The 143642-nt window shown below is 42.1% G+C and overlaps 10 protein-coding genes and 3 long non-coding RNA genes across 25 annotated transcripts in view; 8 read left to right on the top strand and 5 right to left on the bottom strand.

Annotated features, from left to right (window-relative positions):
- The window catches only part of LOC120470890 (chemokine-like protein TAFA-2), a 13963-nt gene extending 2622 nt beyond the window's left edge, over positions 1-11341 (top strand). The window contains exons 2-6 of the mRNA XM_039660561.2: positions 6846-6931; positions 7565-7720; positions 8926-9050; positions 10427-10476; positions 11148-11341. Coding sequence (XP_039516495.1) covers positions 6847-6931; positions 7565-7720; positions 8926-9050; positions 10427-10456 — 396 coding nt within the window. The 5' untranslated portion in view covers position 6846 and the 3' untranslated portion in view covers positions 10457-10476; positions 11148-11341. The remainder of the gene's footprint in view (positions 1-6845; positions 6932-7564; positions 7721-8925; positions 9051-10426; positions 10477-11147) is intronic.
- A 10001-nt stretch (positions 11342-21342) lies between these two features.
- LOC120470892 (monocarboxylate transporter 2) lies at positions 21343-30258 on the bottom strand. The gene is made up of 6 exons (XM_039660567.2): positions 30162-30258; positions 25995-26218; positions 24955-25098; positions 24444-24875; positions 23213-23572; positions 21343-21735 (listed from the first exon to the last, which is right to left on the bottom strand). The coding sequence occupies exons 2-6, from the start codon at positions 26206-26208 to the stop codon at positions 21485-21487; spliced, it is 1401 nt and encodes a 466-aa protein (XP_039516501.1). The 5' UTR covers positions 26209-26218; positions 30162-30258; the 3' UTR covers positions 21343-21484.
- A 4406-nt stretch (positions 30259-34664) lies between these two features.
- Positions 34665-55900, top strand: lrig3 (leucine-rich repeats and immunoglobulin-like domains 3). Its single transcript, XM_039660568.2, has 19 exons — positions 34665-35085; positions 38562-38633; positions 38718-38792; positions 45107-45241; positions 46041-46184; positions 46666-46809; positions 47371-47514; positions 48077-48220; positions 49211-49291; positions 49787-49858; positions 49941-50012; positions 50402-50565; positions 52195-52542; positions 52668-52949; positions 53166-53630; positions 53794-53949; positions 54029-54157; positions 54575-54745; positions 54994-55900. Exons 1-19 carry the CDS (start codon positions 34889-34891, stop codon positions 55143-55145), a joined length of 3147 nt encoding a protein of 1048 aa, XP_039516502.1. The 5' UTR covers positions 34665-34888; the 3' UTR covers positions 55146-55900.
- Positions 55901-57391: 1491 nt separating this feature from the next.
- LOC148965120 (uncharacterized) lies at positions 57392-59572 on the top strand. Its single transcript, XR_016149800.1, has 2 exons — positions 57392-58035; positions 58719-59572. It is a non-coding gene; the product is annotated as an uncharacterized LOC148965120 (long non-coding RNA).
- Positions 59092-61279, bottom strand: atp23 (ATP23 metallopeptidase and ATP synthase assembly factor homolog). The gene is made up of 6 exons (XM_039660515.2): positions 60897-61279; positions 60385-60430; positions 60221-60302; positions 60005-60142; positions 59720-59803; positions 59092-59647 (listed from the first exon to the last, which is right to left on the bottom strand). Exons 1-6 carry the CDS (start codon positions 61075-61077, stop codon positions 59444-59446), a joined length of 735 nt encoding a protein of 244 aa, XP_039516449.1. The 5' UTR covers positions 61078-61279; the 3' UTR covers positions 59092-59443.
- A 3034-nt stretch (positions 61280-64313) lies between these two features.
- Positions 64314-72164, top strand: rpap3 (RNA polymerase II associated protein 3). 2 transcript variants are annotated; one of them, XM_089126722.1, is made up of 18 exons: positions 64404-64424; positions 64667-64766; positions 65326-65487; positions 65566-65715; positions 65947-66057; positions 66140-66267; positions 66539-66660; positions 66738-66808; positions 67961-68266; positions 68665-68792; positions 68962-69083; positions 69366-69436; positions 70058-70147; positions 70242-70354; positions 70880-70994; positions 71341-71438; positions 71594-71694; positions 71804-72164. In XM_089126722.1, exons 2-18 carry the CDS (start codon positions 64764-64766, stop codon positions 71887-71889), a joined length of 1977 nt encoding a protein of 658 aa, XP_088982848.1. In that variant the 5' UTR covers positions 64404-64424; positions 64667-64763; the 3' UTR covers positions 71890-72164. The 2 variants fall into 2 exon arrangements, with proteins under 2 accessions (XP_039516707.2, XP_088982848.1); XM_039660773.2 differs by lacking the exon at positions 64667-64766 and having other exon boundaries at positions 64314-64424.
- A 2654-nt stretch (positions 72165-74818) lies between these two features.
- Positions 74819-76478, top strand: LOC148965119 (uncharacterized). The gene is made up of 2 exons (XR_016150055.1): positions 74819-74973; positions 75268-76478. It is a non-coding gene; the product is annotated as an uncharacterized LOC148965119 (long non-coding RNA).
- A 1905-nt stretch (positions 76479-78383) lies between these two features.
- Positions 78384-80988, bottom strand: LOC120471026 (uncharacterized). The gene is made up of 3 exons (XR_005620719.2): positions 80811-80988; positions 79662-79761; positions 78384-79489 (listed from the first exon to the last, which is right to left on the bottom strand). It is a non-coding gene; the product is annotated as an uncharacterized LOC120471026 (long non-coding RNA).
- A 2450-nt stretch (positions 80989-83438) lies between these two features.
- eps8a (EGFR pathway substrate 8, signaling adaptor a) lies at positions 83439-109711 on the bottom strand. 8 transcript variants are annotated; one of them, XM_039660615.2, is made up of 22 exons: positions 109541-109711; positions 99699-99758; positions 98861-98922; positions 98502-98552; positions 97356-97423; positions 96296-96457; positions 95527-95676; positions 95357-95439; positions 94797-94933; positions 94635-94708; positions 94435-94561; positions 94230-94318; positions 94050-94124; positions 93544-93692; positions 91760-91928; positions 90795-90919; positions 89760-89865; positions 89526-89666; positions 87385-87598; positions 87113-87296; positions 86908-87040; positions 83439-84198 (listed from the first exon to the last, which is right to left on the bottom strand). In XM_039660615.2, exons 2-22 carry the CDS (start codon positions 99731-99733, stop codon positions 84094-84096), a joined length of 2439 nt encoding a protein of 812 aa, XP_039516549.2. In that variant the 5' UTR covers positions 99734-99758; positions 109541-109711; the 3' UTR covers positions 83439-84093. The 8 variants fall into 8 exon arrangements, with proteins under 8 accessions (XP_039516549.2, XP_088982788.1, XP_088982786.1 ...); XM_089126662.1 differs by having other exon boundaries at positions 90885-90919; XM_089126660.1 differs by having other exon boundaries at positions 90795-90916.
- A 1987-nt stretch (positions 109712-111698) lies between these two features.
- tbk1 (TANK-binding kinase 1) lies at positions 111699-125103 on the top strand. 2 transcript variants are annotated; one of them, XM_089126682.1, is made up of 21 exons: positions 111699-112033; positions 113186-113289; positions 113730-113870; positions 114821-114950; positions 115484-115665; positions 115918-116078; positions 117568-117678; positions 117754-117933; positions 118621-118817; positions 119644-119702; positions 119823-119914; positions 120012-120113; positions 120291-120369; positions 120466-120587; positions 120920-120996; positions 121078-121117; positions 121251-121352; positions 121445-121541; positions 121617-121717; positions 124365-124436; positions 124516-125103. In XM_089126682.1, exons 2-21 carry the CDS (start codon positions 113203-113205, stop codon positions 124565-124567), a joined length of 2184 nt encoding a protein of 727 aa, XP_088982808.1. In that variant the 5' UTR covers positions 111699-112033; positions 113186-113202; the 3' UTR covers positions 124568-125103. The 2 variants fall into 2 exon arrangements, with proteins under 2 accessions (XP_088982808.1, XP_088982807.1); XM_089126681.1 differs by having other exon boundaries at positions 121233-121352.
- A 157-nt stretch (positions 125104-125260) lies between these two features.
- On the top strand, positions 125261-130408 carry gpr19 (G protein-coupled receptor 19). The gene is made up of 2 exons (XM_039660776.2): positions 125261-125847; positions 128424-130408. The coding sequence occupies exon 2, from the start codon at positions 128447-128449 to the stop codon at positions 129686-129688; it is 1242 nt and encodes a 413-aa protein (XP_039516710.2). The 5' UTR covers positions 125261-125847; positions 128424-128446; the 3' UTR covers positions 129689-130408.
- A 679-nt stretch (positions 130409-131087) lies between these two features.
- On the bottom strand, positions 131088-133828 carry crebl2 (cAMP responsive element binding protein like 2). The gene is made up of 3 exons (XM_039660777.2): positions 133633-133828; positions 132652-132849; positions 131088-132235 (listed from the first exon to the last, which is right to left on the bottom strand). The coding sequence occupies exons 1-3, from the start codon at positions 133645-133647 to the stop codon at positions 132083-132085; spliced, it is 366 nt and encodes a 121-aa protein (XP_039516711.1). The 5' UTR covers positions 133648-133828; the 3' UTR covers positions 131088-132082.
- A 480-nt stretch (positions 133829-134308) lies between these two features.
- On the top strand, positions 134309-143306 carry dusp16 (dual specificity phosphatase 16). 4 transcript variants are annotated; one of them, XM_089127232.1, is made up of 8 exons: positions 134309-134808; positions 136428-136500; positions 136616-136880; positions 137059-137194; positions 137299-137468; positions 137581-137740; positions 138307-138430; positions 140171-143306. In XM_089127232.1, the coding sequence occupies exons 3-8, from the start codon at positions 136659-136661 to the stop codon at positions 140910-140912; spliced, it is 1554 nt and encodes a 517-aa protein (XP_088983358.1). In that variant the 5' UTR covers positions 134309-134808; positions 136428-136500; positions 136616-136658; the 3' UTR covers positions 140913-143306. The 4 variants fall into 4 exon arrangements, with proteins under 4 accessions (XP_088983358.1, XP_088983357.1, XP_039516728.1 ...); XM_089127231.1 differs by having other exon boundaries at positions 134309-134812; XM_039660794.2 differs by having other exon boundaries at positions 134311-134808; positions 136428-136880.
- The last annotated feature ends 336 nt before the right edge of the window (positions 143307-143642 follow it).

Genomic DNA, 143642 nt, shown 5'->3' with positions numbered 1-143642 from the left:
TACACTTCATCTTGAGCGGTGTGTGTGTGTGCTATTATTGGCCGTCCTCATCATCACCTTGAGTCCTGCATGAATCTGGACTCATGTTGGTCTCTGAACATATTGAGACGAGGAGAGATCGACCCTGACCGTAGACGTGCGGCCTCAGATGAAGCAAATATGAGCTTTTGTCTCGGTTTCCAGCAAAAATATCTAAACATTCTTAAATCAAGACACATTTACTGGAGAAGAAGCAAAATTACTTGGTTTCCCTGAAATATTAATCAAAATGAAGTGACTATGCGCTTAAAACAAGAGCAAATATCCACCAATAAGGTTAGATAATTAAGCCTGTTTTACGTTTGAATTAAAGTGCCGCGATAATGCTATTTTAAAACTTTCTACTTTAGTTTCAGGTCAAAGGTCAAACAACATTTTCCTCATATCTCCACTGCCGCTTCAGCTCTTTCCTCTCAGTGTCTGAAATGCTTCGTTGGGAGATTCAGTCTCTCTAAGCTCCGCCTCTCTGAGAGCTGCTCTGCTGTGATTGGTCAGAAATGCTCATTATCATATCTGACTCTCAGCTCTTGATCACAGTGATACGAACAGTAACGATGGCGTGGGTTTCACCGTATCGATCTCCGAGAACAGCGTCTTCTCGACACGAGCCGAACTCTCCCAGTCTCAGATATACTACAGTGTTTGAGGGCGGAGCTAAGAGATGCTGCCCAGCCAATCAGGACCAGCAGTGGGGATTATGCTAATTAATTACATGTGAGACTGAAATTACTGACTCGTTTCAGCAGTTTCTTCTTTATTTTAGGAGACAATAACTATTTATTGAGCAACTTTACAGAGTTTTTACATTCACAAACGGCTCTATTACACACGGTTTGTAAGAGCATAATGAGGTATTTTAACTTCATGTATTTTTTATTTTTGTGCTGGGAAACAAGACCGAAGCACTGAGGAAGAGCACAATTTCTGCAGTGATCTGATTGAGCATAATGGTTGTTTTGAAGTTTTTCAGATGCAGTTTGAGGTTAATTGTCTGACCTCATAATCAGACATCACTTCCTGTCCCCGTCTGCGTCCAATCAGAGCGCGCGCACGACACGTCTAAAAATATCCAGCGTTTCTGACGCCTTTCATCACACTTTTGTCAGAAAACAAGTTCATGCTGTGCACCGAGAGACTGAGATTGATGAGGAATTATGAAAACTATAGAAGAACGTAATGAAATTAATCGCTTTGCTTCTTCAGTAAATGTGTCTTGATTTCAGAACGTTTAGATATTTGTGCTGGAAAACGAGACAGAAACTCTGAGCAAGAACACGATCAGGGTTTTGAACAGAATCTGCTCTGAAGAAGGAAGGCCGGTGGATGGAAAGGTCGTGTCAGGGTCAAAGGTCACCTCTGAAAGGTCCTGTGGGGGTCAAAGGCCACCTCTGAAAGGTTCTGTCGGGGTCAAAGGCCAACTCTGAAAGGTCCTGTCGGGGTCAGAGGTCACCTATGAAAGGTCCTGTCGGGGTCAGAGGTCACCTCTGAAAGGTCCTGTCGGGGTCAGAGGTCACCTCTGAAAGGTCCTGTCGGGGTCAAAGATAACCTCTGAATGATCCTGTCAGGGGTCAGAGGACACATGAAAGGTCCTGTCGGCTTTCAAAGGTCACCTATGAAAGGTCCTGTCGGGGTCAGAGGTCACCTATGATAGGTCCTGTCGGGGTCAGAGGTCACCTATGATAGGTCCTGTCGGGGTCAGAGGTGTGGCACTGGTCTAGGGCACAGACGCTGTGTCGATTCAGAGACGCGAGTTATTCTGAGTGCATCTTAACACAAACGTGTGTGATTATAATTACCGTCGAGTTGAGCTTCATCTCTCAGAGCTGTAATGAAAACACAAAGCATGCTGGGATGTGTCTCTAAGGGCCCGACACACTGCTGACGAGACAAAACCAGCAGCAGTGAGCAGTGTGTGTCGGCAAATATCATTATCAACCAAAACTTCAGAGCTTCTCAAAGGAGAACATCAAAACACATTTATATCTTTCAACAATAAGTTTAGTGTGTGTGTGTGTGTGTGTGTGTGTGTCAGGCCTCATACAAGGTGGTCAAAGTACTTGAATTTGACTTTTTGAAATTTAATTCCTGGAAAACCCTTGAATACACCCATGTATACGAAAAGGAGCTTGAATTATTTAAATACAATATATGATTTTTTTATTTTTATTTTTAAACACAAATACACTCTTTTCAGGCAAAATGAGTCCGTGTGACGATCGCCCATCAGCCCTTTTCTGTCTCAGTATGCCAACATTATAATATAAAATATAATTTATTGAACAATAATAGCCATTATAAACTTTGTATTTCATATTATTAAATACGTTCCCCGTTGTGTTTCTGTAATTTGAGTTTAAAAGACCCTGAAGATATTGTTTGATAAGTGCGATCTCTGATTGTTGTCTGAAAAAAACTAAAAAGTAATGCTTGAAAACACCAGTGTCTGTACGAACGGTTTTATTCTCTCTTAAATGTTCGTTATTGAAGCTGCCGTCAGAGGAAGAGCAATTAAAAGCAGATCAGAAATACAGCGTTCATATGATCTCGAGAGATGGGCATTGATCTGTGTGTGTGTCACCTCCTCTTCTTCAGGAGTGTGTGTGTGTGTTTGTCACCTTCTCTTCTGGATTGAGTCTGTGTGTGTGTGTGTGTGTGTGTGTGTGTGTGTGTGTGAGGTGAATAGCTAATGGGGGCTTGCTGAATCTCAGACATTGATTGAAACTTCACGCGGAGCCGGAGCGATGAGGACACAGGCGCTCGTCTCGTTCTCCACACGACACACACTAGCCCCTTTTCCACCAAAGCATTTTGAGAGCCGGTTCGGAGCCGGTGCGCAAACCAGTTCTTTGTGTTTCGACAGCCAAAGAACCGGTTCTCGGCCGGGAAAACTGGTTCCAAAGCGGCACCAACTCTTTGCTGGACTGGAACCATTCTTTTACCACGTCATGCTTACGTCGAGGGCTGGGGCGGGTTTAGATGTGTCCTAAACATCTTTTCTGACCATAATAAAAGATCGCAAAGCCAAGGGAAACGTTTGCAGAAACACGATGGAGTCCGCTTTTGTAATTTTTATGCTTGAAGTTAACGCAAGCGTTTCTATTTTTGTAATTTTTTTATTGAAGACATTATAAGCAAAGAAGAAAAGTCACAATATAGAACAAATAAATGGAAAGAAAAAAAGACACAATTACAGGGGTACATAACTTATCAGAAAAAATTACATTTATTATTACATATATTATTATATGTCAATTGTTTTTAAAGCTTTCTTGGTACACGAGTTAGAGATAATCCGAAAGTAATGTTGTATTTGCAAGCGTTTCTAGCTAAGGCGTATGGCGACGTACACAGTGATGTAACGACGTCGTTCCCTGGCGCTCTAGTAGTCAGTGGAAAAACAAACCAAGTCGAACCAGCACCAGTTCCGAACCAGTTCTTTTTTTGGTGGAAAAGGGGTAACTGAAGACTCGGCCTTTAGTTTGAGGAATCCTGTTCTACAGCAAATCAAAAGTGACTTTCTTTTCTGAATTGTGAACGTGTTTCTCTCCCAGCAGACGAAACTGAGTCAGCGAAACACACACACACTCCTGTAAGTCTCTCAGAGCGTTGTCTGTCTGCTATAGTTGTGATGGATCTGGATCTGCTCTTCCAAGATGACATCATGACTTTTTCGTAAACATAGACATACACGCGGATAGCTCAAAATGCGTAGAGATAACACGGCACTTGAGGCCATTAACGTCTGAGTGATTCCGCGTGTCTGGACACGCCATCAAATGTCCGCGCGAAACGAAGCAAAATGTAGATCTACATCTGGGGAGCGATCTTTTTTTTTCCTAGGATGGTAAGGGAACACTCATAAATGTAGGGCCCCATGAAATCCGTTTTTTCCATTTTAATTTTCGGGAATTAATTTTTTGGCCCTTGACAGTTGTTTTAGTCGTAAAAAGAGTATGCTTTTAAAGTTAAAGTTTTCCGCGTTAACACTAGACTCCGCGTTAATTTGCCAATTCCTCGATTCCGTGAACGCGGAAATCATAGGGCCGTATAAATGCCATTAACCCCAGTGACGGTTAGGTTTAGGGACGGGGTTGAGGTAAGTCATATATTTATATATACAGTAATAACGTTAAGTCAACGGCGTTCATAAACACGCTGAAAAGCGATTATGCGTCTTGATAGCACGCCAAAAATGGAAATACGAATTGACGTGTCATACACACGCTACTTCATGAGATCAGTCTGGCTCTTCCATGAATCCCGTGTTCAGATGGTCATAGTATCTGCTCCACAGCCAATCACAGGCCCCCTCTTTTACGGCGCTTTAGCCCCGCCTACCCCTATTGTTAATGCGGCCGTGGTCGTGACTTCCTGAAGATGAACGGCATGATGGGACTGAAGGAACGCAGACGACAACCTCATTCTTAACCAGACTCGATTTGTGCGTGAATAATTCATCCGGCTGATGCGTGCGCGAGCTTATGAGCGTTTGTCCAAAGTTTTGTGCGGCGTGTTCTCTTGTTCTGCGCATGAATTATGCAGATGTCCTGAGGGTCTGCAGTTCAACACACACCGCCTGAATTAAACATGAAGAGCTTTTACAATAAAACACACAATTAGAAGCGGCTCGTTCCTCTCTGACAGATCCTTAATGAGGGAACGAGTCTGTTCCTCCGGCGCTGGAGCGACAGCCGTTTATAAGGTCATTCCATCAGACTCACGACGAGCTTCTGTACACACACACACACACACACACACTGTTATTAATGTAGAGCCGGCGTAAATATTAGTGCCACCTCAGATTTAGGGTTTAATATGTAATTCACGATGTTAGTGTGTGTTTAGGAGCAGCGTGTGAGGGTTTATAGTGGACGTTAAATTTTATATTTCAGTTTTGCTGACGAAGATGACGAGCGTCTGGAGATGTTTGTAAGCATGTTCACACACTCGAGGCGTAAGATCAAATCGTTCTTTCCATTTTGAGATCAAATTGAAAAGAAATCAAATTATTTGACGCTGAACAATAGGATTATTAGTGTATAATATATTTATTGATTGATTTATGTGAGATACGGGGCCCTAGTTCAACGATCTGAAACGCAAGTAACTTTGTGGGCGGGTCTTGGGCGCTGTTGCTGTTTTATAGTGTGTGTGTGTGTGTGTGAGTGAGAGATTGACTTAGTGTGTGTGTGTGAGAGAGAAAGTATTTCTGAGAGAGAGAAAGTGTGTCTGTGTGAGAGAGAGAGACTGAGTGGGTGTGTGTGTGTGTGTGTGTATGTGAGTGAGTGAGTGAGTGTGTGTGTGTATGTGAGTGAGTGAGTGAGTGTGTGTGTGTGTGTGTATGTGAGAGAGTGTGTGTGTGTGTGTGTGTGTGTGTCTCAGATGATCTAATACTCATTACTCCACCACAATCCTAACACCGATCGGGAAACAAACGGTCGGATCTCCAGCTCCTCCGTAATATAGAAGGTGTTCATATCAGTTCATAATCTGTGTAAGAGATACGAGGAGCTGCCAGTAATTACCGTCAGTATGTGTGTGTGTGTGTGTGTGTGTGTGTGATCGTTTACAGTGACTGCTGGATTACTGATGACCAGAAGAGTCCGAAGAGGATCTGCAACAGGAGATTAAACAGAATTTTTCCTTGTTGACGAACACACACACACACACACACACCTGTGAGCGCACTACATCAGTGTTACACACACACACACATGCACACACACACCTGTGAGCGCTCTACATCAGTGTTACACACACACACACCTGTGAGCGCACTACATCAGTGTTACACACACACACACACACACACACCTGTGAGCGCTCTACATCAGTGTTACACACACACATGCACACACACACCTGTGAGCGCTCTACATCAGTGTTACATAAACACACACACACACACACACACCTGTGAGCGCTCTACATCAGTGTTACACACACACACACCTGTGAGAGCACTACATCAGTGTTACACACACACACACATGCACACACACACCTGTGAGCGCTCTACATCAGTGTTACACACACACATGCACACACACACACCTGTGAGCGCTCTACATCAGTGTTACACACACACATGCACACACACACCTGTGAGCGCTCTACATCAGTGTTACATAAACACACACACACACACACACACCTGTGAGCGCTCTACATCAGTGTTACACACACACACACCTGTGAGCGCACTACATCAGTGTTACACACACACACACACATGCACACACACACCTGTGAGCGCTCTACATCAGTGTTACACACACACACACACACACACACACACACCTGTGAGCGCTCTACATCAGTGTTACACACACACATGCACACACACACCTGTGAGCGCTCTACATCAGTGTTACATGAACACACACACACACACACACCTGTGAGCGCTCTACATCAGTGTTACATAAACACACACACACACACCTGTGAGCGCTCTACATCAGTGTTACACACACACACACACACCTGTGAGCGCTCTACATCAGTGTTACTGCTTGCTGGTGTTTATTTTATGAATACAATATTAAAATGAATATTTGTATGGAGTAACAGTTTTATAAAAGCGAAGCCGAGGGTTTATCTCGGGTCGAGCCGAACAACGCTTGCGCATAACTCACCACAAACACGGCTTTAGTTATTATTTAATTATGATGATTACAAAAATATGTAATAAAAAGGCAACAAAAAAACACCCCACGGTTCAGAAAGTAGATCCGGTCCTGATCCCGTTGCATGTACACTAATGTCCCTCATGTGTGTGTGTGTGTGTGTGTGTGTGTGTGTAGGATGAGTGTGGGAGTTCAGAGAGTTCTGGCACCGCTTCTGCTGCTGCTTCTCCTGGGATCTTCAACACCATCCAGGGAACATCAGGGTGGGTTCACTCGTCTCACACACATACTATAAGAAGACATATTCTCTTATTAATATTCATGATATTCATTCATACAATATTTCTATTTAGGGTTAGGATTTATTTTTATTTTATTTTTTATTTATTTAAGTAATTTTAGTGCTTTGGTTTATTTCAGTTACTATTTTTTATTAATCTAATATTTACACACACACACACAAATCTCTTTCTCTCACACACACAGACACACTCTCAGTCTCTTATAAATGTCAGCAGTAATTAAGTCCTGCGCAGCAGCATGTAAATAATTCAGTGGCTGTCGTGAGAATAGTTCGTTATCATCATCATCATCATCACAGCTGTGTGTGGTAAAGCGTCCTCAGTCACACGTCAGTGTTTCATCCGGACGACCCCATCACTGATGTTCCATTACAGTTTTTCATTTAGATTCTCTTCATTTTTAGTATAGGTAACAATATAAAGGCCATTTTAAAAACTGACTAGATAATGTTATTTTAGTTTAATTATATTTTTATTAATATCACACACACAGAGACTCTCTCACACACACTATAAATACCTATATATTGTTATTTTAGCTATTTGACACTATATTTCAGCAGTATTTGAAGTGTTTTGTGTGTGTGTGTGCAGTAGTGCGCGAGGTGCGTTCGGGCACGTGTGAGGTGGTGGCGCTGCATCGCTGCTGCAACAGGAACAAGATCGAGGAGCGATCGCTGACGGTCAAGTGCTCCTGCTTTCCGGGACAAGTGGCGGGAACGACCCGAGCGGCTCCGTCCTGCGTCGACGGTACACACACACACCACACTACCCTACCGATACTCTGAGTAGGGATGCAGCGAGGTGAGAAATTTGGATGATACAGATAACCGATAATTCTTTTTGAATTATTTGATATTATTTAATTTTTTGATATATTATTTGAATTATAATTAGGAATTTTACTGTTTGAGCAAAAATAATTGTGATTTTCGGTTTAGCCGTTATGCAAAACGACTAGAGTATAGGGATGCACCGATAGCCGATAATTCTTTGTATTTGAAAGCCGATTTTGAAGTGATTCCAAAGTCATATTTCCAGCAATTCAAATCCATCATGTTGAACAGTGCGCATCTGAAGCGTCTCAGCTGAAGGAAATATTATAAAAATATATATAAATATCCGCCAATATATCGGCTTTCAAATATAATTATATAATAATATAATATAATAATAATATAATATAATTATCGGTTATCGGCCTTTAAATATTATCAAAAAAAGAATAAAAAGAATTATCGGTTATTGGCTTTCAAATATAAAGAATTATCGGTTATCGGCTTTTAAATATAAAGAATTATCCGTTATCGGCCTTTAAATATAAAGAATTATCCGTTATCGGCCTTTAAATATAAAGAATTATCGTTATCGGCCTTTAAATATTATCAGAAAAAGAATAAAAAGAATTATCGGTTATTGGCTTTCAAATATAAAGAATTATCGGTTATCGGCTTTTAAATATAAAGAATTATCCGTTATCGGCCTTTAAATATAAAGAATTATCGGTCATCGGCCTTTAAATATAAAGAATTATCGGTCATCGTTATCGGCCAACATTTTCATTTTCGGTGCATCGATAGAAACAATACATTTTTTATTGGCTTTAAAATATCGGCCAAATTTCCATGATTTCTTGAAGTCGTCGATCTCTCGATCAGTCTGTGCTATCCTAGATCGGAGAGTGCTGTGTTCACTAGGATGGCTCGAGGGCGAGTAAATCATGGGCTAATGTTCATTCTTGTGTGAGCTCTCCCTTTAATGATCCGGACGAGGGCCCGGCCGGTTCTGATGGGTTCGGGCCCCTGAGTGCCGTCTGACCTATTCCCTGACATTCTGTCTCTGACATTCTCTGCAAATTAAAGTTGGGCTCTAATGTCCTCCGTCGTGTCTGAAACACCTGCTGGTCATCGCTGCACACACTGACCCGTCGCCACACACACTCTCTCTGTGTGCAGCCTCGATCGTGGCGCAGAAGTGGTGGTGTCAGATGCAGCCGTGTCTGGATGGAGAGGAGTGTAAAGTTTTGCCGGATCTCGGAGGCTGGAGCTGCGCCACCGGGAATAAGATCAAGACCACCAAGGTATGAGACCGGCAGCAAACTTCAGTTCAAGTGCACTTTATCTGTAGAGCAGGTACAACCAGATCGTCAAACCTGCATAGCAACACTTGAAACACAAATAAGAGCAGCGAAACCTTCAGACAGGAGTGACAAAACAGTGTCAGACTGAAGCATAACACAGTAGACCAACCTTAGAGAAGAAATCACTGTCCTTTAAGACCAGCTTTCAACAGTAGCTCCAGTCTCACATGTAGGTAATTTGCATAATCCCACCGCTGCTCCTGATTGGCTGAGCAGCGTCTCTTAGCTCCGCCCTCAAACACTGTAGTGTATCTGAGACTGAGAAGACGCTGTTCTCTGAGATCGATACGGTGAAACCCACGCCATCGTTACTGTTCGTATCACTGTGATCAAGAGCTGAGAGTCAGATATGATAATGATCGTTGTTGACCAATCACAGCAGAGCAGCTCTCAGAGAGGTGGAGCTTAGAGAGACTGAATCTCCCAACGAAGCGTTTCAGACACTGAGAGGAAAGAGTTTTAACCTTTCATTCATGTAATATAATTTGCAATTGCGTGTTATAAAGTCAGAAATGAGAGATATAAACATGCAATTCTGAGTCCTTTTTCACAATTACCAGTTTATATCTCACAATTCTGAGAAAAGATGTAAATCTAGTCCTCAAAAATCTTCCAAACTAAATTAAAAACCTTTAAATTAGCATATTCTGGGCACTTACAGCCCTCACATAGAATGTTTTATCTAATTTTTGTTGCATATAATAACATTTGATGTGCTCTCTCAACACTATTCATCAGCTCTCATCATGTACATGTTGCTCTTTAATCTGCTACTAAACCCTAACCGTTCTTAGATCGAGACACAATCACTGGAAGAGCAAAATGACTTGTTTTCTGAACAAAATAAGCAAGTTTATACTTAAAAATCAAGGGTGGATCAAACAAAAACTGGTGTGTGTGGGTCAGCTGAAGGTCACATCAGTCAGTCTTGGGGATCATTTGTTCCCGCCTCACGAGTAGATGAAGCTTTCAGCCCCATTAGTGACTAGTGTGTCACCGCAACACCCTTCAGCCGTCAGAGTCCGCAGGAGGAGCACATCGCTGCTTTAATTAGAAGCTTTTAATAGTAACCCAATGCAAATGTCCTTCTCCTGGTTATGACGACTGTATGAGCTCGTTCAACTTCTATCAATTATTTAAAGGGCCTCGCCAAACCTGTCTGGAGCCTAATTATTGATCCTAAATATCCGCGGTTATCTTCAGACGCTGGCAGATTAACCAGGCCGACCTCAGAACTGGGATATCTTTCTGTTCTGTATGAAACACTAAACTAATGCCGTTTCCGGCTTTCATTTCCCATGTTTCGGTCGGCACAGATTTCCCCGGACCGGGATCAGCTCTGGTGACCACTGGAAACTGGATACAGGTGAGCTGTCCTGCACAACACACACTCTTCTTCATCATCATCATCATTAGAGAAACCCATCAAAACTCTGCCTGATGTGAAACTCTAATATGCGACTGGTGTGTGTTTAATGTGCTTCACACACTTGGCTGGTAGTGTGTGACAGTCCTTCTCTTCACAAACACACACTTCGTCAGGTGTTTTATGGTGTTTGGAGGCTTTATTAAACTGAAAAGTGCTTGATCGGACATCTAATGCACTACAGTAGCGTTTCAGCAAACCATTATGTACTTAAAATCAATATTTTTTAGGCTAATTGCTAAGTATGCATATGTATCCGTGGTGATCCATGAGAGTGGGTGGAGCTTACAAGCACTTTTCGGCACGATTGGTAGAATTTCAGCTCAGCATCATGGGAAATGTAGTTTTTTGCCATGAATTCAGCTGTTAAACACGATTATTCTTTGCCTGATTTTTAATAATGTGTGCTGACGAGAAGCAAATAGTGTTGATTAGCAGTCTCGTAGCTCACAGTAGTGTTAAAAATAAATTTCCCTATGGAGAAAGGGAATGGAGTTTGTACTTTATTGGTTTAGTAGTGAATGTGAATGGCCTTGCATCTGAAACACAGCCACTGTACTGTGGATTTGGGGTTAAAACATGCTTTGTAATGATGTTTTTACCTGTTTCAGACTCCTGGACACTCTGGATTATATCACTAGAGACTCGATGAACTCTCAGATCACGAACACCGGCTGACGGACGTTTGCTTCCTGTGTTTATAATATGAATGTTCATGTATCCTCATATCAAGTAAGACCACTGCAGGTTTTTCTGTACGTAAACGATGCATTTGCTCATAATAAACTACGATTGTCTTAATCTAGCTAGCAAGTCTTTACTGTCGCATCTTTTAGCGGACGAGCGGCTCGTCTCCGCTCTCCGAGTCCTCAATGACCCTCATGTGACACTCAATCCTTTCACTGTCAAAACATTTGATTGCCAAAAAAAGTAAAAAATGTAAATTCCTTTTCAAAAAAAGGTAATTTACTAAATAAAATCCATTATTAAAACACTGATGGACAAAACAAAGACATGATGAATCCAAGTTTATCACAATCTGAGGAAAATACTAATATATAGACAGAAATACAGTAAAGAATGTAAACGTGTTTACAGAACAATTTAAAACTGTAATTTACAGGGGGAAAAAAGAAGATGTTTTTTTTTACTTTATTTTATATTATTTTATTTTTTTGTTTTAGACCCTATTTTTCTTTTCCTAATTTAATTCTATTATTGTTTTGTTTTTTAATAGTGTTTTTTGTTTGTTTGCTGTGTTTTGTTTTGGAGCCTATTATTATTATTATCTTTATTTAAGTTGCTATTTTATTTTATTCAGATTTTTTTTGCAGTTTTAGACTAAATCTTGTATTTTATTTAGTTCTACACATGTTTGATTTAATGTTATATTATTTTATCTTTATTGATTTTTTTTAATTTTAGTTTTTGTATTCTATTTTATTTTTTGTTTTAGACCCTTTTTTTCTTTCATATTTTTATTTAATTCTATTTATTTTTTTTTGTAAATAATTGTTGACTTTTTATATATACAGTATATATAATATTATGTTGACCTAGCTGTAGTGTGTGGTGTATCTGCTGTTGTCGGAGTGTGTCCGGGTCGGGTCAGAATAGCAGCGGGTGAAGTGTGTGTGACGCATCACTCGTGTGTGTGATGATTGACAGGCCTGTTGAAGCGCTGCTCATCTGTCAGTCACGCGTGTCTCGGTATTGTTCTCGCTCACAGTTAGCGTTAGTCACGACAGAATGTTCATCAATGTTCATCAAACCGCAGCTCTGACCTGAATCACAAGCCTTTACAATCTCATGCATTTTATAAATGCAACAAATAACTGTTATTCAATTAATCGTGTGGGATTTGTTTGTGAATAATCTAAAAATGATAATTTGATGGTGTTTTCATGAGTGTGAAGCCTCCAGTCCTCCGGTCCTCATTCCCCGTGAATAGATCGAGGCTTGATTGTTTGGTTCCCTCGATGAAAACACACATTTGGATCATTGTTCAAAAAAAAAAAACAAAAAAAACAAATACAAAACTGTGTGAGTGATTCTTACACATAATCTTGACCAATTAACTAAATCCCAGCAGAAGTAAAAGCAAGCTCCACATGGTCACATGACTTCCACAACTCTTTCAGTCGGTACTGGAAATGATGTTCAGAGATTTATGCATTCTCTCAAAGAAGGTTATATAAAGATGAGTGTCTTAAAGGATTAGATAATTTCTCTAGTGATAGAGTATGTTTATGAGCTGTTTAAAGCTGTGTGTGTGTCTGTGTGTTCAGCTGTACTTAAGCACTTTTTTATTCTTAGTTTTTTGTTTTGGACCCTATTTTTCCTTAATTTTTTTTTTATTCTGTTATTTTATTTAGTTTTAGACCTTTTTCTTTGTTTTGTGTTAGACCCTATTAGTATTATTTTATTTGTTTCGCTCTGTGACTCCACCCACTGCCCGTTTGCCCCGCCCCTCACAGGTTCTGTGTTTGTTTCGCTCTGTGACTCCGCCCACTGCCCGTTTGCCCCACCCCTCACAGGTTCTGTGTGTTTGTTTCGCTCTGTGTCTCCACCCACTGCCCGTTTGCCCCGCCCCTCACAGGTTCTGTGTTTGTTTCGCTCTGTGACTCCGCCCACTGCCCGTTTGCCCCACCCCTCACAGGTTCTGTGTGTTTGTTTCGCTCTGTGTCTCCACCCACTGCCCGTTTGCCCCGCCCCTCACAGGTTCTGTGTTTGTTTCGCTCTGTGACTCCGCCCACTGCCCGTTTGCCCCACCCCTCACAGGTTCTGTGTGTTTGTTTCGCTCTGTGTCTCCACCCACTGCCCGTTTGCCCCGCCCCTCACAGGTTCTGTGTGTTTGTTTCGCTCTGTGTCTCCACCCACTGCCCGTTTGCGCCGCCCCTCACAGGTTCTGTGTTTGTTTCGCTCTGTGACTCCACCCACTGCCCGTTTGCCCCGCCCCTCACAGGTTCTTTTGTTTGTTTCGCTCTGTGACTCCACCCACTGCCCGTTTGCCGCGCCCCTCACAGGTTCTGTGTTTGTTTCGCTCTGTGACTCCACCCACTGCCCGTTTGCCCTGCCCCTCACAGGTTCTTTTGTTTGTTTCGCTCTGTGACTCCACCCACTGCCCGTTTGCCCCGCCCCTCACAGGTTCTGTGTTTGTTTCGCTCTGTGACTCCACCCACTGCCCGTTTGCCCCGCCCCTCACAGGTTCTTTGTTTGTTTTGCTCTGTGACTCCACCCACTGCCCGTTTGCCCCGCCCCTCACAGGTTCTTTGTTTGTTTTGCTCTGTGACTCCGCCCACTGCCCGTTTGCCCCGCCCCTCACAGGATCTGTGTGTTTGTTTCGCTCTGTGGCTTCGCCCACTGTCAATATTTTCATATCATAATTTTCACTTTCTGTGCCATAATGTCAGCTATCATAATTATGATTTACTAAAGCATTTATGTGGCAGAAATGGGCTTCAATAGTTTAAACTTTTATAGCTTAAAAAAATGTCACCAAATTAATTCACCTCCAGTTTTGGAACCCCATGAAATATTTATAGGTTTTTAATATTTCACAGAAAATAATGAGGACTGTTGACCCCCGTATTTAAATTTAATGATTACATGCAGGATTTATGAAGCCGTCTGTCCTGAGGAGTGATGAAGGGCTGGAGCTGCAGACGCTAGTGTTTCGAACACACACACACACACACACTCCATCATGAGGCAGCTTTCAGAAATCTAGACTTCATATCTGGAGCGTTTCGCTTCTTAAAGAATGAAAAACGAGACAGAAACAGCAACAGTGTCGGCCCAGATCCGGTGCACGACGGCTCCATACCTTAATGGGAACGTTCACGAAACGTGTGTGTGTGTGTGTGTGTGAGTCCGGTGGACCACATGACACGTGAGTGTGTGTATACAGGGGCCCAGGGACCTCATAACAAATATGTGTGTGTGTGTGTGTGTGTACAGTGACCCGGGACCACATGACACATAGGTGAGTGTGTGAATGAATCTGCTGTTTCATTGTGATTCCTGCAATATTGTCTATGATTCTCAAGAGGATGAAAACACACACACACACACACACACACACACACACACACGCTTAATTAAAGCTGGAATATTATCATCCGCTCATGACATTTCATCTGTACGTTTGAGATCTTTCTCTCTCTATTGACATTTACTGACACTTATGGCGTCTGACATTTAGGATAATCTCAATTAATCTGAGCTGCCCATTAAAATAATCTGATTAAAGTCGAACTCTCCGAGACTCCGAGACTCATCCGCTGTCAGTCAGGGAATCATATTCGCAATAAAATACGTGGAAATGCAAATATCAGGTTTTGTTTTAATAGACTCTTCATGTTGGTCTTCTGATCAGCTTCATATATCACACACTCTTTGAGCCTGACTCCAGATCAGTCACGATACAGATGAGCCGTCGTCATGACACTCAAACACTTTCCTCCTGAAGCAGCTCCGAGAAACAGCCCAAACGAGTGTGTGTGTGTGTGTGTGTTCTGCAGGGAGTGTCAGTTGTTCTGATGTAAACGAGTCGAAGCTGAAAGTGTTAATCCAGATGTTTAAGTAAAGCTTTTATTAAGAGCCTGGAAGCTGCGATCAATAGAAACCTGATCCGACTGCAATCAGGAGAGTGTGTGTGTGTGTGTGTGTGTGTGTGTGAGAGAGCTAATGACCAGACCTTCACCATCGGCTCGGACACATCACTGCTTTCGCTCGTTACACTGAAGATTATCCTTCATCCGCTTTATCCGAACCATCAAAATATGAGGAACATGTTTGATATTTTTAATAAGAGTGAAGAACTATAACTTTAATCTCGGCTAATTCATTTATCTGACAATCACAAAGGCAAACAGACTACAGAGTGTGTGTGTGTGTGTGTGTGTGTTTTCATCTTTTTTTCAAACATCCCATGAATGATATTTTTGTGCTAACGTTCTAACATTAGTAAACATTAAGACATTAAAAGCAGATAACTCATCACACACACTATTTCACCTCGGCATCATTTATCATGTTTTTCATTCGGCTGTCACACACACATACTGTCTCTCTCATACACACACTGTCTCTCTCTCTCTCATACACACACACATACTGTCTCTCTAATACACACACAGTCTCTCTCTCTCCCACACACACTCACACACCATGATCATTCGACACACTGCAGCGTTTGACTGTAAGTCTGTATCAAATGACTGATCAGGAATCAAAGCGCTTCAAACCGTCGAGAAACACGATCATGGAGTCAGACTCTTGATTGACAGCTCTGAGTTTGATTGACAGCTGTCGGCGCACACGTCTCTATGAAAACCTAGAGGTTTAAAGGAAGAGCGCGAGAGAACGAGGCCATGAAACCTGACGCTGTGCTTACAGAGAAACACACTTTACTCTCTGAAGGTCAGATGCACGTGCTCACACACACACACACACACACACACACACACACTCACTCAAACTCTCAAACACACACGCACACGCACTCTCACTCAAACACACACACACTCTCACTCAAACACACACACTCTCACTCAAACACACACACACTCACTCAAACTCTCAAACACACACGCACACGCACTCTCACTCAAACACACACACTCTCACTCAAACACACACACACTCTCACTCAAACTCTCAAACACACACACACTCTCACACACACACACACACACACACACACACTCTCACACAAACTCTCAAACACACACTCTCACTCAAACACACACTCACTCAAACACACACACACACACACTCTCACTCAAACTCTCAAACACACACTCTCACTCACAAACACACACACACACACACTCTCTCACTCAAACTCTCAAACACACACTCTCACTCAAACACACACTCACTCAAACACACACACACTCTCACTCAAACACACACACTCTCACTCAAACCCACACTCACTCAAACACACACACTCTCTCACTCAAACACACACACTCTCACACAAACTCTCAAACACACACTCACTCAAACACACACACTCTCACTCAAACACACACACTCTCACTCAAATACACACACACTCACTCAAACACACACACTCTCACTCAAACACACACACTCTCTCACTCAAACACACACACTCTCACTCAAACTCTCAAACACACACTCACTCAAACTCTCAAACACAAACTCTCACTCACAAACACACACACACACTCAAACTCTCAAACACACACTCTCACTCAAACACACACTCTCACTCAAACACACACACTCTCACTCAAACACACGCTCACTCGCTCACACAAACTCTCATACACAGACACTCACTAACTCGCTCACACACACAAACTCTCATACACACACACACTCTCTAACTATCACTAACTCGCTCTCTCTCACACACACACACACAATCTTTACTTCGCCTTCTTCACGAGGACACACACACACTCTTTACTCTGCTTCTTCTTGAGGACACACTCTCTAGTCAAGTCAAGTCACATTTATTTATATAGGCCTAGCGCTTTTCACAATACAGATTGTATCAAAGCAGCTTCACACTGATAACATGAAAGTAGCACAACACAGATCAACAACATTGCTAAACACTAAATAATCTCTCTCACACTCTCTTTACTTCGCTTCTTGAGACACACACACACACACTCTTTACTTTGCTTCTTCTCGAGGACACACACTCAGGCTCTCGTTCGGCCATGTATCACAGCAGAGCCTCAGTCTGAGATCAGGACACACACACACACACACACACATCTAATACTCTGTTGCACAAATAGTGTCATGGTTATGGTTCTATGACTCATTGATTATTAAAATAAATAAGCTTCACTAAAAACAACCAGAAGTCTGTGTGTCTGTGAACGTGTGTGTGTGTGAGTCAGAGTGTGTGTGTGTGTGTGTGTTCTGCATCTGATCTCTGAACAGCCATTAAAAGCTGAAGCTCATCTAATATTAACAGATGCATTAGAAACTGAAGCTTCATCCGTCCGTCTCACTTTAGTGTCAGAGCTTCACACACACACACACACACACACTGCACAGTACCCCGCAATCTCAGTGTAGAGCAGACGCACAGCAGAACTGACAATCATTCCCCATCGACACACGAACACACACGTCTTTATTCTTCTGTTCTAGTCATTAAAATATCCGTCAGATACAGACATGTGTCAGAGATGTAACAATGACTGCCGTGTGAAGAGTGTGTGTGAGTGTGGAGCGTCTATCAGTGTCTGAGATCAGTGTGTGTGTTGCTCTCGCTCTGTCAGGACAGTGTGTGTGTTGAGTGTCGGTGAGATTCACACAAACCGCAGCTGATAAGAGCTTCACACATCAACACACACTCACACACACTTCATCCTGAGAACAGCTGTCAATCAAAACTCTGGCCACCTTTTGCAGTATTAATATCTCAAAATCTGATTTTGTTTGACCTTCCGTGACCCCGCTCAGGGTGTCACGTGACAAAACCAGATAATAATAATAATAATAAATAAAATAAAGACGACTTTTCTTTACACGTGAATTTTATACTAAAACGTCCATTCTTCATTTGTTTGCCACTGACTTATTTATTCACATACATTTGTTCGTTCAGTTTTATGATGAAAATTGTTTTGTTAAAACTTTCAAGTGTTTTTAGGATCGCTTTAAAATGCGCATGTCTGGAGCCATCGATATGATTATGAATTCATATAGTCCTGCAGACCTCTATGAATATCATTACACACACCTCAATCTGTCTCCACACATAAACACCGGGTGTTTTTGCTCCGCTTTATGGATTTTTAGCGTCAGCAATATTAAAAATTGCAAAGCAGTTATATAATACAACCTCAGTGTCCATCAGAAGCGCCTGAGAATCACCTTCAGTCCTGCAGAAACACCAATAACCTTGAGGATTCATATTAATTCACAAATCAGCAAATTAATAACCTTCCCATTCCCGGCTAAAATTACCCGCGCGTTTAACGACGATTCGATTAGAACTACAAACACGAATAAAAAGTGTTTAAAAACTACAAATATAGCGGGTGTGTAAGACCGACGGTTTCGGTAAACGGGTTTGATTGATTGATTAATAAACGATATCTAAACTGACGTAAATATATGTATTCTGTGTTGTTCATTATATTTAATCTGATACTGCATTGTGAACTTTTATAATGATCCGTTTGGTCATGAAAGACCCACGCGGTCCGTTAAAGACAGAATTATGGCAAAGAAGTTTGTTTGTCCAAAACTCAAAATTATGTAGGCCTACTTTTTATTCATTTATTTATTTATTTCACAAAACTACATAGACCTACTTTTAGGGTGTATAAGTAGGGGATTTCGGACACAGTGTTTAGTGTTTTTCGAGGCATTACATTGAATCACCCTGTATAATGACAATTAAATTTAGCAATTAAAATCTTTTAAATCGCTCAAAACTCTCTCTCTCTCTCTCTCTCTCTCTGCGGGAAACAATGCTCTGAAATAAAGTAGTTGTGTTATTATATTTAATTTTTCTATTATTATTTTATTATTATTATATGTATTCCAAGCTTTGCCAATATTGTATTATTTACAATCATGCCAATAAAGACATTTTTGAATTGATTTGAGAGAGCTTCCTGTAAAAGATTGTGTTGTGTGAGCGTCCCTGTGGTGAAGCGCAGCAGCGCCCTCTGCTGGCCACGGGCGGGAACTGCACTCCCGCGCAACCCCAGGGGTTACTGTTGAATCGACAGGCATGTGATGTGAATATATTTAAGATCTGCTGTTTGTCAATCACTGTGAACATTGACACATTATTATGGAAGCCCGTAAATCCTGATGGTTACATATAAAGTTATCATTATGCCATAAAAGCTGGAATTATGATATAGCTGTTAAAGCTGCACTTTAACCTTTAGTAACCTTTTATTTAAAATGTACAACATTTATAAAATAGACGAGTACATCATAAATCCATATCCAAACCGGTTTATTTTTGTTGTATCATGAATCACTACGGTATAACTAAATAAAAGTTGGGTGGTATGACGGTATATATCGTTACTACGGTAGAAAATGTCAAAGTAACAGATTTTTTAATCTGTGTATACACCATAGTCTGTAAGGTATTGATTTCAGACCGAGTGTGACACAACTGCTGCGGAGGAACACAGTACCTGCGTGACGCGTCATTAACAGAGGGAAGTAGATCCGGCTGAAATGTTTTTCCGCAAGACGCATACTAGTGCAGCTTTAAAAGTTAATAATTATGGCATGCATACTAAGTCATAATTATGAGATTTAAAAATTGTAATATACTGTAGACTGTAGACATTGACAGTTATAATCATGAGAGAAAACGTCAATTTGATCTTTCTATGTCATAATTTCAAGTTTTTATATCATAACTATGACTTCGTAGGTTGGCATAATTACGTTTTTCCAAAGCATGTTTTTTTTTTCTTTTATTGTCAGATATGGGCTTCAATCTTTTGTCTTTAAAATCACAAGAAAGCTTAATTATTAGTTTAAAAAAGTAGATTCAGGTAACGCGAGATTATAATTAGTTATAGTGGTATTTTCTTGACCTGTTTACTATAATAATAAATGAACCATTATTTCTTGTAAGATAAAGCACTCACGGGACTGTTTCTGCTGCCTACGTCGTTACGACAAACGAGCGAGTCATTTGAATCATTGAGTCAACGGATTCGTTCAACACTTGATTCATTCCAGTGTTTTCGCGCTGAGCTTCATTCTGCGGTGGATTCAAAACATAAACTCGACACGATAATAATATATGCATAGTATGAAAGAATATTGTGCGTGTTCATGGAGAGGATGAAATCAGACTCAGTAGATTTATATAGATGGGTGTTCGGTTGAGTTATAGATCTTCCAAATGTGGTTTAATTTCAAATATCAGCACATCCAGAATTATGAACAAAAGTGAATACAGTCACATGTCATAAGAGGTTAAAGATCCAGTTAAACTGATTACATTTGTTGGCTAATTTTAACAATTACAAAAAAAAAGCATGAAGTTAATACAAAATAATAATGTATATGTGCGTGTGAATGTTTTTAGTGGCAGTTTGGTCTATTTCTCGACAATCATAACAAAGGATAAAAAAAGCAAAAATGATATAAAACAAAATGATGCATGTAATAACCACATCATTAAATAAATGCCATTAGTTTACATGCTAAAAATAGCACAACATATCAATTCTGACATTATAACAATGCATACGTTGTACTGTGTTAAGATAATAATTTAATGATAATTATTAATACTTTTGGTGCTCATAGACATTCGACAACAAAAGCTTGTCTTACAGTCTTAAAATAGATGTGAATTTTTAAATTAATTCCAGGGCGTTAAAGAAAAGCAGAACTACAAGATGCATTTCATACAGTAAATTATACAGCATCTTGTGGATTTACATCAGCTAATACGTTAAACAATACAGTTCATAGTAGAATAATAGATGCTTACTCTATACTTAAGGCAATACATCATAGGTCAAAAAGTGTTTATGGTGAAACTGAATCACATTAATCCGTCCGTGTGTGTGTGTGTGTGTGTGTGTGTGTGTGTGTGTGTGTGTGTGTGTGTGTGTGTGTGTGTGTGTGAAAAAGAACCCAACACAGAACAAAACTAGCGTTTCCCCTGAGGACGTCTGGTGTAAATCATATTGCTCATAGATTTGGTAGTAATGATCGGTAATAATCCTCAGGAACAGATTCATAAGGCTCTAAAGCATCAGATTTACATTCAGTAGCAGATCAGTTTGCTTTATACACCTGTGTGTGTGTGTGTGTGTGTGTGAGTGTGTGTGTGTGAGCATTGAACACACACTGTTCTGACGCGAGCTTTAGCTGAACCTGAGCCTGTCGAAGTGCTCGCTGAAGCCGCGCGGATCGACTCTGGCAGTGTCTCCAGTGTTTGCATAGACGTTCAGATGTTGGTTTCACACTGCATGACGGCGTCTTTACTCTCGTTGAGCTCCTGCGTAGCGCTAGTGTCTGCGTTAGCATCTGCGTCGTGCTGCGCGGCCCGCTGGTACGTCTCCTCGCGCTTGCGCTCGCGGTCCAGCAGACGGTAGTTGATGAAGTTCCCGATGAAGAGCCAGATGCTGGAGAACACCACCACCGCTCCACAGCACAGGTACATGTACTTGTAGTTCTTAGTGATGTCCACTAGCTTCCCTGCAGAGCAAACATGGCCGCCAAGTTATTATTTTCAGTTTGTGTAATTTCCCCCCGTCGTCAATCATTTTATCCCTCAAAACTCATCTCTGAGCACCAAAATTACATATTTAAACTTTTTTAGTGCATCTATCATCATAAAAGTACATCCATCCATCATAAAAGTGCATCTATCCATCATAAAAGTGCATCTATCCATCATAAAAGTGCATCCATCCATCATAAAAGTGCATCTATCCATCATAAAAGTGCATCTATCCATCATAAAAGTGCTTCTATCCATCATAAAAGTGCTTCTATCCATCATAAAAGTACATCCATCCATCATAAAAGTGCATCCATCCATCATAAAAGTGCATCTATCCATCATAAAAGTGCATCTATCCATCATAAAAGTGCTTCTATCCATCATAAAAGTGCTTCTATCCATCATAAAAGTACATCCATCCATCATAAAAGTGCATCTATCCATCATAAAAGTGGATCTATCATCATAAAAGTACATCCATCCATCATAAAAGTGCATCTATCCATCATAAAAGTGCATCTGTCCATCATAAAAGTGCTTCTATCCATCATAAAAGTATATCCATCCATCATAAAAGTGCATCTATCCATCATAAAAGTGCATCTATCCATCATAAAAGTGCATCTATCCATCATAAAAGTGGATCTATCATCATAAAAGTGCATCCATCCATCATAAAAGTGCATCTATCCATCATAAAAGTGCATCTATCCATCATAAAAGTGCATCTGTCCATCATAAAAGTATATCCATCCATCATAAAAGTGCATCTATCCATCATAAAAGTGCATCTATCCATCATAAAAGTGCATCTATTCATCATAAAAGTGCATCTATCCATCATAAAAGTGCATCTGTCCATCATAAAAGTATATCCATCCATCATAAAAGTGCATCTATCCATCATAAAAGTGGATCTATCATCATAAAAGTGCATCTATCCATCATAAAAGTGCATCTATTCATCATAAAAGTGCATCTATCCATCATAAAAGTGCATCTGTCCATCATAAAAGTGCATCTGTCCATCACATTTATCCAATTTTCTGATTCATAGATGCAGTTTTATGGACTTCAAAACAGAAACACTCATTCACTGCCATTTATAAAGTTTGGAAGAGCCAGGACATTTTTTAATATAACTCTGATTATATTCGTCATACACACCTAAGATGGCTTCAAGGTGAGTAAATCATGGGCTAATGTTCATTTTTGCGTGAACTATCCCTATAAATATATATTTCTGTTTGAGTCTCTGAGTGAGTTTGAGTGAGTGGAGGCGGGGCTCATTTGCATATTCATAGAACCACCTATACTACATGAGGCAAGGGTGTCGAGTTACATTCAAGCTATTGTAAGACATAAAGACATTTTTTCAAGGAAACCGCTAATTTTGGAGTTTTCGGGATAGAATGATTGGTTTCAGCTGGACGTTGTGCGTCTCCTCACCTGCCAGCGGCGGCCCGATGAGCACCGGACAGCACTCCACGATGGTGGTCAGACCCACGGCGCTGGAGAACCTCTGCGGCCCCACCAGGTCCATCAGCGTCTCGAACAGAACCGCGCTCACCATCCCGAAGGCGAAGCCGAAGAACACGGCGTACACCACCATCCCGGTGTAGCTCTGGACCAGCGGGCACAGCAGGTGGCACACCCCGTTATACAGCACCGCGAAGCTGAAGAAGTATTGGATCCGGGGCCGCACCCAGCGGGAGTTGGCCAGCAGACCCATCGACGGCCGGGCGAACATGTCCACGAACGCCAGGATGGACAGCAGGAACGCCGCTTGGTACTCGTCCACGCCGTTGTCTAGAAGTTTAATTCATGTAGAAAGAGAATTCGCCTCTGAAAACGATTCTTTCTAAAAATTTGGCCCGAGAGGAGATTTTGGAAAACGTTGTTAGCATGTAAACTGAGAAAACGACGTTTTAGCTAGCCGACGTCACAGTACGCGAGAGCCTGCGTTCAGAGTGTGACCTTGCGAATCGATTTGTTCGCTCGAGCCTCTCGTTACACTGCCACCTACAGGTTTATCAGGCTGGTGACGGCACAAACACACGGGTTTGTGTAAACGAACACTTCTCTGAGACTGACAGGTGCGCACGACGTTTTTCTGAAATGAAAATAACCGGCTGTTAAAACGTGTAGAGCCGGTGAATATCTCCCCTCAGAAAGTCCTGCTCGCGAGGCGCTACTGTTCAAAGTTCAGGAACTGTCGGGGGCGGGGCTTGTGCACTGAACATGATTGGTCGAGTTCATGCCGCATTTTGATTGGCTGACTCCACGCAGCTCTGTGCTATTCACATCAGCAATGGAGTTTAAAACATACGGCCGATGGACCGACGACGAGGTACCGGCTATATTACGCTTAAATTCAGAAGTCGCGCGCAGTCCTGCGTCACCGCATTAATTCGCCTAATCTTCACGATACTTTAGACAGCGACGGGTCTGGAGAGAAACGCTCCTGGGAGAAAGTGTTCTGGGTAATTTCAGTGGAGACGCGGCTTTACAGTCATGATTCAGTTCCACTCACAGTGCAGTATCTGTATTGTCGTGCGTTACATTTATGATGTCATTATTGTGATTGTGGTGTCATGTGTGGATGCACCGGCACCGTAAGCTTTGCTAATTAACTTCATTGCATAATACATGCAGAGGAACTGAATTAAAGGACACTCACCTTTAGCGTAGGACGAGAGGAAGACGATGGGCGCGAAGAAGCCCAGGAACATGATGACGTTCCCCGACAGGTAGATGAGGAAGCCGCGGTGTTTGAAGAGCGACAGGTCCAGGTACTTGTTGATGGTCTGCCAGGCCGTGAGCTTCTCCTGCGCCGCCGGCTTCACTGCGACGGGCTGCTTCGGGGCCGCCGGCCCCACCAGGGGCCTCATGAGCGCTCCGGCCACGCAGCAGTTCAGCATCAGCCCGCCCAGGATCAGGAAGCTGCCGCGCCAGCCGTACTCGTTGATCAGGTACTGGTTCAGCGGCGCCAGCGTGCTCAGGAACACCGGGCTGCCCGCCATCGCCAGGCCGTTCGCGATCGGGCGCTTCTTGTAGAAGTAGCGGCCGATCATCGTCAGCGCCGGCTGGAGGTTAAACGCCAGACCAAAGCCTGAGAGAGAGAGAGATACGGGACAGTAAGGGAGTGTGTGTTCAGATCGAGACACTGTGAGTGTGTGTGTGTATCTCACCCCCGATGACACCGATGCAGATGTAGAGCTGGATGACGTTGTTGCAGAACGAGGCGCCGATCATCCCGACGGCACACAGGAATCCTCCCAGGATCATGATGGGGCGACAGCCGTACGCGTTCACCAGGATGCTACTGATGGGGCCTGACACACACACACACACACATCACATCATGAGACGAGCAGGACTAATGCACCTCACACACACACACTCTCTCTCACACACTCACTCACTTACACACTCACTCACTCACACACACAGTCTCTCACACATACTCACTCACTCACTCACACACCACATCATGAGACAAGCAGGACGAATGCACCTCACACACACTCTCTCTCACACACTCACTCACACACTCACTCACTCACTCAGACACACACTCTCACACACACACATCACATCATGAGACGAGTAGGACTAATGCACCTCACACACATACACTCTCTCTCTCTCACCCCCACACACACACACCCCCCCACACACACACGCTCACTCCCCCCCCCCCCCCCCCCCCACACACACACACTGATGTGTAAAGTGGATTAGAGTCATTAATCTTGAGCCCAGAATGTTTCGAGAGCAAGAGACGATGTTCTCTGAGGTGGAACTTTTTACTTGCACTCTTATAATCCAGATGCATCATGGGATATTTGACTTCACTAATGATTTCCAGAGCTGAAATGAGAAACATGAACATGTCTGTGTGTGTGTGTGTGTGTGTGTGTGTCTCAGCATCAGCCTATGATGACTCTCCCTCAACCCATCCTGGTGTGTGTGCATGTTAATGCTTGTTCATAATAAAAGATGCTGATTTAATTTCGGCTTTGTTTAATTTTTCGACTTTTTCACACACACCTGCGTCACACACACCTGTAACACACACACACCTGCTGGTGTTTAGGGTCAAACGGAGGCTGATTAGTCCAGTAATGAATTTCATTAGATGTGAACTGAAAGTGGTTCCTCAGACATTCATTACACTGAGATCATATTTACACACACACACACACACACACACACACCGTGTGTTTACCTCCAGCGTACATGACGGCCAGCATGATGGAGGAGATCCAGGCCACCTGACTGTACGAGGCGTCGAAGATCCTCTGGATGTCCTTGAAGAACACAGTGGTGGCTTTTGGGAAGGCGTAGGAGAAGCCGATGGAGATGAAGGCTCCGCCCACAACAGCCCAGCCCCACCCACCATCAGGAGGCGGGACCACTGGCGGCCCGACGGGAGGAGGCATCACGGGGTCACTGCGACACACACACACACACACCGTCACACGGCTGATTCTGACCATAGACTGTGTATACACTGGGCGTAGAGTGTGTGATGTCACCCGTAGTGTTTCTGAGCCCAAAGTGGGCGGAGTTGGCCGTCACCATCTTGGCCGCGTCACTCCCGGATAAACGAACATGTGCAGCGAGACGGATTAGCTGAGGTGACGTGACGCTAACGCTAGCAGACAAACGGCTAGCAGTGACATCAGCGGCAATCCACCTGTCACTCAAGTGGCCGCGCCCTTAATTATGCACAGAACTTTAAGGCTGTATTAAGTGGTTTTGCCCTTGATCGCTAATGTTGCTCTTCATGACGACTGTGAGGGGGTGCATTTTTTACAACTCCTCCGTTTAAATTATATTAAGCCTTAAAGTTCTGCATAATTAAGGGCGTGGCCACTTGAGTGACAGGTGGATTGCCGCTGATGTCACTGCTAGCCGTTTGTCTGCTAGCGTTAGCGTCACGTCACCTCAGCTAATCCGCTTCGCTGCACAAATGTCGCTGCACACGGCTCCGCCCACTTTGGGCTCAGAAACACTACAGGTGATGTCACACACACTACGCCCAACAGTTCTTTCTGAAACCCTGCAGAAATGAGAGTGTTTAGTCTCCGGTGGGCAGACAGTGAGCACAGAAATAGCAGCGACGAGGAACGAGCTCTAATTAAGAACAAACACAGCTGTCAATCACTGAAGAACTAAGCCCCACCTCTTGGAGACGTGGGCGGGGCTACAGTCATCATTTACAAACCAAACAAAACTCAAGTGATTCTTATCATGTGATGCTTCAGTTATGAAGGCAAAGCTCTCTCACACACACACACACGCTCATGTGATGTTCCCAGCTCAGAGCTAAAGCTGTGTAAGATAAGCTCGTTTTCTACACACACTTCCTGCAGAGTGATCTCAGGACACACTGACTCCTGTTTCTGCTGATTCTGCATGTAGAATGTTTTGTCGGTACAAAGAGTGCACGTGTGTGTCTTTCTCTACTATAAATGACTCTTGATTTGATATTTTGCTGTCTAACGCTCAGATTATGAACCAATCGCACGTCTTGTTGAAAGTGATGCGGTTGCGTCTGATCCAATCAGAAGCTCGGTACTAATTCAGTGAGGTGATTGGCCGACAGAACAGACTCGGGTGACGCCGTAACCTGACACCTGGTGACATCAGCGCTGAGGTCTGGTCATGTGACCGGCGTGTGTTTCTGACCACCGTCCTTCAGCTTCAAGGTCTCAGTGTAGTCTGAAACGCCTCATGAATATTTAATTAGATGGCATTCCTGTGTCTCTTTACAGCACACTGGAAAAGCCTGTAATCTACCAGCGAAAGCAAGATTGTTAATGTGTTTAAAAGAAGTCTGTTTATTGGATTAAAAATAGAAATATTTTGTGAAATATTATTACAATGTAATGTCATCAGTTTTCTATGTGAATATACAGTAAAGTGTAATTTATTCCTGTGATCAAAGCTGAATTTATACTCATTACTCCAGTCTTCAGTGTCACATGATCCTTCACAAATCACTCTAATGTGAGGATTTGATGCTCAACACACAGTTATGATTATTATCAGTGTCGAACACAGTTATTTACACTTTCATTTCAGGATTATTTGATGAATAGAAAGTTTAAAAGAACAGCATTGATCTGAAATAAAAAGCTTTTGTAACATTAAACTCTACCGTTCAACAGTTTGCGGTCAGTAAGAATTTTTATTACATTTTTTGGGGAAAAGAAATAAAATAAATCAATACTTTTATTCATCAAGATTGAATTAAATTGATCAAAAGTGACAGTAAAGACATTTATAATGTTACAAAAGCTTCCATTTCAGATCAATGCTGTTCTATTCATCAAATAATCCTGAAATAAGTGTAAATAACAGTTTTAACACTGATCACAAATCATAACTGTGTGTTGAGCATCAGATCCTCATATTAGAGTGATTTATGAAGGGTCATGTGACACTGAAGACTGGAGTAATGATGATAAATTCAGCTTTGATCACAGGAATAAATTACACTTTACTGTATATTCACATAGAGAACAGCTGATTTATATTATAATAATATTTCACTGTTTTACTGTATTTTTAATCAAGTAAACGCAGCTTTGGTGAGCAGAACACATTCCTGTGAGTGTGGGTCAAAGGTCACGCCATGTTTGAATCGGAGGAAGGACTCTTTGAAGGTCTTCGAGACGAGAAGTTCAAAAACAAGATCCAGTTCCCAGACTTTAGAGGAACAATGGCCGTCTCCACCTCTGTTTGATGTTTCAGGACATCTGAGATATCATAACATAAACGCACATAATGTACACATACACACGTACACCGCACTCTTGATCATATTCATATGTGATGATCACATGACCAGAGTTCACACTCGTTCAGAGTCTTCAATCGGTACTGACGGATCAAGCAAACGTGAGAACAACTCTGATATCGTTAGTAATATTTCAGCCGGTTTATCATTATCATTTATTATAAAGATCGCGAGAATCAAATATGATCATCTGCAGGGTTATTAGTTCATCTCTCAATCATTATTGTATTGCATTATATGTTTGAAAAGTCATTTACGAAGACACATTATTAGCAGATATATGATTTATGAGAGTATCAGCTGTTCCGTTTCTCATTAATTTGAGCATTTTTGCATTAAATTGAAGTGTTTGTTCTCCAGACCATAATTCTTCAACGAAAATAATCCAATATTTATCAGCTTTAATATATCGGCCACATTTTCTTATTGGACTGATAACGATAATAGCATAAAAAATGAACACGATACACATCATACGGTCTCTAATATTCTCATGATGTCATAAATATGATGCAAAACAAAACATGCAATTCTTTTGCAGGTTTTATTAAGGGTCATTATCGTGACCTTTGACCTTCTTCTGGAGAACACACTCCTCACTGGTCCTGATGAACACACACACTGCATTTATGATGCTTACAGTGGAAAACACACATTAATTGTCAATCTATCTTGTTTTGAGGTGTTTTACAGGAAAAGGGCCAGATGTGTGTGTCAGGATCTGGTGGTGTGTGTGTGTGTGTTCAGAGATGTGAAAACATGACCCTAAAGATAAACAAATGCCCGGGCGTCTCCTTCAGGACTCAGCGTGAGCCGTGGATGCTGTGCTTCACTCTTCCCACGGCTAACACACACACACACACACACACACACACACACACACACACAACATGCATTACTTGGAATAACACTTTAACTGACCTCATTTTTTAACTTGTTGCCACTTTTCATCTAGTTTAAGTAGAAGTCCTACACTTACTATAGGGTTAGTGTAGGACTGGGCTGAGGGATAGTTGCATGTAATTATGCATTAATTACTGTTCTTAACATTGTAACACGGACCCAAAAATGAACCTAAACTCCTACAGCTCAACACACACAAACACACACACACACACAGCAGGAGTTTGAGACTGTCAGATCATGTAATAATATCAGACAACTCTATATTACATTATTGCGAGGTCCAATGACTCCTTCTGTAAACATTATTTAATATCCACATCATAAACACACACACAAACACACCATGCACGCTGAATGTGCTGATACAGGCACGTGACCCGTGGAGTGACCCAGATGAGCCAAACCCGCTTACAGCATCAAAGCCGGATAAATATAGAACTCTATTCACTTCTATTCTCTCTTCTGTTAGACGGGTGCAGCCGCTCAATATTCATCATTCATCACATTAATCTGCAGTCCAGGCCTTATTAACAGTGTGTGAGTGTGTGTGTGCATCATCAGCACATGATCCACAGCATCATTTGTTGATTCTCGTTCAGCATCATTCAGATAACGGGACCGTCCCGGCAGCAGCAAACACATCCTCCTCATCATCATCATCATATCAGAAAGCCTGCTTACCTTCAGGTCCGGTTATCAGTGCTGTCTGTGTCTCTGACCTTCAGTCGCTGCTGCGGAAAGACGCTCCGCACGCGCGTTTGAATCAGTCGGCTGTGACGTCACTCGCGCTTGGCTTTCCCGGGGCGCGGTAACGGTCTCTACTTGGCTCATGAATATTAATGAGACGGTGTGACGTACGCGCTACGCGAGTGGCTATGAGGAAGGAGTGTGTTCGGGTGGGCGGGGTCACATCCGGGTAGGTTTACCGTCTGCAAAGTCGTCATAGCATAGTATAAATATTTATTATGATCAAGTAAAAGGCCGCACGAGCTCAACTCTTGTTTGTTATTCCAGTCACATAGTTTGGGGGCTGCTTATGAAAGTCTTAACGGGGCTTATTGTACTTATTGTAAACAATCAGCAGGGAGAAAGAATGTATGTCTCACATGATCCGCCTTTGCTGTAAACACATTATTATTCTGCCAAAGCAACACGTAATCCAGAAAGGGAGGAAATACAATAATAGTAACGTTACATTAATCCGAGGAGACAGTTTGGAGACTCAGGTTTGGATTAACACAGTTTTATTATACGAAATAATGATCTTTCAGAGAGACACGTGATGACGGAGAGATTTAGGCGCTACTGCTTTGTTAACGAAACAAAATTCATGCATTATTATGGGAACATTAGTTTTGAGCGTTCTGAAACAGGTAACTAATAAAAAACGTTCCATGAACGATGTAAAATAATGTTTTTGTGCTAACGGTTTGGGGACGTTATTAAAGCCCAGATAACTTTTCAGGTTTAAATGTTCAATCGAGCAATTAATGTGTATTTCTTCGTCGTTCTCCCTCAAATACATGCATGGTCGTGACTGATTCGTTCATTTTGCGTCGTCACGTGGCAAACGAAGAGAGTCGAGTGAACTAATCGCTTCTGCTTCTCATTAAGACGCTGCACTGTAATACGATTTAATTCAGAGTATGACGTAATAATAATTTATACTTATATAGCGCCTTTCACGGGACCCAACGACGCTTTATATATAGCTACATAAAGAATAAGGAAGAGAATATATAATAAAATAAAATAAGTAAATAATAATAATTAATCAATCCTGGTTATGGATATAGGTAGCCTATGAGTATGATCATTATGTATTTTGGTAATTTGGCTATTAAAAATCTTACAGTTTCATTAGCAGGATATGCAAATTGATATAGAGCTGTGCGGAAGTATCGTTTATATATATTTATATATCCAACTTTATTTAAAGAATTGTTCGTGTGTCTCTCATCACCTCCTCCAGGTGGCGTCATTGAGCTGGTCCTCCTTTTTTTTTTTTTTTTTTTTTTCTGGAGTGAAACCTGGAGTAGATTCTGTTTAGAACTGCATACTAATTGTCAGAGAAATGTGTGTTTGGACTGAAAGGTATAGTTCACTTTGAAATTAATTTTTGATATGTTTTATCTTACCTCAAGGGCATCCAAGATGCAGGTGTCTTTGTTTCCACAGTATTTTCAATTTTGACATTTTTCGGTCAAACCGTTGTTGTCTATCAGTCATATAATGCAGGTCTATGGTCACCACCTCAAAGAGCATGCACAGAGAAGTCCAAATTAAACATGATTTAATGACTCGTAAATGTAAGTACACATTGATGGCCTAAGACACGAAACGAGCGGTTTGTGTGAGAAAACGAACAGTATTTATATCGTTTTTACCTCTTGTTAACAGCCATGTTCTAAACATTTATAAACATAATGTCCTAGACATTTTGAACTTAAGGGGATCGTTAACAAGACGAACTTAGAACATGTATTTCTGTTAGCTGGGGGCTGATTTTACATCTGAAGCTTTTGCTTCTTTGGGGATGTTTCTATATGTTTGCATTGATGTGTGTGTGTGTGTGTGTGTTAAGCGGCTCCAGTGAACACCATAAATAATTTTCAGTCACAGTCAATAGTTTCTGCCCCAGTCGATGTTTAATAACCTCAAACGTGATCATAGTTACCCAGGCAAGTGCACTGATTAGTGTAGCGGGAACAGTGACACTGTATCGTTCTTCACACATTACTTTTGAATCTGAAACATTTAAAAAAACGTTACATTTAAAACAAACACCAACTGAAACATTCCAGAAGAAACATTCCATGAGCGATGTTTGTGTTCTAATGTTCTCAGAACATTATTAAAGAGCGGAGAACTCTCACTGAACGTTCTAGTAATGTTACTCTTGTTGAGTACTTTGAGAGACAGACAGGTCTGAACTTTATTAAGAACATTATTAAGCGGACTCACGGCGGTTTGCAGCGTCTGGCTCGCGGCCCTGAGGACAAACTCACTGATTCAGTGTGTAATTTCATTAATTATAAGAGGCGTGTGTGGTGAGCGGAGTGTGTCGTACACTGCTCTCTTTATGAGCCACTCACACACACACAGAGAGGGTTTGTTTCTGACAGCGGCCACACGTCTGACCTGAGCTGTGTGTGTGTGTGTTCTTTGTGTTTATGTGTTTGTGTGTTCATGTGTTTGTGTGTTTATGTCATAAACAGTATCAAAGTTATTCTCACATTTTCTTGATAAAATCAGGTCAGATTTCAAGATGCCACCGTTATGCTGTACCGTATATATAGCGCTTTTTCCAACACAGATTGTATCAAAGCAGATTCACAGTGATAACATGAAAATAATGCAAGTTTAGTTTTAAACATAAAGTTTTTTTCTAGAAGAAAATGGTCCACCTGAAGTAAGGCAGATCAAAAATATTATTGTTGAATATTAAATGTAGGAACCCGATCTCAGCTCAGTTCTGGCCAGCGAGAGCGGTGTGTGGTCAGGAGCAGGTCAGAGGTCAGAGTGGACAGTTAAACTAAACTTGACATCAGAGTCTAAACTGATCATGTGATCATCAGATGTGAATATGATACAGAAGCTTTATGGGTTAATGACTCGTGTTTGTGATTCTTGGCTGAACAAACAGCAGTAAGTGCAGTTCCAGAATACCCAGAGTGCCCTGCGCCTCCACAGACCGCAGATATACCTGCAGGAATGAGCGTGTGTGTCTCCGCACAGAATCGGCCCTTCTTCCACTCGTAAACACCATCAGCTGTCAAACACACGGCCATGTTTGTGCTGGCGGAGCAGTGCATGCTGGGAAGACGGGGTTTCTGCTATTCTGAGTATAAAGACTGGCATCTGTCCACGAGCCGAGACGCAGGACTCGTTTAACACGGATCTTTTACACCAAAGACATTGCATTCATATTTTACGCCAACAAATGTTCGCCGTCAATAAACACAAGTGTTGGGCGTAACACTTCACACGAGTTCCCTAAGCAGATTTAATGCATTATTTTACATTTACAACAGAACACAGAACCAAACATTTTTTTATTTCCATAAAGCGTAACAGTTACTTTCTTCAGGAGTAACACAATATTGTAATCACTGAATAACACACACACATGATCTACGCCTGGAAGTCACAAGTTTATTACAAAGTCACAGCACAGGTTGTTATTATTAAGCATAAAAATGACAAATTCATATGTTTAACCCAAACGTTGGGCTAAAAATGTAACCCAACGGCTGGGTTTGTCCATATTTGACCCAAAGTTGGTTTGGAACAACCCAGCATTGTTTTAGAGCATATTTCAAATAAATAGGCCTAAATAACAACACAACCATTATAAATAAATATAAATAATATATTTATTTAATATGTTTTTTTAAAGTATGAATTGCTTACAAGCAGGATAAAATAAGCCTTTACATGTCTTTTTAAATCAATCCTTAATAAGTTGTTATATTCGGGCCGAACCGGACGATCGTTAGCTTGAGGTTATAATCATGATTAGAAATGAAAGCAAATGCCGTTTGCTTAATAAGAATTGATTTCTGTCTGTCTGTCCCTCTGATTATGTAGGACAATCAAATATTCAATCCAACCACTAACCTACTTATAATTCATAATGATCGGGGAAACATGTCATGACTCCTGGGTAATACACTCAGGATCACAAACTAGGATTGTTCCTGTAAAGGGTTTAGTGGAAACATACTTTTCTGATGGATTTAAGAAATAAAGCTTGTCCACACCTTATTATACAGGAACATGTTATTATAGGGGCCAAAATCATCACATTAAATAAACGTTTTATATGTTCAAGTGATTCCATGCAAGCTGCTGAAATCAGAAATGATGACACTGAATCAAATTACGATGTAAAAAGTCGAAATTATGACATAAAAGTCAAAATTGTGAGTCAAATTTAACAAAAATGTGAAATTATGACATACTAAGATAAAATTATGACATTAAAAGTCAAACTGTGCGATGAAAACTCTCAATTGACTTACTAAGTATCGAAATTCTGCCTGAAAAACTACTGATTATGAAATAAAAACGGGAAAGCCAAATGTTCTCGTGCCAAATATTTTGATAAGCGTCTCTGTCTGCCTGTACTACATTACCCAGAATCCCTCTTGGTGGTCAGCCAACGGGAGCGCGCGCCGCGGAATGCTGTTCTGATTCCAGCGCGCGGTGGAAAAAAGTTCCTCAGAGATGGAGCGGTTGGTGAGGCGCTGATTTATGTACTTTTATTCATGATATTAAACGCGAAAAGAGAGTTAATTTAACGCGGACCTGCTTAGATCTTTGTTCTCTTTCATATTCGTGCGGAATTGAAACTTTTAAGGATCGATTTTGTGGACTTTTTGTTAGTTTTGTTGTTGTGGGTGAAAATGCCGCAGCCCGCTCGCGCTGTGAGCTTCGCGCTGCTTGTGTTTCACCTCACGGGATTTAAAGCGCTTCACGGAGACTCGGACCTGGACCCGGACCCCTGCCCATCCGTGTGCTCGTGTGCGGGACCCCACGCCGACTGCAGTGCACTGAAACACGGCATGATCTCGGAGCGGCTGCCCGCGCGGACCAGGAGCCTGTGAGTGTGTTTTATCTCAGATCCTTTGTGTCTCTCTCGATCAAACAAACACAATCAAAACATCCACATTCGTTTAGATATGGGAAAACACACACGGTGGTGAATGATAACAGTGTGCGGACCGTTTAGACCACTGAAGTGAAAAACAACTAAAACAAACAAGGCTGAAACTAGAATAAACAAACTTTTCTCCATCTAAACAGTGACAGAGTTGAGTTAGTTTGATCGATTTTCCTCGTGTGTTTGTGAGTGAGAGAGAGAGAGGGTGAGTGAGAGAGAGTGCCTGTGTGTGTGTGTCTGTCTGTGTGTGTTCGTTTTAAAGGCCCAAAGAATCTAATTAAAATCTAGATGTTACCCAAACGTTTTTCTCTTGATATATTTAGATGATCAGACAGATTCATAAAGAGAGAGAAATAAAGTAATATTTTCATCAACATAATAACAATACCATGATGTATTGTGAGAAGGGAATCTGGACTTTATTTGCTTGTTATTTTATTCATGAAGAACAAACTCATTGTAATTAACCCATTTAATCCCAATTGTGACCGCCTCTTATTTCTTATTTCTGGAAGCTCTAAAAAGGTTATTGACTTTGGGCAAAAAAAAAAAAAATTCAACTTTTAAATGACTAAATAGATCTTGATTAAAATCTAATAATGTGACTAGTGTGGAAGGTCACATGACCAGATATGTTCACTTTCTGCTTCCTCTGACTACTACAAAAAGTAGTATATAAAACATCTTAATTTACAGATAGAACTATCATATTTTGTACATATATTCTTTAAAGGGTCTACTACTGATGTATTTTGAGAATTATACTCCTGCATATATATTTTGCTCATAACACTTGTACATTTGTTAACAGACACCATTGTGACGGGTAGTATAACACAGTGCTTCAATTAAAAGCACAGGTGATCCTACACTGAACATACGCCTCACCTGATGGATGGATGACCTCGGCGAAGGAGAAGTGCTCACTAACACAGATTTAGACGGATTTGTGAACATTTGAGAGAAATAGGCGTTTTGTGTACATAGAAAAGGTCTTAGATCTTTGAGTTCAGCTCATGAAAAAGTGTTCAGTGTAGTTATCAGTAATCCCAGCAACTTCCCATGTGTTGGACGTTCTACGTACAGTGTTGGTGTGTGTGTGTGTTATGATCGGTGTGTTCATACAGTGTGCAGTGTTCATGTGTGTGTTATGATCGGTGTGTTCATACAGTGAGCTGTTGGTGTGTGTGTTATGATCGGTGTGTTCATACAGTGTGCAGTGTTCATGTGTGCGTTATGATCGGTGTGTTTATACAGTGAGCTGTTGGTGTGTGTGTTATGATCGGTGTGTTCATACAGTGAGCTGTTGGTGTGTGTGTTATGATCGGTGTGTTCATACAGTGAGCTGTTGGTGTGTGTGTTATGATCGGTGTGTTCATACAGTGAGCTGTTGGTGTGTGTGTTATGATCGGTGTGTTCATACAGTGAGCTGTTGGTGTGTGTGTGTTATGATCGGTGTGTTCATACAGTGAGCTGTTGGTGTGTGTGTTATGATCGGTGTGTTCATACAGTGAGCTGTTGGTGTGTGTGTGTTATGATCGGTGTGTTCATACAGTGAGCTGTTGGTGTGTGTGTTATGATCGGTGTGTTCATACAGTGTGCAGTGTTCATGTGTGCGTTATGATCGGTGTGTTTATACAGTGAGCTGTTGGTGTGTGTGTTATGATCGGTGTGTTCATACAGTGAGCTGTTGGTGTGTGTGTTATGATCGGTGTGTTCATACAGTGAGCTGTTGGTGTGTGTGTTATGATCGGTGTGTTCATACAGTGAGCTGTTGGTGTGTGTGTTATGATCGGTGTGTTCATACAGTGAGCTGTTGGTGTGTGTGTGTTATGATCGGTGTGTTCATACAGTGAGCTGTTGGTGTGTGTGTTATGATCGGTGTGTTCATACAGTGAGCTGTTGGTGTGTGTGTGTTATGATCGGTGTGTTCATACAGTGTGCAGTGTTCATGTGTGCGTTATGATCGGTGTGTTCATACAGTGTGCAGTGTTCATGTGTGCGTTATGATCGGTGTGTTTATACAGTGAGCGGTGTTGGTGTGTGTGTTATGATCGGTGTGTTCATACAGTGAGCTGTTGGTGTGTGTGTTATGATCGGTGTGTTCATACAGTGAGCTGTTGGTGTGTGTGTTATGATCGGTGTGTTCATACAGTGAGCTGTTGGTGTGTGTGTGTTATGATCGGTGTGTTCATACAGTGAGCTGTTGGTGTGTGTGTGTTATGATCGGTGTGTTCATACAGTGAGCTGTTGGTGTGTGTTATGATCGGTGTGTTCATACAGTGAGCTGTTGGTGTGTGTGTGTTATGATTGGTGTGTTCATACAGTGAGCTGTTGGTGTGTGTGTTATGATTGGTGTGTTCATACATTGAGCTGTTGATGTGATGCTCACACACACACACTGCACATGTTCAGGCGTCGTCATACTGCAGGAGCTTTTGTTTTCCCCAGGCCCATTATTTCTGCTGAATTAGCAGCTAAACCCAACCAGAGATGGAAGCCATTAAGAGCCGGTGTGTGTGTGTGTGTGTGTGTGTGAGAGAGAGAGAGAGGGAGAGGCCTGGAGTCTTTGGCTGTGAATAACTCTCGCTGCCAGAATGGAAAAATAGAAGGAAAAAAAGCTTTTCATGATTTACATCTGGAAGATCAGGGTGTTTTCAGTGCCGGAGCGTTGGAGACGCCAGCAGTTTTACACCGTCAAATTCCTCCTGGAAAATTGACAAAATCGTTAAAAATATGATTGAACTAAACGTTAGCATTCAGCATCTGCAGTGCTGTGTGTTTGTTAGCTTTAACATGTGGTGTGTTTATCGGCCTGTGTTATGTTGGAAATTATTATTAATTTAGGTTGATAGCATGTTGATGAACAGTACTATGGGAATAATGTGGACATGAATATGATAATTGTATAATTATCATCACTATACTTTAGTTTTGAAACCGTTATTGAACTGAATTGTTCTGAGTAATGACACTTTTGTTTTTTACAGCAGAATCAAATGAAAAATAAAAGTTTGTGTTTATATAATATATGTGTGTGTACTGTGTATAATTAATTTGTAGATATAACATAATATAAATTGTGTGTGTGTATATTTTACAATTTATGTATTTAAAAATACACAATTTATGTATTTAATAAATGTGTTTATATATAACACATTTTTCTTAAATATATAGGCCCACATACATGTGTGTATTTATAAATACAAATTAATCACATCTCTTATTAGCATCAGTGTGTCCATGAAGAAGCTTTAACAGGAGCATTTGTGTACGATGTATGTTTGAACGGTTGGATCATTAATGCTGTGCCGAGTTGAACTGGCGTGATGATGTCATACTGTACGAGTGTTTAGTTGGGTTTATTTTCGTTCTCTACAGAAAGTCTTTGACGGCTGTTTTCTTCTTTGCAGGGATCTGAGCCATAACAAGCTACGCACGTTTCCCGAAGCGCTGTTCTCCAGCCTGACACACCTCAGCGAAATGTGAGTGTGTGTGTTTGGGGTATTTTTTCTCCTTGAATCTCCTTGGAAATCTACATGTGTAATCGTTTGGTTTTATGTTCACAGAAAACTGAATAACAACGACTTCGAGTCGATCCCGGATCTGGGCCCAGATGCTGGAAACCTCAGCTGTCTGATTCTGTGAGTATGAGACTTTATCATGCTTTACTCCTGTGTGTCTGAGCAACCCAACATGACGGCTCACACCTCGTCCAATGAGTTTGGGGGTGGGGCTATCTGTTAGACTGACCAGTGAGTGAGTTTCAGGCTGGGGCTATCTGTTTGACTGACCAATGAGTGAGTTTGGGGGTTGGACTGTCTGTTTGACTGACCAATGAGTGAGTTTGGGGGTTGGACTGTCTGTTTCACTGACCAATGAGTGAGTTTGGGGGTTGAACTGTCTATTTGACTGACCAATGAGTGAGTTTGGGGGTTGGACTGTCTGTTTGACTGACCAATGAGTGAGTTTGGGGGTTGGACTGTCTGTTTCACTGACCAATGAGTGAGTTTGGGGGTTGGACTGTCTGTTTGACTGACCAATGAGTGAGTTTGGGGGTTGAACTGTCTATTTGACTGACCAATGAGTGAGTTTGGGGGTTGGACTGTCTGTTTGACTGACCAATGAGTGAGTTTGGGGGCGGGACTGTCTGTTTGATTGACCAATGAGTGAGTTTGGGGGTTGGACTGTCTGTTTGACTGACCAGTGAGTGAGTTTGGGGGCGGGACTGTCTGTTTGATTGACCAATGAGTGAGTTTGGGGGTTGAACTGTCTATTTGACTGACCAATGTGTGAGTTTGGGGGTTGGACTGTCTGTTTGACTGACCAATGAGTGAGTTTGGGGGCGGGACTGTCTGTTTGATTGACCAATGAGTGAGTTTGGGGGTTGGACTGTCTGTTTGACTGACCAGTGAGTGAGTTTGGGGGCGGGACTGTCTGTTTGATTGACCAATGAGTGAGTTTGGGGGTTGGACTGTCTGTTTGACTGACCAATGAGTGAGTTTGGGGGCGGGACTGTCTGTTTGATTGACCAATGAGTGAGTTTGGGGGTTGGACTGTCTGTTTGACTGACCAGTGAGTGAGTTTAGGGGTGGGGCTATCTGTTAGACTGACCAGTGAGTGAGTTTGGGTGGCATGTCTTAAAAGATGAACGGATTGGATTTATAACGCGAGGTCAAACCAAATTAAAACCTCTTCATATTTTACACTGACATCAGCTGGTGTGTGTGTGTGTGTGTGTTCGTGTGTTCATACACACAGGTGGTCCTTTTGGAACGTCACCTCTGAGTTGGGGTTGTTCTGCAGGTGCGAGTTCTGAAAAAGCGTTGTTGGTCGGATTTGCATGAGGCGGTTTTGAGAGTGTTTTTAATGCAAGCCAAAACTGTTTGAATCTGGTTTTGTGAAATATTCCTCATTGTCATATTAGTTATTATTTATGGATCTTGAAAACGTGACGCATAAAATTTCCCTGTTGAAGAGTCTGGAGTGAATTTCTGAGCAAGTGAGAGTGTCTGTGTGTGTGATTGTGAGAGTGAGTGTGTGTGGTATTTCCTCTTGGATGCAGAACACAGTTTGGCAGGGATTTGTTGGTCTCCTGTGTGTGACGGCGCCGGTGTGGAGCTTCATCTGAGTGTTAAATACAACACCGTCCAGAAACATCCGACTCCATTAACATCTGCAGCCGGTGTTTAGTCTAGCGGCGTTTACTGACGCTCACAGGTCTCGTGTTGGCTTGACACGGCTTTGTCTGATCAAGATCAGGACGGATGAGCGGTGTCTCGGGTGGCGAAACATACATTTTGAATTGAATCAAAAATATTCAGTCTGACGGTCGAATTTTCCAGCTAATTACTCACAAGCTTTGGCTTCGACGGCTCTTAAATTGCTCTCGGCCATAAATTCCTGTGAATGGTTGGATTAATGGCGGTGTTGGCGAGTGAATTGCTCCCAGCTGTGGAGCCGGGGCTGTGTGCTCTCGCTGACGGGTCAGACACGAGAGACGCTCAGTCTGAGGGAGTGTTTGAATAAGAGGCAGGAGCTATTCGATACCCAGACCCGTATATATATATATATGACTCTGGCTTTATTTACACTCCAGAACACGTCACAAGCAAGTAAAGATGGTGTTTTTTAGTTTCAGGTGCGATGCAAAGCCGAGGCACGTTGATCTTGTGTGTGTTTATTAGGGTTGTGCAATGATTAATTGTTTGTTTACGTGTGTATGTGTGCTGTGTATAATTATTTTGTGTATAAATACACGCACATGCATGTTTAAAAAAATGTGCCTATTTATTTTATATAAAATATTTACATTTATATGTAATATAAATTATATACAGTATGCATATATTACTCAAATATATGCAAAATAATTATACACAGCACACACACACACACACATTATGTAAACAAACTTATTTTGTGTTTATAGTTAATAATGTTTATAGTTTATAGTAATATTAACTCTGATAACAGTAGCAAATCAAAGAAAGAAACTTGATGCTTCAAATAAAGATTGTTTCAGTTACATCGTTACACCAGTAGGCGGCGACACGTGACTGTTAGAATATGTGTGAGTCATTGAATCATTCATTCAAGAGATTCGTTTAAAGACACCGATTCATCCAGTAATCAAACATTTATGAGTGAGTCATTGAATCATTCACTTATTAGTTCAGATTTATTAAAACAGACTGCAGCGATTGACATTTTGTCAGAACCTCTAGTAAATTACATGTTATTTTGTTTATTTTTCTGTTCAGAATCGTGATCTCAATTTAAACAGAAACAAAAATCGTGATTCTTAATATTTCCAAAATCGTGCAGCTTTAATCGCTTCGTAGTTTTGCTGGTTTTAGCGCTAGTGTGACGTAAGGCTGATTCATTTGCTGTGAATAATCAGATCTTTTGGTTTATATTCATCAAGTTTCAAACAGCGTCTGCTAAATGCATACATTTAAATATAAATCTTATGTTTGTAAAGTATTTAATGGTCTGAATTATCTAACAATAGTCATGATCATATGGTTATTTAAAATACTACTGAATTTCTCAACTGAATATAGTTACTTTTAGACTAGATTGGGCTGGTTTAGTTTAGTGTAGTATTCAACTATTTTTAGACTTTCAGTCTATTCTAAGTTTTTTTTAGTCTAATTTAAGTATAGTTTCAGCATTCTTAGACTAATCTAAGCTGTTTTAGACTAGTTGAAGCTTTTTACACTAATTTGAAGTCTAGTTTAAGGTATTTTGCAGTAATTTTAAGCTCTTTTAGTCTAACTTTAGCTCTTTTTGTTTGTTTCAAGCTCTTGTCAAGCACTTTATATCTCTTTTTAGATTATCTAATACTCATCGGGACCGCTTGGAAATCTCAAGTATTTTCCATTGGATTTCTGTCTGAAATAAGTGTATTAGTGGCAGAGATGATGTTAAAATATTGAGTCGGTCCGCTCAGTTTGAGGACGGTTCGTTCGCTCATTAACGTAAAGCAGCAGGATCTTTACAACATGTGGAAAATATGTTGAAATTGAGTTGGTTAATGTGTTTCAGACCGTATGTGTGTGTGTGTGTGTGTGTGTGAGCTCTTCTCTGATCATCTCGGAGCCAACTTGACTTTTTCCCTTCTGTCTCATCTGCCAAAAACTCACACAAAGACTGTGGAAAGTGTCTATATTGTGAAATTCACCGTGTGACTGTCTAATAACGCTCATAATGTGCTGACGTGCCAAACATTCGCAGCGCTGCTTTCTCTATCCACTTTATTTGGATGGATTTCCATGATTGTCACAGATTTGTCATCGGGGTTTGGCGTTTAGCTCGCGGCGCTAAAAATATCCCGCTCAGACTCTGGCGCTGATTAAACTAACGGCGTGTAACAACCCTATTTGCTGAAAATTGGTTGAACAAATTTGAGTTGTGTGCGGCAATGAGACACAATGAGCCGCTTGTTTGTGTGAACGGAGGAGGAGGGGGAGATGACACACACACACACTCTCAGCAGATGTTGAACACACACAGAGAGATGTGTCTGGTTATTTTATGGCTATTCTGTCATGAGGAATTACAGCGAGGTAATAAACAGGAACTAGGATTGAGAATCTTAATGCAAACAAGCTTATTTTTCCATCCATTCACATGTATATCTGTCAGATTCCCATGGGTGGCGTTCCTGGTTTCCTGTGGGATGCTTCCTTCACACGTCTCTCCAGAGGGATCTGCTCCGGCACGTCCCGTGTCTTTATCTGTCTCGCTCGCTCAACACCTTCGCCTCTTCACAAAAGCACAGAGTTCCCAGCATGCCTCTGTGTGCCTTGTGTTTTTCACTGTGAGCTTTTCTTAAACAGGCTTGAGCTGAGGATGAGACACTGAGGATATATATTAAAGAATTAATTGTAGTTCAATGCATTTTAGGTTAAGTTACACTACCAGTGAGAAGGATCGGTAAGCTAGCCAACGTCACATGATCCTTCACAAATCACTCTAATATGAGGATCTGATGCTCAACACACAGTTATGATTATTATCACTGTTGAACACAGTAATTTACACTTATTTCAGGATTATTTGATGAATAGAAAGTTTAAAAGAGCAGCATTGATCTGAAATAAAAAGCTTTTGTAACATTAAACTATATTTTGAAAGAATATATTTTATATTTTGAAAGAAATAAAAGAAATCACTATCACGGATGAATTAAATTGATCAAAAAGTGACAGTAAAGACATTTATAATGTTACAAAAGATTCTATTTCTAATATATGTAAGGAGTACATAACTTTATTAATAACACAACATTGATAATAATCATAACTGTGTGTTGATCATCAGATCCTCATATTAGAGTGATTTGTGAAGGATCATGTGACACTGAAGACTGGAGTAATGATGATAAATTCAGCTTTGATCAAAGTACACTTTACTGTAGTTAAATATTTCTGTTTTTTTGGGGGTTTTCAGAATAGCAAAGCATTAAAAATCTTACCGATCCAACTTTTGACTGGTAGTGTATTTGTGGTGATTTTTTTAGTGTGTGTCACGTGACGTGTCGTCTCTCTGGCGATGACCTGTGATGTTACGCTCAGCTTCCCCTGCATGAACGCAGAGGTGTAGACCCGCGAGTGCAGGGAATGTGTTCACACAAAGGCGTCTCTGTGTCTCACACATACTGCTCCTGCGCCGCAGTTTAGCATGCGTTCGCTCGGGAGGCTAGTTCTCGGCAGCGCCGCTTTCACTGGGGGAAGGACCAGCGGTGTTTGTGTTTAAATACCTTGTTAGTAATTACCTTATAAACCAAATAACACTCTTCTGGACCCAAGGGCAGTTGTAGCTTTCAGATTTCCTTCAGACTAGTTTAAGCATTTTTTTTTACTAGTTTATGCTCTTTTCAGGTTTTTTTTAGACTAGTTTAAGCTATTTTAGGCTCATTTATGTTCTTTTAAGCACTTTTCAGAATAGCTTACGAAGGCCTGTTATGATAATTTTTTTCTGGGCGCTAAATTGTCCAAGAAATTATTGCTATAAGCCCTAATATTGTTGTTCTGAGACATTTACAGTACATGTAAAATAATGATAATGGCATAATAATGCAACCAGGTACTCCTTTTCAAAGATCAATAAACTTTTATTTCTAAAGACTATTGGTTTATTTCTATTTAACACTGAAAATGGAAAACATTTTAAATGTCCACAATAAATGAACAAAACAATAAAAGCAATGGACTCATGCACTTGAATTAATAACAAAAACAATAAGTAAAATTGATGTAAACTCAACCCGACCCTACCCTAAATCTTAACACACAAACCACTGTTAATTTACCATAAAAGCATAGGCTCCTGCGTGCATGGTCTGAATGCGCTCCCTTAATAATTCCTGAAAGCTGACATCAGTTCATCGCGATCTCACACACCTGTTATAAACAGTGAAGCCGACTGCACAATCAATCTCTCAGAATATCTGCAGTGTGTTTTTTATAATCAGAGGATTTGCCAGCATGCAGAATTCAGCACTGAACAAAAGTGTGGTGAGGGAGTCTATCGTAAATGCTTCTGATTGGCCATTGCGTTCAAGAAATCAACACGCACGTCTGTGATTGGCTACATCGCTCAACGCTGCAAACATGTTATGAATGGAAACTCTGGCCTGTAAATCGTTTCTATTTTGTTTTATTTGTTCTTGTTGCTTTTCTGCAACAGATGAATACAAATATATTACTTTTTTATGTTTTATTCATAGTTATTTCTAGTTTGCGGAGTCCCGCGAATCGTTGTATTCTCCCGCAACCCCCACACATGAAGTGAGCGCATTACCTCCCGCGATCGGCCATCAGATCTAGCGCTGGTGCGCACGTCTGTAGATCAACAAGGGCGGCTGTGAGCTGTTGTGAGGCGTGCTGACATCAGAGCCGGAGAAACACTGTAATCTGCTTTCTGAAACGCCTTTATTTTCTGTTTTCAGAGCAAACAACAAGATTTCGAGGATCTCGTCGGATCGGCTCGGTTTGCTGGTCGTGCTGGAGACGCTGGACCTTAGCAACAACAATATTATGGAGGTTCGGGCCGGGGCTTTTCCTCCACTTCCTCTGAAAAACCTGTAAGTCCTTCTGCTCTGAGCTGACCCGTTTCCAGAAACATGATGTCTCACACTCCAACACTCTCTGAATGCTAGATTAAGCTCTTCTAATAGTAGATTAAGTTCTTTTCACACTAGTTTAAGGTCTTTTAATACTAGTTTAAGCACTTTTAATACTAGTTTAAGCTTTTTTAATACTAGATTAAGCTCTTTTCAGACTAGTTTAAATTCTTTTAGACTAGTTTAAGCACTTTTATGCTAGTTTAAGCTCTTTTAGCTAATTTATGTTCTTAAAAGTGCTTAAACTAGTCTAAAAGTGCTTAAACTAGAATAAAAGAGCTTAAACTAGTTTAAGATTTTTAAATATTGGTTTAAGCACTTTTCAGACTAGTTCATGCCTTTTTAAGTCTAGTTTGAGCTGTTTTAGAATAGTTTAAGGTATTTTAGGCTCATTTATATTATTTTCAGACTAGTTTTAGCCCTTTTAAGTCTTGTTTGAGCTGTTTTAGAATAGTTTAAGGTATTTTAGGCTCATTTATATTATTTTCAGACTAGTTTTAGCCCTTTTAAGTCTTGTTTGAGCTGTTTTAGAATAGTTAAAGGTATTTTAGGCTCATTTATATTCTTTTCAGACTAGTTAAGCCCTTTGAAAAGAAGTGTGAGCTCTTTGAGACTAGTTTAAGTTCTTCTATAGCTGATTCCAAAAAGACTGAGAACAGAAGTAGTTTATTATCTATAGCTAAAGCTATCATTAACTACGGCTTCTGTGAATTGGCATGTCTGCATGTCATGAATCTGTGTTTGAATCGTGTGTTTGCAGGTTTATGAATAACAACCGTATCTCCACGCTGGAGCACGGCTGCTTTAGTAACCTGTCCAACTCGCTGCTGGTGTTAAAGCTCAACAAGAACCGGCTGAGCTCCGTCCCACCCAAGATCTTCCCGCTCCCGCACCTGCAGACCCTGTAAGTGAACACACACACACATACAAATCCCTCTGAACACCAGAGGGGGTCTCACACACACATATCCCTCTGAACACCAGAGGGCGTCTGAGACGCTCTGATGAAACATAATTATTAAACGCATGACTGCCATATTCTGTGTGAGAAGCGCATCATCTGACAGGAGGACGAGCTCTGTCCTGATGAAGTGAGTTTGGAGTAAAAGTGTGTTATGTCATGTTGTCTTTTGTTGGACATAAATGCGTCTCATGTCTGGAAAGATGTTTGACTCGTCTTTCAGACGCACGTTATAAGCGACTGGAACTCGCAGTGCTTTCGGAGCGAGCCGCGCTTCACTGACACGCTGCACAGAACTAGCAATCACAGCATTCGCTTTATAATCGAGAAAAGCCAAACCGGTTTCAGTGCGATTTCATGTGACTCTTGTGTGTGTGTGATGACAGAGAGCTGTTCTTGACTCTTGTGTGTGTGTGATCGACAGAGAGCTGAGCAGGAACCGTGTTCGGCGTATCGAGGGTCTGGCGTTTCACGGACTCCACGGCCTTCGCTCGCTAAAGATCCAGAGGAACGGCATCACACGCCTCATGGACGGGGCTTTCTGGGGTCTCAACAACATGGAAGTGCTGTGAGTCAAGTCCTGCTCTCCTGCTTTACTCTAGCGCTTAGGGGCTTGTGTGTGTGTGATGGGTAGGTTTAGGGGTCGGGTTAGTGTGTGTGTGTGTGTGTGTGTGACTGGGCTTTCTGGGTTCTCAACAACATGGAAGTGCTGTGAGTGATGTCCTGGGTAGGTCCTGCTCCTCTTTTCGGTAACAGCTTATTCTACAGTGTCCTTGTTACATGTTACATGTACTTACCTTATTAATAACAGTAAATTATGCATTTAATTAGTCCCACCCTAACCTTATAGTAAGGACATGTTGTTAACTAATATTATTCAGTTCTTAAATATATAATTACACTGTAACAGTAACACCTTAAATTAAAGTGGAACCAAGTCCTACTCTTGTTTTGTACTCCGGCGCATCAGAGCTTGTGTGTGTGTGTGTGTGATGGGTAGGTTAAGGAGTTGGGTTAGTGTAGGGGGACAGAATGTACAGATTGTACAGTATAAAAACCATTACGCCTATGGAATGTCCTCACAAATATTGCACAACAAACCTGTGTGTGTGTGTGTGTGTGTGAGCAGACAGCTGGAGCACAATAACCTGACGGAGGTGAGTAAAGGCTGGCTCTACGGGCTCCTGACCCTGCAGAAACTTCATCTGTCGCACAACAACATCATCCGCATCAGAGCCGACGCCTGGGAGTTCTGCCAGAAACTCTCCGAGCTGTGAGTCGTGTGTGTGTGTGTGTGTGTCTGCCCCATCATGCCTGCGCAGGAGTCACATGTGTGTTTGTGTTCGGCTGCGTTGTCTTCTTTCATCATTTTGTTGGATAGATTATCCATAGACTAGGGCTGTAACGAGACCCTCATGTCACGGTACCGAACTCATGATATGACATTATTGCGATGCTCCAAGAAACATTAAAATTTTTGATTAAAATGCTGAATTTACTATTACATTCTGGGTGTAACTTGGACTGGAAACCCAATGCACAGGACAATATTGACACCAGAATAAACATATTCATGATTCTGAAGCTGAAAATACACAGATGAATTCTACATCAGACTAGCTCTTATAGACTTTAGATGTAGAACGACTGAATCTCATTCATACTACACACATTAATGTCATACAGAACATACTTTTAATCAAGTTTCAAACCCAGTGTTTCAGACACAGCATGTGACTCAGTTAAAGGCTATGTGGGACACCTCAGCTCCTTCTTTCGTGACGTTCAACACAGTGTGGGATGCTTGACTGATATATCTGTCGTGTGTCTGCCAGTGATCTGAGCTGGAACCAGCTGACCCGTTTGGAGGAGGGCAGTTTCGTCGGACTCAGTGTTCTCGAGCAGCTCCACGTCGGGAACAACCGCGTCAGTTTCATCGCCGACGGAGCGTTTCGAGGCCTCGCCAACTTGCAGACGCTGTGAGTCCGACTCCTGGAGCACTTCCAACACTTCTGCTTTCAGTGAACGAGCTGTCAGTGCAGATTATTAAAGCGATAGTTCTCACAAAAATGAACATTAGCCCATGATTTACTCACCCTGAAACCATCCTAGGTGTACATGACACCCTTCTTTCAGACGAACACAGAGTTATATTAAACATGTCCTGGCTCTTCCAAGATGTATAATGGCAGAGAATGAGTGTTTCTGTTTTGAAGTCTATGAAAGTGCATCTATCCATCATAATATAATATAATGGTGTCAATAAAGGCATATCAATAATATTGTTGAATATTAAATTAGAATATTAAACTATTAAAAAATAACCCTAACCCTAAATATTACAAGCCAAAGGCTGTTTGAACACATTGCTACCATGAAATGGCACGTTGCAAGCATATTTAGCATGCTACTGCCATGAATTAGCATGTTTGTAGCATGTTTTAGCACATTGCTACCATAAAATGGCATGTTGCAAGTAAAGCATATTTAGCATGTTACAACCTTGAATTAGCATATTTCTAGCATGTTTTAGCACATTGCTATGAAATGGCATGTTGCAAGCATATTCAGTATGTTTCTAGCATGTTTTAGCACATTGCTACCATGAAATGGCATGTTGCAAGCATATTTTGCATGTTACTACCATGAATTAGCATGTTTCTAGCATGTTTTAGCACATTGCCACTATGAAATGGCATGTTGCAAGCATATTTAGCATGTTACTACCATGAATTAGCATGTTTCTAGCATGTTTTAGCACATTGCTACCATGAAATGGCATTTTTAGCATGTTACTGCCATGAATTAGTATGTTTTAGCACATTGCTAGCATGAATTAGTATGCAGTCAGCAGGTTTCGAGCGTCTGGTTTGCTGCGAGCTCATTTTTAGGCCTAGGCAGCTCAGTGACTGGTGTTTCCTGGGTGTGGACGTTAACACTGTGGTTTGCTCTGGTTTCTCTTGCTTTAGAGATCTGAAGTGTAACGAGATCTCATGGACCATCGAGGACATGAACGGCCCTTTCTCCGCTCTGGACAATCTGAGGAAGCTGTGAGTGTTTACAGGATCATGTTATCTCAGTGTACAGTCAAACCAAACATTATTCAGACACCAGATATCATTTTAGATATCTTTTTCACTAGTGTGATCAGGACACTATAGCTCATTATGTGAGAGCAAAATAAAGTCCACTTTGAGCTGATGATGTTCTGCTGATGTGTGTTTTCTTTAATTGCTAATGCTCTTTTTACACACACACTGAACAACATGAAGCATTGCTTGGTCACTGGTTGAGCTAAACTGGTATTCTCTAATTGTGTAGTTCAATTTAACAGCTGACAGATATTCAACATAATTCATGTGTGAGAGTCTAACAGAAAGACGGACAAAATCCACTGATCTGAGACCATGTTTATCACCCCTTTATAAACTATAGCGGATAAACTGTGATGATGTGTCTGAATACGTGTAGTTTTGACTGTAATGATCGCTGCACATCAGTATCAGTGCCGGGGACACCGAACGAGTCGTTGTTCTGCTCCTCAGGTTCCTCCAAGGGAACCGCATCCGATCGGTCACCAGGAAGTCTTTCACGGGCCTGGACGAGCTGGAGCAACTGTGAGTCTCTTTCAGATCACTAATGTTTGATGAGGATGATGTGTGTTCGTTCTTAAACGTGTTCTCCGTCCTCACATCACAGGGATTTGAGCAACAACGCCATCATGTCGCTGCAGGCCAACGCCTTCTCTCAGATGAAGAAGCTGACGGAGCTGTACGTATGAATCACAGCGGCACGGTTGCCTTATTTTTTTTTTGTGTGTGTTAAACATCTCAAATGAATCACAAAGATTAACGCGCTAATTCCCACAGCGCTACACAGTACACACATGATTTACAGCAGCTCTACAGGAAGTGCAGGAGTCCACATTACAGTTAGGATAGTTCTGTTATCAGAGACTGTCTAAGTTATGTATTTCAGAAATGTACATATACATAGTCACAGTAAGCTAAAAATGTATTATTTAAACAGTGTAATAATTTAATGCCGAAACAATGAGCTCACTTAAGTGATGAATAGTTGTGTGTTAACTAACGATTATGACATTTATTAAAAAAAGCATTTTCTAGTTCCTACAGTGATTGTTTGTGTCGCCCTGTCAGGCTCCTGAACACATCTAGTCTGCTGTGTGACTGCCAGCTCAAGTGGTTTTCTCCGTGGGTGGCAGAACATGCTTTTCTTCCTCTGGTGAACGCCAGCTGTGCCCATCCACATCTGCTGAAGGGCAGAAGCGTATTCGCCGTCGCCCAGGACGAGTTTGTGTGCGGTGAGTGGGCGAGCGTCACGTGATTGACCCAGTTTAGTCAGGCTTTTTCTTAAAGGTGTAGTTTACTTTCAAATGAACATTAGCCCATTATTTACTCACCCCTCAAGCCATCCTAGGCGTGTATGACTTTCTTCTTTCAGACGTATACAATTAGTTTTATTAAAAAAATATCCTGGCTCTTCCAAGTTTTATAATTGCAGTGGATTGCAACCAACATAAAAGTGCATCTATCCATCATAAAAGTGCATCTCTCCATCATAAAATTGCATCTATCCATCATAAAAGTGCATCTATCCATCATAAAAGTGCATCTGTCCATCATAAAAGTGCATCTATCCATCATAAAAGTGCATCTATCATCATAAAAGTGCGTCTATCCATCACAAAAGTGCATCTATCCATCATAAAAGTGCATCTATCCATTATAAAAGTGCATCTGTCCATCATAAAAGTGCATCTATCCATTATAAAAGTGCATCTGTCCATCATAAAAGTGCATCTATCCATCCTAAAAGTGCATCTATCCATCCAAAAAGTGCATCTGTCCATCATAAAAGTGCATCTATCATCATAAAAGTGCATCTATCCATCATAAAAGTGCATCTCTCCATCATAAAATTGCATCTATCCATCATAAAAGTGCATCTATCCATCATAAAAGTGCATCTGTCCATCATAAAAGTGCATCTATCCATCATAAAAGTGCATCTATCATCATAAAAGTGCGTCTATCCATCACAAAAGTGCATCTATCCATCATAAAAGTGCATCTATCCATTATAAAAGTGCATCTGTCCATCATAAAAGTGCATCTATCCATTATAAAAGTGCATCTGTCCATCATAAAAGTGCATCTATCCATCCTAAAAGTGCATCTATCCATCCAAAAAGTGCATCTGTCCATCATAAAAGTGCATCTATCATCATAAAAGTGCATCTATCCATCATAAAAGTGCATCTATCCATCATAAAAGTGCATCTATCCATCATAAAAGTGCATCTGTCCATCATAAAAGTGCATCTATCATCATAAAAGTGCATCTGTCCATCATAAAAGTGCATCTATCCATCATAAAAGTGCATCTATCCATCCTAAAAGTGCATCTGTCCATCATAAAAGTGCATCTATCCATCCTAAAAGTGCATCTGTCCATCATATAAGTGCATCTATCCATCATAAAAGTGCATCTATCCATCATAAAAGTGCATCTATCCATCCTAAAAGTGCATCTATCCATCCTAAAAGTGCATCTGTCCATCATAAAAGTGCATCTATCATCATAAAAGTGCATCTGTCCATCATAAAAGTGCATCTATCCATCATAAAAGTGCATGTGTTTTTTTATGTTTTTTATTTTATTTTTCAACTTTTATGATGGACAGCTGCACTTTTATGAGCTTCAATCTGTTGGTTGCAATCCACTGACATTATAAAAATTGGAAGAGCCAGAATATTTTTTTATATAACTCTGATTGTATTCGTTTGAAAGAAGAAAGTCATATTTACCTAGGATGGCTTGAGGGGTGAGTAAATCATGGGCTAATGTTCATTTGAAAGTGAACTACTCCTTTAAAGAGGAGCTTCGTTTACAGAATGTTAAGTCATGGGTGTGTTGTTTTGCACTGCAGATGATTTCCCCAAACCCCAGATCACGGTTCAGCCCGAGACACAATCCGCCATTAAAGGCACGAACGTGACCTTCGTGTGTTCGGCGGCCAGTTCCAGCGACTCCCCGATGACCTTCGCCTGGAAGAAAGACAACGAGGTCCTGAACGACGCAGAGATCCACAACCAGGCCCACCTGCGGTCTCAGGTCAGCGAGGTCACGGAGGTCACAGAGGTCACGGAGGTCACGGAGTACACCACCACACTACAGTTGAGAACCGTGGACTTCTCCAGTGAGGGCAAATACCAGTGCGTGATCTCCAACCACTTCGGCTCCTCGTACTCCAGCAAAGCCAAGCTGACTGTCAACAGTAAGTCTTCAAATCAGAAGGCACTTCACTCTAGTGGCCAGTGGAGGAACTGCAGGTTAAGTTGGTTGAGACAGGAAGGTTCTCATTCTTCAGTTTGTCTTCCCTAACTGATTTTGTCCCCGCAGTGCTGCCGTACTTCACCAAGATGCCGATGGATCTGTCGATCCGCGCGGGAGCTACGGCTCGACTGGAGTGTGCGGCTAGCGGACACCCGTCTCCTCAGATCGCCTGGCAGAAAGATGGAGGCACGGATTTCCCAGCGGCCCGCGAGCGACGGATGCACGTCATGCCGAGAGATGACGTGTTTTTCATGGTGGACGTGAAGACAGAAGACATCGGTGTGTACAGCTGCACGGCCCAGAACACCGCAGGAGCCGTCTCGGCTAACGCTACGCTAACTGTGCTTGGTTAGTCTTTCTTTACAACTAATCTTTCTTCACTTTTAAAAATATTTAGTCTCAGAGCAATAATTTGCTCTGAATGAGCGCAATAATGTACATCCAGCTGGTTGTTATCTCAGAATAAACCCCTTCAGGCTGATGAAGACCTGATTCTGATCACCCTGCTGGGTTTATTCTGAGATGCTAACCGGCTGGATGTACATTATCCTGTTCCTCCTCCAGAAACGCCGTCGTTCCTGCGCCCGCTGATGGACCGTTCGGTGGCGACGGGCGAGACCGCGGTTCTGCAATGTATCGCGGGCGGGAGTCCGGCACCCCGCCTCAACTGGACCAAAGACGACAGCCCGCTAGTCGTGACCGAGCGGCACTTCTTCGCTGCAGGGAACCAGCTGCTAATCATCGTGGACACCGCCGAGGGAGATGCGGGAACATACACGTGCGAGATGTCCAATCCTCTGGGAACGGAGCGCGGGAATGTGCGTTTGGCGATCATTCCTAACCCCAACTGTGACCCTGGCGTGTCCATCGGGGCTCCGACGGGACGAGGGTCTGAGGACGACGGCTGGACCACCGTGGGCATCGTGATCATCGCGGTGGTGTGTTGCGTGGTTGGGACGTCTCTCGTGTGGGTGGTGATCATTTACCACACGCGCCGACGCAACGAGGACTGCAGCGTCACCAACACAGGTCAGGCCTGAAGTCATAGACTGGAAATATGCGCGTAGTGTTCGTGATGTCACCCGTAGTGTTTCTGAAGAGTGTTTTTGAAGCCCAAAGTGGGCACTTAAACACACACACACACACACAGGTGTGAGTACGGGCAATAATCCTGTTTCTCTCACATGTGTAGATGAGACGAATCTGCCGGCCGATATCCCGAGCTATCTGTCGTCTCAGGGAACGCTAGCGGAGCGCCAGGACGGGTTTATGGCGTCTGAGAGCGACAGCCATCAGTACATCAGCTCCTCCATCGGGGGCTTTTACATGCCGACCAAAGACATGAGCAGTAAGATCTGACCCTCCGCTCTCTTTATACTCTGGGAAAACTATCCGTGATAAATGACTTTATTTTCCTCATCCCCTAGGCCTCTGCCAGCTGGACACAGGAAGTGATGCAGACATGGAGGCGATCGACCCGATGCTCTGCCGTTATCAGGGGCCGGGCGGTTCAATGCTGAGGCGGTACAGCCCCGATCCTCCTGAGTCCTACACAGGTGAGCGGTGCGGTCACGTGACCCCAGAGGCGTGACCCCAGAGATGTGACCCCTGAGACTCGAACCCTGGGACATGACCATGACCCCTGAGACGCGAACCCTGAGACATGACAATGACCTCTGAGACATGACCCCAGACATGATGCGGTCACATGACCCCTGAGACGCGACCCCTGAGACATGACCCCCAGACATGATGCGGTCACATGACCCCTGAGACATGACCCCAGACATGATGCAGTCACATGACCCCTGAGACACGACCCCAGACATGATGCGGTAACATGGCCCCTGAGACGCGACCCCAGACATGATGCGGTCACATAACCCCTGAGACGTGACCCCAGAGACATGACCCCAGACATGATGCGGTCACATGACCCCAGAGATGCCGAGTCATGTGTTTCTCCTCCTCAGACCCAAGGCTCGTCTGCAGCGAATCCTTCAGCAGGAACAGGGAGTTCTACACCTGTAGCTCCGCCCTCGAACCCTTCGATCACATGATGACGATGCTGCCTGCCGACACAGAGTGTGTGGAGGAGTGTGTGCGAGGAGAGTGTGTTCTGGGCTCCCCGACTTCATATATGGGTGAGAGCACTGCTTCTGCAAACTGTGATTACTCTCTAAACACACACACACGCACACTGTAATGTAATACAATTCTGTATATTTGACTAAGATAGTCTTTCCACCTCACTCGCTCAGTAAAGCATCATGGGATTGATTGCTAGGAAACGCATGAACGCAAGTCTCTTTAGATAAATGGGCGTGGCTTGTGTTCATCCCTCAGCTGGTGATTGGCTGATGAACGCTGTGTGTGACCCCTGTGTTCTCAGGAACGTTCGGGAAAGCGTGGCGTCCTCATCCCGGGGTCGTGCTTCAGGAGAACCCATACGCCGGCACTCAGCCGGATCCCGCCGGCACTCAGCCGGACCTCGACGTGTACGAGATGCCCTTCGACAGCAGGACGAACTTTCCCGCCTCGTAGCGGCACGTCATGTGACTTTACGTTCCTCCAATCAGGACGAGCGAAAACTAGACACGTTCTACCTCAGAAAGAGCTTCGGCTGAATGTAAATGATGACACGTTTGTACAGAAAGATGCATTTTATACAAAACTATATTTTGTAAATTAATTATTTTTCCTACTCTTTTCTGTCTTCTGTATGTACGGATCCTCTGAAGGGACATGATGATGGAGACGTCGATAACACTTTACAATGAGCTTCATTAGTTAATGCATTAACCATGAGCAGTACATCTGTTACTGGATTTATTAATATTTGTTAATAAAAATACATCGCTTCATGTTAGTTCAGAGCAGTAACTCATGTTCACAAATACAACCTTTGATATTAATCATGTATCAGTAAATGTTGAATTTAATATTAACTAAGATTAATAAATGCTGAAGTATTGATCATTCTTAGTGCATTTTAACTAATGAACCGAAGTGTAAAGTGTTATCATAACGTTTCTCAACACAGAGGCGTGTGTGTGTGTGTGTGTTTCCTCCCATCTCGTGTGTGTCTGTCAGATTGACCCCCCAGGGCCTCCGTAGTGATGTTGGATATATATGGAGAATCGGCAGGATGATGGGAGGAGTGTGTGAGAGGAGGGAGGAGTGTGTGTCCCGAGGGTTAATGTGTGTATCCAGGTCTGTTTATGATGATTATTCAGCTTTGGTTTAAGCACATGTTTACACACTCTAGTACACAATAAACACACTCCCATGAGCAGCTACACACGTGTGAACGCTTGCGTGATTTTTATCCTGTCTCTCTCTCACACACTGTGAGTCTCTCCTCGTCTGCTCTCCATCACACACACTACACGTGTAAGTGTGTTCAGATTCAGTCCAACGCCACGGTCATGGGTTCGGTTCCCAGGGAAAGCAGGAACTGATGAGGATGTGTGTGTGTGTGTAATGCAGTGGATGAAGCATCTGATAAACGCATGAATGTTAAACGAGAGAACGACTGGAATTCCACTTATTCTCCACTTCGCTTTCGGCTCCAGTAAAACTAGACCGGAAATCAGCTATTTCTTGGACCACCAGCGGATTTAGCCTGATCCCACATCAGCCGAGGAGCATCTGAACGTACGTGCGTGTGTGTGTGTGTGTGTGTGTGAGTGGCCGGCCATCGAATGCCTGCAACATCTGGCAGCAATGAGGAGAAATCGCAGTGTCTGGCAGCGAGATCACAGATCATGAGAAATCTATTTACTCTACTTAGTCACAGGATGGGGGGTGAACACAGGTCTGTGAGTGAGTGTGTGTTTGACTGTGAGTGTGAGAGTCTGAGTGGATGTGTGAGAGTGAAGCAGATCTGAGGTCAGTGGCCCCGTCTCTCACACACACCAGATGTTGAGGGACGTTTGATGGCCAGCCACACACAGATGTTCAGGATATAGTCTGTTTGATGTGTGTGTCTGTCTGATGTGTGTCTGATGTCTGGTGTGTGTCTGATGTCTGTCTGATGTGTGTCTGTGTGTGTGTCTGATGTGTGTCTGATGTCTGGTGTGTGTCTGATGTCTGGTGTGTGTCTGATGTGTGTCTGATGTCTGGTGTGTGTCTGATGTCTGTCTGTCTGATGTGTGTCTGATGTCTGGTGTGTGTCTGATGTCTGTCTGATGTCTGGTGTGTGTCTGATGTCTGTCTGTCTGTCTGTCTGTCTTGTGTCTGTCTGATGTGTGTATGTCTGTCTGATGTCTGTCTGTGTGTGCCTGTCTGTGTGTCTGAGGTCTGTCTGTCTGGTGTGTGTCAGATGTATGTCTGATGTCTGTCTGATGTGTGTCAGATGTGTGTGTGTCTGTCTGATGTGTGTCTGATGTCTGGTGTGTGTCTGTCTGATGTATGTCTGCCTGATGTGTGTGTCTGATGTCTGTCTGTCTGTGTCTGATGTCTGGTGTGTGTGTGTCTGATGTGTGTCTGTCTGATGTGTGTCAGATGTGTGTGTGTCTGTCTGATGTGTGTCTGTCTGATGTGTGTCTGATGTCTGGTGTGTGTCTGTCTGATGTATGTCTGCCTGATGTGTGTGTCTGATGTCTGTCTGTGTCTGATGTCTGGTGTGTGTGTGTCTGATGTGTGTCTGTCTGATGTGTGTCTGTCTGTGTCTGATGTCTGGTGTGTGTGTGTCTGATGTGTGTCTGTCTAATGTGTCTGATGTCTGTCTGATGTGTGTCTGATGTGTGTCTGTCTGATGTGTGTCTGTCTGTGTCTGATGTCTGGTGTGTGTGTGTCTGATGTGTGTCTGTCTAATGTGTCTGATGTCTGTCTGATGTGTGTCTGGTGTGTGTCTGTCTGATGTCTGTCTGCCTGATGTGTGTGTCTGATGTCTGTCTGTCTGTGTGTCTGTCTGTCTGGTGTGTGTCTGTCTGATGTGTGTTTGGCTCTGCACACGCTGGCCCACCCTGAAGACGCTCGGCTCACTGGCGCTCCTCTGTTGGTTTATCGGAGCTCGGCCAACTCATGACCGTCACTTCTCTCGTCCCGCTTCCAAGCCAAACGAGCACATCCAAGAAGAAATCAGACTCCAGAAATAAAGAGCTGCCATCTCTCTCACACACACACACACACACTCTCATAACAGACTGGCTGATGTTTTCCAGACGCTCTGGAACAGCATTCAGAAACACCAACACCACCAGCATTCAGTTCTGTCCAGATGCCGAGGGTTATGTCTGAACGTGTGTGTGTGTGTGTGTGTGAGAGAGAGAGACAGCTCTGATCTAAATGTCTCTGTCAGAAGGTTCTTCTTTCTTCCCAGAATAATTCTGATTGCGATCAGAAACTGGAGCTAATGAGCTGTGATGACTCCGCCCCCTCAGGAGGACCAGCCAATCACAGCGCAGAGGAGGGTGAAGGGAAACTGCTGGTGAGTGAGAACTAAGCCGCAGATTTCTGAACTATGACAAGTTTACACACGTTACTACTGGAAAGTGTGTGTGAGAGTGTGAGTTTTAGGGGGTGTGTGTGTATGTATGTGAGCGTGTTGGATTGTGTATGAGAGAGAGTATGTGAGGGTGTTGGATTGTGTGCGAGTGTGTGTGTGTGTGTGGAGTATGTGAGCTTGTTGGAGTGTGCATGAGACTATGTGAGGGTGTGTGTGTAAGTATGTATGTGAGCGTGTTGGAGTGTGTGTATGTGAGAGAGAGTAAGCGAGCATGTTGAAGTGTGTGAGTATGTGTGTGTGAAGAACAAAAGGCCTGTAACTGGAGGATAAGGGTTCTCTAGCGCCACCCAGTGGAAAAGATTAAACACACGCATCTGTCCACTACAATAGAAAACTGTAAACTCTATTCTATGAAACATTATTCAATAATTGGAACATTAATGATCCTCCATAAACTATTAAACAGCAGTTTTCTGCATGGCCAGTGATTATCACTGAACTTATCTAGCGTATTTATTTCAAACTATTTTTTTTCCTTAAATATATATATATATATCTCTACAAAGTTTTGAAAGAATTCTCGGTCAGTAAATGAGTGTGATCTGTTGTTGTTTGTGTAGTGCCCTCATTAGTGTGTTTACTTCACTGACTCCTAATCACTGCAGGCCTGATCAGAGGCGTCAGGAGCCGTGACCTTTGACCTGCCGTCACGTCTGTGCTGGTAATGAGCTGCTGATGCTGGAGGTCAGACTCCCTGCTAATGAACCCCCCGCTGATCAGGGGTCAGAGGTCAGGGGTCAGGCAGACGCTTCGCCGCTAACGAGTCTCTGTTTGATTACAGCTGGCCCTCACGAGTCCAGTGTCGGGCCTTCATCCCGGCGCAATTATCATTTAATTAATCATTTAATAATGAGAATGGGGAAATATTCCCTCGTCTCTGCGGCTAATCAGAAAATAATTGTATCATCAACTCTAGCTCGTGTTCACTTGAGTTTATTTGTGTGTTTTTAATTGTTTTAGAAAGAAACTGCAAATAAATCAAATAAATTGATTTATTAATTCAAAATAAATTCATTTCCAAAACAAGAAAGAAAAAGAAAAAGTGTTTTTGTAAATCACAATGACTTCATATAACTTTGGCATATATAAACTATAGCATAATTTTGACTTTATCTCAGTTTCACCATCATTATTTTAACATGGAGCCGGTTGTGTTGGTCAGGAGAGCAGCGCCACCGTGTGGACGTGATCAATAACCCCTCGGACACACTCCTTTAATCGAGAGGGTCTCGGTCTTGTGTTCTCCGATGGACAGAGGAAGCGGATTGGCTTCGGTGACTGCCGACAGAGGCGCGAGTGCTACTCAGTGTCTGTGAGGTAACGTGTGCGCTCAGAGGTTAGCATGGTAGCGGTCGCGGCTCTCGAAGTCCCTGAAGGAGAACCTGGCGTCCGTCTTGGTGTGTGGGATCCTCCCGAAGGGGGCGTGGTCTCGGAAGCAGCTGTCAAACACCTCGTCAACCACTAGCTCCGCCTCCTCCCTGCTCACCTTACGCACCGCCAGGATGGAGCGCAGCGCTCGACTCCGCACACACTCCTGCACACACAGTCACATGACCCTTAGAGACAGTCACATGACCCCTCCGGACACACGGTCACATGACGTTACCTGATGGTGTTGTCTGAGGCCGAAGTTGAATCTGGAGACCTCGTTGAGGAAGGAACAGTCTCCGCTCAGATTGGCGGCCCGGATCTGCAGGAGCGAGAGTGAACACACACACACAGTTAGTGACAAAACCTGTACCGAGTTTCGTACCATTCTGATGAAGTAGAAAACAAAAAAAACAAATAAAAAATGTTTCGCTCAAAAATGAACAAGAGTGACAATGAACACACACTCCTCTGAGCAGGCCAGGTGTGCAGGAAAGGACAGTAACCACACACACACACACACCTCTGAGCAGGCCAGGTGTCTGGGGTTGCTGAACCAGTCGACTCGCGCGCGGCAGTGGTCGAAGGCGTGGATTAGCTCATGCGTGACGACGCGGTTCATGTGAGCCTGCTGGTGGATGTTGTTCTGGCACAGGACGATCTGCACACACACACACACACACACGGTCAGACACACACCAGCTCATGTGTTCAGCTCACACAGCTTCCTCACACACACCTGAGAGGTGGCGGCGTCGAACCCGCCGCTAACCGTCCCGTCACAGTCCTCACACGAGAAGTGCCGGTCTTTATGAACCGCACTGAGGAGACACACACACACACACACACACATCAGTCACGTGATGAAGAGGACGAAGGTGAACATGATGAAGATGCCCTTACCAGCCGGAGCTTCTCATCGCGGCCAACAGGAGCTTAGCATACGGGCCTGAGAGAGAGAAAGAGAGAGGTAATTATATAATTATAAGATAAAAAGTCACAATTATAACATACCAAGTCATTATGAAATAAAAAATCTTAAATATGACACTAATTATGATATAAAATAAAAACTGGATTATGACAGTAATAATTCTGACATAATGAGACAAAAATCTGAAATTATGACGACAGAAATTAAATAATTGTTTAAAGTAATGAAATAAACAATACGAGATAAACAGACAAAATCAAGATCACGTGGAAACTATGACGTATATCATACATTTTAGGCTTAATCAAAAAAGAAATGACTGTCATAATTTCTTTATGTCATATTTCTCATGTGGCTTCCATGATCATATAGTTTATCTTGAACATGACATGAATATTGTTCGATCATAAACCCCAGAAACAACATTGAAGCAGGTGAGCGAGCGCCGCGTGCACGCGCACAGGCGCTGATGTGCCCTTACTAGTGTCCATGGCGAACTGCAGCATGAGCTGACACTTGTGCTTGAAGGTGAAGAGGCTCTCCCCGATCGAGCCCTGCTTGTACTTGCTGCCGCTTCGCTCGGGATATAGACTGTAGCCATAGTTCTCGTCCTTCGCGTCACTATCGCGCTCTTTCTCTTCTTTAGCGACACTCTCAGCCATTGCTTGGCGCTGCGCGTGTACGCGAAGGTCACGCGAGAGTCTCTGAGTCACGTGATTGAAAGCGAGGATTAAAGTATTTTAGTTATTAACGCTGATGGATTTCGCTTAATCTATTTAGTGTAGACTTTTTATTATTATTGTTTTCGTTTCGCAGTGAGACATCACGCGTGCTCTCAAAATAAGATGCAGTCAAGTGTTTTGGGTTTTTTTCAAAATAAAAGCCCCAATTCCACTGTCACGTATTGTATAAAAATATATGAGTGATTATAGAATCAATATCACTATATATAATTATATATGTCCGAAAATATATTACATATTTTTATTATAAACAACTTATATATTGAAATATGTACGAAGTTGAAATAATGTGGTTTCAACAGAAGCAAATACCATTGATTATCAGCCTCGTAGCTCACGGTACGGTTGTCTTTTTTAAAAGTTTAAAAGGTATAGTTGACCACAATTATCTTTATTTTAGAAATTTATTTTACTTCCGGGACTTTACTGTTGCTTTTTGTCGGCGCCAACAACCATAGATATCCATAATAAAGGCTAGATGTCTCGTCCGCGCTGGAGGTCGACGTCCGCACCTGGCGGCCATCTTGTCACAGGCAGCTCGCTCACTCGTAACCTTCTGTTTTAATGGTGCATGTGCTTTTTAAATAACCATAACTTGCTCAATTTTCTACCGATTTTCAAACGGTTTGGTTTGTTCTAAACGTCAGAGATGTAGTTAAGGCACTCTATACTTATAAATAAATAATCATCGAGAATTATAGCCATATGTCCATGGTAAACAATGGAGTAAAACATCTCTGGAAAAGTTCACTTTTGTTTAGTAGAAATATATCCTTATATCTCGCGTCTAAACGCCCTCCCGTGGTGAATTTTGTGCATTACACTGCTGGCATTGATTAAAATCATTTGATAAAACATCTGGTAAACATGTCGTTGTAAGCCTCAAACCGTATCCACTTTATACGTATTCACTTAATCCTGTAATTGTCTGTGGGCACAGATGACTAATGATGATCCTAATTTTTATTGTTTATAAATGTTATATCACTGTCTTCATTACAATTTTGTCTATACATTTATGTTTTTTATTTTATTTTATTTTGGGGGTATTTTTGAATTTATTTACTTCAAAAAGTACCATATTGTCAATGTAAATTATTTCTATTTAAATTACTATGTAGTTTTATTTTTTTATTTTTTTTTAACTACATGAAAATATCATTCCAATAAGTTCTTAGAGCTAAAACCTAAAGATAAAGTGACTTTGCCGTCACCTGGTGTCTTATTTTGGCTTATTTTAAAATGCTCTAAATTACAGTTTTTCCCATTCATTTCTATGGGTGCCCATTTTTGACCCAAATACAAGATTACAGAGTTTCTTTTTCACCCACTTAACATTGTAGAATTGAGTCAAAAAATTGTGTGTGTTTAGGAGGCAAACGTAGGAGAAGTAGCCAAGTCTTGTACCGCTCACATCAAGGGAAGTATTTTTTTTAAAATAAATCAAAACTATTTTGCCCACATTTGTCCAGAAAACGGGTTTCAGGGTTAAGACGAACATTTGTTTTTATCTGGACGCCCTCCTGTGGTGAACTGTGTGAATTACACTGCTGTCATTTTACCCATAAACATTTAAAGATTTGAGTCAGCGACGTAGATAAATTGACAGTGCAAGAATTCTGGTGTGTGTTCAAGTGAAATGAAAAAAAAAATGAATTCAAATAAATATTATTCTCTCCACAAGCCAAAGGTAACGTTAAGTTAGAGTATAATTTAATATTGAACCAAACATGTATGACGAGTCACGCAGGTCCTGTGCTCCTCCGCAGCGGTAAGACCAGAACCAGTATAAAATAGTCCGAATATAAACACTTATTATAGGTGTACCACAGTGATTCAGGATAAGACAAAGCACGATTTGGACAACTGATCCATGTACTCGTTCATTATATAACCTTTGAACATTTTGAACACAAAAAGTTAAGCACTAAAACTTTAAAACAAAACAACTTAGCCAGTCGCCCTCCTGTGGTGAATTGTGTGAATTACACTGCAGCAACTTATTTCTACAGCTGTTAAAGGAGAACTCCGGTGCAAAATGAATTACACATTGTTACCAAGTCAACCGTTATCTGAGATTTGTTTTCATGATTGCCGAATATAAATAGTTTTATCTCTAAAAACAGTTAAGCCTATAATGCTAGTATAACGCTAGTATATAGGGCATAGAGTAATGATAATTAAAAATAGCTTGTTATTACCACGCGATTTTTGTCATGGATCGGCGTTCGTAGATCGACTGGTAGAGACTATTTTTCAAAGATGGCTTCTTCCAGTATTCGCGAAGTTGACTGTGTGTATAAAATTTCTTCTTGTTAAACTGTTTGGACACTGACAAAGTTGTCAATGCTTCGGTTTGAATGTAGAGACCCTTATTATGTTATCGTGTTAGTGTGGGGCTATTTTGAGCCTTGTTAGTGGTAATAACAAGCGATTTTTATTTGTCATTACTCTATGCCCTATATACTAGCGTTATACTAGCGTTATAGGCTAAACTGTTTTTAGAGATAAAACTATTTACATTTGGCAATCATGAAAACAAATCTAAGATAACGGTTGACTAGGTAGCAATGTGTAATTAGACCAAAGGTTCATTTTGTGCCGGAGTTGTCCTTTAATGCAGTCAGAGGAAAACTTTGAGTTACAATATTTTGTAATATTTAATAAATTGTTGGTTGCCATGTGATGCAGTAAAACATCTGGCAAATTACCCTTCTTATTTTCTATAAATATATTTTACATCTGTGATATCCTTTTTAAAGTATTTAAAATTGAGTTTTTAAATGGAGTTTAATCGCCCTCCTGTGGTGAACCGTGTGAATTACACTGCTGCACCGTATTCAGAGCGCCAGAGGAAAACTTTGCACTAAATTACTTTACATTATTTTCACATTATTTGATAAATTATTATTTTAACGTGAGATAGTAAAATATCTGCAAAAGTTCACTTTTGTTCAGTAGAAATATATTCTTATATCTGTAATATACATTAAAGACTCGCGTCTTACATCATAGACATATACACTATGGTCTTACATCAGGTTGCCTGTGACAAGATGGCCGCCTGTGATGACGATAGAGACTCCGCCTCCGACGATAAGACATCTATCCTTATTATGGATATCTATGCCAACAACACGCGCGAGCCCGTACGTAAGACGTTTCTTTGTTCGCGCATGCGCATAGAGGAGGAGTTTGCGATGTCATGCCGCTAAACACAAACTATTGATCAAAACTCTTCATTATTATCATCATCTTCATCACAGGTATGACACGCACATATGGCTCTGCTCTTTACTGCTGTTAAAAGGGTTATTTTAAAAAAAGGGTTATTTGATCTTCTTTACACGGGCGTTAATAAAACGTTTGGCGGCCAGTAACACATTTTACATGCGTGTTAACATGACATTAACCCGTGTTTTACTGAAACACATCTCTGTTTATGTGTGTAGATGTACTTTAGCTGATGTTCGGGATTGTCTGATTTATTATGATATGGTTTATTTAGGTCCATAATTTCTCGACGAATCGCGTTGTAATCTGTGGTAACGTTAAGGGTCTTCCTAAGGGCGACGTTGTTGTCAGTTTCCTTCTCAACAGTTACCATGGTAACCGTGGCTTCCGTCTACACACCATAGTTACTACATACATTTGTTGTTTTGACTGTAAAATCAGCGAATATTATCATGGAAATGCAGTCATCATCATTGCTGTTGCTCACACATACTAAACATCGAGAAACATCCAGTTTTTATGTTAAATTCATAATATATCATTACTTATATAAATTAAATTCATAATTAGTCATTACTTCAAGGAGCTCATTGTTTCTATTACATTGTATTGCAAGTGTCTTTGCATATGTACATGTCTGAATCTGAAATGCACAACTTTGATAACAGATCACTGTGAACTGTAATGTGGACTCGTGCACTTTCATGATGTGTGTTGTGAAAGCGTCACACAAATAAGGGTTAGTTGGATTTAATAGTCAACATTTGAAGTGGATCAAAAAAGTTCACCGGAGTTTGTCGTAAGGATTCATGTATAACTTTGATGAAAGGTTTTGGTCCACTTCAAATGTTGCCGACTGTACACACACACATATATAGACGTGTGTGGAAGCCAGACAGAGCCGAAGTGTGTTGAGGTGTTGAACTGTTGCAGGTTCGTCTCGTGATGTCGGGGAATAAAGCCGTGGAGCTGCAGATCCAGATGCGGCAGAACGCAGAAGACCTGCAGAGCTTCATGAAGGATCTGGACTCCTGGGAGGAGGAGATGAAGCAGAAGGACGAGCAGATCCGCGCCGGACACACCGGCCTCACACCGGTAACACTCTCACACACTCTCACACCTGTGACCGAGACCGGCTGTGTGTCCCACTTAAAAAGATTGGATTTATTTCAGAAAACACTCCCGCCGGTGAGGAACAAAGACTATAAAAAGACGAAGAAGAGGGTGAGACGCCAGGCTAGCGGCGACGGCGCTCTGACGGATCAGACGCGAACGCAGCGGATTAAATCCTACGATTATCAAGCCTGGGACAAGTTTGATGTGGTAATGCCATCTTCGGGTAAACTTATTACTGTGTGAAAGTACTGCGTCCTTTATTGCAAGTGTGTAACGTAGTAATGCATTAAACATCAAAGCCTGTAACACACTTTCGTAAATACGTTACTTTACTCTTTACATAGCAGAAGTAATCTGATTACGTGACGCACGTCATGTGTGATGTGTCAGCCCATCGCTGTTCAACAGTGAGCGTTGTGTGTGTGTGTGTGTGTGCAGGAGAAGACTCTGGAGCGCATGGATGAGGAGGAGAGCCCGGCACAGTCCAACGAGTCGGACACCGAGGGGCCGCTGGGGGACCGAGACCTGGCGCTCGCTGAGAAGGAGAAGGTGGGTGCACGCATCATCGTACACGCGTGTGTGTGATGTTCTGCTTTCATGCGGTCGTACAGGAGTGTGTGTGATGTTTCAGGGGAACGAGTTCTTCAAGGAAGGCCGGTACGACAGCGCCATCGAGTGCTACACCCGAGCGATGGACGCCGACCCCTACAACCCCGTCCTGCCCACTAACAGAGCGGCCTGTTTCTTCAGACTGAGAAAGTATGAGTCTTTGCAGTTGTGTGTGTGTGTGTGTGTGTGTGTGTTTGGATGGACTATAGTGTCACAATTAATCGCACTGAAACCACTCGTGATTTGGCAAAGGCTGTGATTATTTTTTGCGCAGTTTGTCAGTGTAGCGGCAGATCAGGAGAAAATGCTCCATCTGAACACCAGAGGGTGTCACACACACACACACACACACACATTCGCCATAATCAGTTTCAGTGCGATTTCATGTAAAGTGAAATTTCCTGACGAAGTGTGTGTGCAGGTTCTCCGTGGCGGAGACGGACTGTCATCTGGCGATCGCTCTGGACAGTAAACACGTCAAAGCTTACGCCAGGAGAGCGTCGGCACGCGCGGCTCTGAAGAAACACCAGGAAGCTCTGGAAGGTCAGTGGAGGAGTGCAGGTCATCCGCTTGATTTATGATGGACGTGAGAAACACTCATCTATCTTTTGCTCATCCAGATTATCAAACGGTTCTCAAACTGGATCCTGGAAACTCAGAGGCGCCGAAGGAGATCCAGAAGCTCCAGCAGGTGAGAGTTCACAGTGTTGTGTGGAACTCATTACAAGTAACTCCACTCATGTAATCAGATTACTTTTTCAAGTAATTAGTGAAGAAACGCATAACTTTTTCAATTTACAACAAAATATCTAAGTTACTTTTTCAAATAAGTAACGCTAGTTTCTTTTTCACATTCATTGACTGACAGCTCCCTATGTTAATGGAAATAAAGTGAGCTGTGTGTGTGTGTGTGTGTGTGTAAACATGATGGTTATTGTAGTTCAATCTAGACTAAATGTGATCATGCATTTACTCGTCTCGCACGAAAACATGAATAGAAACAGTGACAGCAATCTCAAAATTTTACACAAAACTCCAAATATGTAATTAAAGGAGTAGTTCACTTTCCAAAAAACTTTTGCTGATAATTTACTCACCCCCATGTCATCCAAGATGTCCATGTCTTTCTTTCTTCAGTCGAAAAGAAATGAAGGTTTTTGATGAAAACATTCCAGGATTTTCTCCATATAATGGACTTCAATGGGGACCAAACGGCCAATCAGAAGAGCGTCCGTGACTCTCCTGTTCGAACTCGTTCATCAAAATGAACGAATCTTTTACCGAGTCAATTTGTTCATTTCGTTCGTTGAATGAACCAAATGACACGAAAAAAGATTTGTTCATTTTGATGAACGAGTTCGAACAGGAGAGTTACAAACGTGCGTCACAGAACAGAGCAAGGCGAGCATTTGAGCTTATAAAACTTATAAAAATGAGCGATCGTTTCGCTAGATAAGACCCTTATTCATCGTCTGGAATCGTTTAAAGCCCTTTTAAGCTGCACTGAAACTCTCATTTGGACCTTGAACCGTTTGGTTCCCATTGAAGTCCATTATATGGAGAAAATCCTGGAATGTTTTCCTCAAAAACCTTAATTTCTTTTCGACTGAAGAAAGAAAGACATGGACATCTTGGATGACATGGGGGTGAGTAAATTATCAGCAGAAGTTTTTTAAAGTGAACTACTCCTTTAATGTCACTTTATGAACCGATGTGTCAGCTGCTGACTGTCAGTGGTCTAATCCAGACTAATGAGCAAACGTGACAAGTAAGAGTTGAACTTCTCCGGTCTCCTGTCGTTCCTAACTCTCTGAGATTGGTCAGTGACACTGCTTCTCCTCAGGTGTTGGGGTCGAGCAGAGAGGCGGAGGAGAAGAGCGAGAGCGCTACACTAGCGGAGGAGAAGAGCGAGATCGCTATGCTAGCGGAGGAGAAGAGCGTGAGTACTACGCTAGCTGAGGAGAAGAGCGAGAGCGCTATGCTAGCGGAGGAGAAGAGCGAGAGCGCTATGCTAGCGGAGGAGAAGAGCGAGAGCGCTATGCTAGCGGAGGAGAAGAGCGTGAGTACTACGCTAGCTGAGGAGAAGAGCGAAAGCGTACAGCGTCTGCAGGAACAGAGGAAACAAGAGGCCGTCGTGCAGAAAGACCGGGTGAGACGCACCTCACACTCACAGACACACACACACACACATTTGGGACCAATAATGACTCCTCCACTTTGAGCTGATGATGTTCTGCTGAAGTGTGTTTTCTGTAATTGCTAATGCTCTTTTTACACACACACACACACTGAACAACATGAAGCATTGCTTGGTCACTGGTTGAGCTAAACTGGTATTGGCTAAGTGTGCAGTTCAATTTAACAGCTGACAGATATTCAACATAATTCATGTGTGAGAGTCCAACAGAAAGATGGATAAAACCATTAACACATCCACTGATCTGAGACCTGAGTTCTGCTCATGTTTATCACCCCTTTCTAAACTATAGCGGATAAACTGATGATGTGTCTGAATACGTGTAGTTTTGACTGTTTCTGGATGTTCAGGGAAACGCTTACTTTAAGGAAGGCGAGTACGAGTCGGCCGTGGAGTGCTACTCTAGAGGCATGGAGGCGGACGGCGCTAACGCTCTGCTACACGCTAACAGAGCCATGGCGTTCCTCAAGCTGCACAGGTGACGGGATGTTTGCTACCTAGTGCATACTTGTTTTTGTAGGTAATGTAGATTACGTGATGCACGTTACTTGTACTGTAACACGCTAACAGAGCCATGGCGTTCCTCACTGCACAGGTGTGTGTTTTGTAGTGTGTACTAGTGTGTGTGTGTGTGTGTGTGTGTGCAGGTACAGCGAGGCGGAGCAGGACTGCAGTGTGGCCGTCAGTCTGGACGCCTCATACGCCAAAGCGTTCGCTAGACGAGCGACGGCTAGAGCCGCTTTAGGGAGGATCCGCGACGCCAGAGAAGGTCCGTGTTCGACTCGCGCTAACCCCATTTACAGCAGCTCTAGTCCACATTACAGTTAGGATAGTTCTGTTATCAGAGACTGTCTAAGTTATGTATTTCAGAAATGTACATATACACATAGTCACAGTCAGCTAAACATGTATTAATTTAAACAGTGTAATAATTTAATGCCTAAACAATGAGCTCACTGAAGTGATGAATAGTTGTGTGTTAACTAACGATCAGTTCTGTCGCTCTCACAGCCGAATCTGTTTCTGAGGAGAACTGTGTGTTTGTTTGCAGATTTCGAGCAGGTCCTGAAGCTTGAGCCGGGAAACAAGCAAGCCATGAGCGAGATCGAGAGACTCACAGCGGTTCGTTCACCAGTGTGTGTGTGTGTGTGTGTGTGTTTGGCTAAACAGGGTTCGTACAAGGACAACGATTTAAGAGAATTATTGAAATACAATATACATACTGTATATGTGAAATTACTGTTTAATTTTTTTGAGAGAAAAACAGCATATGAAAGTTTGTCGCTATTTCGCATGATGTAATAACGTGATATGAGTTTATGATGAGGATATAATATAACTTTCATTCTTCAGGTCAATTATATATTGATAGAAAAACCCCAGTTTGAATCTTTGTTGTAGTTCGAGTGTTGTGGTGATTCCTCTCGTCTGACCGCGCTGCTCAAACTACAACCCATAATATAATAAAGATGTTGATGAGTCGGATCTCTGATTAAAGTCCTGGAGTTTCACCTACAGTCTCTGTACGAACCCTGAAATGATGATCTAGAATGTGCTGTGTGTGTATAGATATTTACTTGCATCACAGACTGAAATACCACTCACACACACACACACACATACACACTCTTACTCACACACACACTCACTCACACATTCTCACTCTCCCTCACTCTCTCATACACACTCTCACACACACACACACACACACTCACTCTCTCACTGTTTCTCTGTGTTGATCAGGAGATGAAGTCCAGCGTTCTTCTAGATCCTGTGGAGAACAAACCGAGAACCGTCCAGCCAATCAACAAACCCGAACATCTCCGATCCACCGTGAGTCCAGAACCAGGAACTGATGTTGTGTTTTATTTGATTTATTCAAGTAAAAGCTCCTTGTGTCACGTGTGTGTGTGTGTGTGTGTGTCAGAAACCCCTGCGGAGGATGATCATACAGGAGATCTCAGGGTCCGTCGAGCCTCACACTTCTTCTTCACCGCATCCAAAGATCCAGAAGATGGAGGAGATCTCAGACCCGTCCAGGTCAGAACATGCAGAGAACTGAGAGTTAACCTCTCTCTCTCTCTCTCTCTCTCTCTCTCTCACTCACACTCACACTGCAGTTCCTCCACTGGCCACTAGAGGCGCTGCAGAAGAGACTCACTCCCATAGACTCGCATGTTAAAACGTCCAACTTTACAGCAGGAAAACACATGTTTACAGTCTGGAGCAGAAACTGGTTTTGCTCTATATCGCTAATGTTGCTCTTCATGACGACTTCATTAAACTCATCCGTTTAAATTATATTAAGCCTTAAAATTCTGCATAATTAAGGGCGTGGCCACTTGAGTGACAGGTGGATTGCCGCTGATGTCACTGCTAGCCGTTTGTCTGCTGTGTGTTAGCGTCAGCTAATCCGCCTCGCTGCACATGTTCGTTTATCCGGGAGTGGCGCAGCCAAGATGGCGACGGTCGGCTCTGCCCACTTTGGGCTTCAGAAACACTACGGGTGACGTCACACACACTACGCCCGGTGTTCACACAGGCAATGGGACTCTTGTGTTTCAGGGCTTCATCTTCATCTCCTGAGCCGATTCCTCCTCCACCCAGCAGCAGTTTCCAGCTGGAGGCCGACCTCAGGAAGATCAGCCGTTACCCACAATGCACCTACAGATATCTGAAGGTACCGTCAGTGCCGCCCTCCGTCTCAAGTCACGTCTCCTTCATTTATACGGCGCTTTATACACACACAGTTTCACAGCAGTTGTGTCCAGAGGAGAATAGCGTCTCAGTCCAGCTTGAGCCAGTTCAGTGATGCTTCATGTTTGTTGTAAAATGTATTAATTTTATATATATATATGTATATATATACCCGCTCTGGAGAAACCGTGATGTCATCGTCCAGCTCAGCTCAGTTCTCATATAATCAATGCCGGAGATCAATAATATCGATGAATATTAAATGTAAATGTCTCTGATGAAGAGTCTCCTTCATCTCCTTAATCTCTCTCCATCACTTCCTGTTTCAGCAAATCAGCCCGGACGCGTACCCGCAGATCTTCCAGAACTCCCTGGAGCCGGACGTCCTGAACCGCATGCTGGAGATCTTCCACAGCTTCTACATGCAGTGAGTCTTACACACACACACACACACTTCCACAGCTTCTACATGCAGGTTATATATACACTATATGGTTACAGTGATCATCTTTGGGGTGAATGTGTGTTTACTGCACACATCATCATCACGACCCAAAACTCATTTCCTGTTTCCTGTTTCAGACATGAAGAAGCGTCTCTTCTGCTGGCCGTCCTGGAGAGCCTGACGAGAGTGAATAGATTCAACATGGCCGTCATGTTCATGTCATCCGCTGAGAAGAAAAGTACACACTCACTCACACACATATACTGTATTCACTCACACACACACACACACACACACACACACACACACGTCCTCAGCGCCGGATAATAACCTCTTTCCTCCTTCAGTTCTGCAGGATCTGTTTGACTGGATTCAGCGCGCTGGTCTGGGAGACCGTTCAGTTTCAGACTTACAGAAGAAGTATGGCCTCTGACCTCTGACCTCTGCCAGATCAGCTCCTGTTCGTTTGAGCTGGACTGAGAACACCAGAAGCAACACATCTGTGACGTGTCGGTGTGAAAGAAGATGCTTATTAAACATGTGTAATGCCTCAGTGTGTGTGTGTGTGTGTGTGTGTGTGTGTGTTCAGATGATGTTATGATAAACGCTGTGTTGCTTCAGGTCATGTGTCGGTCAGCTGATGTGTTCCGGATCCTCCAGAATCCGCTCCTGTTGTTCTGAACGCTGTATTAAAGTCTCTGAAACCCTCACCGTCTCCTGACTAATACATCTACACATCTGATCATAGCATCCACTGATTCATTTAATTATGGTGCCACAGACTCAGTGCAGATACCGGTAAATGGTTAGGGTTAGGATTTTGTTTAAAAATATGGGTGAAGGACTATATGTTAACATAGGTGGGTTAAGCCGGTTTGTGGTAATAAGACTGAATTAAGATAAGATAATAAGACCGAAACATTTTTACGTTTATTTAGACTTGATTTGCAACGGTGAAAATCACACAAATCACCACAGGAGGGCGAAACACTTTTATGTTTATTTAGACTCGATTTGCAATGGTGTAATTCACACAAATCACCACAGGAGGGCGAAACACTTTTACATTCATTGGACTTATATTGTTTTGGTGTTTTTATTTGCAAATATATCTATTTGAATTTTGAACAGAAGACAGGACGGAACATAGATAGTGTAAATAGATCTGTTTGGAAGTTCTTATGTTTTTCTCCTCTCACCCTCTTACAGAAGTGTAGCGCATTTACACTAGCTCGTTAGACGATATAGTTCGCAAAGATCTCGACAGGTGGATTAAGCCGATTTATGGTACTAAGATTGAATTTGCAAGGCCTAAAATCACCACAGGAGGGCAAAACATTTTTATGTTTATAAGACTTGATTAGCAATGTTGTAATTCACACAAATCACCACAGGAGGGCAAAACATTATTAAGTTAATTTAGACTCGATTTGCAACGTTGTAATTCACACAAATCACCACATGAGGGCAAAACATTTTTATTACCAAAAATTGATTTGTAAGAGTAGAAGTGCCAGTGGCTCAGTGGTCTGAGCGTTAGAGCTTGGTGTGGGCAGCCCAGGTTCGAATCAGTCTCTTGAGCTCTTTAGTTTCATTGGTTTTTCAACAAATAAAAAAGACAAAATTACCAAAAATTCATAAGTAAGAGTGGAAGTGCCAGTGGCTCAGTGGTCTGAGTGTTAGAGCTTGGCGTGGGCGTCCCAGGTTTGAATCTCTCTCTTGAGGTCTTTAGTTTCATTGGTTTTTCAACAAATAAAAAAGACAAAATTACCAAAAATTCATAATTAAGAGTGGAAGTGCCAGTGGCTCAGTGGTCTGAGTGTGTCCTCCCGGGGTCGGAAGGATCTGGGTTCAAACCCCAGCCTGGTCTGAAGCACGGTTGCGTGAAGGACATCCAGTCGTGAGCTGTGACAAGCTGAGTAACTGAGCGGATCAGGTCATGACCAGGATGAGAGAAGGCAGACGGCTGAGCGGATCAGGACACGAAGGGGGGAGTAAAGATCCAGACCGCTCCCCCTGGGACTTCCAAGACAATATCCAGCAGCGGTTATGAGGAAGGAGTCAAAATTTTCAAAAATTACTTATAAAAATTTCCAGAAAAAGGACTAAGTCGACATTTTGGGTGTGGCTTTTGGCCACTCCCCTTTAAGGTGTGGCTTTTGGCCACTCCCTTTTACTCTTGACTGTACCTGAAATCGCAGCTGTTGCTTTCTCTGGGGAAACTGACCAGCACTTGAAAGGCATTTCCACACATGCTGAAAAATTCAGACTACAGATACATTAATAAACTGGATTTCTAATGAGGAAAAATGGTCTGTTTTAATTTGGCAATCATTAAATTGCAAATCAGTCACAGCTTGTCCAAAATAATAGACAAACTAAACCACGTGGGCCACATATCATCTGAATAATTAGTTAATTGACTGAACGACTGATTCAGTAACAGCAGGTGTTGATGTTTAGAAAGCCAAGATCAGCTGGAAATCATGAACAGCACACAAATGTCACATTTACCATTTTATTGAACACAAAATAGTGGATCATTGTCAAAAACATGCCAGTTCAAAACAGAAACAGGTTGAGTCGGGAAAAAGGTCAGATGTATAACAGTTCAGCGGTTGCTCCTCTCAAAATACTCCATGCAAAGTCACTCACTGCTTTTCCTCATGACCCCCAGCAGCTCAAACCAAGAGATCCCTACAAACAGACAGCAGTGAGACAATCAGAAACACTTCAAATCTCACTAATAACTTCCTCTAAGAAGCTACAAGTCTCAGAAAGAAACAAAGTGATTGTTTATAGAATAAATCTATGCATGCTAGGAGGTGAAAATGCATGTTCATTTATGAGCAATTTAACTAATGCAACAGCATCTGTAAGATATCAATCAAGCTACAAAAATAGAATCAAATGTCACTTTGATGTTAAATATCCAAAACAATAAGTCAACATACACACTCCTTCTATGATCTAGACAAGGATTTTACAAACCTGTTCCAGGAGCCAAACCAACATTGCACATCCTGGAAGTCCTTCTTATCTGACCCATATATATCTAGTTTTGGAGTCTCTGCTAACGAGATGATGAGTTGATTCAGGTGTGATTGATTAGGAAGAGTTGGAAAATGTGTTTTCCATAAACATAAACACTGAATGATCTCTACTCTGTTTAATAACATAAAAATGCATTTTGTTTATATCTATGATGTGGTTTCTTGAACATTTAGTTGTTAACCTTTCAAATTATGTTAAAGTGTATTGTTAATCCATGTATGTATTGTAGGCTATGTTGCGGTGTCCTCATACCTGATTTGAAGTAATTTCTATATCAGTGTTTCGTAACTCTGTCCCTCCGTTTGACCCCAAACACCAACACAACACATTTTCCAACTCTTCCTAATCAATCACACCTGAATCAACTCATCATCTCGTTAGCAGAGACTCCAAAACTAGATATATATGGGTCAGATAAGAAGGACTTCCTGGATGTGCAATGTTGGTTTGGCTCCTGGAACAGGTTTGTAAAATCCTTGTCTAGATCATAGAAGGAGTGTGTATGTTGACTTATTGTTTTGGATATTTAACATCAAAGTGACATTTAATTCTATTTTTGTAGCTTGATTGATATCTTACAGATGCTGTTGCATTAGTTAAATTGCTCATAAATGAACATGCATTTTCACCTCCTAGTATGCACAGATTTATTCTATAAACAATCACTTTGTTTCTTTCTGAGACTTGTAGCTTCTTAGAGGAAGTTATTAGTGAGATTTGAAGTGTTTCTGATTGTCTCACTGCTGTCTGTTTGTAGGGATCTCTTGGTTTGAGCTGCTGGGGGTCATGAGGAAAAGCAGTGAGTGACTTTGCATGGAGTATTTTGAGAGGAGCAACCGCTGAACTGTTATACATCTGACCTTTTTCCCGACTCAACCTGTTTCTGTTTTGAACTGGCATGTTTTTGACAATGATCCACTATTTTGTGTTCAATAAAATGGTAAATGTGACATTTGTGTGCTGTTCATGATTTCCAGCTGATCTTGGCTTTCTAAACATCAACACCTGCTGTTACTGAATCAGTCAATTAACTAATTATTCAGATGATATGTGGCCCACGTGGTTTAGTTTGTCTATTAATTTGGACAAGCTGTGACTGATTTGCAATTTAATGATTGCTAAGTTAAAACAGACCAGTTTCCCTCATTAGAAATCCAGTTTATTAATGTATCTGTAGTCTGAATTTTTCAGCATGTGTGGAAATGCCTTTCAAGTGCTGGTCAATTTCCCCAGAGAAAGCAACAGCTGCGATTTCAGGTACAGTCAAGAGTAAAAGGGAGTGGCCAAAAGCCACACCTTAAAGGGGAGTGGCTAAAAGCCACACCCAAAATGTCGACTTAGTCCTTTTTCTGGAAATTTTTATAAGTAATTTTTGAAAATTTTGACTCCTTCCTCATAACCGCTGCTGGATATTGTCTTAGAAGTCCCAGGGGGAGCGGTCTGGATTTTTACTCCCCCCTTCGTGTCCTGATCCGCTCAGCCGTCTGCCTTCTCTCATCCTGGTCATGACCTGATCCGCTCAGTTTCGCAGCTTGTCACAGCTCACGACTGGATGTCCTTCACGCAACCGTGCTTCAGAGACCAGACTGGGGTTTGAACCCAGATCCTTCCGACCCCGGGAGGACACGCTCAGACCACTGAGCCACTGGCACTTCCACTCTTATTTATCAATTTTTGGTAATTTTGTCTTTTTTATTTGTTGAAAAACCAATGAAACTAAAGACCTCAAGAGAGAGATTCAAACCTGGGTTACCCACGCCAAGCTCTAACGCTTAGACCACTGAGCCACTGGCACTTCCACTCTTACGTACCAATTTTTGGTAATTTTGTCTTTTTTATTTGTTGAAAAACCAATGAAACTAAAGAGCTCAAGAGAGAGATTTGAACCTGGGTTGCCCACACCAAGATCTAATGCTCAGACCACTGAGCCACTGGCACTTCCACTTTTGCTTATTCATTTTTGGTAATTTTTGGTAATAAAAATGTTTCGCCCTCCTGTGGTGATTTGTGTGAATTACAACGTTGCAAATCGAGTCTAAATAAACGTAAAAATGTTTTGCCCTCCTGTGATGATTTGTGTGAATTACAACGTTGCAAATCGAGTCTAAATAAACGTAAAAATGTTTTGCCCTCCGGAAGTGATTTGTGTGAATTACAACGTTGCAAATCGGGTCTAAATAGACTTAAAAATGTTTTGCCCTGCTGTAGTGATTTGTGTGAATTACACAATTGCAAATCAAATCTTATAAACATAAAAGTGTTATCCTCTCCTGAGATGACTTTAGGCCTTGCAACTTCAGCCTTATTACCACTAATCAGCTTTATCCTCCTGAGAAGATCTTTGCAAACCATATCGTCTAACGAGCTAGTGTAAATGCGCTACACTTCTGTAAGAGGGTGAGAGGAGAAAAACATAAGAACTTCCAAACAGAACTATTTACACTATCTATGTTCCGTTCTGTCTTCTGTTCAAAATTCAAATACATATATTTGCAAATAAAAACACCAAAACAATATAAGTCCAGTGAAAGTAAAAGTGTTTCGCCCTCCTGTTGTGATTTGTGTGAATTACACCGTTGCAAATCGAGTCTAAATAAACTTAAAAAGGTTTTGCCCTCCTGTGGTGATTTGTGTGAATTACAACGTTGCAAATCGAGTCTAAATAAACTTAAAAAGGTTTTGCCCTCCTGTTGTGATTTGTGTGAATTACACCGTTGCAAATCGAGTCTAAATAAACTTAAAAAGGTTTTGCCCTCCTGTGGTGATTTGTGTGAATTACACCGTTGCAAATCGAGTCTAAATAAACGTAAAAATGTTTTGCCCTCCTGTGGTGATTTGTGTGAATTACACCGTTGCAAATCAAGTCTAAATAGACTTAAAAATGTTTTGCCCTCCTGTGGTGATTTGTGTGAATTACACAATTGCAAGTCAAATCTTATAAACATAAAAGTGTTGTCCTCTCCTGAGGTGACTATAGGCCTTGCAACTTCAGCCTTATTACCACTAATCGGCTTTATCCTCCTGAGAAGATCTTTGAAAACTATATCGTCTAACGAGCTAGTGTAAATGCGCTACACTTCTGTAAGAGGGTGAGAGGAGAAAAACATAAGAACTTCCAAACAGAACTATTTACACTATCTATGTTCCGTTCTGTCTTCTGTTCAAAATTCAAATAGATATATTTGCAAATAAAAAAAAACAAAACAATATAAGTCCAATGAATGTAAAAGTGTTTCGCCCTCCTGTGGTGATTTGTGTGAATTACACCATTGCAACAAGATCCTGCAGATGAGAAGATGACAGCTCTTAATGTCACTTTAACAGCACATATTACAGCTCAACCACAAATAAAACTGACAGACGCAATCAAACGACACATAAATGAGGGAATCGAGTACGGCACAAGACTCACCTGTAAATAACTTTTACTTTAGCATGAAGTCAAGTTCTCTTCTCAGTCGCTATTGTAGCGTTCCCTTTTTAATCTTTGAATGAATCGCCCTCTGATATTCACACTGTAAAGTGTAATAAGAATTGATATTGCAGTGTTTTCTGGGTGTATGTGAGAGTCAGCAGGAGTTGTGTCTTGTGTGAAGCTCTGATGTTCTCCTGTTGCTTCCTGCTTTTATTCTACTTCCTGTTATGACTGGGATCTGAGAGGGAAAACTGCCTTTAAAATGGTATTTAAAGGTGCTGTGTACGGTTTTTAGCGGCCTCTAAACTGGTGGCGCCAAGTCCCCGAATTCCCAGCGAATTCCCCGCGAATTCTCTGGACTTGGCGCCCCCTCATTAGTGCATAGATATATGCAGCATAGATATAGCACTGTTCTATATCTATGCTGCATATATCTATGCACTACTGAGGGGGGCGCCAAGTCTGGATAATTTGCGCAGAATTCGGGGATTTCGGTGAGAATTCGCGGAGAATTTGGGGACTTGGCGCCCCCAGGTTCCAGTGTCATTAGTGCATAGACATATGCAGCTTAGATATACACAGTGTCGTCTTCAGTGGCTCAGTGGGAGCAATACCGGCTCTGAAGCGAGTGGTTGCTGGTTCTGTTCCAACTTCTTGTTGCGTTTAGACTCCGTTTCGAAAGATAAACGTACAAAGAGAACCGCCAGAACCGTGTTGTCTTCAGTGGCTCAGTGGTAGGGGCTCTGAAGCGAGTGGTTACAGGTTCAATTCTACCTTCTTCTTGCGTTTAGACGTGCAGTGGTTAAACACATGTTCTGTGAAGGTAAGGATGCTCTGAATTTAAGGTTCAAATCCCACCTCATCTATTTGTCCACCATAATTTAAATAAAAGTGTTATCAATAGTTGTTATATCAAACAAAGTGGCCAAAACACCAGTTTTCAGTGTGAAAGCCGCAGTGGTGCAGTGGTTAAACATATGTTCTCGGCTGATGGGTTGCACTGGAGACATGGGTTTGATCCCCACCTAATCCCAGGTTTCAGATCCATGTTTGTTAAAGTTATTCATCATTTAACACACAACTCTGGATCAAACTGGTTGAAACCGCTCTTCATCTCAACAGACTCAATGGCTCAGGAGAGAAAGAGTTGTGTTTCAATCACAGCGTTCTGAGTTCAAGTCCCACTATTGCTGATTTTCAATAGTTCTCATTAGACAAGCAGCCCCAAAAACCAGCCGTCAATGTGAAATCCATGATGGGTGAGTGGATAAACACACACTCTCTGAGGACAAGACTGATGAAGATAAGGGTTTGAATCTCACTTTAACTGCTTTATTGGAAACTCTCAGGATAACAGTGAAATATAAGTTCCAGCACATCATCAGCAAGAGATCTGTGGCTCACAGGTAAGAGCGCTGCCTCACGGGTTTAGAGGTTACTGGTTCGAGTCCAGCCAGATCTCCGCGATAGGAGTGGATGTTGTGTGAGTGGCGCGCCCAAAGGAGGGGGATACCAGTACGGTCTCCCCCCGGAGCTTCTGGGACAGTCAGCCACAGGGGTTATGCTTTTTGGAAACGAGGAGAAAAAAAAAAGGTTTTTATATAAAAATTTCCCCTTCTTGTCCCTTCCCCACCCGCTTAGGTTCCCATCATTTGCTTTTCAAAGGGGGAGGCCCTTCAAAATGACAATGATGGGAACCTACATGTTTAGCACAGTAAAACAAGCATGTACATTACCTGTCCATCAGGAGACGTCCATCATTGCAGTCAATGTCTGTCCACACGTCCCACAGCTCTGCTTCTGATGACTGGATATAATGGTCCAAACACATTCCTTCTGTAAAGAAAGACATGAACAAAAAAAAAGATTATTTTTCAAAGATTAAAAAGATAGTTTTAGAAATACTCTATATTCTACATCTATAAATGAGAATGTGAAAGTTAGTCTAAAGACTAGTCAATAGAAGGAAATTGAATACATTAAAAGTATAAAGTTGTACAGTGTGAAAATATATTACTATTATAATATATTATATTATATTATTCTTTTAATTCAATTCAAATTAGGTGTATTTTCTTCAAAATAAACAAGATTAATTGAAAACAAAAATTGTATTGCTTAATGTTACTTTTTTTGTATTTTTTTCTTTATTAATGTTATTCATAATCAGAAATCAGAGTGTGTTTGAATATGTTTGCTGAGGAGAGATTAGGGATGAGCTATAGTTTAGTTTGCATAGAAATATTGTGTGCAATGACACATCAATGTAACACAAAAATAAACAAGAGATCTCTTGACAAAATAACTGGTGTAGCTTCCGTGATTCAACCATAATTGGGACAAGCTTAAGTTTTAAATTACAATAATCCTAAAAGGCTGGTTTCCTGCACACGTTTTAACTCTGAGTCTGTTCTGGACTGTATCTATGATGGTTTTCATTAGAAGTAAAATCACTGCAGCTCTACACAAGCATGAAGCAGCAGAAACATCAGAGCAACTGACTCTATTAACAAACATCAATCCAGTATATTACCTACAGTAAGACTACAATAACAACAACACACACACACACACACACACACAAAAAAACAGCATTCCTTACTATTCTGATTGTACATGTAAAGCAACACACGATTAAATTGCTCTTCTGAAGGCCTGTGTCAGTGTGTGTTCAGAAAAATAAGAGTTTTTTCTCTTTTTATAGAAGACGCGAATGCTTTCATAAAAAGCTTAAACAACATTTAGTTTACAGACACCATGAAAATTACACTGACGAGCCCTGCTATGATGACAATTCAGCAGAACGATGCATCAGTGAAAAATATAACAAAACATAAAGATATCATTTTACAAAAGAAATCCACTTTATGTCCAAAGTTACTTACCGAGAAGTTAAATGACACTCAATTCCCGCATGATATCGGTTTATTTGCTGAAATATGTCCAGTTGTGTGCCTGTCATCTGCACATGTTGTAGCGTCTGTCATCAACAAGCGTCAATGTTGCCAAGGAGCCGAAAGGAGTCGCTCTGACAGTGAAGCCCGCTCACGCCGCCTAGTGGAGCGGATGAACACTGCGCTTCGGTTTCTGTCATTCTGCTAAATAAATAAACATAAAAGTGTTTGTGGTGATTTGTGTGAATTACACCATTGCAAATTGGGTCTAATAAACATAAACGTGTTGCGCCCTCCTGTGGTGTGAATTACACAGTTGCAAATCAAATCTAATAAACATAAAAGGAACCACAACACTCAGACCACTGAGCCACAGGAGCTTCTTCGTTTCAGTGTTTCTGTTTGTCTCAAACAATCAAAGTAAAGTATTTTCCACCACAAAAGTGAGATTTGAACCAGGATTTTCAACACAGAAGAGCCACTTTCAGTTGTAACAGTTGGACGTCCTTTTTGAAAATTGGTCTTTTATTTGGACCAAAGCAGTGATATTAAAGATTTTTACTGGATTCTCCACACAAGAGAGCGACACTCACGCCCGTTTCACACATACTCCGTTTGCAGTGCGTATGCGGTCCGTATTTTTTTCCGTACCCATGTTAACAGGTTAGAGCTTTCACACTGCACGCGGATGCAGTCCGTCGATCCGTTCCAGTTGCGGTGCGTATACAGCAGTGCAGAGATCGTTTCCGTACCGAGTCTATTTCTGCTGTGCTGCAAACGCAGAAATAAAGTGACAGCGCTCGGTTCGTGGTCAAAATGAACTCAGATTGACCTCGAAATGTAGTAGTTTCACCATAAATGCATTTAATTCAATAAAATGTAGTAATCTCTCCATAAAGGTATTTAATTGTTTCATATTTTTACTTTAAGACATCTTCATATATGCATGGAATTGTATGCATTCGTTGTTTAAATCGTGTTTAAACGAGCATGCGTCCATTCACGTTTGTAAAAGAGAATCGCAAAGCCATGGCAAAACTTTTATTTTAATAAAAGTTGCTGCATATGGTGAACATATTTTGATTACCAAAAATCAGGACACATGGCCAAGAAAACAAATGATAGTCGAAGTTTACTCAAAGATGCCTTATTAATTTCAATACAATTAAAATAGGCTATGCCTCCTCTCTGGATAGAAAATTGTTATATTAAGACACAAATTCAGATAGCCTAGGCTTCTCAGAGGATACTCAACATGTTTTATTATGACAGGTTGGTTTAAAAAATAATGAATGAAATAATGATTAAAAAATAATGTCTCTTCTGAATTAGAAAAATAAATATATAAATATTAATTAACTAAAAGAAATACCTTCAAATTGAACAAAAATACCTCTCACAAACGTACAGAAACGAACTAGTTTTCTTCCTCTTTATCCTGTTTTTCTTCCTCATCCTCCTTGTTTGCTCATCTCCTATATTTAGCTGTAAAGCTGATCTTTTCCAGCGTTTTTTTTATTTTATTATTATTATTTATTTATTTTTTTTATTTTTTTTTGAAAACCAGGACATCACTTTATAAAAAACGGCCAGGAAGGACGTGAAAACAGGACTGGGATAACAGGACTGTTGGTCACTGGTCACGGTATTGCTGCATAACTTCTGATTTTGAAATTAAAATAGCCAGTGTTTGTGGTACAGCTCACGCACTGCAAACGCAGCATATGTGAAAGCACTTTAGCGCGTGCGGCTCCTGTACCGGATACGCACCGCAACACTCACCGCATACGCACTGCAAACGGAGTATGTGTGAAACGGGCGTCACACCACTGAGCCACTGGACCTTCGACACTCACACTTCTTTTTTTGGGGGGGCATGTCTTTTTTTTTCTTTTCAACAAATCCGACGAAACTAAAGCAAAGCATCATAAGAGCGAAGCTCAAACCCGGGTTTCCCACATGGAACCACAACGCTCACACCACTAAGCCACAGGACCGTCTACGCTCATGCACTTCTTTTATTGTGAGCATGTCTTCTTTTCTCTCGGACAAACCCGACAAAACCAAAGAAGCATAAGAGCGAGGCTCAAATCATTTTGGAGAGAAAAACTTCACATTTTTATTAGATAATCCACTGCACCTCCACACTATTCAGCCGTCCTCCTCCTCCTGGATAAGCCACATCTCCTCCTCATTTCTCCAGCCACTCATTTTTTGGAGATCTGACCAGGATTTGAACAGATCTCTTATCCTTCACTTGCTGGAACTCATATTTCACAATTGTTATTCTACAATAAACCAGTTAAAGTCAAGTGAGACTCAAACCTGTGTCTGTCGCAGCCTCGCACACAGAGAGTGTGTGTTTGACCCGACTCTCACCGGTGCAGTGCTGAGATCTGAACACAGGACATCATGATTCAAACACAACTCTTCATCTCCTGATTCACTGACCAGGTTTTGGAGCTTTTATTGTTTTCTGGAGTAAATGATGAAACATAAGCAGAGCTGGGGTTAGGGCCGAGGATGTGCGGGTGTTGTGTTATTCTCATTTATACTGAAGACTGACTAAAGGTGAAAAGTGAGATGTTTCAGGACTGATTCAATCACGACACACACAGGTCACATGATTCCATTTATTCTGCACACACACTTTATATTCACAGACTTGAACGTGCGGCGTATAAATGATATTTCTGAGGGTTTGATGGCATCATCATCATCATCATCATCACTAGAACGAGACTGCAGGAGGGTTTGGCCCGATGTCCTTGTGAAACTCAAATAATTAATCTGACACATCCATTACATTTATAAAGCTTCTCTTTTGGCAGTACGATTCAATTCAGTACAAAACAATATTATCTTGCATAATAATGATGATAATAAAAAATTCTACAAGCTTGACCCATAATTCTCCCCGTACATTCACAAGCGGCGGATAATAATGTGACGGAAGTTCAAGTAGTGAATAATAGATCAAATCAATATTTGCTGGGAATATTGATGTCCTGATTCATGACGTTACAGTATAAATATGATCATAAGTATATCTGAGTGTTTTCCGGGATGAAGGCAGAACCGGATGGCACTAAACTACACACTCCTGCGGTGTGGCGGGAGCTACGGGGATCAGCGCTCTCGCTTCTCACGCGTGTTCGTCCGCGTCCGAGCCCGCGCCGTTATCGGACGGGTCCAAGAGTTCTTGGCGGCGGCGCATTATGGCAGCGAACTGAGCGCGCTCCGTGGCGTCCTGTAAAAGGTCAGAGGTCAAAGGTCAGAGGTTGTTGCCCTCATCGAAGGACTCCACGCCAGAATCACTCGCTGCCAGCTTCTCCTGCCGCCTCCTCATGATCTCCTGCAACTCCGAGCCCGAGCTCCTCTACACACACACACACGGAGAGAGAGAGAGAGAGAGACAGCAGTCAGACTCACACACGTCACAACACACACTCATTTAAACAAGATCATACCTCCAAACACCTGCAGCATGATGGAGAGAGAGAGAGAGAGAGAGAGAGAGAGGAAGGGCAGAAATGAGTGAGTGATGATGAAGGTTCAGCATTAAACTAAGGGATTCTGGGAAAAGGGTCTGATCCTGAAACTACGACAGAATCTATTTAAATCTCGGACACACTTTACAGTGAGGTTCACGAGTTAACTGCAGTCTTCACTCCTGAAGCGGACCGGAAGAGTTCATCAGAGTCTGTCCCGACACCAGAACATGGAGAATAATCACCTCTTCAGATGTGAACTAATAACTGCACTGCATTTATTCATCCTTCTTTAAGTATTTATTCATTTCAACATATACTAATATTTTATTCAAATCTAACACTGAACAAACGATGAACATCTGTGTTTTTATTAACTAACATTAACAAAGATTCATAAATATTGTACATAAATGTATCGCTCATGCATAGTTCATGTTACATTGATAAATGAACCTGATTGTAAAGTGAAAGCTAAATCTCATTTACAAGAAAACAAAACGTGCTGTTGAAGGGAAACACACACAGTATAACGGCTGAAAGTTAAACTAGTCGAGGTGTATTTTGCACCGTTAAACTCTAGCTCTATGGATAAACTAATAATTATTGATGGAGAAATGACTGGAATAGCAGCAGACGGACTGGGTTACAGAAGTAAACTCACGGTTTTCCAACAGACTTAAAGAAAAATAGACAATATTGAGTTGAACACACGATTGGATGAGAATAAAGAGCCGCTTTACAGCGGAAACTCAGTTATGAACTGGTCAACACTCAGCTTTTCAAATGCAACATGTATTGTATAAAGTGCAATAGAAAGAAATCATTTATTTATTTCTTCTATAGTTTCAAATACAGTTTCAGAAGGTTAGTTGCATACCCATATAAAGGATTGTTAAGTATCAATGCGAACAGAATTTTCTACTTCATTGGAATGGAACGAAACTGTAAAGATCAGGAGAGATCAGCTCACATGCGGAGCACGGCTTTCATTTTCTCACAGTTTTAGAGCAAAACGGGATTTTGAACATATATAATTCAAATAAAAATTGAAATAGTATTTTACATGCATTTTTCATAATAATACACATAAAATTCTGTTACTTTTTAAGTTCACTTTTTAAAACGTTTCTCACTTCTGCAATAATCTTCAAGTGTCGTGTTTTGAGTAGAGATCTTCAGTCTGTCCTCTAAAGCGTTCCAAATTCACCAGATTCAGTCGTAATGCTCAAAACGTGAATAAATGGATTATAAATACAGCGTTAATATAATTTAGAATAATAAAATCTCCTAAAAATATTAAATAAAAAACATCATCAAACTAAAATATTGAACATTTATTTCTTTGACAAACATTAAAATAAAAAATTCTGTCACTTCTGTCCGACACGCGCAGAGCCCGAGACCTGCAAGTGTTCTTACTTAGGAAGTGTTATTTCTGAATGTGTGTTTAAAGTGTTTGTTCTCGGTTCTGTGAACGTTACGGGAACAGGGACACTGTATCATTCTTCACACATTATGTGAATGTTACATTTGAATCTGAACATTCTAAAAACAAATAGTAACATTTTAAAAAAAAACATTAGATGAACGTTCCAGGATGTATCAATAATGTTTCTGCGCTTCTAGCCTCACTACGATCAACTAAAGTACCTTCAGAGGAACGTGGAGCACGTGTGGAGATCATGGGAGGCTCAGAAGAAAACCTGCAGACAGTAAAAACACCACAGAAACCACAGCGACACTCGCCAGCGTTGAGCAAAAACCAGTTCAACTAACCAGCGGATCAATCAGGAGACTCGACTGGGAACACTATCACTCTGCTATTCTGAGGGAGGGTGTGATGCTGCGCTGATGCGACACACACACACACACACACACAGGGTTCCCACACACACACAGGGTTCCCACAGACACACACACACACACACACACACACACACACACACACACACACACAGGGTTCCCACAGACACAGGATTCCCACAGACACACACACACACACACACACACACACACACACACACACAGGGTTCCCACAGACACACACACACAGGGTTCCCACAGACACACACACACACACACACACACACACACACACACACACACACACACACACACACACACACACACACACACACACACACACAGGGTTCCCACATACACACACAGGGTTCCCACAGACACACACACACACAGGGTTCCCACATACACACACACACACACACACACACACAGGGTTCCCACAGATGGCAATGTACAACATACATCACCTCACACGGGAAACACATAACGTGATGTGTAAATCCGCGTAACTAGCGTAAATCACGCAAGCTAGTGCGCATAGATCACGCAGTGTTGGCGGAGTAACACATTAGCGGAGCGGACGGAATAAAAGCCAATTTTATCCAGAAAACCTCTGTACAGATCTGTATACGTGTGTGTTATTTCCAAGAACTTTCAAACTTTTCACTTTTTTCAGATTCACAAATTTTGAAGAATTTTGAGGAGGCGAGGGAACCCTGTACAGAGACACCAGCAGAAGAGGAGAGGAGAGGAGAGAGGGATGAGGAGACGAGAGGACAGACGCTAGTCACCTCGAGAGCCGCTTTCTGCACGCTGATCTGACTGAACACTCGCGCTCCGTCGTCAGGACACACCGTCTTCAGCTCGTCCTTATTCAGGGAGAACAGCTGAGCGCCCGTCAGCACACCCAGACTGGTGATCGTCCTGCGGGACACACAGGGCCATCAGACTAACGACCAGTGAGTGTGTGTGAGTGTGTGTTTGTGTGTCACTCACACAGCGCTGAAGCCCTTGAGCTGTAGCCAGGCCGTGACCTCCTCCGGCGTGGAGTCGTACGTGATGTTGAGCGCCGGGAGAGACGTGGATCGAGACGGAGCCGCGAGTTTCTTCTGAGCGCTTCGACCCAGAGTCAATCTGTGCATCAACTCATCCTGAACCTCCTCCATGTTCGACTTGCGGCCTGAGGAACACAATCATGAGGAGAGTGAGTGTATGTGTGTGTGTGTGTGTGTGTGTGCAAATGTGTGAGTGTGAGAGAGTGTGTGTACGGTTGGCTAGCGTGGGTCTCTCTCTCTGATGGTCTCTCATGGTCACGCTGTCGCTCTCGCTGGCGTTCGGGGCGTTTCCTCCGCTGTCAGTGGGCGGAGCCAGCGGAGGGGGCGTGGCTGCAGCGGGTAGAGGGGCAGGGGGAGGAGGAGGCGGCGTCGGTGTGGGCGGGGCTTCAGTCACCAACGGCTTCGGCACATAATCTGATCTCTGCTTCTGTACGAGAGACACAAACACACTCTCAGACACCAGTCACACCATCAAGACCACATGAAACCAGACACCTGATGATGCACTTCCTGTTCAGACAGGAAATCAACTTTCATTCTGCATTTGACAGATCAAAATAGCCTGCTATCGTCTCTAAAGCAACTCGATGTATTTATCCTCAGTTGATCTGAATCAGTCTTCTGTAGAGCTCGTTCACAGATGCATTATTTTCATATTTGATGTAGTTTGCAAATCTGATGTCATGAGGTCTTTAACGCACAGATCAGCAGTAGTTCATAAATAATACTGATTAATAATGTTGATCATCTACACAGACAGACGATATGTCACATCCTGAAGAACAAAAACCTTTATGAAAAACATAATTCATTATGAGTGTTTCACTGAGTGTGGGACAAAATAATCCAGTTACCTCGTTTAACTCGCCCAGTAATTGCTTGAGAGAAAGATGAAGAGGGACATGAAAATGAAATTCAACACAACAACACACACACAGCAAATTAAGCACACACACACACACACACACACACACACACACACACACACACACACACACACACACACACACACACACACAGGGAGATAAACTAATGCAAGAAATCAAAACAAACTGAACTCACACACACACTTACTTATCTGGATGAGGTCTTCTCTATGCAGCTCGTTATGAATACTTTTTGCCGTTTTAAACGTTTAAAGTGCTCTATTCTGCTGTTTAAAGACTCTAATGTTGTTTCTGAGTCACCTACGACATGTTCTCATTCATCCAAGATCAAAATCACGTTAATTTTCTAATAATATCACCCTCATTTCCTCTCAGTGTCTGAAACGCTTCTTTGGGAGATTCAGTCTCTCTAAGCTCCGCCTCTCTGAGAGCCGCTCTGCTGTGATTGGTCAGAAACGCTCATTATCATATCTGACTCTCAGCTCTTGATCACAGTGATACGAACAGTAACGATGGCGTGGGTTTCACCGTATCGATCTCAGAGAACAGCGTCTTCTCGACACGAGCCGAACTCTCCCAGTGTTTGAGGGCGGAGCTAAGAGATGCTGCTCAGCCAATCAGGACCAGCGGTGGGGATTATGCTAATTAGCTACATGTGAGACTGAAATTACTGACTCGTTTCAACAGTTTTTTCTTTCTTTTAGAAGACAATAACTCTATTTATCGAGCAACTTTACATTCACAAACAGCTCCACAGCATGAACCGGAATGTTTGTAAAAGCATAATTGGGCACTAATAGATTCATCAACTGGCCACTAGAGGCTGCAGAAGAGACTCACTCCCATAGACTCGCATGTTAAAACGTCCAACTTTACAGCAGGAAAACACATGTTTACAGTCTGGAGCAGAAACTGGTTTTGCTCTATATTGCTAATGTAGCTCTTCATGACGACTTCATTAAACTCAGCCGTTTAAACTATATTAAGCCTTAAAGTTGTGCATAATTAAGGGCGTGGCCACTTGAGTGACAGGTGGATTGCCGCTGATGTCACTGCTAGCCGTTTGTCTGCTGTGTGTTAGCGTCAGCTAATCCGCCTCGCTGCACATGTTCGTTTATCACAACACCATAAAATCACGCGCAGTGACGCACTACCAAAATGGCGAAGGCCGGCTCCGCCCACTTCCAATTTAAAAAAAAACGCTCTTCGTAAACCTACAGGTGACGTCACACACACTACGCCTGTATTATATACCGTCTATGGTACACACACACACAGGGAGATTAACTAACTAAACTAATGCAGGAAATCAAAACAAACTGAACACACACACTCGTTTACCTTAAACAACTCAAATTCCTTTTTTGGCATCATTAGCTTCAAGAAGAAAAGATGAACACAAACAATGATTGTAAGCTGAAGCGAAACGAGGGGGTGAAGGTGAAAGGTCGGAGGTGAAGAGGGCACCTGTATGGTGTGGCTGTAGATGGGCTCGCCCCGGCCCGTCAGGTCCACCGCCCGGCTGAGCTCTAAGATGTTGTTCGGCACGTATCCCGAAGCGCCCACCCCGTTACGCACCTTCCACCACTGCTTCCTGTCGTCCAGCACCTGATGACCAATCAGAACAACACGTCACAACACTTCCACCACTGCTTCCTCAGAACATCGGCTCGCTGACGTCACAGCGTCACATGACCGTACCTCCAGCACCTCGTCCTTCAGCACGGACAGCTCAGTGTTGTTTCTGGCCACAAAGTCATATTTAGATTTGGCAAAGTTTCTTATCCTGCTGTGAACCTCCATGTTTCTGCAGAGAAAATATCAATGATTGACAGTAAACTAATCATGATCGTTTTCCAGCACTAATAAATAAACATTCTTAAATCAAGACACAGTTACTGGAGGAGAACGATGAAGAAATGGAGTCATGATTTGTACAAAAATGTTAAATTAAAGAAGTTTTTGTTTAAAACAAGAATGGGGTCAGAAAAGTAATATTGTTTTCGCTGTGAATTAAGAGATTTAAATATCGATTGTTTTATTTCATTAAGAGATTTAAATGTCTTGTTTTCTGAAAAATGTATCATCATTAAGTGAGATTTTCTGCTAAAACAAGAAAAACAAATCTACCAATAGGGTCAGAAAAATAATCTTGTTGTTCCTTTGACAGTAAAATCAAAATGTTTTATTGGGAATGATTTATCAGTGAACATCATCATTAGTGTTTATAATCTTGCAACATCTCTTCTCTTCTCTGATGATGTGGGCGGGGCAATAACCTGTCACTCACATGAGATCAGCCAATAGCAAACCGCAACCATCCAATCAATTCCACACAGACAGAGCCAAGTCCCGCCCACTTTTTCTCTTGTTCCTGGAGCGATTCACTCGATATACGACACAATAGAGGAGAAGAGACCAGCGCAACTTCCATTTCAGAAAACAAGACTTAATATCGTCAGCAATTTTGCTTCTCCTGTACATCTATCTTGATTTAAGAATATTTCGATATTACAGAAGAGAAACACTAAGGAAGAACACGTCTTAAACACATTCTTTAAATAGTGAATCTACTGATGGATGTTGTTGGCCGCCGCCGTGGAGGAGCGTCTCGAGACGAGAAGAGAGTCTTTACTCGGTTCAACAGACTGAGAGTGTGAGAGAAACCCAGAACAGAAGCGCTGGCGGTGAGCCGGTTCTCCAGGGCGTGCGGTTCCGTTCTCAGGTGTGTGTTACCTATCTACGTGTCGGCTGAGCGCCTGTTTAAAAGCCACGGCCATGTCTGGCTCCAGATCCTGCAAACGCTTGAGAGAAGAGTTACTGTACCCGTCTGTGCTGGAGAGGTCCTGGAGCATCGGCTGCTGTCGGCACAAAACACACGTTCACTTCAACAAATCAAGAAATCGTCACACTGTGAGGTTTAAGGTCCTCGCACACCGAGTCCGAAACGTTCGGCCAGCATAAAAAAAATCGGATCGGGATTGACTTTCTGCGTTTTCGCATCCGTAGCCGGTGGACTCAGTGTGCAAGAACCTTTGAGCCGCGTTTCCACCGCAGGAACTTTCCCCGGGAACTCGGACTCTTGCTGGGACACAATCTTGACGTCAGAACCCAACGCCAACATCCGACGTTGGATTTTGGTTGGAAATGAAAGTCGGGTTGATGCCAGAACCAGACTGATGTTGGACACTGACATCAACCCGTCTGTCCAACGCTGGAGATTAATGTCAATCTGACGTGGATTCTGACATGAACCTGATTTTCATTTTCAACGCAGAGGGTCTAAATGAAGATCCGGTGAATATCTCCCCTCAGAAAGTCCTGCTCGCGAGGCGCTACTGTTCAAAGTTCAGGAACTGTCGGGGGCGGGGCTTGTGCACTGAACATGCTGATTGGTCGAGTTCATGCCGCATTTTGATTGGCTGACTTCACGCAGCTCTGTGCTATTCGCATCAACAATGGAGTTTAAAACATACGGCCGATGGACCGACAACGTGGTTCTGGCTTTATTACGCTTAAATTCAGAGGATGAAATCCAGCGGGAACTGGGAAGTCGCGCGCAGTCCTGCGTCACCACATTAATTCGCCTAATCTTTACGATACTTTAGACAGCGACGGGTCTGGAGAGAAAAACTCCGGGGAAAAAGTGTTCTGGGTAATTTCAGTGGAGACGCGGCTTTAGAAAAGAAAGAGCATCTCACGTCTCTCGGCGATCCGTCTCTCGGTCTGTGGATCTCGGTCTGAGCGGCGCTGAGCGTCTCTGCTAGCTGAGCTACGTCCTGCTCGCGCGACACTAGCACCGGCGGCTCCCAGCCGTCGCGGAAACACAGTGTGTGCCGAGGGAACGGGTGATCCTTCGGCCACTCCAACCTTAACACAAGACAAGAGTCACGTTTATTTAGTGCCGTCACAATCGTTTCAAAGCAGAGTTACAGAAAGTCCTACAGTCCAGTTATATGGTATATAACAATGATATGATCAGTCCTCTATATTTAGATCTCGATATCTTGAATTTATTGTGTTGTCTATCACATATATCAGTGCCGCAGTGAATCCGTTGGGTTTGTTCAATCAACCAATTTAAATATCAGTCGTTTTGTTCTTTTATGAGAAATACATATCGATTGTTGTGTTCAATTGAGAGATTTAAATATCGGTCAGTTTTATTCTATTAAATATCGGTCGGTTTTATTCTATTAAATATCGGTCAGTTTTATTCTATTAAATATCGGTCGGTTTTATTCTATTAAATATCGGTCAGTTTTATTCTATTAAATATCGGTCGGTTTTGTTGTATTAAGAACATGTTTAATGTTGATTTAAAGATAGTAAGTTTTGTTTTTACCAATTTGGATCTTTTAAGAGATTTTAATATCTGTTAGTTTTATTCTATTCGATCAAATTTCAGTATTTTCTATTCTATTAAATATCGGTCGATTTGTTCTATTAAATATCGGTTATTTTGTTTTATTAAGAAATTTAAATATCGGTCAGTTTTATTGTATTAAATATCGGTCGGTTTTGTTGTATTAAGAACATTTTAAATGTTGATTTAAAGATAGTAAGTTTTGCATTTACGATTTGGATCTTTTAAGAGATTTTAATATCGGTTAGTTTTATTCTATTCGATCAAATATCAATGTTTTTATTCTATTAAATATTGGTTGTTTTATTCTATTAAACATTGGTCGATTTGTTCTATTAAATATCGGTAATTTTGTTTTATTAAGAGATTTAAATATCGGTCAGTTTTATTCTATTAAACATCGGTCATTTTGTTTTATTAAGAGATTTTAATATCGGTCAGTTTTATTCTATTAAATATCGGTCGGTATTCAGAACATGTTAAATGTTGATTTAAAGATAGTAAGTTTTGTATTTACCGATTTGGATCTTTTAAGAGATTTTAATATCGGTTCGTTTTATTCTATTCGATCAAACATCGGTAGTTTTATTCTATTAAATATCGGTTAATTTTATTCAATTCAATCAAATATCGGTATTTTTATTCTACTAAATATCGGTTAATTTGTTCTATTAAGAGATTTAAATATCGGTCGTTTTATTCTATTAAATATCGGACATTTTGTTTTATTAAGAGATTTTAATATCGGTCAGTTTTATTCTATCAAATATCAGTCGGTTTTGCTGTATTAAGAACATGTGAAATGTTGATTTAAAGATAGTAAGTTATGTATTAACCGATTTTGTTCTTTTAAGAGATTTAAATATCAGTTTAAGTGAGAATAAGCGATTCTGAAACAGTATTAATGAAACTATGATCTGTTTTTGCAGGGGAAAGTCTGAAGCTCGACACAAAGGTAATTCATTTAATACTAAATTTTGTTTCTAAACAAGAGTAATTCTCACAAAGCCTCAATGAAGAAACGATTGATTGTCTAATGAAAAAGCGAGTGCGATTTCACCTGGAGGACTGAACACAATAAGGTTCCTCCGGCCTGAGAGAGAGTGAGAGCATCAGTACCTGCACTTGGTCCAGCCGTCTCCCAGCGTGACCCACAGGTGTCTCTCGTCCGCAGAACCCGACGCGTGCAGGAACTCGATGGCTTCTCTGGTGAGGAGGGGAACGATGACGCTTTTCGCCAGATCGACTCCTCCAGACGTCTGGATCACCTGAGTCAAGTCAAGGCACCTTCATCTATACAGCTCTTTAACAACACAGAGTTTCACAGCAGCTTTACAGTGATAACAGGAGATCGCAGAAACAGAGATTGTTCGTCTTTACAGCAGATCTAGAATAAAGTTACTGTCCAGATAAAGTTGTGATTGATTCATTTCCGTTGCAAAGATAATTAGTTATTAACTTAGTGGCCGCTAAGTTCACAGACATTTGATGAGTACATGAACACAACGGCCAATCAGAGTTTATGATTGAACTCTGCTCAATCATAAACTCTGATTGGCCGATTTACATTTTTTACATTTCTGTAACAAACTGGTACCAAAGTCAGTTCTTTTGAGAACACGTACCAGTCTGAGCGGATTGAACAGGAAGTGAACCAGATCCACAGCGCTGGGGTTCTGAATGTGGTTCTTCAACTTCCCCTGCAACAACAAACAATCACACAGAATATTAATGAGATTCTCCAGCTAAACATCAGTGAGTATATTCACTTTATCCCTGATTTATAACCGGTTAACGTCACTCACCAGCAGGTTGAAGGCATGTTTGAACTTCTGGAAACAGTCGACAAACTCGTCCTGAGACGGAGGTTTAGCTCTCAGCGTCAAAACTCCCTCTGATCAAAGACACACAGCAAACACACTCGTTACACACTCATGAAGGTCTCGTTACACATTCGCAACACACTCATGTGACGGAGAGGAGGATCTCATGGGATGATGAAACGCTCACCTCCAGGTCCTTTCTTCTTGCTCTTCTTGGTTTTCTTGCGTTTGGAGAGCTCACTAAAGGCCTCGGCAGCTTTCTGCAGTTTGGTGACGAAGTGTTCGATGTCGTCCAGAACGTGGTTGAGGATTTGCTGTAACACACATCAGAGTTTAACCATCTGCATCACACACACACACAGATGTATGAACAGTGACGTCACTCACCACATCTCTGTCCACCTGCGCTGCGCTCATCTCAGGAGACCCGTCCAGCTCGGTGTAAAGTCTCTGCGGATCACCTGACGACACACACACACACACACACAGAGTGAGACACGCTCCAGAATGGGAACGACAGACACACTTTATGTTTCCTGATCCACTCACTGTCCTGCTGCTCACTGGTCCAGTTAGTCCAACTGGCCACTCGGGTCTTGGCGTCCCCTTGATTGACAGCTCTTGGAGGCTCGGGGGCGGGGCCTCCTGGGGGCGGGGGAATGGTCCCGTCACTCTTCAGGATCATTCTGACACACAGAGATACGGATGCTGCGTTACTGTGGCAACAGTCATCATCATCATCACAATCATCTTCATCATAACCACTTCCATCATCACCATCATCCCTATCATCTTCATGAGCACATCCACCATAATCTTCACCATAACCACTTCCATCATCATCACCATCACTACTACCATCATCTTCATCTTTACCATCACTACAACCATCATCTTCATCATCATCACCACCATCATCATCCCCACTACCATCATCACCATCATCCCTATCATCTTCATCATCATGACCACATCCACCATCATCTTCATCATAACCACTTCCATCATCATCACCATCACTACTACCATCATCTTCATCATCATCACCATCATCTTCATCACCACCATCATCACCATCACTACTACCATAACCTTCATCATCATCTTACTTCAGAGCCTCCGGCCTCTTCTTCACTTTCCCGCTCTTGTGATCGCTGACGGCGCTCTCGATGTCCATGTGGATTAAGTTGGCCTGAGGGAGTCAAAGCACACACACACACGCTAGTGACGAAGAGTCGACAGGAATGATTGACAGCTTCCCTCCCTCACGAACGCTGACCTTGATGTCGTCGCACTGGAACAGGTGCAGGTCTGCTTTCCCCTGCCCGGACTCCTTACACACCAGCGCCAGGATGGAGTCGTACCCGCAGACGTTGATCACAGCCTGGCAGTGCAGGACCGAGCCCAGGGGGAAGTTCTCCAGCTCGTTCTGAACAAACACACACACACACATGCATGATCAGTCCACATTTGTGGGGTGTGTTTCCCAAAAGCTTCGTTAGCATCGCTCCAGCGAACATTCGCAAACGGCATCGCAGAGGAGTGTGTGTGTGTGAGCGACGGCATTGCAGACGAGTGTGTGTGTGAGCGACGGCATTGCAGACGAGTGTGTTTGACTGACTCAATAAATCCTGATCTTGAGCAAAATAAGATAATAACATTTAATACAACCTGTGTCTTATATTTAGAATACTTACAGATGTCATTTACACCTTTGAGTTTGTCAAGATATTTAAAGCACCGCTACTGAAGAGTGCGCATGTGTGAATGAGCTCTAGAGTGTAAGAACGAGCCTATGAGTGAATCTGGAAATAAAGCAAAATAATGAGAAATAGTCCTCAGATGCATGTCTGTAATTTATATCAAAACATCTAGTGTTAATTCCATCTCTAACAGATTCATTAACAGTAGTTATTACTCCATCACGCGCCTGACGTCATAAACCAGCGTGTCTGAACGACCACTTTGCGACACTATGGTTTTGAGAAACAATCGTGACTCGCTAGTTGATGTTAGTGAAGCCGTGAGTTACGGTGCTGTTCCTGTACCTTACTGTCGGTGTCGATGAGACTGATGGATTTGGCGTCCACCTGCAGGATCATGTCCTGCGTCCACACCTTGCCTTTAGCGTCCAGCAGACGCAGCTTCCGCACGCCGTCCTCGATGGTCAGAACCGCCTCTTTGCGGTCCATCACAAACGTGGTGAGATGCTGCACGAGGAAAACACACGACGGGGTTAGACATTTTAATTGAAGTTTTCCTGGTCTTTTCTCCTCTATTGTGCCGTATATCGAGTGAAACGCTTCTGGAACAAGAACGAATGTGGGCGGGGCTTGATGTTGACCGAGGGAATTGATTGGATGGTTGTGGTTTGCCATTGGTTGATCTCATATGAGTGACAGGTTGCCCCGCCCACATCATCAGAGAGTTAAATTCAAGAATCGTCAATGTTGATTTCACGTGGACTTTAAAGCGGCGGTTGATCATGATTTCACTGTTCTGACTGGAGTTAGTGTGTAATGTTGATGTTAGAGTGTAAACAACATCTGCAGTCACACACCCAAAGCTCAGAGCAAAGCGAGAGATTTACTTTTACACAAATCACTTTTTAAGGACTACAACAAACGGCTGGTAGGAACTACACAAGCTTCTTCACGGCTTAGTGACATCACCAACCCTAAAATTTACATAACCCCGTCCCCGGGAGACTATTTATAGATTATCATGACAAAATATGCTAATCAATGACTAGAAGAGACTCCACATCAGCTTCATAAACTCATCAACTAACCAATCAGAAGTGTCCTGTTCCTTCTACATGTTGTACTTGTTTGCATTTAAAGGGACACACACACTCTTGTAGCTCCGCCCCCTGTGCCAGGAGCAGCAGCTCATTTGCATTTAAAGGGACACATATACACAAGCGGCGTGTTTTTGCTCACCCTCAAAAAGTGACATTTTAACATGCTATAATAAATATCTGTGGGGTATTTTGAGCTAAAATTTCTCACACATACACTGTGGACATCAGAGACTTATTCTACATCTTGTGAAAGGGCGTTTTAGGCCGCTTTAAGTGACAGTAATATTCAGTGATGTTACACGTACCTCCACATGATACTGCGACGTGTCCGTCAGGCTGTTGATGCTGTTCTTGGTGTAATTCTTCCTTTGCTCTGAGGAAACACACACACACAGACACTCACACACACGACATCACCATCACGTCCCGACGGAATCTGCAGACCGGAATCTGGTTCTAGAGCCGAATCTGACGCTGCTACAGATCCCGTGTGAACGTGTAGCACTGAACACATCACACACACACACACAGGCGCGCACGCATGGCGCAGATTCAGCTGGACACTACATCTGTGTGTCTACAGACACAAACACACGGGATTCACACTGGAAGTGTGTGTGAAGGGAGAGTTGAAGGAAACAAGAGACGTCTATGAAAGGTCTCACACACACACAAACACACACACACACTCACATACCCACACACACTCATATTCACTCATATACTCACACATTCACACACAACAACACTCACTTACTTACACTCACACACAATCACATTTACACAAACTGACACACTCACACTGACATAGTCAACACTCACTGACACTCACTTGCTCACAATCACACTCACTCAGACTCACTCACTCAGACTCACTCACTCAGACTCACTCAGACTCACTCACACTCACTCACTCAGACTCACTCACACTCACTCACACTCACTCACTCAGACTCACTTCCTCAGACTCACTCACACTCACTCACTCTCACGCACTCTCACTCACTCTCACTCACTCAGACTCACTCACACTCACTCCCTCAGACTCACTCAGACTCCCTCAGACCCACACTCACTCACACTTACTCAGACTCACTCCCACAGACTCACTCACACTCACTCAGACTCACTCAGACTCCCTCAGACTCACACTCACATTTACAAACAATTACTTAGACTCACTCAGACTCACACTCACTCACATACACTTACTCACACTTACTCAGACTCACACTCACTCACTCAGACTCACAGTCACTCACACTCACTCTCACTCACACTCACGCAGACTCACTCAGACTCACATTCACTCACTCACTCACTCACTCACTCACTCACTCACTCACTCACTCACTCAGACTCACAGTCACTCACACTCACTCTCACTCACGCAGACTCACTCAGACTCACTCAGACTCACTCACACTCACAATCACTCTCACAGCTTCTACCTTTCTTTTTGTGTTTGGCGGAAGTGTGCAGGAAATACACTCCATCTGTTCCTGAGAGCGATGGTGCAGAGAAAACACACACATCATTGGTTCTGTTTACGACTGAAGCTGCTCTGAGCATCTGTGCTGTGACAGCGCTCGAGACATAAAGCCGATCGCACTAAACATAAACTATCATCACGAGTCAGAAGATTCTCCCCAATACAGACGGATATCCCGATGAACCTTTCATTCTTATGAGCAAAACACTGAACATCTTCAGGTTTCTGAATGTCACACACTGATCAACACAATCCCGTTATGGTGACAGAGTGTGTGAGCTGCAGTTCCCTCATCAGACAGCAGGGGGAGACACGTACCGTACAGAGCTTTACCACTGGAGTTTCCCACAGGAACATCTGGAGACCGTGAGCCGTGACCGCTGGGGGGGGGGAAAGGGAGAGAATGTCATTCACATTCACACTTTCTCTGCTCTACATCTGGATTGTGTGTGAATTAAATAGTAATCATTGTACCGCACAAATGTGTGTTTGTGTGTGTGTGAGGGTGTATGTGTGTGAGTGAGTGTGTTCATGAGAGAGTGTGTTTGTGTGTGTGTGTGTGTGTAAGAGAGAGAGAGAGAGAGGGTGTATGTGTGAGAGAGAGAGAGAGAGAGAGAGAGAGGGTGTGTGTGTGTGTGGTTAATGAGTAAAGTGGACACTTGATCTTTCATTGTGTAAGTCACACTTATTGTGCGACAGATCAATAATGAATGTGTCCAATAGATCAGAGGAAACATCAATAATGAATCATCAGAGTGTTCTGGCGAGCTTCTCAGAGTTATGATCAAACGTTCTTCCATTAATAGAGCGTTCGTTCAGAGATATCTGCTCTTTAATAATGATCTCAGAACATTAGAACAGAATCATAATTTATACATTGGCCATGGAATGTTTCAGTTGATGTGTGTTTTAAATGTAACGGTTTTTAAATGTTTCTCGTTTCGGAACGTTCAGATTCAAAAGTAGCGTTCCATAATGTGTGAAGAACGATACAGTGTGTCACTGTCCCCGTAACGTTCACAGAACAGCAGAGTTCAGAAGTTCAGTCTCGTCGCGTGTAGAGCTCTGATGAACTCAGCGGCTGAGTGATGTTGTGATTGTTGTGAGAGATGATTGACAGATGATTGTGAGAGATGATTGACAGGTGATGACCTACTTCCTCTGCGCTGACACTGCGCTGTACCCGTTCATGTCTGCACTGCACACACAGATCCTCCTGAAACACAACAAACACAGCGTCACACATACATACGCAAACACTTAGTCTTTGATCATCACATGATCAGAACATCCCATAATACTGCCTCTGCGCCGAGTTCAGGATGAGGAACTCAACCACGGCTAATTACACACCGCCGCCGGGAATCATGGGAGAGAGCTGTCATTCACAGGAGATACAGCTGCTGATGCCCTTCATATCTCACTCACCTTCTTCATCAAAATCATCATCATCACCTTCATCATCATCATCAGTGACTCTGAACTCTTAACGACTCATTTAGAGGCTGAAGATCATTTAGAGGATGATGATGATAATGATGAAGGTGATGATGATGAGGGGTAACTGGTGTGATGCTGCTGGTTAATGATCAGATGGCCTAGTCTCCTCCACATGTGTGTGTGTGTGTGTGACTGTAGGTCTATAATTAACCCAGCGTGGGCCGTTAGCAGGTTAATCTGACTGACTGAGTAACGAGAGTTAAACCAAGATCCGTCAGTCAACACAGACGAACGAGAATGACCCTAACCGCTCTACATCTGCATGTGTGAACACAATCACACACAATTACACACAATTACACACAATTACACACAATTTTACAAATGTGTCAAATATTTAGATTCTATTATATTACATCATTGCGTCTTTTTACCTACTCACTATTGAACTGTTGATCTATTTTATAAATGTATCTTTTTTCAAATTATTACAATAATTTTCCAATAATTATGCAAGTAACACAAACACACACACACTCTCACACACATAAAAAATAAAAGATCTTTATAAACCACATTTTCATAATACCAGTGTAATACCTATATCATTATACAAATACACATCCTCATATACAAGCGAACACACACACACACACACAAGATCACAAGGTCAAGCACTGGCCCAGAAGCAGCGACAGACCGACTCAGGGAGATCCGCTTCTGCTGACCGCATGAATGATTGATCAGTGTGATTCGCTGATAGACTGAGATGTTCAAACTGATGGAAATAAACCAACAAACATTCACAATGAAACATGATCCCGTTTAATGTCCCGCAACCCAGCCAAGAGTTCGGGATACCTAATGTTTCTGAAAGAGTCTCTTCTGCACATAGACTTGATCAGAAATACAGTAAAACAGTGCAATATTACTCCAGTTCAGTTCTCTATGTGAATATACAGTAAAGTGTAATTTATTCCTGTGATCAAAGCTGAATTTATCATCATTACTCCAGTCTTCAGTGTCACATGATCCTTCACAAATCACTCTAATATGAGGATCTGATGATCAACACACAGTTATGATTATTATCAGTGTCGAACACAGTCGTGCTGCTTCTTTTTTGTGAGATTCTTTCAAAAACATACAAATCTGAGTGATCCCACCCAAACGTTTGAGCCTGTATAGTATACACACACTTTAGATGAATCTCTGAATCTTTCTGAATGACTCATTCAGATTCACATTCACACAGTGACGCAAGAACAACAGGAACGAATCAGTTCTGTAGGAATCCACAGTATTCGGGAATCGTTTCACCAGTGTGAAGATCTGCCCAATGAACCACACAAACACTCTATCAGGAACATACATGTGCGCTGAAACACACTCACACACTCGTACCTGTCCACAGCCTGGTGTGCGACGCTGATGCTGGAGCCGCTTCCTCGCTCTGGAGTCTTTAAGAGGATTTGTGAGGAGCTTTACGAACTCACACAGGTCTGTGATTACGCACTGCAGCGCAAAGCATGCTGGGACACAATGACTCTGGAAAACTTTGTTCCTCGGTCGCGTCCTGAACTAAAAGATCTGTACATGGCCATAAACTAAACCTCTGTTGGACTTTAATTAGCACAGGTCTAACCGAGGCTGATGAATCATTACATGCTCTGATCTGTGTGTGTGAAGCTCAACTGAGTCGATTCACTCTAATGATTCATTTAAAAGCATCAATCTCTAGTGTTTCTAAATCAGGAGCTGCCAGTGACTCACCACAAATGGGATTTACCTTCTACATTTCATGTCTTAAGCACAATAAGAAAAGTAATGAATAAAAAATATACATATACTGTATAAAAAACTATTTAATACAATAAAAATATTTAATAAATAAAAAAATATATGTAATACCAAAAAAAGTATTTATTTCAAATCAAAATCCTTGTTGTGTGTCCATACGCTGAACATTATTCCTCTTAAACATCTTTAATCCCGTTATCTCTTGTGTTTGCGTCTCCAAGCCTGTATGTACCCAGAATCCTCAGCGCTCGCGGTCCTGATCCTATTAAACACAGCTATATTAAGATCTTTATGAGCACTCGAAGCACAACAAATGAAGGCGAATGAAAGCAGTTTGGGCAGCAGCGTGAGGTTAAAGTGTCTGAGAACCGTTAAAGCACACTTTGACCCTTCATCACACTCTCACACCCATCGCTGCACAAACAATGACGTTTTATGAATGATGTTAATGTATATACCAGCTAACAAACTCTCTCAAAGCTATGAACAAACGAATGTTCAAGTTATCTGGTCTTAAATGTTACTATGTTACTGTTATTATGTTGCTGTTCTTATGTTGTTGTTACTATGTTACTGTTACTAATAGGCAACCATGTTACTGTTACTATGGTAATCAGAGAACATTCAAAAGTAACGTTCTCACAATGTTTGAAGAATGATACAGTGGAACGCTCCCTTAACCAAGAAGAAACACTTTTAAAACATTTAAAAAACTGGACGTTCAGAAATAAGTTTTGATAACTTAATGATCCGTTCTTTTAGCTCTTGATATAAGAACGCCTCAGTCTTCCAGTGAGGAGGAAGATGTTCGCTCTGAGTTTGTGTAGGAAGCGCTTTAAATTCTGTCGTCGTCGTGAAACTTTCCTCTGTTCAGACTTAATTTACACTCTGCTCACAGACCTCAGCGAGGACACGAGAGTGCTGATCCATATGAAGCTCGGCCGCCCCTCTCTCTCTCTCACTGAAGCCGCCGCTTCTCTGTCTCAGAGAGCTACAGCCAGTCATCACGGCTCACCACAGAAGCTCCCCAGAAACACCCAGCGATCAATCACACACGACAGCGCCGGATCCAACAAACAACTCTTCCTTCAGCATCTTTATAAAGCTCAATCACAAAACGATCTTGCACACAAGATCAGAAACACACACACAGGCCTGCACTTATGTCAGAACTCAGAAGGTTAAAGGTCATCAGCTCTGTGTTTGTACTGGCTAATCTACTTCCTGCTTTCCCGTCCCGCCCAGAAGGAAATGACATCATGCAGCTCTCTCAGCGATGAACAAACGCCATTACCACGCGAAACAGAAACGATACTGGACATGAATGAACCAGCAAAATATTTACACACACACACTCACAAAGAGCGAGAGACCCGGATCACATGAGCCGCGTCACCGTGGCAACCAGCAAACTGGAAGTTCCCCACAGCTCAGTCTCAGTAAAGAGAGACAGAAGGGATTCTGGGTGGAAACAGCAGAAAAGGTTTCCCAGAAATCTGTGGTGTTCCTGGTGTTCAGTGTGTGTGTGTGTGTGTGTGTCACACACTGCTTCTGCTGCCAGAGTCTCTTTAATGCAGATTTCTGTCGCTAGTTCAGCACATTTACACTCATCACTGCATTTAGTCGAGTCGAGTCTCCTTCATCTATACAGCGCTGTAACAGATGTTGGAGGTCACAGTCTCAGAGAGTGTTTAGGCTTTACAGCAGATCTACAATAAAGTTACTGTCCAGATAAAGTTAGTTTTGATTGATTCACCTCCGTTGCAAAGATCATTAGTTATTAACTTAACATCACTGCATTATTCCTGCATTCCTCTACAGCTGAAGGCCGAGAAACCACAGGAGACGCAACAAGCGTGATTAGATTAGACAGAGTGAGTGTGTGTGTGTGTGTGTGTGTGTGTGTGCTGTTACCTAACCAACCAATTCCAAATATTAACAAACTATAAAGTAAACAGCAGTGAGATGAAGACACGCAGCGTCATAAGGAAGTCACCGTTAGGCTTTGTACTGCTGATGATGATCAGTCTAATGTCTGAACACTATTTCCCATCAAATACATATACATAAATAAATAGATAAATGTATTGATGGACATGTGTCCTGAGGAACAGGTGTGACACGCAGCAGAGAAACAAGAGCAGGAGAAGCAGAACCTTAATGATCCTGATCCAGCCACACCCGCAGCCTGAGGCCACACCCCTCACACGCGTTACTCTGTGTGTGAGTCAGTGTGAGTCAGTGACCCGAGATCAAACAGCAGCATCTGAAGTCCCTGCAACACACCAGACCTTTGATTCCACAGTAACAAAACAACCGCAAACCCACGTCAGACTACAAGACACAGTTAGCCTTTGAAATTACCTTTACAATGTGTAAAAATAAATGTGTGTGTGAGGGAGTGACTGTGTATGCGAGCGTGTGTGCTCAATCAGGCAAAAGTGTGTGTGATAGGACAGACGAGAAGAACACAGAGTAACAGCACTGACTCCTGACCAACATCAAGGTCATTCACGATGAACACGGCAAACACTCGGAACACGGTGAAAACTTGAAACACTCGGAACACTCGGAACACTGTGAAAACTTGAAACACTCGGAACACTCAGAACACGGTGAACACTCGGAACACGGCAAACACTCGGAACACGGTGAACACTCGAAACACGGTGAAAACTTGAAAACTCGGAACACGGTGAACACTCGGAACACTCGGAACACGGTGAAAACTTGAAACACTCGGAACACTCGGAACACGGTGAAAACTTGAAACACTCGGAACACTCGGAACACGGTGAACACTCGGAACACGGTGAACACTCCAAACACTCGGAACACTCAGAACATGGTGAACACTCGGAACACGGCAAACACTCGGAACACTCGGAACACGGTGAACACTCGAAACACGGTGAAAACTTGAAAACTCGGAACACGGTGAACACTCGGAACACTCGGAACACGGTGAAAACTTGAAACACTCGGAACACTCGGAACACGGTGAAAACTTGAAACACTCGGAACACTCGGAACACGGTGAACACTCGGAACACGGTGAACACTCCAAACACTCGGAACACTCAGAACATGGTGAACACTCGGAACACGGCAAACACTCGGAACACTCGGAACACGGTGAACACTCGAAACACTCGGAACACGGTGAAAACTTGAAAACTCGGAACACGGTGAACACTCGGAACACTCGGAACACGGTGAAAACTTGAAACACTCGGAACACTCGGAACACGGTGAAAACTTGGAACACTCGGAACACGGTGAACACTCCAAACACTCGGAACACTCAGAACATGGTTAACACTCGGAACACGGCAAACACTCGGAACACTCGGAACACGGTGAACACTCGAAACACTCGGAACACTCAGAACACGGTGAACACTCGAAACACTCAGAACACGGTGAACACTCGAAACACTCAGAACACGGTGAACACTCGAAACACTCGGAACACTCAGAACACGGTGAACACTCGAAACACTCGGAACACTCAGAACACGGTGAACACTTGGAACACGGCAAACACTCGGAACACTCGGAACACGGTGAATACTTGAAACACTCGGAACACTCGGAACACTCAGAACACGGTGAACACTCGAAACACTCGGAACACGGTGAATACTTGAAACACTCGGAACACTCGGAACACTCAGAACACGGTGAACACTCGAAACACTCGAAACACTCGAAACACTCGGAACACGGTGAACACTCGAAACACTCGGAACACTCAGAACACGGTGAACACTCGAAACACTCGGAACACGGTGAACACTTGAAACACTCGGAACACTCGGAACACTCAGAACACGGTGAACACTCGAAACACTCGAAACACTCGAAACACTCGGAACACGGTGAACACTCGAAACACTCGGAACACGGTGAATACTTGAAACACTCGGAACACTCAGAACACGGTGAACACTCGAAACACTCGGAACACGGTGAATACTTGAAACACTCGAAACACTCGAAACACTCGGAACACGGTGAACACTCGGAACACCTGGAACACTCGGAACACGGTGAACACTCGGAACACGGTGAACACTTGAAACACTCGGAACACTCGGAACACTCAGAACACGGTGAACACTCGAAACACTCGAAACACTCGAAACACTCGGAACACGGTGAACACTCGAAACACTCGAAACACTCAGAACACGGTGAACACTCGAAACACTCGGAACACGGTGAATACTTGAAACACTCGGAACACTCAGAACACGGTGAACACTCGAAACACTCGGAACACGGTGAATACTTGAAACACTCGAAACACTCGAAACACTCGGAACACGGTGAACACTCGGAACACCTGGAACACTCAGAACACTGTGAACACTCAAAACTTGCGCCTTAGATTCCGGTTTTAAAGTTAGTGTTCTCGAGCCTCAAACACTCCAGATGAACGGCCGGAACACATTACAGTTTCTGTCTTCAGTAGAGCAGTGTCGTGTTAGTGGCCCCTAAGATAAGAACTAATGATCTTTGCAACGGAAGTGATTCAATCAAAACTAACTTTATCTGGACAATAACTTTATTCTAGATCTGCTGTAAAGCCTAAACACTCTCTGAGACTGTGATCTCCTGTTATCACTGTAAAGCTGCTGTGAAACTCTGTATAGTGCTGTATAGATGAAGGAGACTCGACTCGACAACATGAGCAAAATAACACAATCTAACTCAACGTGTCTCAGCCGTTCTGCTCTTGCGCACACACACACACAGGAAGTAAGAGCACCGGGATCATTGTGTTCAGTTGAACTATGAATAGAGACAATAAAGGAGGTTATGGCTTTGTAGATAAGGCAGAAGTAAACACTGCGTTTGGCCAGACCGGTCTGAGCCCATCAGAAGCACACGCATCAGCTCTACATGAGTGTTATTATTATTATTATTATTATTATTATTAAGTAGTAGGATTAAAACAATTTCCAATACTACCATTATTTGTATTTGCCCCCTTCCTCGCCTCCTCCCAGACCCCAATCTCGATAAAGTTAATTAGTTTTTGTTATTATTTACGGATTTTTCTATCTGATTTTCCAGTGATATCTTTATTTATTTTTATTTGTTGTTTTTACTATTAGTAAATCTGTTATACTTTAATGCTACTCTCTGGATCGCTTCCATTCCCACAGTTAGATTTACACACAAACACACACACACACACACACACACACACACACACACAGGAATTGTCAGAATAGACTTTTGTTGGCTTGTTATTTTTTTGGTCCTGTTTATTTTTTATATTAGCAAATGCATAGTGTCACAATTTGTGTTTGCATAATTACAATCATTTATTTTTAATCAGCTCAACGTGCTTTTGACACATCAGAATCACAGAGATATGAGAAGTGTTTCGCTCTTGGTCAAGCTTCAGAGAAATAAACTGGAAAATACCAGAATCAAGGACGCAAACTTCACTGGAGATTAATTAGCAGATTTGCAAAATGCAAAGAAAAAGATGCACTTTCAGAAGTATGGTGATTCATGTAGACGAAGCCTCGGAGACGGAGGAGCTGAGTAAAACAGTCCAAAACACCAGAGAGATGCAGGACCTTCCTCCCGAGACTCAAGCCTCCACTGAACATTACCCAGAGTTCTCAGCAGCAAACGCGATAGATCTGTGTGACACCAAACCCATCGGCTCTCACACAATACCATAATCACTTCACAATGAGCTGCCAAACAAGTGATATAGTAGTTTCTGAAAACAACCGGCGTCAGTAAAGGAGCTCACAGAAGAACAACACAAACAACGGCTGAAAACATCCAGAAATAACCCTGCGAATCCCAGGCCTCGGGCCAGAAGAGCGCTCCCAGAAGACATGCTGTTTTTACCCTCTCAGATCTGCCCTGTCCTCCATTACAGAGCTGACAGATGAGGATGATGAGGATGAGGATGATGTTTAAGCACAGTCGAACAGAGGAGCGCCCGGTGTGTGTAACGACGACACCCTCACGATTCGACACTGAACTCACCATAACATCTTACCACGAAGACATTTTGTAAAAGGTTAACAAAAAATGTCCTGTTGATTAAAATGCTATAGCATTGCGGGTGTAATTAATGAATTGGCTTGGAAACCCAAAGCACAGGACAATAGAGACACCAGAATAACAATAATCATCATTCTGAAGCTGAAAACTTTAATGTCACTGGATAGATATACTTAAAATAATGTAGACCATGTTTTACTGGTAACAACACATCTGGCATCATCAAGACCCAAAATATTCCTCTTATATTTAACATTATAGCCTATATAGTGGTTTAATGTAGTGACACTGAAACTGTGTAAACTTGAATTTTTTCTCACACAGAAATTTTCATTTTGGGTGACCTATCCACAATACATATTGATGAATTTTTATATTGTCATATATTGTGAAATATGAATAGTGTCTCATCTACATCAGAGTCACGTTTAGGTCAAAACTCACAGGACCAGTTGAAATAACAGCACAGCTCACTGACATTAATGGAAACATTAGTGGTTATGTAACAGGGCTCCATATTTAACCCTGTGGTACTGGGACCTGCACTGCACATAACACCAATTACTGAAACTCACTGGAGACTCGCCGGCTTGCGTCCCTATTAAGAGCCGTTAACCATTCACTTCCCTACGCAGAACCAGCTCACGTTAGCGCTTCTCAGAGTCCAGAGGATTACATTTAAGGTTCAGGAAGAGCTAAATCAGCGTTATTCTATACATCTGGGCCTATGCAGTGATATATTAATGTAGTCTGATCTCAGTGGTGATATAAACACAACTGCAATGATGTATTAATGTAGTCTGATCTCAGTGGTGATATAAACACAACTGCAGTGATATATTAATGTAGTCTGATCTCAGCGGTGATATAAACACAACTACTGTGATGTATTAATGTAGTCTGATCTCAGCGGTGATATAAACACAACTGCAGTGATATATTAATGTAGTCTGATCTCAGCGGTGATATAAACACAACTACTGTGATGTATTAATGTAGTCTGATCTCAGCGGTGATATAAACACAACTGCAATGATGTATTAATGTAGTCTGATCTCAGCAGTGATAAACACAACTGCAGTGATGTATTAATGTAGTCTGATCTCAGCAGTGATAAACACAACTGCAGTGATGTATTAATGTAGTCTGATCTCAGCAGTGATATAAACACAACTGCAGTGATATATTAATGTAGTCTGATCTCAGCAGTGATATAAACACAACTGCAGGGATGTATTAATGTAGTCTGATCTCCGCAGTGATAAACACAACTGCAGTGATATAATAATGTAGTCTGATCTCAGCAGTGATATAAACACAACTGCAGTGATGTATTAATGTAGTCTGATCTCAGCAGTGATATAAACACAACTGCAGTGATGTATTAATGTAGTCTGATCTCAGCGGGAATAAACACAACTGCAGTGATGTATTAATGCCTGAATTGAGGCGCGTGCTGGTACCTGCGCGTGACAGGCTCTGCCATGGCAACCAAGACAGTATTTACCGCGCGCGCCCATTAAACCAGCAAACGGAACATGACCGTGATCAGCACACAACAAAATAAACATAATAACATACACAAAAACACAGCCATGAGGACGAACGAGCCGTTTAAAGGGAATAAATGTAAAAACACCGCCAGTAACGTTACATACAAAATCTACAATTTACAAATACAAGTGTGTGTGACTGTGTTTGTGTGTGTAACACGCTCACCTGTTTCTGTGTTTCTCCTCGCTTCACCGCATGACAGAAGCACAAACACACACGGCTCGTCGAGTGACTGTCAGAGAGTTTTTCAGTTTAATGACAAAATGAACAATCGCTTGGTTGAGTTTTACTCGCGCTCCGCCTCACACACGCGCAGCGCGCGACCCGCCAGCGCCTCCACGCGCGCACACGCGTAATCTCACCTGAGCGCGCAGGTGAACCTGCCATTCAAATTAAAGTCACAGGAGGACTCTATCTATTTATCTAAATGTCTAAATTCAATCTAAATTCAAATTCAAAATGGCATTATTGGCATGACTGTAGGCCTACATAACACTATTGCCAAAGCTTGGAATACATAGAATAATTGTAAAGATATCAAAATAATAAAAATATTATAACATAACTTAAATTTTAAAGTACAAATTCAATTAATTGTACAAATTAACCGTGTAACAAAATAGATTATGAACATTTGATACCACAGAGTTTTAACATATAGCTACACACCAATCTATCTGTAGGCTATTTATTACCATAATAATGATTATTCCAAATAAAGCAAAGGACAAACACACATATTATCAACATTCACAACACCGGCTGGAAATATGAAACCATATTCATTTCAAACACTGGAGTTGATTTATAATTTGGGTATTTCAGAGTGTGTGACACTCCTCTCTTTAAACACCTTCATAAGGCCTGTTTCCTCATAATATTTTACATAGCAACTTATTCTACAGAGTTCCCCTTCCTACAGCAAACGTTCTTAGAAAGTTCTGGCAACATTACAAACAAACAAATATAACACCTTACAGCAAATATAAAACATATAATAAAAACAACATATAAACATAGTAATCACTGTTTAACAGTTTATAGTGCTACAATACGAACTAGAACCATAATAATGTTTTTAATGAAGTAAAACAGTAAAGTATGGGATTGAAATGTATTTTCATTTATGGGTGAACTAACCCTTATTTAAGCAGAAAAGCTATCTGAACTCTGGACATATACAGAGATAGCCAGCCTATATTAAATGCACACTGGTATGGTGTTAAACAATATTAGGCTACTTAGCTCGTAATGTATAATGGCAGCTCTAAGAAACATCCTGTTACCATATTGTTGTTACCATATGACAAAAGATTAATGAAAATGATTGTGTACAGAAATCAGGTGGATTTGATATGCAATGATTTATCAGCCTACTTTTTGTTTTTTTAGCTACATATTTGCATATTACTTTAGGAATAATATTTTTTATATAGCTTACATTTTTAACTTATGAGAATTATGAAAAGATCAGGGAACGTCGTTTCTGGAGCTCAACTCTAGCAGTATTAATACTCGTAAAGATGCTGATAGCTCAGGTGTGTTTGACTAAACTCTACGCAGGACCGACACTGCCCTTACATAAATATGAAAGTCAAACGGACAGTAGGCTATGTGGTGTCTTTATGAGTAAGTGAGTGAGTCATTAATTCTAACGTCTCGTTCAAATCGGGGATTGTTTGCTGAAAGTAGTTGGGGTAAGGTGTGTTTTTACAGTTTTGAATCACGCTTATTATTGATCCATGGTCGCAAGACATTCGGCTGTTTTTTATCCCATACCCCAGTGTTACCTCATTAAAAACATTATTATGGTTCTAGTTTGAGTTGGTGCTTAATACTTGGTGGTAATGTCATCTTTGTAATACAATATAAAAGTAAAACTTTAGCAGAGGATGGTTTCGATCCATCGACCTCTGGGTTATGGGCCCAGCACGCTTCCGCTGCGCCACTCTGCTCACGCTGTAACAGCGTGAACAACTCGCGTAATAATCACAAGACGATGCGAATGTATATGGTTTATGATGATTTATTATCACGGTTTATTATGGAGTATAAGGATGAAAATATTGATGTTACAATGATGACTCACTTTATATTTATGGTATAGTCATATTCGTTGTGTATATGTACACATGTTTAGACATTCACTTCTCTTCTGAGCAGCGCCCTCTACCGATAAACCATCACACTTGCACACAAAATATAACAAAATAATCCAAACCACTTGTGAAACAACAACATGTCTGTGAAAGGACGTCTGGTGTTATAATCTTAAAATAAAACAAAAGTAAAAGGTTTTGAAGAACCAAAAAATATCGCATATCCATGTTGTAGTTTTTCGTTCTCCTCTAATATGATATTTACGGCTGTGTGTGCGCAATGGAACACCTGCATACTACGTAGTGTACATTGTATACAAAACAAAACAGTAGGCTACGTGAAGCTGTGCACTGTGTAGCGATACACGTCGTTTCATTAGCTTGGAGTGGACTATTAATATATCGATGAATGCGTAGTGTACAAAACAACCCTACATCCCCACAGCACCTACACTACAGCCGCAGTACGAGCGAGTGCGCAGGGTGTGATTGTGACACAGCCCGGTGTCTCTCATGTGATGAAAACACGGAAAACGGAAGAGACGGTCGTGCTCTCGAGGTGAGAACATATAAACATTAACACTGACATTAAATACATCATATAACCATCGCACATCTCGTATGTCATCATTATTATATGTGTGTTTACTGTCTTACTCTAATGTTAGACGGAACAACGCAATGTTTAGACGGATGTGATGTGTATTTATTATTTTATTTAATATAATGAAAGCATGCTTGTGTTCGGTGCGGGATATTCCTCTATCGGTTTAATCACATCTAACGTCACAGCACGATAATACACCGCTTTATTCTCTCAGGATATTCAACGTACTTTCAGTTTCACTCGATTCGGTGTCGTAACGATCCGTATAGATTATATAAACCTTACGATTCTCTCTTGCTTCTCCTTTTACGTCTAATTTGACATTTTTAGTTTAGTTTCACGCTAAAAAGGCGACAGAATCACGCGCTGATGCGGGAAATTCCCGCAGGTCTGTGACGTCACAGCCAAAAACATTCCCGCAGCGGATTTCGCAATATCTCGTCATTACACGCTTAAACATACGCGATGTTATAGTTCCAACGAAATGAGAGCTAAAGTTTTACGAAACGAAACCGCTGGTCTGCCATTGCATTCAGGAAACACAGTCAAAACAAACATTATTCAGACACCAGATAACCTATAATTTGTGGTATTTTAGTTTCACTCGTGTGATCAGGACATGATTGCTCATTATGTAAGCGAGGAGAGCAAAATAAAGTAAACTCTGATATATTACACACAAATATTCTTCATACAGCGACTACCAGTGACATTTGGGACCAGAAATTATGTTCTGCTGAAGTGTGTTTTAAGTGTGTAATTGCTAATGCTTTTTTTACACACACACTGAACAACATGAAGCATTGCTTGGTCACTGGTTGAGCTAAACTGGTATTATCTAATTGTGTTGTTCAATTTAACGGCTGACAGATATTCAGCATAAATCATGTGTGAGAGTCCAACAGAAGGACGGACAAAACCAGTCAAATATCCACTGATCTGAGAACTGAGTTCTGCTCATGTTTACCCTCTTATGTGTTTACAATCACTTTATAAACTATAGCGAATAAACTGTGATAATGTGATCTGGGTAATAACTGGAAAATGACTATTTCAGTTATTGTCATGGTGAGACTTCCTCATGAATATGCTTATGTGTTTCAGGTGAATCTACAGTCATCATGCAGAGTACGGCGAACTACCTGTGGATGATGTCGGACCTGCTGGGTCAGGGCGCCACGGCCAACGTGTACCGCGGCCGGCACAAGGTACACTCCATCGTCTCAACTGCAGTTCTGAATAATGAGAATAAATGCTTCGTTCATCCGATGCAGTCGTTCATCAGTGTTTAAATCACCTCACATCAGAACCCAGAGAACAAACGTTCTTCCACTGACAATAATAGAATGTTTGTTTTTAAATGTAACGGTTTTTAAATGTTTCTGGTTTCAGAACATTCAGATTCAAAAGTAACATTCCATAATGTGTGAAGAACGATACAGTGTCACTGTTCCCGTAACGTTCACAGAACCGAGAAGAAACACTTGTACACATTTATAAAACTGGATGATGCTGTTAGCTGGGAATCTGATGAACTTTTGAATCTCCCACACAGGGATTTTGATTCGAGTCAGTGAATCGTTTGATTCCTCAGCGCTTGTTTCTGAACTCTGAGAGTGATGTGAACTTTATGTGCAACTCTCTGTAGAAAACGGGCGATCTGTACGCGGTCAAAGTGTTTAATAACCTGAGCTTTCTGCGGCCGCTGGATGTCCAGATGAGGGAGTTCGAGGTGCTGAAGAAGCTCAATCACAAGAACATCGTGAAGCTGTTCGCCGTCGAGGAGGAGGTGAGGCCACATCGAGTTCCACTTCAGAATTAAAATCTCCTGATGATTTACTCTTCCTCACATCATCCAAGATGTTCATGTCTTTCTTTCTTCTGTTGAAAAGAAATGAAGGTGTTTGAGGAACACACTCCAGGGTTTCTCCATATAGTGTCTCCAATGGGGTCCAGATGTGAGTCTCACTGCAGCTTCAAAGTCTCGACACGATCCAGCCGAGGAATAAGAGTCTGATCTAGACAAACCAGCCGACATTTAGAACAAAATAATGCTGGTCTTGCACTTGCTGTGATGCGACACACATTACGCGATCAGGGTGAAAGGTCAAGCGTGTTCCGGTTCACAAATTTAGAGTAGAGCAAATAACTCCGTCACCTTTTCTTCTTCAACTTCAAAATCGTCCAACATCGTTGATTTACCTTTTATTTAATTTTGTAAATGGCGTTTGACTCAGTCGTTGCGTGTTCGCTCTGTAAACACTGGGTCTGTTCTTCCGCCTACATCACACTTGACCTTTCACCCTGATTGTGTAATGTGTGTCGCATCACAGTGAGTGCAAGGCCAGCATTAGTGGTTAAAGTATATAAATGTGTATTTTGTTGTAAATGTCGCTGGTTTGTCTCGGCTGGATCGTGTCGAGACTTTGAAGCTGCACTGAAACTCACATCTGGACTTTCGACCCGTTGGACCCCATTGAAGACACTATATGGAGAAACCCTAAAGTGTGTTCCTCAAAAACCTTCATTTCTTTTCGACAGAAGAAAGAAAGACATGAACATCTCAGATGATGTGAGGGAGACGTTTTAATTCTGAAGTTAAACACAGTCACTGCTAAACTCTTCCCTGATTTACTTCCTCGTGTGTATGTGTGTGTGTGTAAGCTGTAATACCGGTTCTCTAAGAGCACCAAACGTCCCTGTTCTGTTGTGATTGTGAACGCTGATGTTGTTTGCCAGTCGAACACGCGTCACAAGGTGTTGGTGATGGAGTACTGCCCGTGCGGGAGCCTGTACACGGTTCTGGAGGAGCCGACCAACGCATACGGGCTCCCGGAGGACGAGTTCCTCATCGTTCTGCAGGACGTGGGTGAGTTCTGCACACACACGGGACGAGCTGAGACCACATGCAGCACCTGAAGGGTCGAGTGTGAGACTCAGAGGGGGCGTCATATGCCCATTTTCCACACGTTGGTGTGATTCTTTAGGGTCTTAGTGTAAAGTATGTACCATATTTTGGTTAAAATTCCTCAAATGGTTGTGTAAACAACACACTCTTTACCACCTCAAACACAGCTCTGTTCACAGCGACCCATTCCGGTGCATGTCTCTTTAAATGATAATGAGGTGCATGTCTCTTTAAATGATAATGAGGTGCATGTCTCTTTAAATGATAATGAGGTGCATGTCTCTTCAAATGATAATGAGGTGCATGTCTCTTTAAATGATAATGAGGTGCATGTCTCTTCAAATGATAATGAGGTGCATGTCTCTTTAAATGATAATGAGGTGCATGTCTCTTTAAATGATAATGAGGTGCATGTCTCTTTAAATGATAATGAGGTGCATGTCTCTTTAAATGATAATGAGCGACTGCCCCCCCTCCCCCTTGTCATGTGACAGTGGCGGGAATGAACCATCTGCGGGAGTACGGCATCGTGCACCGAGACATCAAGCCGGGGAACATCATGCGTGTGATCGGAGAGGACGGCCGGTCCGTGTACAAACTCACAGACTTCGGAGCCGCCCGCGAACTGGAGGACGACGAGCAGTTCGTCTCTCTCTACGGCACCGAGGAGTATCTGGTGAGCGGAGCATGATGGGAAAACACTAACCCCATTTAAAAAATAGATTTATTTCTTAATTTTGTAACATTTCACAAACAAAAAACAACATGAGCCGTATTGAAGGATCTCCGCTCGGAGGGTCCCGATCCACTTCTGACAAACGGACGCGCTCCCGGCGCTGGTCTAACAGGGCCGCGCTATTCTCTTAATGATCTGTGTGTGTGTGTGTGTGAGGAACATGTACTGACCTGTGTGTGTGTGTGTGTGCAGCATCCTGACATGTACGAGCGAGCGGTCCTGAGGAAAGATCACCAGAAGAAGTACGGCGCCACGGTGGATCTGTGGAGCATCGGCGTCACCTTCTATCACGCCGCCACCGGCTGCCTGCCGTTCAGACCCTTCGAGGGCCCGCGCAGGAACAAAGAAGTCATGTGGGTGCCGTCACACATACCTGCATCACACTAACTTGTCTCACACACACACACACACTAGGGCTTTGAGTTTTAAAGGGTTAGTTCACCCAAAAATGAAAATTCTGTCAGTATTTACTCACCCTCATGTTGTTCCAACCCCGTAAGACCTTCGTTCATCTTCGCAACACAAATTAAGATATTTAAGATATTAAGATCGCTCCTGCATACTAGTCCATAGGCTTCTTGAGGGAATGACTCTTGATGGCCTCGAAAAGTCATTAAAGACATCGTTAAAATAGTCCAAGTGACTACAGGGGCTCAATCTTAACTTTATCAAACGACGAGAACACTTTTGTGCGCAAAAACAACAAAAATAACGACTTTATTTCAACTATTCACTTCCTTCTCCATGAGCCTGTAGTCAGTTAACGTAGTGTGATTGCGTAAAGCTACGTCACACGTAGGCTCACTATTGGCCGACGCTGGTCATGTGTGTGTGATGCGTGTGACGTACAATAACAGAAGCTTACGCTATTAAACTAGTAACCTGACTCACGCAGAGGGAGAAATAAACCAATAGTTGAAATAAAGTCGTTATTTTTGTTGTTTTTGCGCACAAAAGTGTTCTCGTCGTTTGATAAACTTAAAGATTGAGCCCCTGTAGTCACTTGGACTATTTTAACGATGTCTTTAATGACTTTGAGGCCATCAAGAGTCATTCCCTCAAGAAGCCTATGGACTGTATGCAGGAGCGATCTTAATATCTTAAATATCTTAATTTGTGTTGCGAAGATGAACGAAGGTCTTACGGGGTTGGAACAACATGAGGGTGAGTAAATACTGACAGAATTTTCATTTTTGGGTGAACTAACCCTTTAAACATTACAATTCTGCTTATCGATTTCTAATTTCATTTCCAGTAAGGTAAACAAACATCACTCACATTTAGTCTTAAGCAGAACATGTGACTGTGTGTGAACATCATGAGCAGAAGAACTCTTACACACACTGCGTTTGCCTGAGGGGTTAAAAACCACAGAAGAACAAACAGCCCAACTAATACACACTTCAGCATTATTAAACACAACAAACACTCAGTCATTAAACATGAACACTTACAAAACTAGCAATCGCAACAAAAGATAGAACAAAGATACGACTGAAATAAAGAGTTTTTTCAGACTTTCAGTTTCAGGAACTCCTCAAATGTAGAGTAGCTGCAGTTTATCCATCAAATATACATTAGAGATGTAGGCACAGTTATTCAGTGTAAAGCGAGTGTGTTTTCTCAGTGTCCTGTTGTGTGATCGGTGTTATTATAGAGACGGAGGAATATGAGCGCTGTCCCTTTAAAAGCACAGCACACACACTCTCGCTCCAGCGCTTCACACTCATGCTGAGATACACACAGGAATCCACATTTACATATTATAACAAGTATCTGATTCCTGGATGTTTAGTGTGTTTGTCCAGCGCGTTTGGTGACCTGTTTGTGTGTGTGTCACAGGTATAAGATCATCACGGAGAAGCCGCCGGGCGCGATCTCAGGCCATCAGAAGTTCGAGAACGGGAAGATCGAGTGGAGCTCCGAGATGCCGATCTCCTGCAGCCTCTCCAAGTGTGTGTGTGTGTGTGTGTGACAGCAGCTCGTGGTGTGGAGGTGCACGTGTGTGACGGTGTGTGTGTGTTTCAGGGGTCTTCAGAGTCTCCTCACGCCAGTGCTGGCCAACATCCTGGAGGCGGATCAGGAGAAGTGTTGGGGATTCGACCAGTTCTTCGCCGAGACCAGCGACATCTTACACCGCATCGTGGTCTACGTGTTCAGCCTCCAGCAGGCCACGCTACACCACATCTACATACACACCTACAACACGTGAGCACACGCTACACCACATCTACATCAGTGTTGGGTGTAACTAATTACTAAGTAATTAGTTACTATAATTTAATTACTTTTCCCTTGAAAATGTAAAGTAAGGGATTACTCTTCATTTATCTGTTATTTAATTACAGTTACTTCTGATGTAATTGAGGTAAATACTGTGTATGGATCAATCCGATCTCACAGCGATTCGTATGCATTTTATGAGTTGTGTCTAAATCGTACGACCGCACTTGTACAAATTCGTATGAATTATTGTAAAATATCTATGGAAAAGTGTGAAATGTAATGAGATCAGACATAAAACAATAGTGGGTTTAACATCGAAATATATTGTCTGATGTTAAAAAGTATGTTTTTATAATGTAACCTTCTCCACCTTGGTCAGTTTAAGGATAATTCATGCAATATTATAGTATTTATTTGAAAGAATTAAAACCGATTCATGCCTATCCTTGTATTATTCAGCTGGTTGAGATTGATTATGGGATTTTGAAAGTAATTAAAATTAATTAAATACTTTTTTAGAGAGAGTAATTAGTACAGTAATCTAATTACACTGTTGAAGAGGTAATTAGTAACTAGTAATTAATTACTTTTTTAGAGTAGCTTACCCAACACTGATCTACACACACCTACAACACTTGTGTGAGCTATAATTGTGCCTCTGTTCTCCAGGGCGAACCTGTTCCAGGAGCTGCTCTTCCGGCGGACCAACATCGCGCCGTCGCATCAGGAGTTCCTGTACGAGAGCCGGCGCCTCGTGTTCGACCCCACCCGCCAGGCCCAGAGCTTCCCCAAGTCCTCCCGCGACAATCCCATCATGCTCCTCAGCCGAGACCCCGTCAACACCGTCGGCCTGGTGTTCGAGGACCGTGAGTCTGTCGCGTTACTCGTTACATCGTAACCTAAAGCCTTGTTCACACTACATGATTTTAAAACGTCGGGCTGAACTGTGCGGTTCACACTACATGACGTGCTCTCAGTGAAATCAGGAGTGTTCAAGTTGTTTAGCTGTTCACACCACAAAACACGACGTGATTGATCCACAACAGGAGGTAACTCACTACACGAGTTAACAACGCACTACATAGAGATACAACCACGATCGGATGATAAGAGCAGATCATTTGTGACTCAATGAGAGCTGTTTCAGTACTATGGTACGGTCTAAATCATGAAAATAATCACATAAATAACAACTTTGTCACCCAACGAGTCTATCTTGTCTACAAACCACGTATTGTCACGAAAAAACACGCAATAAATAAATAAATAAATATTGCGCCAATACCCAGCGAAGAAGAGAACACAACACGTGAATATGGACCTCAGACAGAAACTAGTGCTGAATGCAAAAAAACAAACAAAAAAACAAAGATTTACCTGGTGTCCTCAACCCAAGCGTTGCTATGATTGGCTGTACTCATGACATCACTGAGGTCGAGTCGCGCGACGGCTCTGGATATCTAGCAGGCTAGATATTTTTCTGTGCTCGGCGAGGCGTCTGCAAGCGTTTTCGCTGCGTTGTTGGCTCTTTCATACTAACAGATTGGCCGCTAATCCCCCGCGATTTGCACGCGATAACACCCCGACCAGTCGGCGAGCTCAACGATTTGCAAATCGGGCTTAAAATCCTGTAGTGTGAACTTGGCTTAACCTGATAACTGACCTTGATAACGAGGACCCCTGTGTTTGCAGCCAGCCCTCCGAAAGTGCAGCCGCGCTACGACCTGGACCTGGACGCTAGCTACGCCAAGGTGAGAGCGCAGGACTGAGAGAGGTCATAGGTCAAACCCCAAGACACGTGATCCGAGCCGGGACGCGTGTGTGAGGTCCTGTGAGATAATTCACGGATGTGTGTGTGTGTGTGTGCGCAGACGTTCGCGGGGGACGTGGGCTATCTGTGGAAGACGTCCGACTCGCTGCTGCTGTACCAGGAGCTCGTGAGGAAAGCCGTGCGCGGCCTGAAGTGAGTGTGTGCGTCAGAGGACACCAAGCCACGGCTGAAATGTTTTTAGAGTTGGTCTCATACCCGTGATGTGTGTGTGTGTGTGTGTGTGTTGCAGTGAGCTGATCAGAGACGAGTACAGCGAGACGACACACAAGAAGACGGAGGTGATCCACGCGTGTAGCTACTGTAGCCAAACACTGGAGAGGACCGAGCAGATGTGAGTGTGTGTCTGTAGCTCTAAACACGTTATACGCCGTCAGCGTTTCCACGGATTCACGTTTCTGAAGTTTATGCAGAGATGATTACGTTTTTAAAAAATGTCAACACTTGGCCTTTACTACATAAGGCCTATATGAAGATAGTGTGTGTGTGTGTGTGTGTGTGTGTGTGTCAGGTGTGAGGTCATGATGCAGGGAAACATGCTGTCGGCGGAGTACGATGAGATCCGGGATATGAGGAAGAAGGTGATGCGGGTGAGTCAAGGGTTAAAGGTTGAAAGCGTGTTCATGTAAGCGCTGGCTCGCTTCATCACGTCTCTCTCTCTCTCTCACACACACACACACACACAGCTGTCCAGCTCTCTGGGCTCGATGGAGCAGACGCTGCAGGACATCAGCACCATGTTCCTGCCCGGCGGGAGTCTGACCGACACCTGGACGCAGCAAGTGGGAACGCATCCGGAAGACCGGAAGTGAGTTACTCCACACACACACACACACACTCGCACTCCCGGTGAAACACTCTGACTCTGGATCGGTAAGATTTATGTTTTTTAAAGAAGTTATATTAAATTGTAATCATATTTAACAATATTACTTTTTGTTGTTGTTATAATAAAATAAACTCAGCGTTGCTGAGCAGGAGAGACTTCTCTAAAAACATCTCCCCGATCCAGATGTGTGTGTGTGTGTGTGTGTGTGTGTGTGTAATCATGCATAATGCTCTGTTATTACTATAGTAAGTAGACAGTGTGAAATGAAGTGTAAGCATGAACATGACTGACGTGTTGTTGTGTTTGTGAAGTGTGGAGAAGATCAAAGTTCTGCTGGACGCCATCAGCGCCGTTTACCAGCAGTTCAAGAAGGACAAGGCCGAGAGACGTGAGTGTGTGTGTGAGAGAACATCACAAGCCGCTTTACTTCTCATGTCATCAGTGTCTGATTCCTGTCTCGTCTCCGCAGGTTTGCCCTATAATGAAGAACAGATCCACAAGTTCGACAAGTGAGTGTGTGTGAGTGTTTGTGTGTGTTTGTGTGTGTGTGTTTGTGAGTGTGTGAGTGAGTGAATGTGTGGATGTGTGTGTGTGTGAGAGTGAGTGTTTCACGATGACCTGAAGATCTGTGTGTTTCCTCAGACAGAAGCTGGTTCTGCACGCCACTAAAGCGCGGGCGCTCTTCACGGACGAGTGTGCCATGAAGTATCGGCTCTTCATCTCCAAGAGTGAGGAGTGGATGAAGTGAGTCATGTGACCTGCTGTGTTCTGACACGTGACTGAGCGCAGGGCTCTCATTGGCTGTTGCCATGGTAACTGTGCTGTTGTCTTTGCAGGAAGTTCCATCACGTCCGTAAGCACCTCTTGTCTCTGACTGGTCAGTTCTCCAGCCTGGAACAGGAAGTGACTCTGATCCTGCAGCGCTTGTATAAAGTGAGTAAACAGGAAGTGCTATCCGTGTAGCCGCGCTGTAACGACACAGAGACGCTAACGTGTGTGTGTTTTCAGCTGATGGAGCAGCTGCCTCAGAAGATGATGCCCATGACGGCCGGAGGACTCAAACCGCAGGCGTATCTCAGTCCCAGCACTCTGGTGGAGATGACCCTGGGGTGAGCATGACCTCTGACCGCTAACGTATGATATGGACAGGGTTTGAGATCTAAAATCTGCTCATCTGTGGCTTACTGAACACACTCGTCACTACATATAACGGCGCGCTTGTTCATTTGCATTGAAGCAAAAGCGAAGATTAAAAAGCATTCGGTGAACAGAAAACACATTATTTTTCATGTTTTTTGTCTTGTATTGATCTGTTCACATAAAATATATTTTGGTGATGAGGATGAAAGAGGAAGAGGTGGAGATGCTGGATGACAGGATTTTATTTGAATAAGAAATTTTGTAATGTATATATACATACATGTGTATATACACACACACAGAAATAAACCAGATTAACATCACAGCTTTTATATATTTTGTATATAAACTGTGACGTAGTTAATCTGGTTTATTTCTTTTTGTTTTTATTTTGTTTTTTTTGTTTTTGGCTAGTAGAAGTTAGTATGAAACCGTGAACTGCGAAAAAAAAATCTAAACATTTGGAGGTTTAAATCGAAACATTACCAGATTAAAGTCGAAATATTACGAGATTAAAGTCGAAACATTACGAGATTAAAGACGAAACATTTCGAGATTAAAGACAAAAAATTACGAGATTAAAGACGAAACATTTCGAGATTAAAGAGGAAACATTACGAGATTAAAGACGAAACATTACGAGATTAAAGACGAAACATTACGAGATTAAAGACGAAACATTACGAGATTAAAGAAGAAACATTAGAAGATTGAAGTCGAAGCATTACGAGATTAAAGTCGAAACATTTCGAGATTAAAGACGAAACTTTACGAGATTAAAGACGAAACATTATGAGATTAAAGTCGAAACATTACGAGATTAAAGTCGAAACATTACGAGATTAAAGACGAAACATTACAAGATTAAAGACGAAATATTACGAGATTAAAGACAAAACATTACGAGATTAAAGACGAAACTTTACGAGATTAAAGACGAAACATTACGAGATTAAAGTCGAAACATTACGAGATTAAATTCGATACATTACGAGATTAAAGACGAAACATTACAGGATTAAAGACGAAACTTTACGAGATTAAAGACGAAACATTTGGAGATTAAAGTCGAAACAGTACGAGATTAAAGACGAAACATTACGAGATTAAAGACGAAACATTACGAGATTAAAGAAGAAACATTAGAAGATTGAAGTCGAAGCATTACGAGATTAAAGTCGAAACATTTCGAGATTAAAGAGGAAACATTACGAGATTAAAGTCGAAACAGTACGAGATTAAAGACGAAACATTTCGAGATTAAAGACGAAACATTTCGAGATTAAAGACGAAACTTTACGAGATTAAAGACGAAACATTTCGAGATTAAAGACGAAACATTACGAGATTAAAGTCGAAACATTACGAGATTAAATTCGATACATTACGAGATTAAAGACGAAACATTACAGGATTAAAGACGAAACTTTACGAGATTAAAGACGAAACATTTGGAGATTAAAGTCGAAACATTACGAGATTAAAGTCGAAACAGTACGAGATTAAAGACGAAACATTTCGAGATTAAAGACGAAACATTTCGAGATTAAAGACGAAACTTTACGAGATTAAAGACGAAACATTTCGAGATTAAAGACGAAACTTTACGAGATTAAAGACGCAACATTTCGAGATTAAAGACGAAACTTTACGAGATTAAAGTCGAAACAGTACGAGGTTAAAGACGAAACATTTCGAGATTAAAGATGAAACATTACGAGATTAAAGACGAAACATTATGAGATTAAAGATGAAACATTACGAGATTAAAGACGAAACATTTCGAGATTAAAGATGAAACATTACGAGATTAAAGACGAAACATTACAAGATTAAAGACGAAATATTACGAGATTAAAGACGAAACATTTGGAGATTAAAGTCGAAACATTACAAGATTAAAGTCGAAACATTACGAGATTAAAGTCGAAACATTTGGAGATTAAAGTCGAAACATTACGAGATTAAAGACGAAACATTTGGAGATTAAAGTCGAAACATTACGAGATTAAAGTCGAAACATTACGAGATTAAAGACGAAACATTTGGATATTAAAGTCGAAACATTACGAGATTAAAGACGAAACATTTCGAGATTAAAGACGAAACTTTACGAGATTAAAGACGAAATATTACGAGATTAAAGACGAAACATTACGAGATTAAAGACGAAACATTACGAGATTAAAGTCGAAACATTACGAGATTAAAGTCGAAACATTACGAGATTAAAGACGAAACTTTACGAGATTAAAGACGAAATATTACGAGATTAAAGTCGAAACATTACGAGATTAAAGTCGAAACATTACGAGATTAAAGTCGAAACATTACGAGATTAAAGACGAAACATTACGAGATTAAAGACGAAACATTACGAGATTAAAGACGAAATATTACGAGATTAAAGACGAAACATTGCGAGATTATGTTAGAAGTCAAAATGTTAGAATATTTTTTTTTTTTTTTCGCTGTGGTTCAGGGCTTCCGTAAATTCTGAATGGCGGGTAACTTGAACATTTTTTAGCTGAATTGGCCGGTGAGTAAAAAGGTTAATTTCCAGCCCTGGATATAGCCGTGTGATCAGAGAGGATGATGCGTGTCTGTTGCCCACAGGATGAAGAAGCTGAAGGAGGAGATGGAGGGAGTGGTGAAGGAGCTGGCGGAGAACAACCTGTTCCTGGAGAGGTGAAGCTTCCTCACACACACATACACACCTGAACTCACTCCTACACACAGACACACACACTGATCTCCTGTGTTTCAGGTTCGGCTCGCTGACGGTGGACGGCGCCATCAGGAACGTGGACCGGATCTGACCGGATCTCAGCCCTCTCTGTTGTACATATGAATAGAGTGTAAATACAGTACACATGCTGAAACTCTTCTTTATCTCTTAAATCTTGTGTTAATTCTCAAACTAGAGTTGTTATTAAACACGAATAAGTGCTTTTACTTTCTGTTCTTATCATGAAAATGAGACCTAGCTCTTCGGTTTGATCCATAAACACCTGTGCGCTTCGTGAACGCTCGTGTTCGTCAGGCCGTGAACAAACGTTCGGCTGACATCATGGGAACGTCACTATCGAACCTTCGGAAACGAGTTCAAACATTATAAACGTTTCAGAAAAAAACATTCCATGATGGATGTATAAATAATGTTTTTGTGCTAACGTTTTGGGAACATTATTAAAGCCCAGATAACTCTGAACGAACGTTTGTTCACGAGAGAACGCTCCTGTTCAACGACTAACGTTTTTACTGAGACGACTGTTTTCCATCAGTGTAAATGAAAACTATTTATAGACTTTAATGTTGTTTTCTGTAAATGAGGATTAAAAAAAGAAGAAACCTTCATCTGTTTCTTTACTGCTTCTCACTCTACACACACAATGAGCTGAAAGTGAATGATTGAATGATTGACAGCTCAAAATCCTCTGAGCGCTGGGGTCAAAGGTCAACAGAACTGAGAGCATCTCCAAATGAACGTGGTTTTCTCTCGGTTGTGTGTGAGTGGAATTAGAAATCTCTCTGATGATACAGCTGTCAGTCGCCATGACAACAGACACAAAAGAACAGCCTCTCCTCAGCAGCTGTTGCCATGGCAACACCCTCAGACAACAGCATCAGCTCGGATGTAACAAACACTTGACAGATTCATTACATCCGCTTAGATAATGACACTTGCTGAAGAACAAACCCTGCATCACTGACGTCACCGGCCGTCCACAAAATGACAGTTTGGCTTTAAAAACGCGCGTTCGTGAAAACGTAATGCGTGTATTAGGGTTAATAAGTAATGTATATTTAAATATCTTTGGCTCAGTACAAAAACAAAGCAACAAATCAGTGTTTTATAAGCCCCACCGTGATTTGTGGCTCATACATGAATAATTCATGAGCACAATCAAAACTGCTACGTCACGGATTTACATACTCGTGTCTGATGTGAGTGCGCGCGCGTGCTCGATGGATGATGCTGAGATCGATTGATTTGTAAAGCGGAGGACATGTATGAGGAGAAGCGATGGAGGAAATAAACGACTCGAGAAGGAGGAGGAGGAGGAGAAGAAGAAACGCTTGATGCGAGGACGCTGAGGTGAGTCTGAGGGAAACAACACGACGCGCCTCACGCGAGCGTTACTCGCGCGTCATACTCATAAACATGCACGAGCAGCTGCATATCTCATAATATACTGTTGCTGCATGTGTTATCCGCCGTGAACCAGCGTCTGTGGGGATGCTGAATCATAACAGGCCCTCATATGGAAATATATACGACGATTAATAAACCTTTACATTTTTTAATAGTCCTTTTTACCCTCTGGAAACTGTTCGCGTGTCGGCCAAAAATTACCGTTTTTCATTTCAATGAAATGATTATACTGTGTGTTTATAGTTCGATGAAAGGTTGGATTTAATATTTTGTATTTTTAGGGGGGTTTTTCTGTTACTAATGATATGCATGCTGTAGTTAAAATGCATTAATTCACTTTTTGAGCATATACTTTTAGAATGAAAATGAAACATTTCAATTAAAACAGTCAGGAATGTTTAATGCTTTGGGAGTTTGAACACTTGGCAGATCATTGTTGAAATGAAATCAGTAAAAAATAAAGTTAACTTTAAAAAAGTAATACAATTTTACATTTGTTATGTTATGATAAATGCACAAAAAATAAAATTTTAAATATTTTATTTGAAATATATATTTTACAAAACATTTTATATTCTAAAACAGAAAATCAAAGACATAAAGCTGTGTTCCAACACTATGTCCCATATATCAACCTCATGTTTCAACCCATGTTTGGGTAAAATATGGACGAACCCATCCATTGGTTGTAATTACATTTTAAACACAACTGTTGGGTTTGTCCATATTTTACCCAAACGTGGGTTGAAACAACCCAGCATTTTTGTGAGGTTGATATATCAATAATTGAGCTTTCGGTGTGATTTTGTTTTGCCTCAGTTCCAATTCTTTTTGGGATCATTTCAGTTTCTCAATTCATGTCCATGATTGTGTGTTCAAATACGTAAAGTGAGATCTATAAATGTTGTTTATCTTCATCATACTCTTCAGAAATCCTGTGGGATCAGATGTGTTGTTGAATTACAGCGTCTTCAGAGTAAACTGTACGCTGAGATCAGCACACACACACACAGGTAATGAGCGTCTCTCGAGGAACACCTTCAGTCTCGGATGGCTCATGGCTGTAATAGAATAGAAGCTCTCTGGATGATTTGCATCCGGCACACAGCGCTTTAAATCTCTGATCAACATTCAATAAGGTTTGTCTTCTCTAAAAAAAAGTTAATGTTTCTTCTGACAATGTTAATAACTCAGTATTTGATAAATCAGTGATCGTGTTTTATCACTCAAGTCTAGAACATGATTCGGGTTCATTCACTCACCCTCATGTCATGAAGTCCTTCACATCTGATCTAATCTGATTATGTATTTAAGAGATTGCACTTGCTTCCTCACACATCAGTCGTTTCACAATCCTTCAGTAGTGCTGTGTGTGTGTCTGAAACAGAACATCTGACAATAAAAGGTTCTAGACTAAGGTACCAGCTATCTGTCCCTGGTTACAGGGGAGTTTAGCCCTGGAAACACCAGATATCTGTCCCTGGTTACAGGGGAGTTTAGCCCTGGAAACACCAGATATCTGTCCCTGGTTACAGGGGAGTTTAGCCCTGGAAACACCAGATATCTGTCCCTGGTTACGGGGAAGTTCAGTCCTGGAAACCCCAGATATCTGTCCCTGGTTACGGGGAAGTTCAGTCCTGGAAACCCCAGATATCTGTCCCTGGTTACGGGGGAGTTCAGTCCTGGAAACACCAGATATCTGTCCCTGGTTACGGGGGAGTTCAGTCCTGGAAACACCAGATATCTGTCCCTGGTTACGGGGGAGTTCAGTCCTGGAAACACCAGATATCTGTCCCTGGTTACGGGGGAGTTCAGCCCTGGAAACACCAGATATCTGTCCCTGGTTACGGGGGAGTTCAGTCCTGGAAACACCAGATATCTGTCCCTGGTTACGGGGGAGTTCAGCCCTGGAAACACCAGATATCTGTCCCTGGTTACGGGGGAGTTCAGTCCTGGAAACACCAGATATCTGTCCCTGGTTACGGGGGAGTTCAGCCCCGGAAACACTAGATGTCTGTCCCTGGTTACGGGGGAGTTCAGCCCTGGAAACACCAGATCTCTGTCCCTGGTTACAGGGAAGTTTTGTATATATAGAGTTAGATATAACTATATAAACTATATTATCTTTATACAGAGAGTAGGATATATAACTATACAAACTATATTATCTATATATAGAGTTGGATATATATAACTACTGTATATAAACTAGATAATAAACGTATAATCTATATATGCAATATATAGAGTTGGATATGTAACCCTAACCATTGTCGATATATAGAGTTGGATATATAACTCTACAAACTATTATCTATATAGAGTTGGTCATATTATCTATATAACTATATAAACTATATTATAAATATAACTATATAAACTATGTTATCTATATAGTGATATATATAACTATATAAACTATGTTATCTATATAGTGATGTATATAACTATATAAACTATTATAATAGAGCAGCTGTACACAGATGTAACTGATTATCTGTTCCTGTCGTGTGTTTTAGCTTTGATCGACTCGGAGAGGCTGATGATGTACTTCCTGTCCATGGAGGGCGCGAAGCCATCGCTCCACCCTGCTTTCCTTTTCAACGACTCCGAAAGGAACGATTCTTCAACGCCAACGCCGGTCATGTGCCGCCTGGACTCGTCCTCGTTCCAGAGCAACGGCTCGCTGACCTCATACGACCTAACCTATGACCTGACCCCGACAGAGGTCACGCTCCTCGGCCTGGTGTTCAGCGTCTTCTGGCTCGTGTCGGTTCTGGGAAACTCGCTGGTGTGTCTGGTGATCCATCGCAGCCGCAGAACTCAGTCCACGACCAACTACTTTGTGGTGTCGATGGCATGCGCGGACCTGCTGCTTAGCTTAGCCTGTGCGCCGCTAGTTCTGCTCCAGGTGTCGGCGGGTCACTGGCCTCTGACCGCGGCCGCATGTCGAACCGTACGCTACCTTCAGCACCTGTGCCCCGGCGTCCAGGTGTACGTGCTCCTGTCCATCTGCGTCGACCGCTTTTACACCATCGTGTACCCGCTAAGTTTTAAAGTGTCGCGCGAGAAGGCTAAGCGCATGATTTTAGCATCATGGCTGTTCGATGCCGCCTTCGTGTCGCCGTGTTTGTTCTTCTACGGATCCACGACTTCTCGGAACCACTGCGACTTCTTCCTAGCAGATAGCTGGGACGGGTTAGCATACGCGGTCACGCACCTGCTCTTCGGATTCCTGGTGCCGGCCCTTCTAATCGTGTACTTCTACCAGCGGGTGGTGCGCTACATCTGGAGGATCGGCGCCGATGGGCGAACGGTGCGCAGGACCATGAACATCGTCCCCAGGACTAAAGTCAAAACCATTAAGATGTTCCTGATGCTAAACGGTATGTTTCTGCTAAGCTGGATGCCGTTTTACGTGGCGCAGTTGTGGCACCCGTCGGGCTCCGGCAGACAGGGGGCGCTGTTCTTCATCGCCGTCACCTGGATCTCCTTCAGCTCCACCGCGTCCAAACCCACGCTCTACTCCGTGTACAATGCTAACTTCCGGCGTGGCATGAGAGAGACCTTCTGCATGTCATCTATGAAGTGCTACCGCAGTAACGCGTACACCATCACCGCTAGCTCGCGGATCGCGAAAAAGAACTACATCGGCGTGGTGGATCTGCCGGTGCCAGCAAAGACACTCGTCAAAGACTCGGTTTACGACACTTTCGACCGAGAAGCAAAGGAGAAGAAATTAGCATGGCCCATTAGCTCTAACCCACCCAACACTTTTGTGTAAAGGCTCTCTTTTGTCGTAACGCAACAGTTCACACATACATTTACATTAATTTGTTGTAACATTCAACGCTGTGCTGTTTTTCAAAAACATCTTATTGAACAAAACTATATTCTGAGAACATTTAAAAACACTTCTGTGAACGATACGAAACAGTGACTGCATCATTCTTCAAACATTATGAAACGTTACTTCTGAATCTGAACGTTCTGAAACCAGAAACATTTAAAATCAGATAACTTTGAACGAACGTTCAATTAATGTTTTGAGAACGTTTGTTCATAACGTTGAGAGAACCTTGACGGAACGTTTCCTGTTCGCTGAGATGAGGCCAGCTTTGAGTGAACTGTTGCTTTACCTGCACCTCGATCATGAAACGCGCGATCACATTAGCTCTCTGATGGATGGAGCGCCGCTCACACACTTCCTGTTGGACTCACCATCCCTGACACCTCCTGGAGTAACTGGATTACGCGGCAGGATGTGACCGAGCTACGCCTGCAGAGATGCTAAACCGCGGTGCTACTGCTAACTGTGACGTCACGTGTTCTTCTGTCGGTGTCCTGCAGGATTCATGGGAATCTTCAGAAATGAGTTTTGTGTTTTTGTCCCTGTAGTTGCAGATACACTTTGTCTCATAGGTGTGTGTGTGTCGTGTCATGATGCAAGACAGACGTGTCACGTGTCCCTGTGACTTTACAATTAAACGTCCTGTGAGATTCAGATGAGTCCCACGGTGTGACTGATTACTGATGCTCTACTTACATCGCACAGCTGATCCTCCGATCACAAACACTGGTGCACATCATGTCCAAGTAAATGAGATTATAAAAGTTAATTAATACAAAAACTTATACTATAAAAATATTTTACTTGAAAATTAAAACATTTTATTAGAATACATAAAAAAGTCCTTACATGATAAATGTAAATATTTAAATTAAATTAAATACATTTGAGTTTTTTTTTAAATAAATGGAGTGCATTTAAAGAAAGTGCATTTAAAAATACATCAATAAAAACAGGATTAGACAAAGTATTTAAATAAACATAAATTGGATTAAATAAAATTTAAAATAACGGACTAAAATATAAATAAATAAAACTCGTTTTAAATAAAATAAAAATAGCAGTGTAAAAAGATTAAACAAAGAAACTAAATAGTACATAAATTAATTAAAATAAAATGTAATTTAAATAAATGATAACATTTGATAAAAATAGATCAAATCTAACTAATGATGTAATTTAATAGAAACTTACGCATTTATAATATTAATTTTCCACAGAATTAATTGGGTGTTTATGCATGAGTGGCTCCATCACACACACACACACACACACACACACACTCTTACAGTCTGAAACACAAGAACTCTATAATGATGAGAGAGAGACTAGGTTCAGATCCACTCTTTATATTGTACAGATATTCATAATCACAAAGCAAAGCTACATTGTTTAATAATAAGACATGCTTTTATTCAGCAACAAATTACAACCTACATTTCAAACACGTCATATAAAAATATACATTTGAACTCTAAACCATACAGATGTAGCCTTCAGGATCATAACTCTATTCACCGGATCAGCTGCGGTTCGGGATCATAAATCTATTCTCCGGTTCGAGATAATAACTCTATTCTCCGGTTCGAGATAATAACTCTATTCTCCGGTTCGGGATCATAATTCTATTCTCCATTTCGGAATAATAACAACTCTATTCTCCGGTTCGGGATAATAACTCTATTCTCCGGATCGCAGCAGGTCGGGATTATAACTATTTTCCGGATCAGCTTCGGTTCGGAATCATAACTCTATTCTCCGGATCGCAGCGGGTCGGGATCATAACTCTATTCTCCGGTTCGGGATCATAACTCTATTCTCCGGTTTGGGATTATAATTCTATTCTCCGGATCGGCTGCGGAAAAGACCAAAACTTAAAAGTACAAAAATTCGAGCTTTTTTCGAGGAAAGTGCTTTTAGGTTCAGTTAGTGATATAAATATATAATCAACAACGAACTAAAATCTGCGTGTTCAATAAGAGCGGGAAGTGCTACGCGTTGGTATCATTCAAATGGTTGTAAAGTGCAAAAAGATTTTGGCAACAGTCTGTCTTACAATGTCTAATATTTAACGTCGTAAAGGATTAAACAGATTGTAACGCATCACATTCATCATCAAAAAGGTTCCAAAATAAATAAGTAAAATGAAGAGGAAATGTTAGAGTCACACACAGAGCCTGAGCCACATCGGGCGGATCAACATCCTAGTGTGAACGGGAGATTACGGGGAGGAATGAAGCTTATTAAAGACTGAGGCGTCCGGTTATGAAGAGGCGTCTCAGGAACACTGTGTGTGTGTGTGTGTGTGTACAGGATCTCGGGCCGGTCCTAACACGTCTTGTTCGCGGTGGAGCCGAACTTGCCGTTCTTGGGGATCTTGTTGCTGGAGCTCTGCGGCGCTTTCTGCTCGTCTCCCGTTAGCAGAGCCTTAATCTCCGACGGGATCTTGCCCTGATCCATGGCCAGACACCACTGCTTATACTGGGAGACAACACACACACAGTCAGAGGGGGCTTCAGAATCAACTCTGAGAACTCAGAGAATCGATTCCGCACTGATTCATTCGATTCTTTTATAATATGTATGATAGACTGGAGGAATCTCACATTAACGACTCACTCGTACAGAGTTCACATTACTGGAATCAATCAATGATTCAATGACTCGCATGTTTTAGCTGTGCCTCGTCTCCATGACTGGTGTGACGATGTTATTGATATAATCTTTATCAAGTTAATTCCAGAAGGCGATTCACTGTATCTCTACTATAGTCATCGGTGTTTATAAGCAAACTTTCATCCAGTGCTAGTGATAATCTGGATTATTGTAAGAAAGAAAATAATAATAGTGTGTGTAAAGCTGTTGAAGAGTACAGGTGTGTGTGATCCAGTGTTTACCATGTCCAGCTCCTCTCGCAGCGCACAGATGGCTCTCTCTTTACTGGAAACCAGTTCCTCCAGATACTGGTAGCGCAGCTTCTTCCGCGCACGGCACTCACGGGCGCTCTGGCGACTACGCTCCAGCTTCGCCTTCAGGTCGATCTTAGCAGGTTTACGCCCGCGCTTGCCTGGCTTCTTCACTTTAACAGCCACCATCTGCAGATCACACACACACACACACACACACACACACACATGAAGATCATCAGAACACACACTCATATGAGGATCATCGCACATTTAAAAACAACACAATCTGAGACAGAAGAACGGCAAACAACTAAACCCAGATAAATGTGCACTCTTGTAAAGCTGCTTATTGCTGAATCATAAATGATTAATTTCGCATCATAAACACTTATTGAATTTGAATCAAAATTAAACTGATTGCCAACAATAAAAATGCTCAGATCGTTCTGTCAACGTTATAAACAAACGTTCTTCCAGGGACATTGATAGAGCGTTCGTTCAGAGTTATCTGGCCTTCAATCATGATGTTCTCAGAACATTAGAACAGAAGCATCAATCATGGAACGTTTAAGTCAGAACGTTCAGAGAACACTCAAAAGTAACGTTCCATAATGTGTGAAGAACGACACAAATTAATGTTCCGTTAGCGTTCACATAACCAAAAAGAAACGCTTTAAAACATAATAAATTGACGCTTTGAACATTCAGAAATAACGTTTCCTAAATTAGTAAGAACATTAGCAACTCGTTTTTGAACGCCCAACGTTACGTGTTAGCTGGGCGCTAATGGTAAAGATAGAGTTGATCTTCTAAACCGTGATTCATGTACAGTGATATTACTAAGCTACTCAAGGCACCAAAGAGAATATTAAGGCACATTAATCGTGTTGTTAAACACAATTTTGTTGACAGAACTGATGTGACAATAATCCAACATGCGTTCAGTGTTCATGTGTCCACATAACGCACCTTACTGTCATCCATTGCGCGTTCTCCACTCAGCGTGGGTCTTTAGTCGCGTTCTTATCCTCGATCATTCGACTTTAAACCCTTACAGAGACCGACTGAGATGATTTTAATCTGTTTATCAACAGAACTGGCTGTGTTTTTAGCCGAATGCTAACAGAGTTCTTCCGGTTGTGGCGCAGGTAACGCCCACCGCGCTGCATGCTGGGACCTGTAGTTTCCTCCTGATTTTGGCACGCTAGACTAAAAATTCTAGAAAGATCAACAGTTTACGTCACACGAGAAACTGACTTTACGTAATACGTGTGTTTTATATATATGTGTGTGTGCGTTACATCACATGGGACAGACTACTCACACACACAGTCATTTCAGTTTTACATATTTGAATTACATCGAATCATTTGGAATATTTATATAATATATTAATCAACAATATTTTCAATAATCTACTGTAATTCTGCATTTTAATATTTATTATGATTGTTTTGTTATCATTATTATACTATTATTAATAGTATGTGTAATAACGTGTTATTACTGTACACACACACACACATATGGGAAAAGATTACATTATGGGAAAGTTACTTTTGAATGTTGTCTAAATGTTCTTTTTGTTCTAACGTTTTGGTAAGATTATTATAAACTAATAGAGAACGTTTTATTAATGTTACTGGAGGAACGTTTGTTTATCTTGAGAGAAGAGAACTTTGCCAGACCGTTCTGAGAATGTTTCCTGTTCACCGTTAATGGCAGCAGGGTTTATTAATCTGGTTTTCAGAAGTGTAACACGATGTGAGATGTGTAATTAGTAAAGTTCTGCTGCTGCTCGTGTAAGGCGAGCCGAAGCCCCGCCTCGTTACACTCGTTTACAGTGTTTAGCGCAGAGGTGAGGAACGCTCTCTCAGCCGCGCTTCTGTCTCTGTCCCCGGGAGAGCGATTCTCCGTTCTCGGGTTAGCGGTTACCGAGTGTTTGTGGCCGGTTTGTCTGTCAGTGACGCCATGATGTTATTTTTACCCGATGATCTCACGCGCGCCGAACTCGCTCAGAGTTCACCAGAACCGAACTAACGTTAGCCGAACCGAGACTCCCTAACCAGAGCCGAACCGGCCGACACCAGCACTGACACCGCCGGGGTCACCTCACGCACACTTGGAACAACTTACTACTTTACGGTCGGTGAGTTCATTCGGACTGCGCGGAGGCCGCAGTGTGTGTGTGTGTGTGTGTGTGTGTGTGTGTGTGTGTGTGTGTGTGTGTGTGTGTGTGTGTGTGTGTGTGTGTGTGTGGAGACACGATGTTCTTCTTAGTTTCGTTATTCTGTTTGTCTCTGTAAAGTTGGTCGACATTACTTTGAAAGTTCTAGAAAGTAGCGCGTGTTCAGTTTCTGTACTCTGCTGTCATTAAATACGACTATGAATATATATATATATATATATATATATATATATATATATATATTTATATGTGTGTGTGTGTGTGTGTGTATATGTATGTGTGTGTATATGTGTGTGGGTGTATATATATAGGCTGTGTGTGTTGTGAGTACATTTGTATGTGGGTATATATATATATAATGTACAATATACAGTATGTGTGTGTGTGGTACTGTGTGTGTGTGTGTGTGTGTGTATATAAATGTGTATGTGTGTGTGTTAACAGTGTATGTGTTAACAGTGTTTGTGTGTGTCAAAAGGTCTGCTAAATGAATAAATGTAAATCTGTCCAAATAAACCTGACTCTACTATCGAAACGGTAAATAAAATCATGCTAACACCACGGTACTTCATGTTAGCGGGTCACATGGTCACGTCTCTGGTTTCAGGATATTTCGGAGGGAAGTTGGACGTGTTTATTGAGGAACAGACAGAGAGACGAAGAGACAGTTCCTGGAGAAACACTGGTTCTGTTCTCATGCGTGACGTTAGATCACCAGTTTCACATAGCCGATTGATTGATTGACAGCAGCAGATTGATTGACAGCTCGTTCTCCTCGTCTAGCAGACTCTCATGAGTGTGTTCTGCTGTGGTCGGGAACTCGTCATGTTTTGGAGCAATCGAGCGTGTTCACGTCACTCGGTTTCACTTCCACACGCGGTTAGATCAAGATCGTGTGTGACCTTTGACCTTACAGCTCGTTTCTGAAGCGCTTCTAGAATATAATAACAGTCTATTCACTCTGAAGATGATTTCTCTGACTGCAGTGGCTGATCTGTGTGAATCTCTAACGGGATCTGGATTTGAGGATGTTCAGATATTAGTGCTGTAAAAGCTTTAGTTCAGCAGTGTTTGATGTGTGTGTGTGTGTGTGTTATGGGTCGAAGTCCTCTGTGACTGTGATCTCTATCAGCTGTTCACCTTCGCTCAGCAGAAACACACAGCAAACACATTCATTCATCTCGGCCTTCAAACACACACACACACACACACACACAGCAGGAGACTTGAAGAAGCAGCTTTACCTCGATCATTAATCACTGAGAACGAGAATCAGCGTTTATTAGTAATTCACATTATGAATATTTGATGGGGATCATGATGACATCACTGGATCCCTGCTGTGTGTTCACTGGCAGCCAATCAGAGTCCAGGATCTCTGCTGTGTCTTCACTGGCAGCCAATCAGAGTCCAGGATCTCTGCTGTGTGTTTTATTGACGGCTGCTTCTGTTTCTCTGTATGGACACATTAATGGGAATGGCAGATAATTACTACAGATTTCATGTGTTTATATAAAACATAATCTCGAATCGAGTTAAAGCCCATCAGACATCATGAGTGTGTGTGTGTCTGCAGGAGCTCTGGATGATGAAGAGCAGCGGAGATGATCGAGGAGCAGGACCTCCATCTTTATAGAGACACTGATAATGTGAAAGAGACACACACACACTAACACATTCCCACATACACACACACACTAGTTTCCTCTAGCTCTGTTTGTTCGAACGCCATCGGGGTGACATCCTCATCCTCATCATCCTCAGTGCCATGTGGCCGCCGCTCTCCTGAGCCCGAGGGAGTGTGGGTATGTGTGAGCGTGTGTGTGTGCTGGGGCCCGAGGCCCTGGTGGCGCTGCTCGAGGGCGATCTGGACCGGGTTCTGCTGATCGACTGCCGGCCGTTCCTGGAGTTCAACACGGGTCACATCATGGAGGCCGTCAACGTGCACGGCTCCAAGCTGATGAAGAGGAGACTCATGCAGGACAAGACCCAGATCAGCGAGCTCCTGATGCACTGCGCCAAGAGGAAGGTGATCTCACACACAAACACACACACTGTCCGCTTTAAATCAAGATACATTACACAATGCCTGCAGATATTAAAGGCACGTGATGTAACCTCTCGCCACTAGAGGGCGCTTCTCCAGATTCTCATGATATATCCCCTTTATAATGTTATAAAGAGAGTGAGTGTGTGTGTGTTTTCAGCTGGAGCTCCAGGGTCAAGAGGTCGTGGTGTATGACCAGAGCTCGTCAGACCCCGCCTCCCTTTCACATGATGCCTTTCTCAGTGTCCTATTGGCCAAGCTGGAGAAGAGCTTCCCATCAGTCCACCTGCTCTCAGGTTACAGTCACATGACACACTGAACACTTACATTCACACACACGCACTAACACACCTCTCTCTGCTGGTGTTTTCTGAGGCTCAGTGTGTGTGTGTGTGTGTAGGAGGATTCTCAGAGTTCTGCCGTCTGTTCCCGGGTCTGTGTGAAGGGAAGTCTGCGCTGGTGCCGTCCTGTGTGTCTCAGCCGAGTCTCACTCTCCCCGTGACCAACCCGAACCCGACCCGCATCCTAACACACCTGTACCTGGGCTGCCAGAGGGACGTGCTCAACCAGGTGAGTGTGTGTGTGTGTGTGTGTGTGGATCAGAACTCCTGCTGATGTGTGTGTGTGTGTGTGTGTGTGTGGATCAGAACACCTGCTGATGTGTGTGTGTGTGTTCCCGCAGGAGCTCATGCAGCAGAACGATATCGCGTACGTGCTGAACGCCAGCAACACCTGTCCCAAACCCGACTTCATCCCCGACACACACTTCCTGCGCGTGCCGGTGAACGACAGCTTCTGCGAGAAGATCCTGCCCTGGCTCGACCGGTCTGTGGAGTTCATAGGTCGGACGGGGTCACATGACACTGCGCTCCCCATAGAATCACTACATTAACACGAAATAGAAATAAGAAAAGATAGACAAGACTGAACTAAACTAAATGAAATATTTAAAATATTTGTTTTATCATTTTAAATTACATTTAATTTGTATGTATTTTTGGTTTTGTTTTGTTATATATATATTAAAAATTTCACATAATTGTTATTAACATATATTAACTAACACTAATTATTAACTAAATTAAACTGGCTTAATTTTAAATATTACATTTAATTATGTTATATATATATATATATATATATATATATTGTGAATTATTCAAATTAAATTAAAATATAATATATGTATTTATGTTAGTGTGTTATGTTGGTTGATCACCTAAACTTTGATTGGTGGAATTTTCTATTTTCTGCACAGCATCATGGGTAATGTAGTTTTTTCACCACAAATTTGGCCATTAAACATTATAGTTGTGAAAATAAGTTGAAATAATGCAGGAGCATAACAACCTCGTTAGAGGTTTATAAGTCATCAGAAAAGCCCTGATTGGTGTGTGTGTGTCTCCAGAGAAAGCCAAGGCCAGTGACGCCCGAGTCCTGGTCCACTGTCTGGCGGGAATCTCGCGCTCGGCAACCATCGCCATCGCCTACATCATGAAGAGGATGGACATGTCATTGGATGAAGCCTACAGGTAACAGATCATGTGACCATCCTTCTTCCCTGACCCGTCATTAGTGTGTGTCTCATGAAACCCGTCCAGCTCATTCTCAACATCAAATCAAAGGACGATATTTGGAGGATGGAATTGTGAATTATTACATTTAAATAGAGCATTTATACATTATGATAGTATTTGATTACATGCATTTAATAGATTTAAATGTACATTTTGTAGTTATAACATCATTCCTTTGGTTTTGGGTTGATATGTCAAGTCAAGTCAAGTCACATTTATTTATATAGCGCTTTTCACAATACAGATTGTATCAAAGCAGCTTCACAGTGATAACATGAAAGTAGCACAACACAGATCAACAACATTGCTAAACACTAAATAACCCCAACTGAGCAAGCTCAAAGCAAGCCAAAAGCAAGGCGACAGTGGCAAGGAACCAAACTCCATCAGATTGGATGGAGAAAAAACCTTGGGAGAACCCAGGCAACCCCACGCGTTTGATATGTGACGTGTTCACACTGCACTCGCAACCAAATCAATCCAACATCACAGCCAATCAGAAGAGTGTGTGGGCGGAGTCTCTCTGCAAACAAACTACACATTTTTTAATGTAACTCTGATTGTATTGGTCTGAAAGAAGAGTGTCATACACACCTAGGATGACTTGAGGGAGAGTAAATCACGGGCTAATGTTCATTTTGGGTGAACTAACAGATACTCTTAAGACTTTTGCTCAAGTTGTATTGAAATTGGTGACTTGGAGTAAATTTGGCTTTAATGTATATGTGCTTTACTGTACTTTAAAGCAAGTAGTTCACTTTTGAAAAAACTTTTGCTGATATTTTACTCACCCCCATGTCATCCAAGATGTCCATGTCATTCTTTCTTCAGTTGAGAAGAAATGAAGGTTTTTGATGAAAACATTCCAGGATTTTCTCCATATAATGGACTTCAATGGTAACCAAACGGTTCAAGGTCCAAAAGACAGTTAATAACAGTTTCAGATGCAGCTTCAAATGTCTTTAAACGACACCAGACGATGAATAAGGGTCTTATCATGCGAAACGATCGGTTATTTCAAAACAGTAACTTTTCTAAGGACAAATGCTAGCCTTTCTCCATTCTGAGAGGCGCGTTTGTAACGTCACGTAATACGTAATTACGTTCAAAAGGTCACGGGCGACGTAGCCGGAAGAACAGAATCAAAATCGTCTGACATCGTTGTTGTACCTTTTAATTCCTTTTTTTCTAAACGGTGTTTGAGTTAGTTTGCACGTTCAACCTATGCGTTCAACTTGTAAACACTGACTCTGTACTTCCGGCTACGTCGCCCGTGACCTTTTGAACGTAATTACGTATTACGTGATGTTACAAACGCGCCTCACAGAATAGAGCAAGGCTAGCATTTGTCCTTAGAAAAGTTACTGTTTTGAAATAACCGATCGTTTCGCATGATAAGACCCTTATTCATCGTCTTGTGTCGTTTAAAGACATTTGAAGCTGCACTGAAACTGTCTTTTGGACCTTGAGCCGTTTGGACCCCATTGAAGTCCATTATATGGAGAAAAATCCTGGAATGTTTTCATCAAAAACCTTAATTTCTTTTCGACTGAAGAAAGAAAGACATGGACATCTTGGATGACGTGGGGGCGAGTAAATTATCAGCAAAAGTTTTTTCAAAAGTGAACTACTCCTTGAAGTGTGGTTTCCAGGTCCTCTGCTGGACTCGCTGTGACGTGTGTTCTCGCCTCACAGGTTCGTGAAGGAGAAACGCCCGACCATCTCCCCGAACTTCAACTTCCTGGGTCAGTTGCTGGACTTCGAGAAGAAGCTGAGGAGCGAGCGAGCCCGGCCGAGAGCGGGTGTGTGTGACGAGCAGGGGAAGTGTGTGTCGGAGGAGCCCGGCGTCTCTGAGGAGCGTCTGCTGACCCGAGCGCTCTGCGGTCTCACGCTGGGAGAGGACCTGAAGGAGAGCAGTCGACCCAAGCGCTCCTTCTCCCTCGACATCACGACCTACAGCGAGTCCGGAGCAACTCTTCCCTGCCAGTTCTCTCCGGTGCAGGAGCTTTCAGAACACAACACCCCGGAGCAGAGTCCAGGCAGGAGTGTGTGTGTGCCGCGGGACGGGAGTGTGTGTGTGCAACTCCAGCGCAGCGAGAGCATGGACGAATCCCCGGCGGCCCCGACACACTCCGCTCTGCTGAAGGGATGGCACTCGGACCTGGTGCTCGGCGGCTGGTTCCTCTCGGACTCGGCCCGGTTCTGCTCCGGCTCGGCTCCGGGTCAGCCGGTCAGGAGACGCGGGCGGTCGGGAGAGTCCCGGGACTCCCGGAGGAGCTGGCACGAGGAGAGCAGCTTCGAGAAGCAGCTGAAGCGCAGGAGCTGCCAGATGGAGTTCGGAGACGGCGGGTCCGAGACTCGACCCGGAGAAGAACTGGGAACGACCGGCACACAGTCCAGCTTCTCCGGCAGCATGGAGATCATACAGGTTTCCTGAGGACTGAAGTCTCTCAGTGTCAGCCAAGCGGAAACCGTCTCTCTCTCTCTCTCTCTCTCTCTCTCTCTCTCTCTCTCACACACACTGCAGTTCCTCCTCTGGCCACTAGAGGCGCTGCAGAAGAGACTCACTCCCATAGACTCGCATGTTAAAACGCCCAACTTTACAGCAGGAAAACACATGTTTACAGTCTGGAGAAGAAACTGGTTTTGACGACTTCATTAAACTTGTGCATAATTAAGGGCGTGGCCACTTGAGTGACAGGTGGATTGCCGCTGATGTCACTGCTAGCCGTTTGTCTGCTAACGTTAGCGTCATGTCACCTCAGCTAGTTCGTTTATCCGGGAGTGAAGCAGCCAAGATGGCGACGGCCGGCTCCGCCCACTTTACGCTTCAGAAACACACACTTCGCCCGGTGTTTTTCACAGACAGGATATCCAGAACCTCAACAATCCAAATTAAGGCAAGACACTACAGCCAAATAGGCTAAAGACTTAACGATTACGCTCTTTCTCAAGTCTTGGTGTAGTTTCAGGCTCTTCTAGAACATGAATGTTGATTATTCTCCTCATATTCTCCATTCTTGCGGCTCCTCTCTTCCCAGTCTGTCAGTAACGCTCTGATTACTTCCTGTCTCTATGAAGCCCCTCCTCCTGAAAGCACACTGTGCTCTGATTGGTCGGCTGGAGCAGTGTGTTGTGATTGATCGAGCGCTTCGAGTGTGTTTGGGAAATGTCCCGCGCCTTACCATAACCGCCAGTTTAACACACTACTAACTAACTGAACCAGGCCCCGCCCCTTTATCCTCAGCATTAATTACTATAATGAGGAATATTGGGACGTGTTCGTTCCCGGAGAAGGTGTTCCAGGAGTTCAGGAACACTGACACTGATATAGAGGAGAACTGGAGCTTCTCATGATCGAACATCACACACACACACAGATTTACTCTTAAACATGAAGGTTCTTTATTGGCTTCGATGGTTCGAGACCCTTAAAAATCTTTCCACTTCACAAACGGCAATTAAAATTAAAAATGTTCTTTGCTCTTCTGACATCTGAAAGGCTCTTCTAAAGCAGCAAAACCCTTATAAACCTTTACTTTAGTGATGTTGCATCACTTCCACAGCTGGTTTAATACATTAAGCTCTTTTTGTATGTTGTTTGAAAATGCAAATCCTGCATTAAATATGCAGTGACGCTCGTTCTGTTGAAGTGTTACAGGTTTATAATGTGGGGATTGTGGATTCTTCTTCTCATCACTCCATAAATCAGCCAGGAAAATACATTATCGTGATCTTAAGGATATAAAGTGCTATAAATCACCAGGTGAATTATATTTTATATACATATATATGTATAGATACAGAATATAGATATGAAAGCTAAAGCTTAAATCTCATGATGTATGAGGAGAGTCTGTAGTGTCTTGCCTTCTGTGTTTCTGTGGCTTCAGGATCTCAGTCAAACACACACACACACACATCTGTGAATCTTCATCATCCTCATCAGGCTCGTTTATGATATGAACAGTCTCAGTGTTTCTCACCGTCCGTCAGTCACACAGAAGATTAGATTTATCCAAACCCTCCTGACCTTCATCATGAGACACTCCTCTTCCTCGTCCTGAGACTCTTCGTCATCCTCAGAAACTCTTCATCATCCTCAGGAACTCCTCATCATCCTCAGGAACTCTTCATCATTCTCTTCCTCATCCACTGCTTCTGTTTCATCAGTGTGCATCAGCCGGTGTTGTTGTGTGCCGATTCCTTCAGACTGGAATGATGGGAAATGCTGACCTGTGATCAGTCTTGTGTGGGTGTTTGTTGCAGGTTTACCTTGTTAAAGGGTCATCAGAGGATCAGCTGACCGAAGGCCATGGAACAGGGAACGCTTGCTCAAAGTTATCTGGACTTTTATAATATTCTCAAAACAGTCAAACAACATCATTTATACATCGATCATGGGGCGTTTTTTTTTTTTTTTTTTTTACCAGAATTAGAAACGTTTACCTGGATGTTTATTTTAACGTTTTTTTTTTAAGTTTCAGAGAACATTTAAAAGCACCGTTCCCATAATGGATAGCATAAACATCTTCATCCGATCTGGATCCGGTGGTTTAGAAGAGAACAGATTCGGGACAATCAATCAGAAGCAGTGACCGAATCCCGAGTCACTGAATCACTCGATAATGACTCGTTTAAGCATCGACGGACCTCAAATATAAAGTGATCAATGTTTATTTTATACAGTAGCGTCAGACGACTGATGATATAATCATTCTTGAGGCAAATCTGCCATTACTTTTATGAAACAATGATTCGGTGTGTTTGTGAAGGAGCAATTATTGATCTGTTTATTGATTGCTGAAATAAAACACACGTGGTACTTGAACATGTTTACCTGTCTATCCAGAACAGAAACTATAATTGCCTCATAAGACTGTGAATGGGGTGCAATACATTATAGCAGATGACTGTTATTAACAGATATATATACATACACATAGATGCCTCATTAGCGGTGATTATTAACAGACCATGGATGTGGAATAAGTTTCACATGATCGGACTTCAAGATCATCTTGTGTCTTCAAACAAGAGCGACAGCATGAGCCGAGACTTCATTAATAGCGTCAGCCTTTCACTCGCTCACATTAATCAGTGTGAATTAAAGAAGGTATGTGTGTGTTTATTGACCAATACAAGCAAAATACTGTCCCATAATCCT

Source organism: Pimephales promelas, chromosome 24 (genome assembly GCF_988280905.1).
Source record: "Pimephales promelas chromosome 24, fPimPro1.hap1.1, whole genome shotgun sequence".
Lineage (NCBI taxonomy): Eukaryota > Metazoa > Chordata > Actinopteri > Cypriniformes > Leuciscidae > Pimephales > Pimephales promelas.
Note: the sequence above shows the minus strand (reverse complement) of the source record. Positions and strands in the feature narration are given on the sequence as shown.

Coding starts and splice junctions, on each gene's coding strand:
- LOC120470892 (XM_039660567.2), bottom strand. CDS start 26,208: ATGCCTCCTCCCGTCGGGCCGCCAGTGGTCCCGCCTCCTGATGGTGGG. Junction 24,876..24,954: donor CTGCATCGGTGTCATCGGGG/GTGAGATACACA, acceptor TCTCTCTCTCAG/GCTTTGGTCTGGCGTTTAAC. Junction 23,573..24,443: donor CCTCTCGTCCTACGCTAAAG/GTGAGTGTCCTT, acceptor TTAAACTTCTAG/ACAACGGCGTGGACGAGTAC.
- lrig3 (XM_039660568.2), top strand. CDS start 34,889: ATGCCGCAGCCCGCTCGCGCTGTGAGCTTCGCGCTGCTTGTGTTTCAC. Junction 49,292..49,786: donor CTGGACAATCTGAGGAAGCT/GTGAGTGTTTAC, acceptor TCTGCTCCTCAG/GTTCCTCCAAGGGAACCGCA. Junction 49,859..49,940: donor CTGGACGAGCTGGAGCAACT/GTGAGTCTCTTT, acceptor CTCACATCACAG/GGATTTGAGCAACAACGCCA.
- atp23 (XM_039660515.2), bottom strand. CDS start 61,077: ATGGCTGAGAGTGTCGCTAAAGAAGAGAAAGAGCGCGATAGTGACGCG. Junction 60,143..60,220: donor TCGACGCCGCCACCTCTCAG/GTGTGTGTGAGG, acceptor GTGTGTGTGCAG/ATCGTCCTGTGCCAGAACAA. Junction 59,648..59,719: donor GCCTCAGACAACACCATCAG/GTAACGTCATGT, acceptor CTGTGTGTGCAG/GAGTGTGTGCGGAGTCGAGC.
- rpap3 (XM_089126722.1), top strand. Junction 66,268..66,538: donor TGTTTCTTCAGACTGAGAAA/GTATGAGTCTTT, acceptor GTGTGTGTGCAG/GTTCTCCGTGGCGGAGACGG. Junction 71,439..71,593: donor TTCCACAGCTTCTACATGCA/GTGAGTCTTACA, acceptor TTCCTGTTTCAG/ACATGAAGAAGCGTCTCTTC.
- eps8a (XM_039660615.2), bottom strand. CDS start 99,733: ATGAACGGGTACAGCGCAGTGTCAGCGCAGAGGAA. Junction 96,458..97,355: donor CGTCGCAGTATCATGTGGAG/GTACGTGTAACA, acceptor TTCCTCGTGCAG/CATCTCACCACGTTTGTGAT. Junction 89,667..89,759: donor TGAAGGACGAGGTGCTGGAG/GTACGGTCATGT, acceptor ATTGGTCATCAG/GTGCTGGACGACAGGAAGCA.
- tbk1 (XM_089126681.1), top strand. CDS start 113,203: ATGCAGAGTACGGCGAACTACCTGTGGATGATGTCGGACCTGCTGGGT. Junction 118,818..119,643: donor CGGCCTGGTGTTCGAGGACC/GTGAGTCTGTCG, acceptor CTGTGTTTGCAG/CCAGCCCTCCGAAAGTGCAG. Junction 121,542..121,616: donor TCCTGCAGCGCTTGTATAAA/GTGAGTAAACAG, acceptor GTGTGTTTTCAG/CTGATGGAGCAGCTGCCTCA.
- gpr19 (XM_039660776.2), top strand. CDS start 128,447: ATGATGTACTTCCTGTCCATGGAGGGCGCGAAGCCATCGCTCCACCCT.
- crebl2 (XM_039660777.2), bottom strand. Junction 132,236..132,651: donor TGCGAGAGGAGCTGGACATG/GTAAACACTGGA, acceptor GTTGTCTCCCAG/TATAAGCAGTGGTGTCTGGC.
- dusp16 (XM_089127232.1), top strand. CDS start 136,659: ATGTGTGAGCGTGTGTGTGTGCTGGGGCCCGAGGCCCTGGTGGCGCTG. Junction 137,195..137,298: donor ATCAGTCCACCTGCTCTCAG/GTTACAGTCACA, acceptor GTGTGTGTGTAG/GAGGATTCTCAGAGTTCTGC. Junction 137,469..137,580: donor AGAGGGACGTGCTCAACCAG/GTGAGTGTGTGT, acceptor GTGTTCCCGCAG/GAGCTCATGCAGCAGAACGA.